Source organism: Dipteris shenzhenensis, chromosome 18, assembly GCF_047967505.1.
Source record: "Dipteris shenzhenensis isolate YYH24624 ecotype China chromosome 18, Dip_SZ_1.0, whole genome shotgun sequence".
Lineage (NCBI taxonomy): Eukaryota > Viridiplantae > Streptophyta > Polypodiopsida > Gleicheniales > Dipteridaceae > Dipteris > Dipteris shenzhenensis.
The window spans coordinates 17,484,046-17,628,224 of record NC_141613.1 but is presented as its reverse complement, the minus strand read 5'-3'; the positions used below and the strand labels follow the sequence as shown (position 1 = coordinate 17,628,224).

At 41.4% G+C, this 144,179-nt stretch overlaps 3 protein-coding genes, 1 long non-coding RNA gene and 1 pseudogene across 5 annotated transcripts; 1 reads left to right on the top strand and 4 right to left on the bottom strand.

Moving 5' to 3' along the window:
• Positions 1 to 29,061: 29,061 nt before the first annotated feature.
• LOC147890884 (bidirectional sugar transporter SWEET6b-like) lies at positions 29,062 to 31,412 on the bottom strand. 2 transcript variants are annotated; one of them, XM_087389791.1, is made up of 8 exons: positions 31,277 to 31,412; positions 31,016 to 31,157; positions 30,858 to 30,889; positions 30,662 to 30,711; positions 30,495 to 30,550; positions 30,022 to 30,183; positions 29,767 to 29,886; positions 29,062 to 29,668 (listed from the first exon to the last, which is right to left on the bottom strand). In XM_087389791.1, exons 2-8 carry the CDS (start codon positions 31,064 to 31,066, stop codon positions 29,471 to 29,473), a joined length of 669 nt encoding a protein of 222 aa, XP_087245917.1. In that variant the 5' UTR covers positions 31,067 to 31,157; positions 31,277 to 31,412; the 3' UTR covers positions 29,062 to 29,470. The 2 variants fall into 2 exon arrangements, with proteins under 2 accessions (XP_087245917.1, XP_087245915.1); XM_087389789.1 differs by having other exon boundaries at positions 29,070 to 29,668; positions 30,495 to 30,711.
• Positions 31,413 to 70,519: 39,107 nt separating this feature from the next.
• LOC147890883 (protein NRT1/ PTR FAMILY 8.2-like) lies at positions 70,520 to 74,775 on the top strand. Its single transcript, XM_087390023.1, has 4 exons — positions 70,520 to 71,003; positions 71,378 to 71,595; positions 71,735 to 72,234; positions 72,791 to 74,775. The coding sequence occupies exons 1-4, from the start codon at positions 70,847 to 70,849 to the stop codon at positions 73,629 to 73,631; spliced, it is 1,716 nt and encodes a 571-aa protein (XP_087246149.1). The 5' UTR covers positions 70,520 to 70,846; the 3' UTR covers positions 73,632 to 74,775.
• Positions 74,776 to 86,759: 11,984 nt separating this feature from the next.
• Positions 86,760 to 87,898, bottom strand: LOC147890882 (polyphenol oxidase, chloroplastic-like; annotated as a pseudogene).
• A 7,781-nt stretch (positions 87,899 to 95,679) lies between these two features.
• LOC147890881 (cyclin-dependent kinase F-4-like) lies at positions 95,680 to 133,527 on the bottom strand. The gene is made up of 17 exons (XM_087389096.1): positions 133,232 to 133,527; positions 126,016 to 126,094; positions 108,272 to 108,340; positions 107,959 to 108,048; positions 103,926 to 104,064; positions 103,680 to 103,782; positions 100,385 to 100,437; positions 100,211 to 100,277; positions 100,010 to 100,118; positions 99,766 to 99,831; positions 99,574 to 99,642; positions 97,119 to 97,185; positions 96,872 to 96,961; positions 96,737 to 96,783; positions 96,537 to 96,609; positions 96,378 to 96,447; positions 95,680 to 96,118 (listed from the first exon to the last, which is right to left on the bottom strand). Exons 1-17 carry the CDS (start codon positions 133,237 to 133,239, stop codon positions 95,938 to 95,940), a joined length of 1,380 nt encoding a protein of 459 aa, XP_087245222.1. The 5' UTR covers positions 133,240 to 133,527; the 3' UTR covers positions 95,680 to 95,937.
• A 132-nt stretch (positions 133,528 to 133,659) lies between these two features.
• Positions 133,660 to 135,478, bottom strand: LOC147890880 (uncharacterized). The gene is made up of 3 exons (XR_015542554.1): positions 135,343 to 135,478; positions 133,907 to 133,973; positions 133,660 to 133,712 (listed from the first exon to the last, which is right to left on the bottom strand). It is a non-coding gene; the product is annotated as an uncharacterized LOC147890880 (long non-coding RNA).
• Between the last annotated feature and the right edge of the window lie 8,701 nt (positions 135,479 to 144,179).

Genomic DNA, 144,179 nt, shown 5'->3' with positions numbered 1-144,179 from the left:
TCTCTTAGCCATTTCCCACATCCTTTGAGCTGAAGCATCTCCATGCTAGGGAGAACCCCTGGCTAGGAGGAATTGACAAATGCTCGCTTTATCTACTTATGCCGACACAATACTTTGTCCACGCCATTTTGCCAATTGTGAGTTGCTGGAGACAAATCTCTCTAACTCCTCTTAGGGGAGTTTGGGCGACCTTATGAGCTAGTTTTTGTTCAAGTTTGAGTGCATTTGGTCCACAAATGAAGGAGAAATCAAAGAAAAACCAGTCAATTTTGAAGCAGTTCTCACCGACAACCTAGCGCATATTTTCGGGCATCCTTTGGTATAGATCTTGTCCACTAATACGGGTAGGGGCTTCTTTTGCCACCAAAAGCCCCTTGATAGCCTCTATAATCAGGGAGAGTTCCACCCTCCAGCCGATCTCTGTCTCTGCTAAGGTAGATGTCTTCATGTTTTGGTCAAAGATAGTTGACCAAGCAATCAAAATTTAGGGGTTTTATACTTGACTGAAAGTTTTGAATATGTTTACTGTGTTTCACCACAAGAGCTCAGTCATGAAGATTATATGCAACCGAAGTGAGTCCAGGTTGTGGATCATGTGCATTGCCACTAGAGGTGGGTTCCCATGGACTACTACCAGGGGTGAGGTCATCAATTTGTGGGGGGTTATGGACAAATCGATGTAATGGGATTATACCAAGGGTCATAAATTCTATGGTTGTGAGTGTGATCACATGAGTGAGTATGTGAACACGTGTGTGTGTGTGTGTGTGTGTGTGTAGGTGTGCTTGATTAGGTGTGACTGATGATGTGTCAGTCAGTAGGTGTGATTGAGTGAATATAGGAGTGTGGTGTGTGATTGAGAGATTCTAGGAGACATTGGTGGTCTTCCTAATTGAGATGATAGTGGATTTAGATTCCACCTACTCATGGGCCGTTGCCTATATGTACTCCATTCTATGAATGAATCAGTTGCTCATTGCCTTCATACTTGTGCCATTGTCTCTACCTCTCGTCAACCTCCATCATGCTTCCATGCTTGCACCAACAATGCCTTTACTCCATGGGCATATAGTCATTCTAAACAACATATAGAGCTCGACACACGAGCTTTGCATATGTTCATTCTAAACATCTTCACAGGCATACACACATGGTGGTCTACAAAATAGTGGGACCACCGCATTGGTTCTTATTTGCGACCACCATGCTTGTTCAACAAGAGAGCTACTTTTGTAGTTTTAAGGCTAATTAAATCCATTGGAATGGTCACTTTTTTCATAGCTATTTTAGACAGAAAAGTCAATCAACCAATATTTCCTTACAACATACATTTTTTAGAATTGTAGAGCTCTTCTAGTGCATTCTATGAAATATATTTTAAGATTTAAGATATTTTTAAATATCACTTGACTATATAAAAGACTAGACTGTCATGTGCGTTCAAGGGAATGCACTTGATTCCCTTAGCGTCCCAACCACAACTGTGGTGGAATGCACTTTTTAGGCACTGTTTAGTACTTTTGGGCACTTTTATAGCTTTTTGAGCATGCTCATGATCTCCCAGAGACACGGTCACACAAAGACAATCATACTCTATGTTGAAAACTAGACTATCACATGTCTTCAAGGGTATATTAGAAATCCCTTAGCACCCCAAATAGTGGCTCAAACCATCTACTCTTGACTTTGAAATTTATCTCCCCATACTCTACTATACTAGAAAAAGTTTATTGTAACAATCGAAGCAGATTCACGATTTGGCAAGACAATATGAGAAAAGAGAAATGTGTTTATATCATTAGAAAATCTATATTACAAAATTTGGCAAGAGAATATTGTGCCAAAGACAAAATTTGGCAAGATAATATTGAGCTCTTGGGCCCTACAATTTGCCGAGTTGTAGCATCTTGAGGTGTAGCTCAAAGAAGGTCGAACATAAATAGGGCACCTCCACTTGGATGCATCCTCATTCAAGTCTGCTTAATTCCCAAATCATCTCTCAGATTGTTCAAATCATCTTGCTCTCAGAGCTTCACTTCCAAAGAATACTGGCCCACCATGCAAAAGGAAGATAAGGAGCAAAATGGGCAAAATGAACAAACTCTTCCAGAAAAGCGCTAACTCCTACATTGGTGCTTGAATGGGCTCCATAGAAGACAACTAAATAAAATCCGATGTCTTGCATCTTGAACAAGTGGTCAATCGTGAGACCCGTTGAAACCGTTGGAGAGCACTAACCTTGTGCACAATGCATGGCATTAAAATATTCATGCAATGCAATGTGACCACCTTGTCAGAAGAAGTAGATACTAGAGGGATGATGTTGGTAAAAGGAGGCCTGTTGTTAACACCAAACATGGTGGACAAGGGAGTAGTGAAGAAATAGGTGATGAGCAATGGTGGAGAATAGAGTTTCTATATGGCGAATAGGGGAGCCAATGAGAAGTAGCCAATTCGGAGTGGAGATTGATGAACAGGGGAGCCGATGAGAAGTGGAGAAATAGTGATCTACACGGAGACTTGAGGGGTTCTCTTTAGGGGCAAGGGCCATAGATGTCCTAGTGCCATCATTCACCTACCAAACCGGGTGGAATAGACTTCAATTGCTCTTTTGTGCATACGTCTAAATTATCATGATATGAGCCAACTAATCATGTATGCTAGCCCAGTGCATCTCCAAATAATCATGAGTTGCCTTCACTAATCTAAATTTGAGCCGAATGCTAGCCCTGTGGCACATCTAGCTCGGCGGTATCTCTAAAGTCTAATTCATGCCATCCAACTGGGCTACTAAATTACATGTCAAGTATCTAAATTTGAGTCTCCCAAATTAAGTGCCTCTAAATTCGAGTTGACATCTCCAAATAATCATGCATCCAATGATGCTAATCGGTTGGGCCACCAAATTAAGTGTCTGTGATAGGTAGTTAACTGCAAGCCCAGTGGTGCATGCAAGCCTGGTGGTTGTCATCATGGCTATAGTTTGAATCATCATTACACTCAATTTGAACCTTTGTGTCTAATAACTCCAATGCAGCAAGCTAAATGGCTTCATTTCCAATAGTTGCAATGCATGCAAGCTAGGTGGTTTTTATCGTAATGCATAGCAATCATTAAACATACACAACTTTGTGTGCAAGCCCTATGGTGCATGCAAGCCGGCTATCATCATCCACACATTCTTAGGTTCACACCAAATTGACACCACCCTTGCACACTCCCTTTTAGTTCTTGGCCTTGCACACTCCCTTGCACTTAGCCATCTTGAGCTTCAGTCCCTTGCACGTAGCCATCTTGAACTTCCTGCAACTTCTATTCCCTCTCACAACGGATCCCTCTAGACACAATGAGTCCCAAATCTTGCCATCCAGCCCCTCGCCAATGGATCCTTCTTGCTGGCTGTCTAGCCCTCTCCAATGGATCCTCTAGCTTGCCAGCAACCACTCCCCAATGGATCCCTTCAGCTTGCCATCTTGCCCCTCCCATAATGAAATCATGAGACATAGTTCAACCTAGCTTTCCTCAGACCTTGAAATCGTGAGACACACTCCCATCCAGCTTCAGATGCCCGATATGTGCTCTCTTGCCAACTTCACCAAGATGATGAAAGAAGTGACTATGAACGAGGGATATCTTGCCTATCATAATCAAAAAAATTATATCAACGAGAATGTGATTAAAAGGGTGCTCAGCATCCTTGAAGGAAGTTTGCAAGCTTATTACATGGAGAAGGCATGGAGGAAAAAAGGCCTTTTGGATTTATTCCCCCGAAGCTCAGATTAGTAATGATGGTGGACTCAAGATTTTGAGCTTGCCAGCAACTGTTTAGGATGTTTTGAAGGAGATAAGGTATTTCTTTCTTAACCCAAGAGGAACTGTGAAGTCATGGCAAGTTCATAGCAGTACAACAACTGAATGGACGTTCGGTCTCTTAATTTAGAGTAATATCCAGGACCATGCTAAACAACTTGAAGAATGTAAAGGATGATAAGCCCTTGAAAATGACATCTAAGGCTACTAGAGTTGGATTGCACTTGCCTCAGTACAATCTTTTTTTAATGTGAGAAGGAGAAGAGGAAGCTACAGAGGGAATCCACCCACCCAATGTCGACACCACAATAGAGAAGACCCTCAAGGAGGATGTAGAGACCAAGATTGAGCTAGTGAGGAGCTTCTATAAGCCATGGTAGAGGAGGTAGAAGTGGAGTCCATGCATGCACAAGAGCAAGCTGAGGGCCAAGCAATAGAAGTTGAAAAAATACCTGAGAAGGAAAGGCAGAGAAGAGAAGATGCAAAGAGATAGGTCAAGTACATGCAACAACAACTTGAAGTGAGATTTCACCCCAATGCTTATGTGTCATATATGAAGACCAGATCTACTTCTTGAATTTGAATAAGGAGAGCTATTTCTATTTATCTTAGGCTATTCTCAAAGTTGAATGGGACTAGGATCTCAAATGTCAACACAAGCAAAAAGAATGATTATGATATTGATGGATTTTCCAATGGAAAGTGTGAGTCCTCTTTTGTGGAAGAGAATTTGGAAGTGGATCTTGCTAAAGGCCCAAATTGTAGAGCAGTAGATCTCAACTCATGTTATGCTCTTTGTTGAAAGGTTAGGGAGACAATAATGCATCTTTTTGGGCTTGCCCATGGGTTTCAAGTCTTTGGAACAAGATTAGTAAATGGGTGCAAGTGGTGTGCTACTTTGACAAACAGAGGCTATTGATTTGTATTATGGGGAGAAACATTTGGGATTCCAGAGAAATCAATAGCTATATGGACAACATCTAGAGGTGTAAATCCATCTGAAATGTGATGGCCTTTGGTAGAGTTAAGAGGGTGCTAGGTGAAGTGAGGACCAATCTAGTGGGAATGGTCTCTTGGGGTAGATTAAGTCAAGATTTTGAGTGGTTTTTTAAATTTAAAAAAATTGTCATCTTATATTACCAAAAAAAGGGGGGGGGGGGGCGAAAACACCCCTTACAAAAGTGGCCAACTATGAGGGCCAAAGCTGGTGGCCTACGCTAAGTATAGCAAGAGGAGAACACCCTAAATACAGGGGAGGGGGGGCACACTGGAATGAGCCTAGCCAGCTCCAACAAACATTGAGAAACCAGAGAATGACCCTTTAGGGTTTACCCTAGAGAGGTCCAACAGAGCAATCCTACAACAACTGGCTACTGTAGAATTTGTATAACCTGGAGAATTCGCAACAATTAGACCAACTACCAAATCCAGACCTGAGATTTTAGGGGGAAAATATGAGAAGAGTCTCTCAGACCATGGAAGACCACAGTCCAGGAGCCTACAACAATCCCCCTACCATGTTCAATAAACCATCTTGTAAGCTCCACCGATGGGAGCACTAGAGAGAACATCTTGGGGAGCCATTTCCCTATCAAGGAAATATTCTTAGTCGCTATATCAAGGATACAAGATTTTGAGCGGTCAAATCCAAAGTTTGATGGGAACAGTGAACATAGACCTTAGCACCATGTGACTAGCCAGCCAAGGATAGTGATGTGTTTTAATAAGGGCTTAGAATGGAATTTTGTACTTTGGTTCTTTTGGTAGGCTAACAACCCATTAGAAGGGTACTGCTCCTCTCCCCCCCCTCTTCGCCCAAAATCAAAATAATTTTTTTTAAAAAGGCGACAGGAAGGAAAGGCGAATAGGGACCCTTGAGTTGTGTTTGTTAGCACTACCCCGCTAGGGGTAGGCTATAGAAACAAGAACTCGCCCCCGTCTGAACCAAACTTTCTAAGAAGAGACTTTTCAAAAAGGAACCATATTCATCTAGCACACATGTCGCGCCTCTTGTTACAATAGGCAGCCTAGAAGGAAGTTTCTAAGCCCTCGTTAAGCCATGTGTCGTGATTATAGGCATATATCTTTATGAAGATCCAAGGGTTTGAAACGTTCTTTCCTAGAAAAGCAAACTTTTGTGAGCTCTCCTTAAGCCACGTGTACAATTTTAGGCCCTTGATTTTAGATTTATCTAAAACACTCCTTCTAGAAGTTTTCCTTTTCTAAGCCCTCGTTAAGCCATGTGTCGTGATTATAGGCATTGATCTTTATGAAGATCCAAGGGTCTGAAACATGCTTTCTGGAAAAGCAAACTTTTGTGAGCTCTCCTTAAGCCACATGTACAATTTTAGGCCCTTGATTTTAGATTGATCTAAGGGACTAAAACACTCCTTCCAAATTTGACCCAAAAGCATACTTTTTTATTCATTCTTCCCGCAAATCTATTATATAAGGAGGGAGATGATTGCACGTTTTTCTTGCAAGCTCTGTGTTGGGAGAGAGTCAAGGGGAGCTCCTTCGTGCAACGAGGCAAGCTGTGTGGCCTCCACGTCAGGGGAAGGCAAGCATGAGCAGGGAGAACACGTGGCCAAACAACGGCGAGTCCGTACGTGATACGTGTATAAATGTACGACGTCACGGCATACGTATACGTTTTTCTAGAATAACTGTCTTTCCGAGAGTAGCCCAAAATTCACGTACTCTCACAGCTCTTGTTCATTTCTGGGAGCGTATGCTTTCTGCTCTTCCCGCACAATGGTACTTTGGGAGCCTTATATCAGCGATGGATTGTTGGGTACCCTTGCTCCCATCGTCGTTTACTGGCTTTACTCCGGCGTCTACCATCTTCTGGAACCCATCGATCGCTACCGCATGCATTCCAGAAAGGAGGAAGAATTGCGGAACCTGGTCCCCCCTTCCATTGTCGTTAAAGGGGTTTTGCTTCAGCAGGCTCTTCAGGCGGTTGTGGCTATTGGATTGTTCACCGTAAGAATCGTTTTTCCGATTGTTGGTGATCGGCCTTTCAACATTGAGTGCGTCTAGATAATAGAATTCGTTACGATGGGCTTTTCTACGATGCATTCCGTATTGCTTTTGACGACCCGCTCAATTCTTTGCTCTTCTGTGCCGAGTGTCGTGGTTATTTTCTCGCCATAGGACGTTAGATGCGGGCAACGCAGTGTCAACCCTAGACATTAGCTTTTGCTTAGTTGTAATGGAGTTGGAGAGTATGCTTTTATTGTCTGCAATTTCTTGTGCTTGAGCGAGACGAGTTCAAAGATTTTTCATGGGCGGCCTGGCAACACAACTTCGTGTTAGGAAGAGTCGATATGCATGTGTATCTTCTAGTAGTCCTTTCCATGCTTATACACTTTATAGTCTCCTTAAAGAGCATCTTGTGCAAACCGTGCATATGAGGCATTCACATTATGTTAATTGAAGAGTCCAGCTTTCATGGGCACAAGGATCAATTCGAGATCTCACAAGGTTTTAACTTTTGGTGTGTGTTTCTTGAAGGATTGATGAACATACATTGGGTTTATTGTCACCTTAAAATATAGCTTGGGATGCAGCTAATTGAAGATCTATTCTCCTTAACTGTCTAGCTTAATGCAATTTTGACAGTTGGATTTTTTGCTCTCAGGAAGTTGGGATCATGATGTTTTTTAAGTGTATGTGCATTATCATATGCTAATCTCAGGGTTTAGAAGAGGAAGAAAATATCACAGAGGGAGCACTGATGATGATATTTATTGTCCACTGAGTCAGTACGTGGTGAGAACAATGTTACAAATTTTCTCTGGAAGGTCTCCCTCCTTTAAATGAATACTTTCAGGTGGGAAATGAGTGCATCTAACTGTATCACGATTACAAGTGGTACACGTGTTCAATGTTTTACACGACAAAATGAGACTACAAAAGTGAAGGGTCTCATACTTCCCCATCATGAGTGGAGACAATTTCCTCTTGTTGCAATTGTGTTTGCTTGTACACGAGGGCAACCAGAAAATGTGTGCTGTTGGCTTTATTGCTCTCTTACTGAAGGAATTCATCATAGGCCTCATGGGCATGTCCCTGGACTCATGTAGGTATAGGCCTCATGGGCATCTGGCATGGCTGTCTACCTGGCAGCCACTCAGCCACATCCTCGTGGAGCAGCAGATCAGGACAACCGAGTGGGCTGCTGTGAAGGTCCGTACAGAAGTAAGGTTGCCGCAGGCAGGTATACTTTCCCTTGACGTCAGCAGCAGGGTGTGACTTCTACATGGCAGTCAATGGATTGCCATATGAGCACCGCAGGCAGGACAGTCTGTCTAGGTCCCAGAAGCAGCCCAGGGTCAGTAACAGATCTGGGAGAAGTCACAGCTGAGCTGGGGTCGCCAAGCCCTGCTCTCCAGTCGACCATATGCAAGGTTGGCCCTGTTACAGCTCCAGTCGGCCCTCTGCTGGTTGGCTCGGTTTAGGGGGCGCATCAATTTTTTGAAAGGCCACCCTAGCTTTCATTCTACTCCATCAGAAGCTCCAGCAGTCAGCCCTCAGCCTCGGCCAATAGCAGCTCAAGCATGGGCTTTTTCTTTTTCTTTTTCTTTTTTTGGGGGGGGGGAGGTCTTTCAATCCAGCACCATCAGAAGTTCCTGCAGTCAGCCCTCAGTCTCAGCAAACAGCAGTCCCCCTCACAAGCCGCCTCTCCAGCCCTTATGCCTTAGCCATGTACAGTCAGCCCTAGCCATCTACAACCAGCCAGATTCAGCCTTTCCATTGAGGACAGAGATGATGTATGTAGCCCCCTTTGTGGACCTCCACAGTTGTATTCTTTGGACACTCAGTGATTTGCTAAGGCCACAGTTAATGCAGTAGTAATTAACATAACCTCAGTCTCTCTGCTTATGAGTATGCAATGATGGATGTCATGCATGAACATAGGGTTTCCCTCGCATTTTCCAGATAGCATGCACGCTTCTGCAGTCAATAGATAGCATGAGTGCAGCTAGCGAGAGAAACATGTAGCCTTCCTGCCCATTGCAATAGCATGATCTTTTTGTATCTTCCCTATATGTGGTGTTTCATAAAGGAATGTTGTCTGTGTGTGCCACTTAAGACTGTGTTAGTGAGCCTGTTCAAATGTAGTTGATAATTATCATTCATGTGTTGGGAAGATATGGCTATCCTCAGCGCGCGTGCGCGCGCGCACACACACACACAAGGGCCAAAAAAGTCAATGAGGCCATGGAACTGAAAATCACCATGAGATTACTCCCCGTAGGGGGCAACAAGAGGTGTCTATTAAACCTCTAAGAAACTACTGATACACTGGAACTAGAAACAAATGAACTGGGAGAGAACTTTGTATGGCAGCCTATCATGTCACCTCCTGTCCTGTCTCAGTAGTAAGCAGTCCGAGCTTTGCATGGGCCTGATTGGGGTCCCGTCGGGTGCCTCAGTTTCTCTAGAACATGTCTGAGATCTGTTGTCAGTACCCTCAACTCCTCTCTGTAGGGTGTTCCCATGATAGTTGCCGGGGAATGGGAATGTTCCGGGGAATGTCAGATGCCGGAATGGGAGTGTTTCAAGGAGGAGGAACATGGAAACGGGAATGTGAACAGGAATGCCAATGCTTTGAACTTTCCAATTCAGCTCTAGAACGTTTTAAAACACACATTTGGAACGTTTCATAATCTATGCTTCCAATATGTGAAAATTAAATTCCCAAATATATAAGAAGGAAATTTCCAATATCCCTATATATATAAGGAGAATTTTTCTGAGCCCAAAAAAAAAAGAGATTCCAGCTGTTCCGATTCTCCTTGGCTTTGCAGAATGGCATTGCCCCCATTCCGAAGGGGGAACAGCATTCCTTGGTAACTGTAGTACTCATGGGCGGTGTGAGGTTTCCTCACGTTGGGATGCTGCTATGTTACTATCTCAAATGGGTCAAATGTTCCCATGATAGTTGCCGGGAAATGGGAATGTTCCAGGGAATGTCAGATGCCGGAATGGGAGTGTTTCGAGGAGGAGGAACATGGAAACGGGAATGCGAACAGGAATGCCAACGCTTTGAACTTTCCAATTCAGCTCTAGAACTTTTTAAAACACACATTTGGAACGTTTCATAATCTATGCTTCCAATATGTGAAAATTAAATTCCCAAATATATAAGAAGGAAATTTCCAATATCCCTATATATTATATAAGGAGAATTTTTCTGAGCCCAAAAAGAAAAGAGATTCCAGCTGTTCCGATTCTCCTTGGCTTTGCAGAATGGCATTCCCCCCATTCCGAAGGGGGAACAGCATTCCTTGGTAACTGTAGTACTCATGGGCGGTGTGAGGTTCTCACGTCGGGATGCTGCTATGTTACTATCTCAAATGGGTCAAATGTATGTGTGTGTGTGTGTGTGTGTGAGAGAGAGAGAGAGAGAGAGAGAGAGATTTCACCCAAAAAAAGTGTGTGAGAGAGAGAGTAAATTTCTTCCCCCTTCTTTTACGGGGCTGCAAATTGTAATATAAATATAACCAGATTTCACCCAAAAGAGAGAGAGAGAGAGAGAGAGAGAGAGAGAGAGAGAGTGTGTGTGTGTGTGAGAGAGAGAGAGAGAGTATATATGCAACAATGACTTCAGGCTTGCTTCCATGGTGCTTCCTATGGCAAGTTTTTCTGGTTATTTGTGATCCTCCCAGTCAAACCACGATTTGACCTTTTTTTTACCTGGGCGCGCTATTGGGCACTATGGACTCTATGGAAGGATCGGAACCATATGGTTTTTGGTGACCCTACTCTTGACAAAATATCCCTTCTTGCAGGCGTCTTTGCAGCAATCCTTTTATGATTGTCTACATGCGTGGGATTTGGATTGTCTTGCTTGCTTGTGATGCAACAAAATTTTCTGATTCTATAACTGCATCTCCTCCTTCTTGAGGAATGCTTTTTGTAATATAACAGCAAATGGACTTCACCAAAAAATGTGTGTGTGTGTGTGTGTGTGTGTGTGAGAGAGAGAGAGAGAGAGAGAGAGTATATGCACTGATATGAATATTATAAATCTTCATTGTTCGCATCCAATAAGATCTAGATGATGAGAAAAAATAAAGGAACATCGAGTATCAAACGTTGCATCTCTACACACACGCAATAGTTGTATACTTACATGTGTTAGTGCTTGATATAGGTCTGGCTAGTGAGACTTGTTTGCGGTGTTCCAAACTTTTAAATGGAAGGTTGCTTGTTTTGTTGGCTATGTGCTTTATGTATTTAGGTTCACGGTAGATCTATGGCTTGCCATGAAAGTAGTTGTAGAGACTACCTAGGGAAACTCATAACTTGTTAGTCCCATTGAAGTTAAAGTTAACTAACACAGTAGGAGGGAGGAGAGGAGGGCTAATGCTTTTTTGTGAAGTTTAGGGAAACTCATAACTTGTTAGTCCCATTGAAGTTAAAGTTAACTAACACAGTAGGAGGGAGGAGAGGAGGGCTAATGCTTTTTGTGAAGTTTAGGGAATGTATTGCATATGGGTAACTTGTTGACCCATCACTTGGAATTTGACAAACTTGATCTCCAAGCAATAGTACACATTCCAAAATTGAATATAAGACTGAAAAATAATGGAATTAACATTTTGAATGAGATTGTTAAAGTCATTTCAAGTTCTATGTTGCATCTGAAGCATGCATCCTAAATAGTATAAGATACAACAATTGTTTTAAAAACATCAAAAAAAAAAATCTACACATAACATGCAGCCATGTAATCATTCAAAAGTACACTAATTGAGTTTCCCCTTAACCAAAGGATAGACCTTATTGAGAATGTTCGGTATGGTTTAAGGAACCTTCAATGTTGTGCTGAAATTACGCACTCCTATTTGAGGACGTGCTTCATAACTTTGTCTTGAATTGTAAATGATTGAAGAATTGGAATCCACACTTATGGGACTAGTGCATGGTGGTCTTAAAACATTCAACTTTGGATATAATAGTGTCTTTATTCACCTAGAATGAAAATATTCAATTCAAGCATATACAAAAACTTTGAACAAATCCAACACTATTTTTGCCGTAGCGTGTAATCGATACAGCCCCCATCCCAATATGAGGAGTATGTGGGTATCAACAGAACGCAAGAAAGAAAGTCATTGCTAAGTGACATTGTGTTGTCATAACTACATGAGAGTTTTTGGGACATCTACAGAAAAGGAACGGGATGCAACCAGTTTGACGAGCACATCATACACATGCTTGACACAACGCAGGTTAGTAAATGTCATTGCAATAAGCTGGGTTAATATCTAACCAGCAAAATGGTTGAAATTGTTGTTTTATAATAGTTTAAATATGGTTGAATTTTCACCATGTTTTTTATGGTAAAAGGAATTCATAATTTTACAAAAAGAAATATACATGTGTGAGGTTCAAACACCGGGCTGGCTGGAGTCCTAAACTTGCCCAATGATTGTCCTAAACTAGACCTGTGGTTGGAATGGAAATGAATAGCTAACAAAACCAACATAGTGGTTGTAACCATAAGTCTCATGAGCTGGGATTGATTAAAAATCTTTTTTATGTCCACACATAGATGCTATTCTCTTTCATGCATTGAAACATACAGATGCTATCTTCTTTCATGTGTTGGATATGTTTTAGAGTCTTTCGAGAAATCTAAAAGACTCTAAAACATATCCAATGCATGAAAGAAAATAGCCTCATTGGATAGACTTCCAGACTTATCCAATTCTTAAAGGAGAATTGGCATAAAGAAGGATTTGAAGAAGTGCTCAATCTTGTATATATAACATGTTGCTACACCCAAAGAATCAAATAAAGGATGATTGAAGGAGTGCTCAATCTTTGAATTGTACACATGTTGCTACACCGAAGCCATAGGTATGTATACTTTGCGTGTATTTTGCATCATGTGATGTGTTTTGCTAAGGGACAAAGTCAACATAGCCGTTGAGGAATCCCCTTTAAGAGCAAGGACGATATTGACAAGCCATATAAGTAATGGCCATATTAACAAAGCCATAGATACCCCAGTGGCATCATTTACCTACTAAACATAAACTACAATATATTTCATGCGAAATATAGTTTAATTGACCTTCTCTGTAGGCCCAAACAAGTTCTCATTGCTAAAAATTGCTATTAGCTAAACTACAAAAACTTTGGCAAACAATTATTCTCATTGCTAAACATATAAGAACTCTAGTAGAGTGTTCTCAGAAAGTGTTGATGGTTAAGCACTATAAACCATCACAATGCCTCATGCTTGGGCTTCTTCCTTCCTTCATGAGGGGGCTTCTTCTTCCCTTAATAGGATGTGAACGCTACTATTGCATCTTCCCTCCAAAACTCACATGATTTCTTGTTGTGGACAATGCCGATACTTTCTCTAGATAAACATGAGCATGGGGAAATGACAAGCTCTGCATATAGAGCTTGCATGCACAACACCCAAAAGAACACTAAGGCCATCGAATCTCACACTCATCTATAATGTGCCCTACAACCCTGCTGCATTATAAGAGGACTTTTTTTTAATTTAACTATTATGGTTGTCAATATCCTGGTCTCATATCCTACATGAGCATTGTTTCTTTATTCCTTCGTGCCTCATCTTGATACTGTGAACTTTTTTTTTCAGGTGCTATACTTGGTGTATAATGGAAACAGATCTATATGCTTCTTTCAACTTCTATTGAACCTTCTTAAAGCCTTTAGTGACTTCACCATATGCCCCTTGCAAGAACGCCAAAGTACTTTGGGTTTCAAAATGGATGGAGAATGCCTCTCCATATTTTCAAGAGCCACGACATGTTGCTCCACAATCGTATTGTAATTTAGTTAAACGGCATTGTGTTTGTCTTCCCAATAGTTCGCATTGTGTTTGTCTTCCCAATAGTTTGTCTCCTTTTTCTAGTATGCTCCACCTTGGCTGCTCTCTGCCCTATCTATATTTTTCCTTCTCTTTTTCCCAGTTGCATCCTTCCTAGCTAAAAAACTCTCTTAAAGCTCCTACATCACTGCCACAATGGGTACATTGTTCCTTCTCAGTTGAGATATAATATTGTCTTTCTCAATATGTGTCCATCTTACAGAGAATTTGGTAAAGAAATTCCTTTTCTACTCTTTGAGCATCAAGTTGTTCTTTCCATTTTGCTAGATCGGCCTCTATGATCGCATGGGATTTCATTACTTTATTAATAGGAGGTGCATAGTATTCAAAATCATTCACTAGGTGTTGCATGATATTTCATTGTGTTATTAATAATAATCATCGAAAAGACATGGATACACTTTATGATCTAAAGCAATTGATTTATTTTTAGGCTTTCAAACTTCATGGAGAAAGAAATCGAAAAATACATGAAGTTTCTAAGATAAATCTGATCAATTCTATAAATCTTTCTAATATCATGGGATCAAAATATAGTTCACATTTTGTTACACTCTACAACAAAATGGAAGAATACCTTGGTCATAGAATGTGCTACATTTATGGTGATCAAAATTAATTTTCTTCAAATGGATTGGCTAGAGACAATCAATACTACAATGGATCTCATGATTACACTTCTCACTACCATTTCACATAGAAAGAAGCTTGATGCCAAGTCTCACAACAACTATGTACTCACTGGCTATAGTGATGAAAGAAATGTCTACAATGAATCAAGCAATTATTATGACTAGCCAAGAGTGGGTACAACCCTATCTCTATTAAAAGTATTTACACAAGATACATACACAATGTACACTAACAATAAACAATCGCATGCTACTACTTAGGCTCCAAATCAACTTCCTACAAATGCTAAAAGAGGCAAAGCTATTATGCATATGGTTGATGCTCATATAGGATACGCTAATGGATGAAGCATGGTTCCTACTCTCTCGCACTCCACCTTATTGAGCAGGCACTATTGACAATATTTATCATAATCCTCAATGTGTGTGAGTGCATGCATGCACACGCATTGTGTGAGTGCACGTGCAAAAAAAGCAAAACCAACACCAGACGAGTAAGTCCACTTGCCAGCTCTATGTCAATGAAGATATAGCATCAACTACACGCAAATGTATTGTAAATGGCACAACATGCCGAACACCATGGTCAAGGGGGATCAATATAAAAACATCATCCACCAACCATGGGTACTCCGAAAAAACTACTCCATCCTCCCAATTTTTGGAAAGCCCTAGGAGGCCCTTCAAAAACATCCTTTGGATTTAGCACAAGAAGAATCCTATAGTGTTTCCATCTCAGAAGCATACACTCAAAATAAATGTGGAAGATCATCATTTAGCACAAGAAGAATCCTATAGTGTTTCCATTTGAGAAGCATACTATCAAAATATTGTGGGAGACCTCAACAAGTCTGTGCCAAAATAGTACGGCATCATGACCATCTACAAAACCATGGAACCTAGATGATGTGTAGTCGGGAACCTCTGATAACTCTTCTCCACCCTTATCATATCCATCCCAACAAAGTGGAGCAGGGGATAAGTGTGTCGTCACTTGGTGGGGTCACATCTTTGTTGGCAGAATCAGACTAAATTGAAGTCAAAAGGTTGAACCCGTATCACCTCATTAGCATTGCTGGTGGTTGGAGGAAAATCCTTTGAAGCCACCTCCTTGAAAATAAAACCATTTCATGGCATCAAGTCAAGGTCTGGGAGGTCATTTGATAGCTTCGAATGTATCCTGAGCATCACTAAGAACTATAGGCTTTTCTTGGGTCCAATTTGCATTACATTTAAAAGCTCATTGCATCATTGCACATTGGTGGATTTACAAGTATCTCCATACCATTGGTAGGTTCTACTGGCAACTGGAGAGTGGAGACAAATTAAGAAAAACATGTGCATCATTGCATGCTATGAAGAAGAAACCTAAGCATTTGTTGATCATCTTCACAAAAACTATGTTGTTTCACACATAAAAGAAGCAATTATGCATTTGCAGCAAGCAGGTCCAAATTGTTCATGGATTTATAGGCAAAGCCATTGGCCAAAAATTCATAATCAATTCCATAACATGGCTAGGATTTACTAGCATTCGTGACCATTCATTCATATCTTGTATTTACAAGTAGATCCATTTACCATTCATGGTTTTATAGGCACAACTCTTGTGCACCACCACCCAACCAAGAGGAGGAGAGACTCAAGCATCGATCGCTTATTAGAGGAAGCATCCATGCATTCTGTACCCAATAAGACAAAGAAAGGGCATATGCATCTTTGAAACATATCAAAACGTCAAAGTTTGTGGAATTGACAACAATCATCAAGTTGTAGAGCATTGACAATGGCTTCGACTAGCAATGGTGGTGGTGATAGGGTTTCAGCTAGCTTAGCCGCCACCACCGATGGTGGTAGACCTAGCCTCAAAGCTCAAGATACTCAAGGACCCGGGCTCGATGTCCCCCTCCCTGCATTCACACTACACTGGAGGAGTTGGTATCCGTGAAATTCAAAAAAGTATTGGTGAAGCTGACAAACCAAGAAAGCTTTTGGCAAAATTTAAAATCACTCCATAAGGCTTTCCCAGCTTTGGATAGAAAGGAGGCAAGATACCAAATGCTACGAAAGTGTAGTCTTTCTCTTTTGTGAGCCAAACTGATAGACCAATGGAGCCCTCAAGCCTCTTGACATGTTCTAGAACGCCCAGAGGGGGAAATCCTTGTCTGAGATGCTAGTAAAAGGGACCTATGATGGAGCTCTCCAAGGTAGAAGCTGCAACCTTTTTAAGGCCCGGAGTACCTAAACAAATGGCCTAGGAAATGGTCACCCCCAGAGCTAAGAAGATCTTCATATGACCAAAACAAGAAGATGAGGAGACCACCGACAAAACAAGAGCACACAAAAAAGATGAGGCAAGTTCTTGAGCAGATGGAAAGCCTTGGAAAGGTAATATCCCTATGGTAAATTGTATTCTTAATGAGACAACGAAATGGTTGTCCGCTTGTGCTATTTGTCGAGAATATACACAAATCGAGGCCCTCGCGGTTGTAGTCTTGGAGGGATGCGTGCGCAACTTTTGGATGTGAAAATGTCTAAACATCACTAGGATTCATTTTCTATGCAATGGATGTATGGTATTCCTTTTCAAAAATCCTAAGATGGCTACAGAGGTCGTTTAGAATGGCACTTGGACCATTAGAAACTAGTCGTTGTCAATGTAACTTTGGGAACCTTACTTTAGCCCTGATTTGCCTTCCCCTTCCAAAGCTCCTATCTGGGTGGAATTCCCACATCTACCTCTCTCTGGATTTCCATTTCCTTGGCCTCAAAACAGAAAGATTCATTAGCCCAAGAAGTCCCTAGGCCTGTGTCCTAATGGACCTCGCCGTTGGGGATGGAAGAGAGTTTTACCAAAAAGTTTTCTATAAAAATAGTCCGAATTTGTGCTTCCTATGTGGTATGAGAGGACATTTCATCAAATATTATCCCACCAGAGCCAATGGATACAATTCATAGGGAGAGCTCAACCATCTTTTGGGGCCAATGGAATTGGGATCAAGTTCAACCATGGCAATTTGTCCTACCAGATTTACTTAGTCTATGCTCCCAATTCAGCTTGCAGAATGCTCTTATGGGATGATAATGTGATGCATACAAATCTAACCCTCCTAGAGATTTCAATGTGGTGGAATCGAGGAGAGATAGGTGGCAAGGTCTGGAGAATGTCATCAAAGGTAGAGAGCTTGCCCCTTGGAATGCACTAAAGGAAGTAGCTAAATTGGTAGACGTGTCAAAGGACACTTCTTTTACTTAGACTAACAACCAAGTAGGGCACTGCCATAAGAATGCCAGAATTGATAAACCACAAGCCAATTTTGACCAGCCTAGACAAAGGAGAAGGAGAAAGAGCCAAATCCTGGCTCAAAGCCAATCTTTTCTTTTTCCAACTCCCCTATGTCAAGAACAAAGTAACTAACATTTGGCATAATGGTTTCTGAGGATCAGCTAGCCCTACGGATAAATGGATTAGGGCAATGAAAAGGAACAAGATCTTCCTCCAAGCAATTAAAAAGAGAGTAGACCTAGCCACAACTTAAACGGTGCAGAGAAGCGCTTTGGGTAGAAGCTACAATAAAAGCATCCTAGATAAGGATTTATACAAGGGATTGGTGGGTTGGTAAGGGAGATAGAGCTAATGAGGATATGTTCCAAATTCTTAGGGAAAAACACGCTCAAGAAACTTTGGATTGCATAGTTTAGGGTGACCAAGTGATCGAGGATTCGAGAGAGATTTTGACAACCATAGCCTCCCATTTTCAGAGCCTTCGATGGGAACTTGAAGTGATCATAGTAGAGAAAGTGAGGAACAGAGCGCTCTATCATAGGGCTAGGAAGAAAATTGTAGCAAGCTTTGATGCCCTATTTTTAGATAGAGATTTGACTATACAAGTGTTGAAGAGTGCAGTTGATCAAATAGCAAATGGAAAACCCCCAGGAGAAGATGGACTCCCAATTGAATTTCACCAAATCTTTTGGAACATGGTTGACCCTTTTTTCCTAAACCTTTAGGAAGAATCCATGGATAAATGCTTTTTGGACTCAATAATAAACACTAGAATGATCAAGCTAATCTAAATGATGGGCCTAACATGGAGCTAAAGAACTGGCGCCCCCTAATAATGTTACACAGTAGCTACAAAATCTTCACAAAGGCGATGGCACTAAGACTCAGGGACAAGATGCAGAACTGGATCCAAGAAGACCAAAAGGGATTCATTAAAGGCAGACACATTCTAGAGGGAATTCATACACTGGGGGAGCGATTAGAACACACAGAGGAAACCCACCAAGAGATCTGTTTTCTCAAGGTTGATTTTGACAAATCTTACGACAAAATGGAGTGGGGTTTCATTTTATCTTCCCTCCAGGATATGGGGATTGGGACCAACTTTGTAAAATTTGTCAATATCCTACTTCTTCAAGCTCAAGCAAAGGTCAAAATAAAAGGTAGAATTTCACAATTCTTTGCACTCAAGAGATCAATTAGACCAGGATGCCCTAGCTCCTCTACTTTTCCATTGCGGTAGTCTCTCCCGGGATGGCTCACTCAAGATGAAGTGGATAGGGGAACGATAGGAGTGGTAGAAGGAGGAGGTCTGATTGTCTACTAGCAATTCGTAGATGACACCAACCTCACCCCATAGAACGATGAACAATCAGTTGGATATTGAGTACAGTGCTTGATATTTTTTTGCAGTGCCTCAGGCTCCAAAATTAACCACAAAAAAATAGGTATCTTGGGAACTAGGAGCCCCCCCGAATATCTTGATTAATAAAGGGTGCAAGCTTTTAAAAGAAGGAGAAATCTTCAAACTGCTTGGAATACGTATGGGACTCAAGTGCTCAAATAAAGATAGATGGGAGTGGGTTCTAGATAGAATCATGACAAAAGTGAAAAGATGGTAGGGACTTCAACCCTCTCTTGCTAGAAGAAAGTTTGTTCTTAACCACTATATCTATCCTTCTCTTATCTATCGTATATCCTACTGGTTCCCTTTAAAGAAGGGCTTTGACTAGGTAAACAATCTTTTCCAAAGCTTCCTTGGGGGTCAGGAATTTGGTCAAAGAAAGATGTCCAAAGTTAGATGGCAAGTCCTGTACCCTCCCAAGGGTGGATAGAAGGCTAGGCATTGTAGATGTAGAAAAATCTATGGCAAGATTTACGGTGCAATGGATCTTGAAATCCTTTCTGACCCCAAGATCAGCTTGGGCCTCACTGATCATAAAAAATATCTCCCATGTAAAGATAACAAGATGCAAACACTGGAATAACCTCCCATTAGGTGCAGCTCTCTTCAATAAAGAACCATGCATGGCTAAAGGGTCCAAACTTTGGAAGGGCATGTGGAAGGCTTGGGAATCTTTGAAACCATTCTTAACCTAGAAAGATTCCACTAGGAAGATGGGAACTTTTTGCAGTCACAGATTTATTTAGTTCTCCATCCAGTTGATTGACAGCCTGCTGCTCTCAGACATTGCACGCAAAGGTGCAATAAGGCTCAATGAAAAGGAGGCAACAACATCAGGAATCATAGGTAGGGCCAGTGGATCAAAGATGGGGCACTCCAAGAAAGATCTACTAGATTGAACGGGTTTGATCTACTCTTGCTCCAGGAAAGAAAGGACCTCTGGAAATAGAGACAATCTCCCATGGTGGTAGACTTCAACTCTCTCTACAAGAATTTAGATGGACAGGGCAATATAATCTCTTCCCGATCCCAGTCTTTGTGGATGTGTAGACCATGATAGATCAACCTAACCAAAAGTGGCACTGACAAGATACAGAACAGAGATGGGAACAAAGGTTTAAGAAACTATAGGATAGGAGCATCCCATATTAGTGTACAAAGCAGTGTGGACGGCTAGTAGAGCGAGGAGAATTGGCCAAGGAGATGTTTGGTGTAAACGATGCTACAGAGCATAGGAGGACACTCCCTATCTCTTCCTCAATTGTCCTTTTTCCAAAACTATATGGGATCTAGTGCAAAGGCAAATAGTATTTTCCCCTTAAATTTTTCCTACATTTTAATGGGAGACCAGCCGATTAGGGCCCCAACCCATTGGAACTCTATTCAAATTGATGTGTTCTGGTGCATCTTGATTCAAAGATGTGCCAAGGTTTTTCCTAATGAAACAATTTCTACCAATGCTTTCTTCTCACTTTTGATGATGTTCCCAGGGACATGGATACAATCTTCAGATCATGGAACAACTATCTAAACAGGTGCAAGATTTTCTAAAGAAAGCAATGGATTATTCTAGAAAATAGGTTGCGACCATGGAGCAAGCCCGGATTCTAATTGTAGCCGCGAAAGAAAAGTGGAAGACCCCCCCAACACAGAACAACTAGAGCCACTAAAGGATTACCTAGTTAGTACCCTCATTGGCAACGGCTGTGTGCCTACACTTCCCCCCCCCCTCAAAAGGACCTTGACCTCTCTATGGTACGCTCAACTCTGGCACCCTAGCCTCCAACAGAGAAAACTATCTTCAAGCACCCCGTCTCCCAGATGCATTGCCATATTGGAAATACATCGTTGGATTTACATTCAGCTCCATAATGTTGTTTGGATTTAGTGGCAACTCTAAACCAATTAAACATGTGCATTGACTGCACGAGGAAAATTTATGCATTCATCACTACACAACTAAAGAAGAGTGAAATTTGAGCATCAGCCAATCACCCTTGCATCAATGGATAGAAGAAAACCGTGCTTGCCTAATTTCATCAGAGCCCTAAATTGAAGAGGGAAAATGGGAAGTTGGAATTCAAAAACTAATGAAGCATTAGGAGAATCCTAGAACAATGGGCACTGGCAAAATTTTTGATTTGGTCAAAAGTTTGAAAGTTTGGGCTCGAGAGGACATTCTTTGGAGTGTCAGAGATGGCATTGAGCATTGTTGGTCACGAAGCATAGTGCAAAATTTTCTAATGTCGACATTAGAAATGGAGGTAAATATTCAAGACATGGTCATCCAAATTGATGGGAATACAAGGATCATCTACCAAAACAAGAGGTGAAGCTAATCTGAGGATAGGGTCACATGAGGACATCTCTTCTCTTTGCTGGCCATTGATAAGATGGGTAGAGCAACAAGGAAACTAAGATATGCCAGGTTTCATATAAAACTTGAGAATCTACATAGATCAACTCCTCATAAACCACAAGGTACAAAAACTCTAAATAAAGAAGGAAATCTACTCATCAAATCACACAACACCAATAAAACCACAAAACTTGTAGGAAACCCCCACAGGATTAGATAGGAAGCTCTCTCCTACTCAAACTAAACAATTGGGCCCACGGAACCATTGAACATGTCTTCTATACACCTATCAATCCAGAAAATCAAATTTCCATCATTTCTCCACAACTCACTCCCTCAACTCTTTACAAAACTTTCAAAGCATCTGCTTCTCAACACATGGAATCTTTGGCTTGAACCCACCAAATAAACTTGCAAGCTAGTAGCTTGAACAACCTATAGAAAGCTCTTGGCAGCACTAAAATGCTCCTTCCCAAAAACTTTAAAATCCCAACACTAGACTCATCACAATCACAAGAAACTTTACACCACAACGTAGCTTGAGCTCTATTCTCGAATGTGTGCACAAATCCACAACATCTGGAAACTAGAGCCAAAAATTGGTACCATATCTCTTAACCACCTACCACTCCTTGTGATAACTTTTGTTGGATTGATGCATTGTAAAAACAAAAATTGTAGTTCTCAATTTTCTCCATAACTTTGCTTCAAAAGGCACACCAAGATTCTATGTGTAGCTCTAGATATAGTATTTACACCACTCGGCCTATTTATGAAGTCTACATCTATAAAGTAGATCCCATAGCTCTCTTGTGCCAGGATCTCATCCAAGAAACATCCCTCTATCCTCCCAAATCCACTTGACCATCGATAACACAACCTCCAAATCTTTTGGGCATGACAAGTCCCTCTAAAGGCAGCGCTTTATGTGAAAAGCAACCTTTGATCTATTTTAGCTGAGATGCACCCATGCAACCCTTGCTTTTTTAGTTTTTCTAAAGATGTCTCCAAGCAAACCATAGGACCACATGTAGCTAATCTACCTTACCTAGATTTGTGCTTAGTAGACTATAGTGCTAATCCCAACTACCTATTGGTGTTCTTATGTGCAAGATATAGAACATATACAATGATTTCTCGGGCTCTGAAAATAGGCCCATCATATTTTACAACTACAAGAGCATGCATATGCTCAGCAAAACATTGCTTTTTGGTTGGATGCTTTAGCTTGGTCAAACACATCCTGGGTTTTTCAAATGGTTGAATTTGCATCCCCTCATTGTTCTCAAAGGACCACTAATGCAACTTATGTTGCACCCCTCTTTGTAAACGTGGGGTGAATCCTCGGTTTTTCAAATAGTTGAATTAGTGTCATCTCCTCTTGCTCAAAGGACTAGCTAATATCCAGCTTATGTTGCACCCCTCTTTGTAAAAGCTGAGCTTGGATATTTATATCTTCCTGGAGAGATTCTTGCCATGCTACACCTACTTCTGGGGAAACATTTGACTGTTACCATAATGGTTCATCATTGCTCATCCCCTTTCTCTCCTCAAAAAGCCACCTATGCAAGATATCATGCAAATCCTCATGCATAAGATGATCTTGAACTCCAAGTAGTAGAACTTCATCATCTTGTCAATCAGTTCATACCACTCTATCTTGACATGTGCATCTACATATGGCCAGTTCCATGAGGGCAATATGCCTTCCATCTCCTCTTGCATGAAGGTTTTTCACTTCCTTGTATCCTATTCTTCCTTGATCACGTTCCTTCCTATTTTTTCCTCAACAGTCTCAAAATAGCAACTTCACACATATCTTGCTCTTGTTTTTGCCCTTCATCATAACTTGGAATGGTAGACACTTGTTCACTCTCCTGTGCACCTTTATCATTTGATAGAGTCTCAACTTTAAAGTCTGTTGACTCAATCTTAGCTTCATATACACTATTGGATGCAACATCATGCTCAACATCTATCTTGTACCCATATTGTGTTCTTTTTGGATAGGAAACTATAACACCTCTTCTCTTCTATATGTTTCTCACTCTCTAGTTCTTGGTCATCATCCACAATATTGTCTTCTTCCTTGATAATGACCATGGATATTGGAACATCAATGTGGCCTTGAACTTCATCTTCACATATAAAATTTGCAATACAATTAAATGGAAAAGGGAAAACTCCATCTTATTCAAAGACACAAGCTTGCTCACATGGCTCATAAGATCTCACTTCTCCCCGTCTCCATCATTTTCCTCATACACATTGAGAACACTTGTATCATCACCAATTAGACATGCCTCATGGTCCACTTTTGTAGGATTTAACATGTGATCATGAAGATCCTCTTAATTCTTTGGCAATATATCAACATCACATTCATTGTTGAGTTTTCTCCCATTTGGTACATTCATCGTTAAGATGAAGGAAAAGGATGCAACGGAATAGAAAATGCTGCAGCAGAACAAGAGGATGCCATATAAGGTCATGTTTTAATTGTGGCGTATGTGTTGTACAAAACCTACAATCTACAAACATAAGATTATTATGTGTACCATTTTGTATTATCTTTCAAGCAAAAAACTGGCATTTCTACATGTATTATCTGTCATTTGATCTTGGATCACTTTGAATTTGTCCCTGGATTATCTTGCATTTGTTCTTGGATTATATTTTTGATTATCTTGGATTTGTTCCACATTAGTTGTCATACACTATGCCACTTAGCATATAAATTGTGCTATGCTAGATAGGGAAATGGGTAGCCAGTCAGCCACTTATTGGTTGACCATCATTTTGTGTAAAACTGTGATTTTAATCTAAATCTTTGAATTCAAGAGGACCTAGCTTTTAAATCTGCGATTGCAATGGAGCTACTTCTACTTTGTTGGGATGGACATTGGGATTGATTTCCACGCATGCAAAACAAAAAAATGTTATGTGGATCCTCTTGTATAATGCAAGCTAGGCAAGTAAGGTAAACAAGGATGCCAAAGTTTTACTAAACTGGGAAGTGGAAGATTTCAAAGTCATAGTGGCTAACAAAAAGGACAGGATGAGGCTATCGAAATGTTTTCAAGCTAGGCATAAATGTAGCACCAAATGGATGCTTTTGCTTCTATACATAACTAACATCACAATTTATCAAAAATACCAACTTGCACTTGGATACTTATGTCGAACAAACTCTAGACTTAAATCAAGGAATGCAATAACTTCCAAAGTTGAAATGAAAATTTGGCAAATGGGCATTGGAGATTCACAATGTAGCACAAGGGGTGATGGAGAATTGCTAAAGAAAGAGCCGATGTGAAGAATTCAAAAATGGGTGCCATGTGATTTCAAAAGGAAAGTGAGCCCATTACAAGTTCGATAGGCTTCACAGTATGATACAGAATATCTAGGAAAAAAGGATGTAGGCTGAAACAACTTTGCAATATACAAAATACAAAGGAAGAAACATACAAACTATGCTAGTTAACATATAAATTGTACTATGCGAGTTGGCATATAAACTTTTTTTCTCTCTCAAAATCCATGTCGAGTTAAAGAGGAGAGTTGAATATAAAACATCAAGGCAATAACACATCAGTAACAACACTTTTTGCATCGACGGATCCCCTTTTCGTGTCAATATGGCCCTTGAGGGTCTCCCTTAGGGGCAAGGACCATATAGACATCGATATGACTCTTGCCCTTAAAGGGGACCCCTCAATGGCCATATCGATGATTACATTTTTAATAGCTTAATTTATGTTCTTAGCATGCCATTAGGTAGAAACAGATCAGGGAAAAAATTCATACTTGTTAGCATACCTAAGTTAACATACTTATGTTAGCTTACTTGTTAGCATTCTTATGTTAGCATACTTGTTAGCACACTTGTTAGCACACTTGTTAGCATACTTATGTTAGCATACTTTTGTAAGGATACTGATGTTACCATACTTATGTTAGCATACTCGTTAGCATACTTGTTAGCATACTTATGTTACCATACCTATGTTAGGATACTAATGTTAGCATACTTGTTAGCATACTTGTTAGCACACTTGTTAGCATACTTATGCTAGCATACTTATATCAGGATATTGATGTTAGCATACTTGTTAGCATATATATGTTAGCATACTTTGGTAGCATATTTGTTAGCACACTTGTTAGCATACTTATGTCAGGGTACTAATGTTAGCATACTTGCTATAGTATACTTATGTTAGCATATGTGTTGACAAAGATTACCTTTTGAATGTCTCAAAACACTTCATATTGCAAAAATTCCAAACACTTCATATTGCAACTATTCCTCAAAGAAAAGATAGTTAGATGTCAATATCAAAGGGCATGCTATTATATATGTGACCTCATAGGTCTCTGGAGTGATTGAGAAAAGGTTCCTTCATTTTGGGAGACTCTCCATAGGTATCTTGATGCAACTCACAAGATGTGAGAGTATGTGGACTCAAGTGGTTGAGTCATGAGGAGTTTAAAGGAATAGTGATCTATTTGTTTGTAGAAGAGACCCTTAATGGCATAAGAAACCCTCGCTATGATATTTCCCCAATCATCAAGATAGTCCTAATCAGATTGCCTTTTTTTTGCAATGCATTTAAGCAGCTAAAATTCTACACCCTCAACATTATTGGCCTCAGTGTTGACTATAAAAGTGTCACCAACACACAAAGCATTATTGGCCTTCAAAAGTTGCAGATGGGTATGCATCTTCCTCATTTGTAGTAGGCTCTATATCTAGCAAAGGCACTGTGACTTGAAGTTGGGGGTAATAAAACTTCATGCACCTCTTAGCTTCCTACTACTTCCAAACTTAGTGACAATGATCTTTATCATTGGGAAAGGGAAATAAAATAGAACTTTCATGCTAAGAGACCATACCACACATTCTTCCCTTTCTTCCTGTAGATGATAATGAAGATGGTAACATCCCCAGTTATGTTGTACTCTAGCACAGGGAGAAGGAAAGGATCAGTGGAGGCCAAGCAACATCTTTATGGGTTTTGGATCCGATGCTTTGCCCATTCTTTGCAACATGCATAGCATTAGAGATCCTCTTAGCGAGGGCAAGGAAAGCCATAAAGGAGGGGAGGATAGGTCTCCCCTTACATAGGCATTTCCATTTATGATGTGGTACATTGTACATTTTGCATCCTTTTTTAAGAGTCTCCTTTTGTATCCCCCTTCAAGGGCTTTTGTAATACATCACATATTTTCCTTTATTGCAAGAGAATGACTTTTTATTTACATGCAAAATGTGTCTTGTAATATAGTTTGCTTTCTATTTCCATCATTTTTGGTACTAAAAAGCACTATACTTGGTATGTTGACTTATAGTGGAGAAAAATGGGGTTGAGAGTGGAGCATGTTGAGTTATAGTAGCGCAAAATGGGGCTAAAAGTGGTCCCATTCTTCCCACAAGTTTCTTGTAATCACAAAATCAATGGCCTAGTGATAGTACTGACCTTAATATCAACCATAGTATAGATGATAGGTTTTTAACTAATGCAAATATTGTTACAAATATTGTTGTTACTTAACAAAAAAAAACATCTCTTCACAACTTTTATCAGAAATTGTGTGAAAAACTGACCAATATCTTGTAGTCTTGATGAACATGTACTAGATATGATGTTATAAACAATCTCAAACAATCAATAATCTCTCTTAGATAGTAAATTTTTAATAATTATATAAACATTATTAAATACCATCTATTTCCTTACCATCACATATTGAATCAAATTGACAATATTTATAGAATTCTTACCGCAAGGTTGTTCATAATTGTCACTTAATTTTGAATGTTTCTTATTACTACACAAAAAAAGATGTAAATCATAAAATGTTTGACTAAAGGGTTATCATATTCAAAAGTGCCTAAATTTGTATTGAAAACATAACATTTTGAATAATATTCATTAATGTAATGCCTACTACGTGTGAGTAGTGTGCACACACATGGCAAAGCTATAAGTATGAAGTATCAGAGTTTTTTGAACACATATTTATTCTAGTTAAGAATATTGTTTCCCATCTTCCATATTCTTGTCAACCTGAATTGGTCATCCATTTGATTCCCTTGATCCATTGTGACATCCTAATAGTTCAATGGCTTGTAGTTCTATTTTGGTTCTCTTCCTTGTAAAGTCCTTCATATTTCACTACTCTTTGCTATGTGCACAATTATCCTACAAGAATTCTACTACTCTATAGCCTTCTCATGAGTTCTTTACATATTTCCATGCCTTATAACTCTTGGCATTCTCTACTAGCCATTGTTTTCTTCTCAACTAGAACTGATATGTTTGCTTTTAGTCAACTTGCTCATGACTTGTTCTTTGCCACGAAACACATGCACCCTTTGAGTTAACATTATCATGTTTTGAGAAACACTAATAAATTAATACAAATTGATGAAAGATACATTATTATTTTAAAATGATACTCTTTTAATCCAATATAACTATATAGCATGAATCATATCAACAACTTCAATTTGGCCAATTCATGAGTGAGGTCAACTTCAACATTCAAAATAGTGTACCAAGATATTGCAACAAGGACCTTACACCATCTTCATGGGGATTTTTATGTGGTATACCGTATAAGGCTCATGGAATGGCAACTAGATATAATACGGGAACAAGACTTCGCAAACTAGGTATAGTAATATGTAATTCTAAGTGCATAAAATTGTTCGAGTACCAAGTAAATTTGAGTGCTTAAGCAAATATAGGCAACTAAAAAGAGGATAGATGGATGATGTGGTCATACCATGGTAGAACATAGTAAGGCTACTAACTTTGAGGCAAATTTTTCTCTTCCTTCTCCATAATTGCACTCATGTTTAGGAAGCAAATTAAGAACTAATGTTCCATTGCTTGGCCTTCTGCCTTCAATGTCGGAAAGCTTCCCACATCCCCCTTCACTTCATAGGTAATATTTTAGTTACCTTCCCCCAATGATCAAATGGTGAAATGATTTCTATCATTCTATTTGTGTAGGAGTGTTTCTACAAATAGTTCAATAATTCTATTACCATCTTTCTTGTAACGCATCTATGTCATTTATAGAGAGAAAAGACGTTACACATACTCCATGCATGAGCATAAGACAATGGTATTTGTTTGCAAGAAGCAAATGCGACTACATAATAAGGATCTATACGAGGGAATAAGTTTGTTGTCACAATCATGAAAGAAGAATGTTTTCCCTTTTAAAGTAGGACAATGAAAAGTTGATTACTAAAAAACAAGAAACGTAAGGTCACTTGACATGAAACTTCTTAACATGACTCCTATGCAACAAACTTTGTATTTTTGTATAGAATCCCAACAAAGTATTACCATAGATTTTGTATTCTTTTTATAATATTTGCATAACACTCGTGAGAGAAAATAACAAATGCATACACTTGTTAGCTATAGTGCATTGAAATTCTTGAGGAGACTATAATAAAATCATCAAGCACATTGTATGCACTCAAGTTTTAGAAAACTAGAAATGGGCATTGGGCATCACCCAAGATGGTTACTCTTAGAAAACTCATAGAGAAGTACCCTTCATATATTTGCCTAAATTAATTTGTTAAATATTATGTTCGTCCTCTTTATGCGTACAACCCATAAGGCCCCCCATTTGTATCATCCTCTTAGATTAAGGAATTGGCTATGATACATCATTATCAAGTGACCCCTCTCCCTTGGGCTTGTCACTACATGGAAAAAACTTATAAATATTTACTCTTCGTGTTTTTTCATTCTATTAAACCCTGCACATTTCCCAAAATTATAGTGGCCTTTAGTGCATGTCACAATCTTGGAATGCACGTTTCTAAGCATTTTCAATCGAAGAAAAAATAAACACGCATGTGCTGGAATCTACTATTTGGCTTTTAGAGTCTGTGGAATGAACGATATTATTGGCATTTGGAAATAGGTGATTGTTTGTACATGATTTTATATGGGCGTGCTTGTTCCCTGTTATATTGTTCAGCGGGGAAGCAAGGAAACCTCTGAAAGCTTGTACGATTGTAAGTCAAAATCTTAAGATGCTATAATGAAAAAATTCTTCACAACGTCTGGCCGATTTGATTTCCGCATCCATTCAATGATTGCCCCTGAATCAGACTGTTCGCTTCCTTCAGCCCCTCCTCGTGTGGCTGCGGTACCATGTAGCTGTTGCTATGCATCTTAGATCTCATGTATACAAGAATTCCGAAAAAAATGAGTTGCACGCCTCCGATGGCAATCCCGAACCCATTGGGTATCTGTAAAATTCAGTCATGGACTTCAGTCCTTAGGCCATTAAGAGTCAGCCATCAGGTATAACGCTAACGAATTATCGTCGAAAAGTTTCAACACGAACCGTTATGTATAGATCAAAGTTTACTAATCCATACGCGGTCCAGACAGCACCCTTCAAAAACGCACCCACCGAAGAATATGGAAGCATATATTTTGTTTCCTTCGTCTGTAGCACCATTCGCTGTATACAACAGTCAACACAAGCAGTTTAGTTCCGATTCATTCAATCTCATTGACCTTTTGTGCTAGATTAAGCAAACCGTGTAAATGTTTCAATCACATGCTTTCAGCTGATAGCCAACGATTTTATACTTACCATCTGCGACAGGAGTGTCAGGTGCATCAAGCTGCTGATGATAGCACACAGTATACCTACTATCATAATCTTGAGGTCACGGGAGTGTTCAAGGAGGAGGAGCAGCACGACCATAAGCACAAACAATGACAGGACCACAGACAACTCCCACAGTACTTTCCCCTGCCATTAAGAAAAATGTAGACTATAAGTTGCAGCTGATCGTTTATACTAGGTTATGTACTTATTTGCTTTGTACATCGCTTAAGACGTCTAAATAAGTGCGAACAATACTCTATGGAGCTATTCTTTCTGATTCAGATGGACATTCATGTCATCTAGACTAAGGCTAACTTCCATTAAGGTAAACACTGCAATACTCTACGCTTCAGATATTGCATAAGTGTCCCCTAGATTAAGGCTTAGTTCCAAGGAGAATTACAAGTCCGGCACCCTATGCTTGTACAACATTAAAAGAGCATCAGAACACGTACCCGCTGTTTTCGTGAAGCATAGTACAGGTACGGCATTATGTACATGAGAGAAAAGACTGATCCCAAAGCGTTGGTTAGCACTACCCAAAAGTTATGCGGATGAATTATGGGAAGCCCATAGAACGTCCACAGTATACAGTTGAACAGCTTGAAGACGAATAGGTCACCTGACAAGCTCCCTGCAGACTTTGACTTAATGATTTGGCATACAGTCGGCCTGAGCAAAATTGAACGAGAACACTTAGAGAGAAACATCACTAATCCGATCGTGTTTTCTGCCAATATCCCATGTTTAATTTAAAAGTTCGTGATTATTCTGTTATACAGTTATCGTTTTGTATCCAACATACGGAAACAACTTACGCCGAGGATAGGAAGAAAGCACAAGATGCGATGTTGCCTGTTCTGCCAGAAACCATGCCACAGAATTAGATTTCCAGGTTTCAGAACTTCCAACTGAGAAAAATGCAAGATAGAGATGGCATGCTATTTCTGACAGTTTGAATTCATGAAAATGAAAGCTTGCCTATAATTCCTAGTACAACATGCGCAGTCTCTCTGGAGTTCGACATTCTGAAATTCCTTCGCTACGTACTTATTACGCTCAACGGAGTTTGATAACGCAGGTACACGCTAAGGCAAAGGTCTCGGATCACCTCATACCTGCAATGGCAGCATTAAGTAAGCGGTGGAAAAAGCCAATATGGAAGAATAATGCACAGGAACGAAGGTGGTCTCTGCATGAAAGGCAAAGGTAAATGCAAGTGGGAGATGGCGCCGACCTTTTCGGACAGAAGCCGTAACGAGTCTGTAAGGACGGGCAGGCAAAGCGATACAGGGGACCAAAGCGAGTTACGGGAGACGAATAACGTGTTGAAACAGCTTAGGCGAACCAAAATAGGAATGAACCTACAAATCCCAGCTAATTAGTACGGCACGAGAGTGCAAAGGATCAAGATTTCATGCTGAGAACTGTACGAGTGACGATATGATCTGTGCAAGAAGGGCACGATCACGATGGACTTTTGCTTTACATCAGCTGATCGACCGAAATTGTACCGCAGGCAGGATCACTAGTAAAAGATGAGCCGTTCGACGAGCGGCAGCCCACCACGTCCTTGCCGAGATTCTTACGTAGAAACTGGTCGGCCGGAGCACTAAGAGCCCGAGAAATCGCAACCCAAAAAGATCTAGTGATAATCGTAGCTAGTGACTCCTCCACCAGGGCGTGAGGAAGGAATTCCAAATTCCTTCAACTTAGTCGCTGTCGTATATTCGTAAGCGAGGCTGATCTGTGGGGTTGCTAATGGGCATGGTTGGAGGGCGCTAAAAGCTTATAACAAATGGCCATGGAGGCAAAGTGAGTGCATAGATGCTGATCTACTTGATCAGGTAGTCAATCAGGCTGTAGTGATGGGCGTTGATCTTGATTTGCAGCAAAGGGACGTTATATGCTCCTCAGACAAGCATCTTTAGAACATGGTTCGCTTCATCATCTTTGGATTTATCATCCTTAAAATCACTCCCTCATCAAGAATGGAGGCATCCCACCGAGAGAGCACCCACATCACAGACCCCCCCGAAAAATTCTCAACTAATGGGGCATTTATGCAAATAGCTAGCACACTATGGCACTTGCCATCCTATGGTATACCATTCTTGAAAATTAGTATCCATAAATAGCTTGCACACTATGGCAACATATTATAGCAAGTTTCATAAGAAGCTTGTAAACTTTAAGACAAGTTAGGGCTATAGCGTATCCATGAAACTTTGCATAGAGCATTGAGAATGGACATGCATAAGGTCGAGAACAACTTCCATGCTTTTGTCGTGAAAGGTACTAAGCATTATTGCATACCAATAACCTTAGTTATATGATGCTAAAAAGCATTCACACCTGTAGTACACAAGATATTTGCATGGGATGGCAATGGTATTGCATTTGTAGTTGTATTTGCAACAATTTCTTCCATGGTTGCATGGATTAAGATCCTACACTTGACGTTTCATAACTTTCATCAAAGACTAGTTTGCAATGTATATGCATACTATGGGCTAAGTATGGGATGGCAACATTGTCATATCCATAATTGCAACAATTTCTTGTATGGTTGCCAAGAGTAAGAGGTCCTATGATTTAGGCCAATGCTTTGACGAAATGCTAGTATAGCTCATGTCATGATAAGTAAAGGCTTTTATGATGTTAACCTTTGATGTTTGAAATCTATATCTTTATATTTTAGTCTAAAGCATGGGCTATTTCGTTCCTCGGTGGAAGATTCCGAATTATATTGCATGGTAGGAGTTGTGGTCCCACAAGCATAATTATCAAGAAGGAGAAGATGGTAGCAACATGAAAAAGTATCTGAGTTTTCACTCAAACAATCTCGCTTCTTCGGACAACATCCAACCAATAAATCAAGATAGCAATGGGAAATTGTATGGTTGAAAAAGTAGCTTCAAGAGTAAGCCAATTATCCACATTTTCATGATTGAATTAGTTGGAAATAAGGCATGGATTTATACTTCAATCAACTTTGGGAAACACTTTGATGGCACCCTAGATTCGCGTTGTGAAGAGAGAATGCCATCATAACTTGTAAGCAAGTGTCATCTAGAGACTATGGAATTTAATGCTTTTGATTAAGCAAGTTGAACAAAGAAAATGATCCTACAAGAAGGAAATTTTTATGAGAGAGAAAGCTAGAATATATCAACATTTAAATAATGAATGCATGAATCACGATGGAAGTATCGCTTAGCCAGCATGAACCCATATAGGTTACTATAACATGCATTACCTTATAGGTGATCTAACCTCCGAGTACTCACCGACACATTATCATTTGAGAGAAATCTTGTTTCTATCTACTCACTCACCAAGTGCCATATACTTCTACCTACTTACTCACCAAGAGCTATATAATGCATTCATTTTGTAATAGCACAAAGCATACATAGTTAATGTATTATGATTTTGAGATCAAGACCCTAGAGGCATCACAATTGCTTTGGTAACTTGGTTTCATGTCTAAAACACTTAAGTTTTTTTGTAATGAATGTGTCTATGGGTTGTGAGATTAGAATGAATGCATTATATAGCTCTTGCTTTTGAATTATGCTTCTGATCTGAGGGATGAACAATATTCACGCCCATGCACACCTTGCAATTCGTTGCAAAAATTGGGCACATATCAAACAATATTAAGGCATCAACTAGGATGATGGGGATGATGTCACGTCATCAAATGTTGCAAGGCCATCCTTATACACGGCCACAAATTTCAAGCATTTACATATTTTAACTTTTCTACACCATCTAATACATTAATTATTGTATACAATTCTATCACCTCAAAATTAACTTGAGAGAAAGACTAAATGAGGCAAGAAATGTGACTTCTAGTTGGTTGTTTCTCTTTGTATGCCATTCTTCTTTTATGTATCTGAATATTGCATTTACTTGTGCATTAGAAAAAATTTCTTACATGGATGGCAATGCCACAAAGACATTACCTACATCAACTAATGAAATCACTTGTCAAAATATGTAGCATACACTACTACCATTTTCACCTTTGTTTGATAAAAACTATGTCAACTTATGAAATCTCTTCTCAAAATTTGTAACATACACTTCTACGATTTGTACCCTTGTTCAATAAAAAATTATAATGTCTTTTTTTTCTTGGGGGGGGGGTTCTAAAACGTGCCCATGAGAATCTAAAGTATGGTCAAAGTAGAAGCATTAAAATACGCTACCAATATAATCATAAAAAAAACCATAGACATGGAAATTGTAGTGAATTTTTGGGGGGTAAATAATAAAAATAAATGTCTAAAATATGGTCAAAGTAGAAGTGGCAACTTGCCTACCAATCATAAGATATATGTACATATGCCTACATATCATGATGATAATGGTAACTCTGATAGCAATTTCAATGTTATCTATGGGTTGATGGTGTCAAATGAATACCAAGATTAAGGGGGGTTGTGTGTGTGTGTGTGTATGCGCACACACACACACACATATATATACATATATATATGTGTGTGTGTGTACATACATACATACATACATACATACATACATACATACATACATACATACATACATATATATATATATATATATATATATATATATATATACATATATTTGTATGTATGTAATATGTACATATATAGACAGAGAGAGGGACTCTCTCTCTTTCTCTCTCTCTCTCTCTCACACACACACACACACACACACACACACACACACACACACACACACACACACACACACACACACACATGCACACGCGCACGGGTGCATGTAAGCATGCAGTGCATATGCACACCCCCCCCACACACACATGCACACGCATGCACGTACACACACACATGCGCACGCATGCACACGTATGCACGCATGCACCTGTACTCACAGGCATGCATGCACACGTGCGCATGCACACACACACACTTCTTGACTAAGTTTTCACACACAATTTGGTTTTGGAGGTAAGTTTTCTATCTTAAGTCAAAGGCACACTCTTTCAATCGTCTAAGTGCTCTAATAAGCTTATATTTACATATTCATGAAAGTATGGAGATGAGTAGTAGTCTCCCTATCTGCTAGCATCATCCTAGTTACCCTTTTTCAAAAAGTATTTCCCCTTACATAGTTTATCTTTGACCTATAAATGCCATCCTTTGTCATTGCCATCCTTATCCCACCCTTGGTATGATGGGTATCAAATGGTTATCTATTTTTGCTCCCTTTCCTTTTTACTATAAGAAACCTGACCACTTACCACTTATAACTTAAAGTCTAAGTCTAACTTTTCCCTCCGTGGTTTTCAAAATTTGTTTGGTGTTATGGTTTATGCAGCCCCTTCTAGACTCTACTGATAGCATAATTATTGGGGTGTCCTAAATCTTTCATGAGTGAAGATTCGCACACTTGGATTTCTCCTACAAACTAGCCGTCAGGCTTCCCAAACCCATTAAACAAAGGTAAAAAAATGAGGATTGTAATCTGTTTTTCACCTTGTGGGCAGATGGCCCTTGTCCTAATTTTAGTAAAGAGCATGTCAACCCATTGAAAGCGTATAGTCCATTTTCCACCCATATTTGGCCATGTGTATGCCCTCCCTATAGCACTACCTAACGGCATCCACCCCTATCTCTACAACCACCTACCTCCCTCAGAATTTCTTGCACCTTCTTTTGCATTTCAATAGTTCAAATCTATTCTCTAGCTTACCCCTCCTATGCTCCTTCTTGCTCTTTTCTTTCTCTAGCTTGCCCCTCCTATGCTCCTTCTTCTGCATTTTAATAGTTCATCTCTATTCTCTAGCTTGCCCCTCCTATGCTCCTTCTTGCTCTTTTCTTTCTCTCTACTCCCCCTTCCCTCCTCCTCCCTCTGTTTATGCACTCTCCCCCTTCCTTTGTTCCCTTTTTCTTCCATAGCACCCTTCTGAGTGAGCCCTTGTCCCTTCCAGCTGGTGATATCATTGCCTACTTCCATAGACCAATGGCTTCCTCTAACATCCGACATTCAAAGGAAGTGGTGGAGTCCTCACGTGTGTGTGACAAGGCTTCCCAAACGTCTCAAGTTTGATCTCCATTGGACCCTTAGTTATCTTCTCTCTCTCTCTCTCTCTTACACACACACACACACACACACACACACACATGCCCACATACATACGTACACATATTTATTTATTTATGTATTTATTTTTTATTTTTATTTATATAATATTCATTTATTTACTTATTTATTTATTTCTTGCTCACACACCCATGGGGCCATCTACGTGGCCAAATAAGTAGCAAGGTCTACCTGAGCTTGAGGGGCCCTGTGTTTGCAAGAATGTATTAAAAGTGCCCCTATTATTGCACCATTGCATTTTATGCAATTGGTTAACCCCCTATATTACACGTATAAATTCTTAATCTCAATCTTTTGAAAGGTCCCTCCATAAATGTACATATATAAAATACACTAAGTTGCTATTTTATAAATCCTCTCATGTATATAATGTTGAGAGGAAGAGAAAGAGGAGAGAGACGGACACAAGAGTTGTGTTGAGAGGAAGAGAAAGAGGAGAAAGATGGACACAAGAGTTTCTCCCAAAGACGGACACAAGAGTTGCTCCCAAGGAGTTGTTATTTATATTGATATTATATTGGTGCTAAGAGGTATGAAGTGCCATTGACTATTAGTTGGGAGGAAGAATTCTAGCAGTGTGTTTCAAGCACACACCAACAACATACAGTGTGATTGTGGATTGTTTGAGAGAGGTTGTTTCATGTAGTAGAAGATTTCTTTTGTGTAAGAGGCTATACTAGTCCAGATGTCTATAAAAGAGGAGACATTGAGGTCTAGCCTATATACATCTATAAGAGAGGAGACATTGGGATATCTCAACAGTGTATGCCTCAGGCACACCTTGGTTTCTATGTGTGAGTGGTAGAGGCACAGTTAGGTGCCCACAAGCACAGTTAGGTGGTGGAAAGCCACATAGGATGATTGAGAGAATCTAGGAGCAGATTGAGGAGATGATTGTGGAGCTCTGAAGTCATCAGTGATGTCAGTGAGCATGTATGAGGTGCCTACTTAAGGACCTCACTCTTCTTCATTCCATAATGCAAGTATTCTGAGTTTGTGTCCACTCTTTGCTTTCCTTTCAGTTTACCAATACAACATACATTGTGATTGTGGATTGTTTGAGAGAGGTTGTTTCATGTAGTAGAAGATTTCTTTTGTGTAAGAGGCTATACTAGTCCAGATGTCTATAAAAGAGGATACATTGAGGTCTAGCCTATACGTCTATAAGAGAGGAGACATTGAGGTCTAGCCTATATGTCTATAAGAGAGGAGATATTGAGGTCCAAGTTCTTGGATGACCATATAGACATAATTTGTCATTGTGGATAGATACAATACGTCCCATCATGAATTTTGTAGTATTTAATAGTTAGCATTGCAAAATGATAGATTATTAAGGAATTCTACGACCTAATTTTCTCTTCTATTAGATTCAAACCAGAGTGCTTGGATGCATATGTGATTGAAATCGCACTAAGGAAATAATGTCTTTTAAGAATTGGAGGTTGAGGAAGCAAGTACTTCCAAAGAACCCCTTGTATCTCATGAGCCTAGATGATGATAATTAAAGCTCCTTAGATCATCTCTTAGACCTAGCATGCATAACTATTTTGTTATCTAAAGAACTTAGAATAAGATGTAGTATGTGATTGAAATTGCTAGATGACTCAAGCTACATGTCTTTCAAGAAGTGGAGGTTCAGGAAGCAAGAATTTCCAACGCTATTCCCATATCTCATGAGCCTAGATGATTATAATTTAAGTAAATCTCTCTCATTTATTGCATGTTACAACGTGCACTTCCCCCAAGATTATGGTGATTACCATTTCCTTAGTGAGTCCCTTTTCCAGTTCACATCTTCCTTAGTGATTCAAGATTTTTCATAGAAAGAAATGTAATCCACTATTATATTGCAAAGGTGAGTACTCCTTTACAATTTTCCAAATCCGAATATAGCTTCAAGGCCCAGGGCTTATTACCTATATCCATCCAAAAAAAGCCACAACTAGATCCTTATGCATGGGTATCATATGATTGAACATATGAACGAATCAATGTACCTAAGTCTTAGAACTTAAAATTAAAAACCCAAAACCCATATGATTTTTTTTTAACAAGTGAATCTAGAAGCTAGAACAAGCAAACATGATCTCAAAACCTAAAGCAAAAGAAATGAAAACCAAACCCACAAAAAATGAGAAAACTATAAGTTTGAAACTTGAAATCTAGAACCCAAAACAAGGGATTAAAAAAAGAGAGAAAAGTAGGCTTTCTAATAGAAACCAAGTTCTAGGTATATACGCATACATAATTTCAGGGTGGGCAAATTTAAACCAAGTTGACTTGTAATTTAACTTCTTAAAAGTCCTCAAAATAGGAAGAAGGTGAAGGATAAATGAAAGAAAATGTCATGTTTGCAGAAGAATACTTACAAGGGAAATCAACCATACAGGTCATACACTCATATATCTAACTTTTAGCTAAAGATGAAGAAACAAGCAAACAACAAACAATTATAAACAAGTTTAAGCTATAAACCTAGCCAAAAAGACTCTAGGTTGATTCCACAAGGGGATGGAAAAGACTCTAGAGAAGTTCCATAACTATCTCATCTAGCAAAGTTGTGATATGAACTACAATGGTAAATTGCATTTGGAGGGAAATAGGGGAAGAATGCAACAACTCCATACATTTGGCAAAAAAGGATACAATACTAGCTCCATACGAAATGAAGATGCTAGCTGCAAGTGTCCATCTAATGGAAAAGAGTATACATTGTACTTTCAATGAAGACGCCCAAAGCCAACGTGCTAGAAGAGACCGTCTTTAGTGTTGATGATCTTATAGATGTTGTAATAGATTATGATCATTTGAACCAAAGTACAATCCACTAGGGACTTGGCATTTTGCAAGTAAGTTTTTGCGAGATCAAAGCTGATTCAAAATAATAGCCATATATGTAGTACGTGTTCCTTCCTAGGATGACTTTACAAGAATGCAAACATGAGAAGTTAAAGAAAGAGTTCAAGGTAGTGCAATAGGGAAAGAGCATACTTTGATCCTCCTTATATGATCACGACGTTGCTCTATCAAGAGTTTATGCTAGCCATTTCTTTTCAGTGATATTTTTCTAGTTCTCAAACCCCATCTTGATTGATAGGCATTTTGAGGTAGTAACATGGGTGGCTTCCCTCTCCATTATGTGTGTGTGTGTGTGTGTGTGTGTGTGTGTGTGTGTGTGTGTGTGTAGATTTAATAATCCTATTAATAAATGAACCATACAATCGATTCAGTCATAGAATAGCTTAACAACATTAACTAGAAATAATTCAGATATGGAGAATAAATACTTTAAGACCTCAAATTAAGTTTAATTTCAAATGTATTATTACAACCAAACCCCGGTAGGGTTACAAAATTTGAGTAAATAACTGTCGAATTCGTCAGGTAGTCTAGGCTCCATTGTCAGGGTCCATTTACCTACCACGATTTAGATAAACCATATGTTAGAACATTATAGCTTAATTTGAGTAGATAGGTAATGCCTGTTTCCCCTGGCTTGTTATCGCTTTACCTAGAAACAAGAACATCCCTCTAGATTCTAGCATATAAAAGTATAATGATTTCACCAAGAAAAGCACTAATAAATAATGCATTAACTTATTTTTAAAGGAAATCTACCAATATACTAACGTTGCATTTAAAGAAAGAGTGAATTAATTAAAGAAGAAATTAATTAAAAAGCTTTTATGTGTGTGTGTGTGTGTGTGTGTAGATTTAATAGTCCCATCAATAAATGAGCCATATAATTAATTACACCAATTGGATAAAAAGTTAAATATGAGACAAGTATGAAAATAATTACAACATCTAAGTTGGGACTTGCAAAATTTTAAGAGAAAAAATTCCAACAAAATTGAGAATTTATAATCATATTGAGTTTGAAATAGGAACACAAGATTGGAAAAGGGCATCAAATCCATCAGGTAGTGCAGGTTCCAAGGTTAGGGTCCACTTACTTGCCACCATCCAAACAAAACAATGTGTTAGAACATCATAGTTTTGTGAGGGACGACATGTAATGCCTATAAACCCCAGCTTGTTATCACTTATACCACAGAGCATGACACCTATCAAAATTCTAAGATGATAGGGTAACAACAATTAAAAGTTTAAAAAGTAAAAAACAAGGGGATCCCGCACCGTTACAAGAGATAGTTGAATTCTATTTTTTCAATAAAAAATAAACAAAAGAGGTTAATCCATGCCCTTATAAATGAAAGAAAATAATTGTAGAAAAATTAAAAAAATTGTAACATGGGGGGTAGTCTGCACCCATAAAAAATATATCATTAAATTTTATCAAAAAATTAGAAACTCAATGGTAGTCCCATATCTAGGGGGAAAGTTGGATTGTGCCAATTCTTAACGAAAATGAAAAAAAAGCCAAGAGGAGGAGGGGGAATAATGAAAGAAGGAAAAAAGGACTTGTAAACAAATGAAAGGACTTGTAAATTACACTCTTAACATAAATTAAAGATACAAAAGAAACATCAACTTGTTAGAAAATTCAGCGTGTTTCTATCACTATGTTCATACTGGTCTTTTACAAAGTGGAAGCATGTTTGTGTGTGTGTAAGCCAATAAATAAATAGAAAGCTGATATTTGTACAAAGGTTGGGGGTATGTGGGGTTGTGTCTAAGTGTGTGTGTGCATGTGTGTGTTTGTAAAGTATGAAAAATGTGTGTGTGTGTGTGTACATACATGGATATGGATATATACATGTATGTACATGTGCATGTGCATTTATACGTGTATGTGTTTTTTTATGTATATGGATAGGGATATATACATGTATGTACATGTGCATGTGCATTTGTACGTGCATGTGTTTTTTTATGTATATATGTATGTGTATGTACGTATGTAATGTATATGTCTATGTAATGTGTGTGTGTGTGTGTGTGTGAGAGAGAGAGAATACACTCCAATACTCTTTTCACTGGATACTTATGAAATTTTGTAAAAGTGTGGTAAAAAAAGGATTCTCCTTTGTCATTCAACAAAAACTACTTGGAACTTGGGATTTCCCTTATTAATTAATTGCCCCCAATGCATTTCATATCCCATTCATTCCCTCATGAGGTCCTTGCTTAGCAATTTCTCGAGTTCTAATAGCTATAGACCATGATGCTCTTCTTATGAGGGTTGATTCCATGCCCTTAATCTTTGCAAGATCAATGAACGACCAAAACATAAGTCTCGAGAGTAGACGTCCCACAATCCTTCACACATGGGGTAAATTGCATGAGTCTCAAATTCATGAAGGTTGATTAAAGCACATCTATTGACTTGAAATTCATCATGGCTAGAATTTGGGCTATCTCCATGTTGAAAATGGAGCCAATGTGTACCACCATCTTCATTTCCCTCATTACAAAAGTGAAAGGGGTTTGAGAGGATGAATAGAACAGGGTGGTTGTGTCGTTCCCTCTGGGCTCCGTGTGTCCACTTGGTAACTTACGATTCTGGTGATCTTTAAAGAAAAGCAAAAGCGCTGGCCATTGAAACTACACGGCAACCAATCAACCGTCGTCAATCTCCATCCCATATGGGACAAGACCACCGGCGCATGGATTATGACACATTTACGAGACGGAAGATTTGCGAGAGAGACCGAAGCCGATGGAATTATAAGCACGTTTATGATGTCCACGACAGAAACTACGACCGTAAGTTCACTCTTTCAGACAAGTAGACCAATTGAAACATCGCACATGTGACTCTGATCGTGATTAGCACCCAGAAAACCAGTCCTTAGAATAAACTGTCTCTAAAAGTCACAACGAGATTTGATTTACAACAGAGATTACAGACATTAATTTAGTTACAAAACAGTGTGAGTGGCTCGGTCTTGCTTTACATTTTATAAGCGACGAATGTATTGTTCTTAAACCCCTTCCTTTTCACTATTAATCTATGTTTGCTTTGTCTTCAAAAAAGCCCTCTTCTCTTTTGACCTTACTTTAATAGCTTAATATGATGCTTTATAACCCCCCTTTTTCCTACCACTAGATCTCTTTCTCCATAATGTTGTAGGCCCTCTAAGGGAACACCAGCCCCCACAAATTAAGGTGCCTACTTTAGCCCCCCCTTAAATTAATGGCCAACTTTAGCCCTCCTTTTCTCCTTCCTCATGTTTTCAATGCCTAATCCTTAGCTTAGTGGGTCACAAAAATTGCCACCACCGACCATCTTTTATAATGTTCTCTAAAAAGAAAGATAAACTATAGTCGTGAATTCTTAAACAAATGATTATTCCCCAATGAAAGTGTACGCACCCCTATCCTTAACACTTTACAGCTAAGAAAACATATTTCTTATAAAATTAATAGCATGCACATGACTTAGTATATAGTAAAAGAACTATGAATACTTATTTCCATGATGAATTTTGATTCACATTCCTTTCAAGATACGCGCCTATTATGAGAACAAGTTCGTACTTACATATTAATTTTAAATCCAATCACTATCATGTTTGTTCCTTGAGCTTAAATTTATTTATTACAACTAAAAGAAAAAAAAATCGATTGGTGGTCACTTTTACACATTACACAAGACCACTAACAATCTTTTCATGCTTATGTCTTTATTAATACACATTTTTGGGATCTATTGTCCACTTTACTCATGTTGTTTGTTTCTTTCAATCCTTATTTATTTCTACTCTCTTTCTAGTAAAAAGCATAGAAATAATATTTGGTATTCTTCATAGATGGGTGGCTGCAAGCTAAGGCCTAGGCTTATATAATGGAATTTTGCATACTATATGGCTAGTCTCACTTAGTTACCCTTGTATCACTGCTATATATCGCCTACTTTCCATTGATTTTTAATGATACTTATGTCGCCATTAGGATTCTTTTCGTGAAGAAATATAATGAACCGTCAAAGAAGCCACACAATGGAGGAATCAATTTGATATGAAATACCTTGGTGAGATAAGTTACTTCTTAGGAATTGAAGTGATTTGTACTCCTCATGGGATATGGATGCTACAACAGACATATATATACGATATGCTCTAGAATTTTGGGATGACAGTATGTAGGCTAGTTACCACAACAATGCAAGTGAATTTGAAGTTTATATGGTGCTTTAGAAGTTTAGGATGACAACATGTAAGCAATCTATCACACCAATGGAAGCGGAAGAGGAATGAGAGAATCCAACCATATATATGAAGTTGGTTGGGAAGTTTGTTGTATGCTACCTTGAGTAGGCCTGATATATGTCACCATATAGGAGTGTTGACTTAGTTTACAACACTAAAAAAAGCCATATTTGGATGCAACACGGAGGATGCTATAGTATGCAAAGGCTACATAAGCCTACATTGAATTATGGTCTTTTGTATGCATATCGTACAACCATAGAGGTGTTTGGATACAATGATGTCCACCACGATGATTTCCTCTCCCTTGAAAATTCCCTCGATTACTGCTGGATTGACCGCCTTGGTCGTACTGCTTCTTGCGGCAATCTCTTTCATAGTGTCCAAACTTGTGAATGGACGAAAATACTTCACTCAATGGAAGTGAAGCTCACTCTCGAACTCTCGATCTCTCGATCTCTCAAAAGGATCACAATGCCTCAGCGGAAAAGCGAAAGACAAGGGAGCTCTGATACCATGACAAAATATGAAGAGGGGAGAGGAGAAGAGTGGAGATAAGGAGTGAGGACATAACCCCATACATCTGTATGTATCAAATCAAGAATACCTCATGCATGAGAGGTACTTCTGCCAAAGTTGGTTCGCTTTTGTTTGCCGAAGCAGCATGCTTCGCAAACTTTTCCAAGAAACTGTAGCTTTGGAATCCCAATTGCCATATTCTGATTCTTGAGATCTAATAAGTACTTGAAGTTGACATGACCATATCTCTTGTGCCATTTTGCAGATAGTGGCACACTTGCCTTTTGTACATATAAGGAATTATTAGCCTCACTGATCACAAATCATGCATCCTTTAAGAACTTTCTTATCCTCTTTGTCCAAGATCATGGTGCCTATTTCATCCCATATAATGATTTCTTCAAAGTACACAAATAGTGTGATATATCCGGGTGCACATGCCCTTTTGCTACTCCATATATACTTCCCCATGCAATTCTCCATTCTAGGAGGCATTTTTGACATCCATTTGCTATATACAATTCCCATCATTTTGATGTAGCCAATGCTATCATAGGTATCTTGGCAATTGGGCTAAATATCTCACAGTAGCCATCTTGGTAATTGGGCTAAATGTCTCCTTATAATCAATGCCATATGTTTGCGAATGTCCTCTAGCAACTAGCCTTACCTTATACCTGCTTACTATACCATCATCATGATGTTTCACCTTATACACCCATTTACAACCAATGGGTTTCTTTCCTTCTAGAAATGGCACTAGATCCCAAGTCAAGTGCATCCATTCCCTTCATTCATTGTAATTCGACCATGAGCCTCTTCATAACATGTAGGCTTAGCATTACTTTTGTCATGTATGCATAATGATGCATTGTGTAACTCTCAAACCCCAATCTCTACATTGGATATTTCACCCTACTTGATCTACGTAGAGTTCCTCCTTTCCAAGCTTCATTTTTTACACAATAGGTGTTCTTACTTTTGGTTTGCCAAACTCATCATCTAAGGGCTCTGCACCACTCAAACCATCATTCACAAAATTGTGACTAACATTATTTGCAAGAGTTGCATGTGCCTCATCAATATTTTTTGTCCCTTTTTGCTTACTTGGGCTAAACCTCGGCTAAACTTTCAGCTGAAAAATTAACGCCTCTCATTGGTCCTCTCAACCTCATTTACCAAGGGTTTAGTTTCATACCATTACTAGAGGACTCTCCTGTTCTACTCAAATTGCATGGTTCTTGCTACACATTGTTGCCAACAATTTCCTTTGCAATCTTCATTTTAGCAATTCCTTTATGTGGTTCATATCAAAATTCCATTTGTTTACATACAACATCTTGATCACTCAAAACTTTTATGTGACAAGGTTGTAACAGCCTGGTATCCCTTTTGCTCAGTTGAATATCATAACAAAATGCATTTGTTTGCCTTTGGATCAAGCTTTGAGTCCTCAACCCATTTGGTATATGCACATATGCAACACAACCAAAGATTTTAAATTGTGACACATCTGGTTTCCTTCCATTATACTTCTACTCTGGTGTCATATCATGTATTGTTGCAGTGGGGGGTCCTATTTGTAATATATATAGATAGCTCAACTACCTCATCCCAATAATGGTTGTGCAAATTTCTCTCATTCACAGCATGGCTCTTGCTGCCTTGGCAAGATGTCTATTCTTCCTTTCAGGAACCAAATTATTTTGTGGGGTGTACCGACATGTGAATTGCCTTCTTACACCATGCTCCTTCAAGAAGTTATCAAACTCATGACTAAAGTATTTACCTCCACCATTTGTTGGTAGTAATTTTTTGTCTTCTTGCCATATTCATTTTCAACCATGGCTATAAAAGTTTTGAGATGACCAAAAACTTCATATTTTTCTTCATAAAGTATACCCAAATCTTCCTTAAGTAATGATTCATCAATAAAGGTCACATAAAATCTGCTCCCACAAGCAATGACTATGTATTTATGGGACCCCATACATCTAAATGTATTAAATCAAGTGGCTTTGAACTTAGATGTGTTTCCTATGGAAAGGATTTCTTGGCCTACTTTCCAAAATGACATGCTTCACACACCTTATCCATGTCTTCAACTCTGAGCCTGAGAAAATCTGCAACAATACCTCTACACTGCATTGGCTTCAACGTTTGCACATTCACATGGCCAATGTACTTATGCCATATCTCTATGTCTGCAATAACTCCTTGTCCTTTTGCAAACATTGCAGCGTCCACTCTTGGCATGCCCACACTCAAGGTGAACATCCTACCAAGTTTCCATCCTCTTGCAAGAACTTTGTTGCTATTCTTACAATCCTCAACAAATAGACCCTCTCTATTAGACTTGACCTGCAATCCTTGGTCTACCATTTAACTAGCAAAAAAAGTGCTCATAGTAATACTTGGAACATGTAATACATAGCATCTTCCGAATCAGTATTGGGTAGAAGCAATAGCCATTGCAAACTACTTGTTTAATCGGCTTCCTACCGAACCGATACAGGGTATTACTCCTTATGAAGCATTCACTGGACACAAGCCACACATTGGGCGTCTTCGCATATTTGATTGCATAGCATATGCCCACATACATGATGATCATCACAGGAAATTGGATGTGAAGTCACGCAAATGCATCATGGTTGGCTACAGTGAAGAAAGCAAAGCATACAAATTGTATGAACCCATCAACCGCAAAGTCATTACCTATAGAGATATAACCTTCGATGAGGAATCAGAATGGAAAACCTCACCTACACAGGAGATGAAAGCATCGACTTCACAATCATCTATAGAATAGGTTGATGAAGAAGAGCAAGAATTGCTAGAAACACCCCAAGTAGAGCCACAGCAACTCAGACGGTCTACTAGGGAAAGCAGACCTCCAGCCAGATTGACATATGCTCAGAAAGGCAAAGCAATTCATGTGGAAACCACCAACTATGCTCTTATGACTACCATCATGGCTACAGAAGAGCCAGTGTACTTTGAAGACATAGTAGACAAGCCAGAATGGCAAACTACTATGAATGAAGAAATGGATGCTTTGTATAAGAATAATACTTGGGAATTATGTGACCTTCCACTAGGAAAGAAGGCCATAGCAAACAAATGGGTATACAAAGTGAAGTACAATCCAGATGGAAGTATTCAAAGATACAAAGCCAAATTAGTTGGAAAAGGATTTGCATAGCAATATGGTCAAGATTATGATGAGACATGCTCCAGTACCAAAGATGGATTCCATACGGTTCTTGATATCACTAGCGACACTCAGCAAATGGAATGTGTATCAGCTCGATGTCAAGAATGCATTTCTCAATGGTTACCTAGACGAGGAAGTCTACATGCAACAACCAGCAGGTTATGTTGAACCAGGAAAGGAGAATAAGGTTTGCCATCTCAAGAAAAGTCTCTATGGCTTAAAGCAAGCACCCAAAAGTTGGTACAACAGAATTGACAAGTATTTTGCTAATCTGGGATACATGAAATCCAATGCAGATCATACTCTCTACTACAAAGTTCAAGGGGAAGACATTACTATTGCACTTTTGTACGTAGATGATATGATTGTGACAGGAAGCAAGCATAGCTTCATCAAAAAACTGAAACAAGACTTATCTGCAGAGTTCGACATGAAAGATCTTGGACTTATGCACTATTGTCTTGTAATTGAGTTTTGGAGAGATTCAAATAGCACATTTATGAGTCAGCTCAAGTATGTTGACAGTCTCCTAAAGAAGTTTCATATGGCAAATTGCAAGATTGCAGCCACTCCCATGGAACAGAGTTTGAAACTTACTAAAGATTCAGAAAAGCCTACAGTCAATGACAGATACTACAGGAAGCTCATTGGATCTCTTATATATCTGACTATCACTCGGCCAGATATTTGTTATGCAGTAAGCTCACTAGCACAGTTTATGGCAAATCCAAAACAGTCTCACTGGAATGCAGCCAAAAGAGTCTTGAGATACATCAGAGGTACAAGACGGTTTGGGATAGAATACAGAGAAAGTCATCCACAATTGCATGGATACTGTGATAGTGACTATGCCGAAGATCATGAGACCAAGAGATCGACACAGGGATATACATTTTTCCTTGGTCAAGGTGCTATATCATGGTTGTCAAATAAACAAACAACTATTTCTTTATCTTTGACTGAAGCAGAATATAGAGCACTCACTACAGGTGCATGTGAGACTATATGGCTCAGAATACTATTGTCAGAAACAGATTACTTTGATGACTCAAAGCCAACAACAATATACTGTGATAATCAATTGGCTCAAGCATTGGCCAAGAATCCAGTATATCACTCTAGGACAAAACACATTGATGTCAAAGAGCACTTCATCAGAGAAAGAGTGTTACTTGGTGACATCACACTGTAGCATTGTGATAGCAAAGAGAATGTTGCAGACATCTTTACCAAACCAGTCGGTAAAGAGCTATTCGAGAAACACCAACTAGCTCTTGGTTTGACGCAGAGGAAGAACATTCCCATCAAAGGGGTGTGATGGAATGTAATGCTCAGTCCTTCTTCGATTCCCTAGAATCATCATCTTGAGGGAAGGCCTACTTCATGATGTTGATCTTGAGGGAAGGTGTTGAGAGTTCACGCTCAACATCATGTGATCATATGTGCATAGCACTAACCTTATAGAGTGCTATAAAGGAAAGGGTTAGATCCCCTAACCCTAACCCTGAATGGGTTTGTATATATTCTATTTTTTCAACTAAATCTAGTGTACAGTTAGTCATTTGTGGTGTGCTCTCTAGGTGTGCCCTCTCTCCTCATCTCCACTCTTCTCCTCTCCCCTCTTCATATTTTGTCACTCTATGCTCAATGCTACTTCAACAAGAACCGACGATACCAGAGGGAGTTCAAATAGCATTGGAGTCCCTAATCGCTCCATAGACATCTCTGCCAAAAGCATCAGTGACAAGAAGGACATGCCACCATCCCGTGCTTTGGACTCTAGGCTCCAATCCACCTCCTCAATTGCAACATCCCCCCAAATGCTGGGTCCCCACCAAGCTCTTGGAAGACCGAGGCAGGCATGTTGTCTGGGTGTCGAAGTTTCAGTTACACAACACAAGAACTTGTATCGACTTGGGATGCAGAACCATAAGAACCAACTGTAGCAACCCAACCTCAGAATCCTGAACGTGCTCTATTACCACGAATTATCCAACTCAACACAAAAATCACCCAAGCCAGTGAAGGAGCAACACAAGAATCGACCCCTATGATGCGGGGTGTTACACAAGAACCTCCCTCCAAGTCCGAAGGCAACAAACCTCAAGGGTAGTTATAATTATACCATCTCCAATGGTGCCGTCCGACTCACGAGAGCAAATGTCTATGCCGAAAGAACCTGCTTCTCTTGTGACAAATGACCATTCCATGATGACTCATCATAATGCCAATGTACCTCTGGAAATCCAAGGTAAGACACAAGTTGGACACATGCTACTACATGGCTTTTAACACACTATGCGGTAGCATGATGTCCATCTACACCGCATTCCTCATGATCATTGAGTCCAAGTCTACATGAGTCAGTATGGTAGGCATATCACTCGATGCACCCACAGACCATAAGTCACTGCCTTGCACATACACACACACGCATCCATGGTCAGCACTAATGACATTCATATTCATATTGTAATAATAGAAGCAAACCACCGCACTGGTGGCAGTTAATATCCTAGTGTGCAACCAACCACCACACTGGCAACCACTTATCATATATTAAAGGGGTGCCCTTGTTCGTGGGGATTTGTTCTTTTTTCAGCATGATCACAAGGATGGCACACGAGATCCGTGGTGTGTACGAAAGAGGGCCCTTTCTTCTTGTCTTCTTGCCTTTGCATCCTCATATCTTGTCACCCATCCTTTCATCACATCACTATTAAGCACGCAATAGAGGTTGATACTATTATGCAACTCTGTGTCTATTACTTTGTTGCATCCTTTCCCTTGAGGCACAATAGAGGTCATCCTTAGGTCTTCATCATCTCTCCATAGTCATGGGAGAGAGTGGTTTTGAGTTTGAAGTCGAAACCAAAAAAAGACGAGTGAAAACAAAAAAACAGAGTATTTATTCATGCAAGGCTTTCAGGACTGTGGCATGACATAGAGCATAGTGGGAGCCTTCAGCAACGTACTTTGCAAACTGTGGGTCCTTATAACATTGAAGGCCTTCCCATAGTTTCTCCTACAATCAATCCATCTTCTAAATGACAATCTTGGGTTGATGTTGGATAACACTAAGTTCCTCCTCCAATCGATCAATCTCATGTACTACAATCCCGAGTTGCTGAGGGTCCCATTGCAAAATGGCTTCATCTTCCGTAGGAAAATAGGCTAAAGAAATGTCATTGCTACCATGGCTTTCCATCTCTTTTCCTTCATTGTTCCTTCATTGGTTTGTATTGAAGAGCATGCAAATTTTAGCGATCTTTCTACAACATCGCTTTGATAACTTTGGAAATATTTATAATATCGGATCACTTTGATCACTTTGGAGATTTAGTATTATCCAACCACTTTATTTCAAATCTTCAACTCAGTTTAATATCAAAATCTCACATTGCTTGTCACTATCTAGTCACATCACTGAGAAAACATCACTTCAATCACTTTGGAAATATTTTAATATTGCACATATAAACATATACATATATTATTATATGTATATATTTATATCTTAGCAACTACACTTACATTGAGAAATATGAAATCCCATAGCTATTTCCACAAATCCTAAACGAATGAATTGTATGTCATTCACCTTGTAACAATAATAATAGAAGCAAACCAGTGCACTAGTGGCATTTAATATCCTACTATGTGCAACCAACCAACATGCTAGAAGCAATTAATATCCTAGTAATATAACAAGCAAACCTCCACACTAGGTGGCAAACCAATGCACTAGTGCCAGTTAATATCCTAGTGTGCAACCAACCTCCTCCAAGCTGCAACCAACCAATGCTATATTGGATTGTTGCAAAGTGTTATCCTAAAATAGATACATTGCCCATGTAAACTTTGGAGAACATTAATAATTAAATAGATTACATACAGATTACATAGATAATATCTCAAAGACTCCTTTCCTTTAGGGGGTTGGTTCCACGTTTCTTTGAACACGTCACCTTTTTGAGCTCCCTGATTATAGGCTCAGCCCTCCTTGCTCCTTTTTTGAAGGGGGTTAGTTCCTCCCTTTAGGGGTTGGTTCCACATTGCTTTGAGCAAATCGCCTTTTTTAGCTCTCTGATTGTAGGCTCCATGCTCCTTTCCTAAAGGGGGATGGTTCCTCCCTTCAAGGTCTCGGCCCCTCCATTTATGTGGCTTCCTCTTTCCTTGCTTTAAACTCTCTGTTGCAAGCTCAGCTCTTCTTGATCCTTTTTTGAATGGGGTTAGTTCCTCCCTTCAGGCTCCTTTTCTTTACAATCAACCTCGGGCTTAGCCTTCTTCAATTCAAGCTCCTTGTCTTTTGCAATTTTTTCCCAAATGGCAAATTGATTTGCAACATCTACTTTCTCATCGTAGATAGCTGTATAGCAGGTAGGCACATTTGATTTGTCCATGACCTGGGCAATGGCACATTACATACTCTACATACCAAGCTTGCATGCAAAAATGCCCCAAAGCAAAAAACATGCATAGGGTGGTAGCACCCAAGTCATCAGATCATGCACTCATCTATGATGGGGGTATGGCAGACCATGCATTTTGGACCTTGTTGCATAAATAGGCATTTGATTTAACTATTGTAGCTGTCAATACCATAGTCTGGCTCTATACATGAAGAAGTTGCTTCTTGATTCCTTCATCCCTCATCCTAAGGCTGTTGCGGATGTTCTTCTTCATCTCCTCCACGCTTTGCTCACTCCGTGCAATAGCTTCATCTGATTGCCTCAGCATCTCTTGAAGCTTCATCTGACTCCCTCATCATCTCTTGAAGCTTCTTAATTTTCTCAATAGGATCAACATGGGGCGTTTTCCTAAGACTTCCACTCTAGTTTGGAAATCTCTCATGATGATCTTTTCAGAACTTTCAAAAGCCACTGCAAACTCATGCACAACCCTATTGTATTCTTGTTACAGGGTCTTATAGCTTAATCTTTGAACTTGCAAAAGTGGCTCTAGATAACAACCCCTATTGTGGCTATTGTAACTCCTTCTTGGCCTAGAGAGTTGCTCATTGTCTTCTCCACCATGGCTACTCTCTACTCCATCCGTCCTGGCCTTGAAGATCTCTTGGATCTCCTGCATCACTGCTTTGGTTTCTACATTCTTCCTTTTCAGTTCCTCCATCATCTGGCCTTTTTCAATGTTCAATGTGTTTTGCATGTTGTAAAGCCATTTGTAAAGATCCTCGTTTTTGGCTCTCTATTATTTAGGATGCTTTTGCATTGTTGCTAGCTCCTTCTCTGCGATGTCCCCATCCATTCTAACATCTTTAAGCCTATCCCGGAGCTCCTAGATCTGCTTCTCTACTTCTTTTCTTCTATGTCTTTCCATGTTACCCATTTTTGCAGTGGTGTCAACTTGCTCTCATGCCTACAAGGCCCTCGCTTTTGCCTCCTCTACCTTGGCGTCTACACCCTCCCTAAGAATTTTCTTAAGTTGCATTGCCTTTGCTGCATCGGTGGCTTTCTATTGTAGAAAAGTCACCTTCTGAAACATCTTCTTATCGTATTGCTCAAAAATCCCTTTGAGGGTCTTGTAGCTTAATCTTTGAACTTCCAAAAGTGTTTCTAGATAACAACCTCAACTTTTGTTACTGTAACTTGCTCCAATGTGGCTGCTCTCTACATCCTTCCTGGCTTGGAGAGATGCCTCATTGTCTTCTCCACCATGGCTAGTCTCTGCCCCATCCTTCTTGGCCTTAAAGCTCTCTCATAGCTCCTGCATCACTGCTCTAGTTTCTACATTCTCCCTTTTCTGTTCCTCCATCATCTAATATTTTTCAATGTTCAGTGTGTTTTGCATGTTGCAGAGCCATTTGTAAAGAGCCTACTTTTGGCTCTCTGATTTTCAAGATTCTTTCGCATTGTTGCTAGCTCCTTCTCCACAATGTCCCCATCCATTCTGATGTCTTTAAGCCTATCCCGAAGCTCCTTGATGCGCTTCTCTACATCTTCTCTTCTATGCCTTTCCATGTCGCCCATTTTTGCAGGTGGCATCAGCTTGCTCTCATGCCTACAAGGCCCGAGGGATTCATAGGTACTAATCTGAGCATTAGGTTACACATCTAGAATATCTTGTCTCTTTCACTGCTTCTCCAAGAAGTGTGCTTGCAAATTGCCTCCTAGAATTCCAAGTGCATATTCAGTCATGCTTTCAGTGATGGTAATCTTCTGACCTTGATAGAGTATTTGTCCCTCCTTCATGTTCACCTCCTATACCATCCTAATGAAGTTGCTAAGAGCATCCAAATTGGGCTTTTGAAGAGGGAATGAGGAGCTCCAAGATGTCACGATTTCAATATTAGGGAAGGAGAGTCTCTTGTAGTGTATTGTAGAGGGGGAGAAAAGATTGAGTGAGGAGCACCCCAACTATCCAAAGGGAGAGGAAATATTATGTGAGGAGCTTTCAAACTATGCAGACACATTTTGGAGCTCAGAGTGTCCAGGGGATCCATTATGAGAGGGGATAGAAGTTGCAGGAAGGAGAAAGAAATGGTCGAGAGGAATAGAAGATGAAACAGTGAAGGAAATAGAATAGTGGAGGCTAAGTGCAAAGGAGAAAGAAATGATTGAGAGGGAGAGAAGATAAAACAGTGAAGGGAATGGAATAGCGGAGGCTTAAGTTTGTAGCCCAACTACAAGGAACTGTCAAGGTGAGAACCACAACAGTGGTTGGACCGATTTTTGATTAATTCAAGGTGGCAGTACTACCTTCCATGGTAATGAGTGATTAGGCTTCATGATTTATGTCTGTGGTAATTACTACCATCTTTTGTTGGTGGTGGTGTCTAAGATTACCAGCCACATCTGTAGTGGCGGCTAAGATTCCACCGAGCTGGCACAGTTAATTACCAGCCACTGTAAGAGCTATAATTACTCACCTGTTGGTTACCACCACCAGGGCTTACATGCATGATCAGTAGAGTGCAGTTAATTACCAGTCATTGGGCATGCATGCTTAGTAGAGTGCATGGTAATGAGTGATTAGAGGTGATTAGGCTTTATGATTTACTTTCGTGGTACTTATTGCCCGATGGTGGTGGCTCTCATCAACCACGTTTGTGGTGGCTAAGATTTCATCGGGTTGGAAATTAATTACCAGCCACTGCAGTGGCCTACAATTACTGACTTGGCAGTTACCACCACTGTGCTTGCATGATCTGTAGAGTGTACTTAATTATTAGTCACTGGGCTTGCATGCTCATCAGTACAGTGCATGGTAATGAGTGATTAGAGGTGATTAGGCTTCATGATTTATGTTTGTGGTAATTACTAACCGTTGCTGGTGGCTCTCATTAGCCACGTCTGTCATTGCTAAGATTCCACCGGGCTAACAATTAATTACCAGACACTGCAATGGCTTGCAATCACTCACCTACCAATTATCACCATCGGGCTTGCATGATTTAGTACACTATAGTTAATTACTAGTCATCGGGCTTGCATGCTCAATAGAGTGTAGTTAATTACCACATTTACTTACCAATTACTTACTAGTTAATTACTAATCTGCTTCATGATTACTAACCACATCGTAAAATAAATTGCCACCACTACCACTGGTGGCGAGGTGGCATCTAAGGTGGTGCCTAAGATTCCACTAGTCTGGCAATTAATTACCAGCACCATGGTGGCCAGCAATTAATATGGCTCATGATTAAATTTGGATGGCACCCTCCTTGAATTTTAATTAATTAAGACTATGGTTTAAAATGGCTCATGATTATTTGGATGGCACACCAGGCCTCCAAGTGAAAAGGCAGAAGAACAAAATGATCCCTGGTGGCTCAAACTTTGACTAATATAAGATCCGTGGCATTTGGCATTTGGATACTTTGCATAAACATGGCTCATGACTATTTGGATGGCACCCTCTGTGGATTTTAATTAATTAAGGTGGTAGTCATGATTATTTGGATCATGATTATTTGGATGGAACAGTGGGCCTCCAGTCACCATGATGGCTCAAACTTTGTAATATATAAAATATATAAGGTCTGTGGCATTTGGCATTTGGCAGTTGGCTACGTTACTCTCATCCACCCTTACTCTACTAGTTTGCTCCATGCATCCTCCTCTATCTCTCTTCCACCCCTACTCTACTTTATTGCTCCCTTGCTCATCCACCCCACTGCTCATCTTAAGAACAACTGTAGAATGGAGTAGTGGAAAGGAAGAATTGCACCATTGTTGAGTGTTCTAGGAGTATTATGTAAACTAAGGACATGCTTGATAAGTTTTGGTGGGCAGAATCGGTTTGCATAATGGTTTATTTTATTAAACTGGCCCCTTGCAAATGCTTTATGAGACATGACACCAGAGGAAGCATGGAGTGGCTTTTGTAAGGCTTCACTCAACTCCCATTTATCAACTCAAGAATCACTTTGCCTTCCAAATTAGCTAGTTTGACACTGCCATTATCGTGTACTTCCACCAATTTATATGGACCATCCTAGCCAAGTTTGAAATTAGGCTTCATCTTACCTTCCTTTGCATTGTATAACAACAAAAGCATACTCTTTTTCAAATATTTGGGCACAATATACATGTCATGCTAAGCCTTCCTTCTCCTTTAAATTACCTATTGTGTCCATGTAGCTCGTAATCTTAGTTCATCCAATTTGTTAAGCTATTCCAGTCACCGATGTACTCCCTCAGGTTCACCAAGATTATGTTGAGTATGAATTCCAATTCATGTGGCATTACCCATTTATGAAATAGACCATCTAGTCCATGGTGATATAGTGCCCTTCGATTAGAGTGTACTTAGAAGCTTTTAATGTAGTTTCCTTCGATTAGAGTGTGCTTACAAGCTTTTAATGCTAGTTTCCTTCGCTTATCTTTGGGCATGTGCTCTAGAAATGCGCCTGACAAGAGATATTGCATGAGGTCATCATACTCTGTGTTAGAGAATCCAATGGCAAACAGATGTGCATTTGGAATTTCAATAGATACTCCTTGTTGTACATCTAAGGTAGGCAAGTGACAAACAATCTACTATAGCATGAGATTTTCCTAGTATATGAATGATTTTGAAATCAAACTATGCAACAAGAGCATCCATCTAACCAAGCGCCCTTGAGAATTACTATTTTATTAATGAGATGCAACAATGCTTGGTGGTCCACATAGAAAATAAATTGATTCCCAAACAAATAATGGAAAAACTTATATACATTGTATACCATCTCATGTTATTCGGTTATGATGTAATCGCATTCAACTGATGTCATCATTATGCTTGCATAGTAGCTTTGTAATTGAGCTTACTTTTGGCTAGGCCAAGATAATCCCAAGGGCATATCCTGATGCATCAACATGAACTTTGGAAAAGAATATCCCAACTACCTTGTCACAATATAGGTGTTTCCATGGCCTATTACTTAAGTTCATGAAATGCATGTGCCAACTCCTTTGTCCACTAGGACTTTGTGTCCTTCTTAGTCACCTTATATAAAGGAGCTACAATCTTAGTGAAATCCGTAATAAATGAAGCTAAAGCTCATCTAGCTCAGTATCTAGTTCAACCAATTTTATAGAGTCTCTAGATCTGGATACTTGGGTAAAGATTTTGATGGGGATAGGCAAGCATGTATACCATTGAACCTGGCCAAGAGTGTCTTTTGTGTCTGAGTAGGTGTGTTACTTGGTCATGTAATTTCTAAGAAAGGCATTCGAATGGAGCTAGGGAAAATCAAAGCGTTTGAAAAGATCTTACACGGTTGAGATGTTTATAAGTTTTATTGGAGGCTACTTGGTCTCAACATGTGATTCAACATCAAAGAAAGGCTTGGCATGACAGACACATCTTACCCAAGCATCTAAAGAAAAGAATGCCCTGTTGTAGAATGCAAATATTGGTCCCATTAACACAATTTCAAACTCGAATGGATGGGCCATATAGACTCATTGAGGTTTTTGAAAATGGACAGTCCACCAATTAGTAGATCTTCAAGGCCAATTTATCCCAAAATTCTTCCATGGTAGCAAGGTAAAAAACATACCAGTTGTGTAGCTACTTGGTTATTTTAACTTTGGTTGTCCATGCAGCCACATCAAACTATTCAATGTCTTGCAAGTTTGAGTGGTCTAAATCATGGATTAGTTATGGTAGATTATGGGCTCAACATGGGTATCATAGATTTTGACACTACATTTATGGGCATGGGCAACTTAATTTTGGCACCAGCTTCAACACAACCCATTGCACCATGCATGCTACAGAGAGAAGCTGAGATCCACAATCTTTTACACTTTGTCTTGTTCATCTTCCATCTTTGTTTTTAAGATGCCCATCCTTCACTCTTGATCTCAACTTCTTCTTGTTCATTTGCAACTTTCATCTTCTTCGCCATCACGTCCCGTCTTTCTTTGAAATCCTTAGCATGACTCCATCCCACTGCCTACTATTGTTGCTACATCCATCGTCAATGCTCCTCACTCCTATGCTCCATTCTCTTCAAAGATCACCTGACATTCACCTTGCTTCCAGCCTCCACATCCTATCGACACTTTTGTGGAGCACCTCAGATGGTTGCAACACAATCACAACCCTTGCTTCATAGGAATCCCATGGACTACTGTATGGGATCTAGTAGTGGTTGAGGGACTCATGAACACTTACCTTACCATAAACAATAGTGTGGTCTATTATGGACACTATGCCCTTCTCACGTAGGAGCTTTATTATCCATGTTCATATTTCCAGTTGGACCAACAATGGCACCCTTACCTAGCCATGAGCATTGTGATAGCTACTTCTATGAAGGAAGCTATTCCTCACCACAAGGATATACAATCATCAAATCTATTAATCCACAAGTTTGACCTTTCTTTTTCTTTCTATCAAAAGTCATTCAACTGAAGAAAAGTATAGGCAATGTTCTCTGCAAACTTATGTAGTTAAAAGTAGCAGGGTATCTCTCTAGCTAGGCAATGGACGGCTTGACAATATTTGCAAGGGTGTTCCACCACCAACTCCACCAAAGTGTCTAAGGGGCAAGCTGATCAAAAATATGACCCTCATCTATGTCTGATTTGGTATCGCTTTGTCTCTAGCTAAGTCCACCGGCCCACATTTCCCCTTGACAAGTGGATTATTCAAAACCCAATCCTAGCTACCTTACCACCCATCCTCATTCTTGCCAGTGCTCATGCCTCTGCATCTGCTTTTCCTAAAGTTGCTACACTATCTATTATGCCTGCCTTCTCTACTTCAATTTCTACAATAGTCTCTACTGCTATGACTATCCAAGTTCTTTAGTCCATTGCCGCATCCAGCATGACTGCCTCCATTTCCCTTGTCACTATTATCACTGCCTCTACTTCCACCACTGTTGCTACAAGCATTCCTACTGCACCACATATGCACACTAACCCACTAATCAAAAAGATTAACCCTCTAATCCCTCACATCCTATAACAAGCAACACCACTCCCCCTCATTTCCATCCCCTCACTTTGGCAAGCCATCTATCTCCACCCCCTCCACCTCCCACTTTCCGTACACCACCATTTTTACCATTGACCTCCCCCATTCCTCCTCCCCTTTTTGTTTGTCATCTCCTCCACCTTCCATTCACCATCGCCATTTGCTTCACCACCACTTTTTCCATTCATCCTCTCCTCCACAACTGTTTTTTCCATCCACCCCTTTTTCTTTTGACTTCACCTTCCATTCTCACTTTCAACCTTCACCCTCCATTCTCACTTTACATTTGACAACCTCTTCCACATACCGTCAACACTCAAGGTATACTCTCCCCTTTGTTCTCCCTTTTATGTCACCCCCATGTCTTTCATCCCCCCTTTTCCATCATCCTCACCCCTTATTTCCATCAACCCCTTAGAAAGAATGGTGACTGGTTATGCCCCATATTACGGGAACACACATTGTATTCTCTTGGAATGAGTGCAACCAAACAAAAGCATCCAAAGGTAATCCCCATAACTCATGTTGATGATAAAAGCCCTGAACTAGAAAATTTCTCAGATGGACTTCTAATGGCTTTGAAGAAGGCAAAAGTGAAAATTCTAGTAGAGCGGTTGCTATGGATGGTCCAAGAGGTCAAAAGGAGGTTGCTAGGAGAGCTAATATGGATGTACGGCCAGTATAGACCTTAGGAGTTCATACCACCAAGGAAATTGTTTGAAGACAAACCAATTACATGCCGTGTTGAACCCAAGGATGTCAATTATAGGGTAACAGTGGTGAAGATGTAGTACCACAGCCAGAATTGGGCAAGGGTGTTGTTAGATGGGGGTCCAAAGTCAACATTTTTCCCAAATATATGTTCAAAATCTTGGGACTTTCCAGTCTAGAACCAGCACTCTTTAAGGTCCGCATGGCGGATTCAGCTGATAGCTCGGGGGCTCACTCATAAAGGCTCATAAATATGTAAGTGTAGCACATGAGTTCAATAGAAGAAGTTATTTCGATTCCCTTTTTTCATATTTTTCACATATAGAACGGTATCATATAAAGGGGGTATTCACAGATTGAATAGAAAAAGGGGGTGTTGTATTGATCATAAATTTATAGATAAGGGGTTTCATAAATAGGCATTGAATGCACATGATATGAAATATGTTTTATGCACAGCGACGCCCCCAAGGCCAATAGGCATCATAAACATGAGATACAAGCGTGACTTTTGCAATTTATACATAGTAAAACTCCCGTACCTTTTCTAATACAGTGGGCAAACGCAAAAGTGTCATTTGTGGTGCCTCCCAACATCCATTTCAAGGCACACAATTTGGTCAACTTGGATTATGGCACTGTGGAATCGAACCTACAGCAGGCTAAAAGTGTATGTCAATATGCAGTACCCAACTTCTCTCCCTTCATTGATTTCAAGTTTTACCTAGATGAGAACAAGCCACAGAATTGAGCATGGCTTTGCAAATTGGATTTGGAAGGTTATCACAGTTGTGATTGGTGGAGGTGGCTAGTTGATCTAAAAACCAATGAACAATTCGCACATTAGTAGAGCAGTCGAGTAAATATTTGGCCCCGAGGTGGTAGCTATAGCATTTAAGTTGCCTTTACATACAGATGCCTTAGTAAAAACAGAAGTCAAATGTACAATGCAGATGATGGTTGTAGAATTCAAGATGCCCCAAATATCTATACTTTATTATATGATCAAAAATTGTAAGAGAGGTGAGACATAGGCAATTTTTGTTGTTTTTGGAGAGAGTCTTATTCCTCATAATATATGAGTGCATGTCAAAGGCCAATTGTTCCTTTGATATATTTTGTTAAAAGAGGCCAAAAGAATAACTCGGCTAGAACTATTCATTCTAGGATCCTGGGTGAGGTGCTCAGCAAAGGAAAAAGATGAAGTGTCACACAACTCAGATAAATGTTGGCTGCTCTATATGAGTATGCATATACAATGCTACAGCTTGAGTTACCCATGGGTTAGAGACACAGTCAAGTAGTCCTTTAAAGGTTCCCTTAATACATGAGGAGAGGATACAATTTAAGAAGGTAGGATATATAAAGCAGGAGCTTGATGAGTCCTATAAAGTGGCAAAAGTAATGTGAATGGTATCTTTCCATCACCTCCTCATACTAATGTGCTCAGTCTAGGAGCCAAAAAATCCATGAAATTAAGATTTAAATATGTAGGGGCCATGCAAGAGTCAGGGACCAAAAGGGGGTTAGATGTGAGCAAGCCACCTACAAATTTTGATGACCATGACATTTCAGAAGAGTAGATAGTCCAAATACAAAACATTAAAGTATCTTCAAGTGAAGCAATTGTTGGGTCCATTACTATAGCATCAGCTAAACGGTCAAATATAAAACTAAAGGAAATCATAGAGATTCCTTCACTAGATATCTACACAAGAGCAAGTGGTGGTTGTCAACATGGAAGTACATCATTGGCTAACTTCACCAAGCAACGAGTGGATAGTAGTAGTGAAGCTACTCCAAGTCCAAGGAGAAGTCATCCTAAAGCTAAGGGCAGCAAACCAATTACAAGTCATGGCCCACAAACCATCCAGTGTTAGGAATAGAAGTTGTATAGTAAGTCTACTTAGTAGAAAAGCATTGTAATAGAGAGTAGGTAGGGGTTGATGTTGTTGTTGTTCATGAGTTGCATGACCTCTCTCTAGCTAGGTTAGGTGCTTACATAGCTGAGTGCTCAATTGAAGCCTAGGCGGCTTCATTGTAAATTGAGTCTTTTTTAATAAAATACAAGTGTGGATTGCCTCCATTTTGTCTATATTGTTCCATATTTAGTGTATGCACTCAATCCCCTATCACCATATGGTTTCCCTTCAATAGCTTCCCCCGACCTTCGAGTTGTTTCTGTTGACATTTTATCTACATCATCATATCTTAGTACTTTTGCATGCATAGCTCACCAAGGACTACAAGATCAAAGCATCTTCATTTGAGCACTGCATGGGTTGAGCTAAGTAGTGAGCAAAACAAACCATCAACATTTGGTGATCCTATTGGGGAAGGGTCAATTGAATTTGGGTATTGACGTGCTAGTACCTATGGAAATTGAGTGGATTGGGTTAGTAAGCTTAGGATTGAGTGCACAGTCTTTGAGAGAGGAGATTCATGCTAACTAGTGATGAATTGAAGAAGTTGCTAGGTGTTGTGGGCTACTATAAGAAATACATTTGAGTGACCACAAATGAGTGGCATAGTCTAATGATGTGCTTGAAGATCGAAGTGTGAATTATAGAGAGAATCCAGGCAACCAACTGGCTAATTCACAACTTAGCCAATTTCTAATACACATGTAAAAAGAAAACACAAATATGCGGCCAAGCACAAAGAATACCTAAGTTGAAGGGATTGGCTACATCCAACCATGAGAGCTGGTTTTGTGGTGACTTCTCCTCAGGTTCCACTATGTTGGCCTGACCCAAAGGGCAATAGAATCTATACCAACTTGATGTCGAAAATGCATTTTTAAATGGATACTTAATGAATGCATCAATCACAAGGATAGGAATTCTACAAACTGAGGATGTATGGCTTGAAACAAGCATCTAGAAGTCAACATAGCAAAATTGAGGAATATTTTGCTAATCTAGGATACCCAAAATGCAATGCAAATCATACACTCTACTACAAAGTTCAAGGGCAAGGCATAATGATTGCACTTTTGTATGTTGCTGATCTTATAGTAGTACGTAATAGTGAAGAGACATCACAAAGATAAATAAAATTCTATTTGCAAAATTTGACATGAAAGGTCCTGAACTCTCGTGCACTAGTATCTAGGCATAGAATTTCAGTGAGATAAAAAAAGCACATTCATGAGTTAATAGAAAAATGTTGACAATATTCTATTAAAGTACCATATGCATGATTGCAAGATTGTAGCGAGTCTAATGGAATAGAATAAAAAGTTGACAAAAGACAAAGAAAAGCCAACTGTGAATGAGAGTTATTACGGATAACTTATTGGACTTTGATATATTTGACAATCACAAGGTGAGCTTGGCTAAAGATCAATTATGTGGTTATCAACTTACATAGCTAACTTTTTCTTTATTATCAATAGAATCAGGATATAGAGCTCTTATAACAGGAGCATGGAAGCGACTTTTCCCCCTCTTATAACAAAGATGGACATTAGGGGAGAATTGGGGTCTCAAAAGGGCCTCCAATTAGTATTTTCTAATTTCAAGGGATTAGAGAGTGATTTGAGGTGTACCAATGAGAGTGCTAGAAGGTGTGGGGCAATGGTATGTTGAGGTGGAGGGTGGGTAGGCATGCAAAGAGACCCTATTGGTTGCTCCCCTTACACTAGGGACCACCCAAACCATCCCCCCCCTCTTAACCCATGTTTGACCCTCCTACTAGCTACACCTCTCCCACATGAGCCCAAAACTGCCTTCAATGGGATGGTGGGGCTTTTCTAGTGAATTTTTCTTCTCCCCTCCCTCTTTCTAGGGCCTCTGCCCCCCACTGTTCTGGTCCAACCTGCCAAATCACTCAGATTTGAACCAAATCCCATGCATTTCCCCTCTTTTCCCTCTTTCTCTGCTGCTCTGGCCTGCTTGCTGTAGCTCCTCTCTCTCTCTCTCTCTCTCTCTCTCTCTCTCTCTCTCTCTCTCCCCTCTCCCTCTCTGTGCCTCTACTGGAGCTGCTCTATCCCTCTCCTTCTTTCTCTCCTGTGCCTCTGTGGTTGTTGCTCTGTCCCTCTCCTTCTCCCTCCCTTATGCCTCTGTTGTTGTTTCTATATCCCTCTCCTTCTCCCTCTTTTGTGCCTCTGTTGGAGCTGTTCTATCCCTCTCCTATGCCTCTGTTGCTACTACTCTGTCCCTCTCCTTCTCCCTCTTTTATGCCTCTGTTGGAGCTGCATTGCCTTGTGTAGAAGTCCCATTCTTGCTGTTGCAACCTCTGCAAGCATGGTGAGGAGAAAGGCTACAAGACCACACAATGCTGTGACCTCTTGTGTCTTCCACAACACCAGAAATGCATTGGATGAGTGGATCCCTTGCATCTACAGCTTAAATGACTAGATAGTGATGAAAGGATTGACCAAAGGTCCACATAAGCTTCCCAAGAGCAAGAGAGGTGACATCTTGCATGAGTGGAAGGGGCACATCTTGAAGTTCAAGTTTGGGAAGAAAGGATGGCTCGCAAAAGTGCAACATGTTTACATGGGAAAAGATATGCGGCTTCCTCCATCATTCAATCAATCTAGGATACCATCACAATGTGAGCCTTTCTATCTATGTACATTTTTCACTTATAATTGTAATGAGTCCATTTGGAAATTTTGTGTTTGGTTTCTAAGAGCTCTTATTCATGGTGGCAGATGTTTTCCCTTCGGACCTCGAGGAGTGGGAACTAGTTGAATCATTCATAGGCAAGTTCATTGTGATTCTGCTACAGCAACTCTTTACTCTCCTACAGGAGATTTTTCCCTCTTTCTTTTCCTTCTCATATAGGATACAACTGCTCTTTCCTCTCCTAAGCTATTCTTTTCCCAACAGGCATGGTCTGGAACATAGTGACACAAGGTGGTAATGGTGTGAACTCTAGTGTGTTCTGGAGGCATGGTCAGGAAGAAAGTGACACAAGCTGGCAATATTGTGAGCTCTAATGTGTTGTAGAGGCATGGTCAGGAACAAAGTGATGTAAGCTCTAGTGTGTTCTAGAACATGAAAAATGCATTGGATGACTTGAACTTACAGATTGACTAACTAGATAGTCATGGAAGGTTTTACCAAGGATCCACATAAGCTTCCCAAGAGGAAGGATGTATTCCTTAGACTATGTAGCTTCCTTGCCTATCTTCTTTATAAGCTCCTATTTTAACATAGGAGTGGGAAGTAGTGGAATCTTTGATATAATTGACAATGGACTGTCTATAAGTTATGTGCAGGAATACCTTTTGTTCATGGAAAACGAAATGTATATTCCTTCAACTTTACTTGAAATGGTGAAATAGCAGGCAAGAATCTAGAGAAATGCATGAAAATGTCCATTGTATCCCTCGTGCAACATCAAACAATGTGTTTGACTAGTACAAGCTATCCATAAATTGTAGGTTGGGCATTTTGGAATGCATAGGTTTTCTTCATGACTTGGAGGACATTAAAAGCATTGATGAATTTTATTTTGATGGTTTTATTGTGTGGTTTCGTGTCCAAAGTTTTCAGGTAATATGTATAAAGGTTTCATGTCTAAAGTTTACAGTTTATACCTATTTGCCTTGCTTGCATCATTAAAGGAGACAATGCCATGATGGTAAGCATCCTATGTATTGATTTATATTTTATGGTCTTTTAATGTAATGTGCTTTGTTGGGTTTGCTAATGTAATGGTTGTTGAATTGATGCAGGAGGCATTTGAGATCTCTCATTGGTGCACTATATTAGTCGAGCAGGAGGATACGTTGTGATCTTCCACATCAAATTTTTAGAATGGCCTACTTAACTACTAAAGTGCATCAAAGTATTGATCACTTGATCATTGTGATCCACATCACATGGCTTCCCTTATTGCATTGTATCCCATTGGCAATGATGTAAAAAACTTTGTGCCCGACTACCCTAAGAGGAGAGCCTTAATTGTATTAGTATTAGGATCTTACTTGGGGATTTCAAAAGCCTCTTTTTTCTATGTATTAGAGGTAGCAAAGAGGACATATAGGCTATGAAGAGTCTTTGTATTTTAATGGAGAGATTATATTACAAAAATGTACATTTTATCACATTCTCTTCCTTGCAAGATACCATGTCATAAGCAATAATTTTGATTGAGTCATGGTTGGAATTTTGAATGTGTTGTTAATTCAATATAAGGTAATGTCGCCTTGAATTGTAGAGTATTGAATACACCACCTCCAAGTTTGTTGTGTAGAGAGGTGAACCTTTTAGATGCAAAGTTGTCCCTTTTCCTTCATTTGTATCCAAAGTAATTACAAATTTATGACCCCCTCAACTTGTGATTGATTTTTGAAGGTCTTCTACATTGAATTTGAACATTCGGCATAGACCATATTTTTCCAATCAAATATCATAGAGCTACTCATGCTCTCGATTTTGAACTAAAAAATTTGCAATCGGAGTTAAAGCACAAAAGTTATAGCTATTTTACTATTCTCTTCATATTCCATGCAATTAAGTTTCATTACTTGTATATATATTTTTGTAAAATAAAGTTAGGAAAATATTATGAATATTCCAAGTCAAAATAATATTCTCAACCAAGTTTGGTAATTTTGGTGACCATTTTTGGCAAATGTATGAGAAATTTGACCACGCCAGATAGCCAAATTCGCGCCATGGTGGGTTTGTACATTTTTGGATACCCCATGATGTCCTGACCAACCTTGCCTTCTCCGCCGTGGTCAAATTCCTCCTTTATTTGCCAAAAATGGACATCAAAATGGCCAAAGTTGTCTAACTCCTTTATCTACCTCTTCAAAATCTATATTTCTTCATAGGAAATCATGAAGTGCATCAATCCTTTACAAGGTGATATAGTAGCCAACCTAAAAATTAAAATAAAAGATACATGGACATAGCCAACCTCCATGACTAACAAAACATAGAAAATGAAAATTTTAGATTCCTCTTCAAAATATATATTTTCTCATGTAATGCATCAAATTATTTCAAGGTGATTTAGTGATATGAAATCAAATATTTTATTGACATAGCTAACCTAAAAGGTGGCTCCAAAGGCAAGATAAATAAAGAAAATGAAAATTTACAAGGTGATGTAGTGGAAGATCAAAGTCCTCTGGATTAAATTAAAATTTACATTGACATAGCCAACCTACAAGGTTCCTCCAAAGCACAAGAAATTATATAGAGAATCTATTGCCTAAGGGTCTTTACAGAGCTGTGCTATAAGGCACATAAGTTGTCATATTGAGCAACCTTCATTTGCTAAGTTACTTTGTAAATATTTTCTTTTCCATGTTTATCTATGTTGAAGTCGATGCATCTATAAAGACACATGGATTTCAATTAGGTAGATGAAGGAATTTGATAATTTAGGCCATTTCAATGTCCATTTTTGACAAATGTTGAAGGAATTAAACTGCGGCACTGAAGACAAAGTTGGCCGAGATGTCATGGGGTGTCCAAAAATGCAAAAACCCACCACGGTGCAAATTTGGCCATTTGGAGGGTGTCCAAATGGCCAAATTCATGCCGTGGTGGGTTTTTGCATTTTTGGACACCCCAAGATGTCCCGACCAACTTTGCCTTCTCCACTGCGGTCAACTTCCTCCTATAATTACCAAAACTTGACATTGAAATGGCCAAAGTTGTCAAATTTCTTCGTCTACCCTTTCAAAATCTATATTTCTTTGTAGAAAATCATGAAATGCATCAATCCTTTACAAGGTGATGTAGGGAAATCTCAAATTTTGGTTTTTAAACACTCCATCTAATCAATGTGGTACCATGGTCAAATCCCTTCTACATATGTATTGGAATGGCCAAACTTGGCAAACAACATTTTATTAACTTGTTACATCAAAATGTGATATAACTTTTGTGTGCAAGGTTTTTAAACACTCCATCTAATCAATGTGATGCCATGGTCAAATCCCTTCTACATATGTATTGGAATGGCCAAACTTGGCAAACAACATTTTATTGACTTGTAAGTTACATCAAAATGTGATATAACTTTTGTGTGCAAGCTGATATAAAAAAAGATGCAATATTAAAAACAACAGATAATTAAAATAGACATAACAAAAGATTCACCATTTGGCCATAGATACATGAAAATTTTTTGCTTAAGATAGAAGAATATTATTAGAAATAGGTGTTTGTATTTCAAATTGTATTACAAAGAGGCTTCATAGCCTATTTCAGGATCTTTGAATCCTCAACTAAGTCCTTAGAAAGACCGCTGTGCTATTTGGAATCTCACATTCAACTCGTAAGTTCTTATAATCTCATGTACAACACATTGGAATGGATCACGTAGGTTGCCTTGGGTCAATACTCTGAATTCTCCATGCCTTCTTGTTCCAAATGGATAGATTCTCCATTCATGCTTGCTACTACACACATGAAGAAACATCATTTGAAATTTAAATTTAAATAGATGTAATGCATCATGTGAATTCTTCTTCTTCAATAAACTTTTGGACTTCAAGGCCTGCCATTGTAATTGCACAATAGCTGACAACAAATGCAAATATGTAAACAAGGGTCCCAAGCCTCAAGGCTTATCTATCGGCTCTTCAAAAGAAAACACGGGGACTTTCTTGATTGCAAAAAAGACCAAAGGTACCAAAAAAAGGAGAGGACAAGTGTGCTGTATTATTTTACCTCAGTTTTTCAACCAATGGAACATTAAAATATCTTGCTGTAAATGAAAAAATGTCGAGAAATTTGGGACAGCAAGCTGGAATACACTCCAAATGAGTTGAAAATGCCGTGGGGAGCAGTAGACAACTAGTGGAGGTGTAGGACAACAAAAACCCCTTGATTAGACACTAAAGTTTCACCAAATTTGAGAGAAATCTTGCAACCGTAGCTTCCAAAACTGTGTATAGTAGTGAAATTGCTGTAAATCACTAGGGAAACCTCTTGGAAGGTGATTGGGGTAGATTTATTGGAGTATTCTGAGCAAAAACAACTAGAACAACTACTAGAAATGGAGTATGTAAATTTCACGTGTCTTGGAGGGGCTGGAATGGCAAAAATGTCAAGAAAACATGTCAAAAATGTGAGAAACAACCTCCTCTAGACGAGCTACGTGAGAGTTTTGCCTATCCTAGAGGTTGTTTCAGCTCAAATGATGGAAGTAGAATGGTCAAAATTTATTTCATTAACTGTCTATTCCCAAACGATTTTGCTCTGGGTAAGAGCAAAATTTCTCATCTCAAACAAACTCAAACTAGCGCTCGCTAGGGGCCCTTTCTAAGTACTATACTAAGAAACTCAAAAATAGACACTCAAAGGCTTAAAAATCTTGAGATAGAATAGGAGATATAATCAATGATGATCCTAGTGTCTCGGCACCTCTGCGTATGCGCCTCTATTGAGTTGTCTCCCATTGGTGGTGCAGGATATGGGCTTCGTGATCTCGGTATTCAATGGGCCATCTCAAGAGTGATACCCAAAGAGAGAGAGAGAGAGAGAGAGAGAGAGGAAAAAGGGAGGGAGAGAGAGAGGAAAAAGGGTGATACTCTTAATTACCTTTTTTGATAGGTAAATTGTTGCATACTTTAAAGCTTTGATTATGTCCAATTTGGTGAAGTGTTGCACTAAATGAGTTCCAAGAACAATGTACAGTGATCATGGTTTGCATATACTTCCCTTGCATGGTTTGCTAGTTCTGATGACATAAGGTCTATTGTCTGTGGGGTGAATGAGCATAGGTCAAGGGTGGAGCATAGGTCAAGGGTGTGGGCTTGGCAAATAAGTTTGTATAGATGGTTACTAATAGACAAGTTTGTAACTACCAAGCAAGTTTACAAAGTTAAAAAGGGAGACTTTAAACTTGACAAGTAAGAATTTATGCAATTAGTTTTTAGTGCATTTGTAGCACATTCTTTGCAAAAAGAAAAAATTAAAAAATGTAGCACCATCAGGCTTTTTTGTTGTCAAAAGTTTGTTTATTGAAGATAGGGAAGGGAATTGGGGACCTCAGTCATTCTCAACGATGACTTTCATAAACTTGGTGACCTACATGCCTTTCCTCACGTGAAGGGCATGGGGAATCTTAAACAACCACTTGAGCAAAATTGGAGCTTTTTTAGGAATTTCTGTACCCTATGGAAGATGGTCATTGGATGCTCACCTAGGGACCCAAGTTGTATCCCTCATGTGGAGGGTTTAGGGAGGAGCTAGAGAAGCAAGAGTACATTTTTTGTGGAATGTGTGTGCCTTATGGTAGGTTCCTAAAACATTCCAAGTTTCTACTTGGTTGAACGTTGCAATCCAACAACTCTCACCGAGTAGTTAGAGAAGAGGAGGGAGCCAACCGGCAGGAGCGGCGACCTCCCCTTGTCAACAACTAGAGTTGCTAGAGTTTTGATTGTTACAATGGGTTCTAGAATGGAAAATGACATAAAGGTTTAGATCCCCTTGCATTGCCCTTGCACTGGCCTTGTACCAGTAATGCGAAAGGTGTTGTGAATAGTTCCTCCATGTGTTGACAACCAAAAATCAAACCACAAGTATTTGTTCATGAATCCACGTGTTGTACCCTATTGCTGAGAATCGATGCCAGTGTGTGGAAAACCGATGAAACTTGGACTCGCCAGTTAGAGTCGGTTTCACCCTAGATAGATTGGGCACATGCTCGTCGAAGATAGCATTTTGTTAGTTAGGCCGCCTATCTAATGCTATCGAACTTACAGGCACATGGCTACTGGAGGTTGGGCGAAACTATGGGCTACGGGCACATGGAATCCGACAGGTAAGGAGTTCATGATTGTAGTGCGGGATGGAGCGAGTAGAAGCTATTTGATTGGGATAATGAATGACTTGCTGGCGATATTGGACTATGCACTCGATTTGCAACCGTTTCGATTGCGACATGAACCACGGCCAACGGTGGCGGGAAACACCCAACAATCGCGGCTCATGTGCCGAGGGTGAGGGATGCGGATACGCAAAGTGGATTGAGCCACGTAAGCCAAGGATGTTGAGAGTGGAGAAATGAGCCTGCAAACCAAAGAAGTAATCACAACAAGCAACCTAAACCATTCACTTTTTGGCGTGCCCTATGGGTAGCCTTAGCAATCATTCTAATTTTGTAGAGCAGAAATTCGAAATTTTTAGGATTTGCTTCTAAAATAGGTGTGATGCTTTGATTGGATGCCCTTAAGTCATGAGCATTCAAGACTTAAGGCCCCTCGTTTTTATTGCCGTTCAAGACTTGGGGCCCTCGTTGAGAGTCTCTCTCCATTCACCACCTCCTTTGCTGTACATTTTGGGCAGGCCTTATGAATTACATTTTGGGCAGGCCTTATGAATTACCAAAGTCATTCATTTCTTTCATTTATTCTCTATCCTCACAAAGGACCTCAATTGCAAAATCTTTTGAAGTCTCTCTAGTGACCTCTTACCTCCCTCAAGATTTCCTCTTGTTGCTCTCTCTTTTCCTTCCTTTTTGTTCATCCTTTGGTTTCGATCTCTTCTCCTACCTCATCTTCTCCATATCTTTCACAGAATTAAGTTGAATGCAGACTTGCGATTCGCTCTGCCTGGCTATGGTTGCCGCCTCTGCTGGGTAAATCCGGTGCCTCCTCATATCGTTTTGGCTTCTCCCGGCGAAGCTCGCTAGTCGCTGCCTTGAAGCCCATGACAGATTTCCGCCCTGGCTTTTGGTCTGCACCGAAGCTCCAAGAATGGGTGGGCAAGACAGCAGTCTCCGACCTCTCCTCCTCGATGAGCAGCCGCAGCAGGAGGATCAGCAAGCGTCTATCGTGGAGACTTTCGACTGGCTGGGCAGGCCGGCGTCGCAACGGAAGCTGGGCGGGAAGAAGACGCTGCTGTTTAGTCTAGGTAGGGCAGAATTGAGCATTTTTGGAATGGAAATCTGCGTGTGTATAGAAGGAATGCGTGTTGTTTTTGGGATCTGCTTTGGCTGTGGGACAAAAATGCGTCAATGGAAATCTCTGCTTGATGTTTCGTTCTGGTTTTGCTGTGGCAATGGAAATCTCTGCTTGATGTTTCGTTCTCCTTGTTTTTGGGAACTGCTTTTGCTGTGGGATTTGCAAAAATGCGTCAATGGAAATCTCTGCTTGGTGTTTCGTTCTCGTTGTTTTTGGGATCTGCTTTTGCAAAATCTGTTAATGGAAATCTCTGCTTGGTGTTTCTTTCTCTGAATCTACAAATTTTGAGCTAACTGTTTCCCGGCTACACACAAAACTTTCAAGGGGACATCTGCCTCTGGTACACTGCCTACTTCGGAGTTTACTTCAACATGGTGCTCTTCTTCCAAAATGTTTTGAGCGAGGGCAGTGCTGCTGCCGCCAATGATACCAACAACTGGTTGGGCTCCATGTTCCTGTCCTCCCTCATCGGTGCTTTCATGGCAGAATCGTTCCTGGGGCGCCTCTGGGCTTGTGCCTTGTTTCAGATCGTCACTCTCATGGTGAGAAACTTCATTGCTTCCGACAAGGTTGCTGATGGAGCCCCCAATCCGGCATTTGTTGCCTAACTGCTAAACAATGTCCGATTTTGCTGTCAAATCCTTCTGTTAATCCGGTCATCCCCTCGCCGTAAACCTGTAGGGCATGGCTCTCATGACAGTGGCTGCCGCACTCTTGTTATCGGGAAACACCTCGAGCGGGATCATCGTCTTCTTCTACCTGTCCATCTATCTGATCTCGATCGGATGTGGGGCATTCCAGCCGACGCTTCAGTCACTTGGGGCAGATCAGTTTGATGCAGAGGGGGATAAAGCCTCCTTTTTCACTAGATACCTCGTTCTCAACAATTTGGGCATTGCGTTTGGCGACACCATCATCGTGTACACAGTACAGGCCAAAGGGTGGGTGTTCGGATTCGCCATCTGCACGGGCGTGGGAGCGCTGGCGATTGTGCTATTTCTGTCGGGGCTCCCGATGTACAGGCAGTACAAGCATGTGGGCAACCCATACGCGCGAGCGTTGCAGGTACTGGTGGCGGCAGTAAGGAAGTGGAGGGTGAAGGTGCCGAGGGAGAGCGAGGAGCTATACGAGGAAGAGGCGAGGGAGGGAGAGGTGCTTGTGCAGCACACGCAGAGTTTGAGGTATGTTCGATCTGCATCTCTTCGAGCTGACTTTGAACGCCGTTGTAATCTTCGTCGTTTCCATTCGTTACACAGGAATGCTTCTCTGTCAAATTTGGGCTTTTTTGCATCAATTGCGTGAGGGACTTCGATCTTCGTATCTTCCACCTTGGCTATATCCTTGTCGCTCTTTCTTATTAGCTCCCCGTCAGCCACTCCATGGATGGTTTAAGCTCTTCTTAAAATCCTCCACCTTGATTAGCCTCCATGGATCCTTGTTGCTTTTGCTTTATCAGCTCGCCTTCAGCCACTGTCAAAGATCCAACGATTCATTGACTGTTGTAGGTGAGTGGAGAATGCCTTCATATAAATTTCGTCTATCGCATCGATTCCCAATCCATACATGTCTTCTCTTGTTTAATTACGTAAACATAAACTCAGCAATTATGCAGAGTTTCAGCCACTCCACGGATTGATATTGCTACTGCATATTAGCTGGCCCGGAGCCAGCGTGGCGAGTGGCAAATGTTGGATTTGTACAATGGAGGGTCATGAATGTGGGATGTGCGTGATGCAGGTGGCTGGACAGGGCAGCAACGCGATCTGAATCTGAAGGCGAGCAGGTGAGGAGCGACAGTACCAGAGATCCATGGAGACTGAGCAGAGTAACGGAGGTGGAGGAAATGAAGGCGGTACTGAGACTGCTACCAGTGTGGGCGAGCAGCATCTTCTTCAACACAGTGTACTCGCAAGCAGGAACTCTCTTCGTAGAAGAAGGGGAAACCATGGACACAGCAACCTGCTTCTCCAACATAGCTATGGCACCAGCAACGATGAACATGTTCAACATATTAGCTGTGGTGCTTCTACCGCCCCTCTACAACACTGTGGTTGTGCCAGTGGCGAGGCGTGTGACCGGGCTCCAGCGAGGCCTCGGTCCATTGCATAGAACCGCGCTGGGATACGTCTTGTGCATAATAAGCCTGGCCGTGGCCGCCTGCTTGGAGGGCGCAAGGCTGCGGGTGGCCCACAGGCAAGGGGCGGCCCCCACCATATTCCTGCAGGTCCCACAGTTTGTCCTACTTGGTGCTGCGCAGTTCCTAGCTGGCATAGGCCAGCTGGAGTTCTTCTACTCGTACTCCCCTTCTTCGCTTCGTAGTTTGGGGAGCTCCTTCTGTCTGACTTGTATCGCCCTTGGTGACTACCTCAGCTCGCTGCTCGTGTCCGTGGTCACCCTGCTCACCTCTCGCAATGGGAACCCTGGTTGGATTGCGCGTGACCTGGACGATGGCCACCTCGACTACTTCTTCTGGCTCCTCGCGTCCCTCGCCTTTCTCAACCTCCTCTTCTTTATGCTTTGTGCCCGCTCCTTCCAGCTCCAACGCTCCCGCATCAGCGCAACAGCACCATCGTTGTAACTGGGAATTGGACAAAAATCAACACTAGAGTTTGATCCTTTACGGGACGGGTGAAGGTAGGATGGATTGGAGATGAAGAGGATGATGGCAGATAATTTGATGCTTCTTGTGAGGTAACAAACTTGCTACTTTGCACAAAAACTAGAGAATGCCTACAACAATTCAGCCAGCAGACTAATGGGCTGGTCTATAAGTATGATTCCTCTATTCAGTCCTTTTGGGACTGCATGTAGGTGCTTGGCTCATATTTAAGCCTATGCTCAAGCTCTCAGTTAAACCCAAAGGTGTCAACCCTTTGTTTAGCTCACACTGGTCCTCTCAAGAATATTCAGCTTGTCCCTACTCAGCTTGTCAGGTTGTCCTCTCCTCTCAATAACACCCAACTTTGGATGAATAAATTGGCAGTGGGCTGAAGCAGGTTAAATGGCAACTTTCCTTCCACCTATCAATGCTCCTTCTGCATCTTTTTTTGCATATATTATGGGCTGCCTTGAGCATGAGCAGAGGTCCTTTGTCAACAGGTTTCTGGAGAGTAACGGGGTCAGATTTGGCAATTCAGCCAGCATTGTGTCCTCTCACCGATTCAGCCAGCATTGAGTCCTTTCACTCTTTGAAGAGAAAGGATTAATGTTCTAATTCTTAAGAAAATTCAAGACTCGAATCCTTTTACTCATTGAAGAAAGGCTGCAATTCTTGTGCTCTTTTTGAGGCATCTATCTCTGACATCACAGTTAGAGTCATCCCAATAAAATCCATTGCATGTAGGTGCCTGGCTCATATTTAAGCCTATGCTTAAGCTCTCAGCTAACCCCAAAGCTGTCGACCCTTTGTTTTGCTTGCACACTAGTCCTCTCAATAATATTCAGCTTGTTCCTACTCAGCTTGTCCTCTCCTCTCATAACACCCCACTTTAGATAAACAAATTGGCAGTGGGCTGAAGCAGGTTGAATGGTAACTTTCCTGCCTGCTCCATCTGCATCTCTTTTCGCAAATATTATGGGCTGCCTTGAGCATGAGCAGAGGTCCTTTGTGGACAGGTTTCTGAAGAGTAACAGGGTCAGATTTGGCAGCATTTAGCCAGCATTGTGTCCTTTCACTCATTCAGCCAGCATTGAGTCCTTTTAGTCTTTGAAGAGAAAGGACATGCTCTAATTTTATTGCAATCTTACAACCTAGAAAATCCAAGACTAAAATCCTTTTACTCATCGAAGAAAGGCTGCAACTCTTGTGCTCTTTTTGAGGCATCTATCTCTAACATCATAGTTAGAGTCATCCCAATAAAATCCGTTGCTAGTTATTATATAATTAACTCCTTGGTATGATTGACTCCAAGATGCAATTAAAGATTTAAAAAAGGCCTTAGCCTCCACAACCACTTTAGCCTCCGTAATATTCAAACCATATTCAAATCCCCCAATTGCATGATTAGAGCATGTATATTCATTAAATCACCAGCACATTAACACGATGCAAATGCTCCTATTAATAGAATGAAACAAACAATGAAAAAGCATCAAGAATGACCGATGTATATGACTCAAAGTGGCCCACTTGAAGACCTTCCAATCATCAAGTCATCATTGCTAATGAGTTTACTTATCACAAAACATCCGAAGTAATATCATTTGTACCAAAAGTAAGCCTCCCTTTACACCAAAATATCAATAGCAACCATAACCTACTGGTGCCTAAAGTAAGATCCTTTCGCACCTTACGCACATGGCTCAGGAATATTATAAATACAATATCATAATTTAGAATGCAAATTTTGTCATGTTTGCAATCACCATCATAAGCTTCAAATGAGCTCAAAATAAAAAGCCCAAAAATACTAATCTAATAATGGCTGCAAGCTTTAAACTTCAATCCTTCTTCAAACCACTTAGTAAGGCAAGCAAGAAATCAGCTATGTTGTCCAGGGACCTAGAGGTTGCTCCATCTATCATCTCTCTTTGAGAACTCATCTTTTGATGCTCCAACCTCATCCGTGCTTATTCACGGGCCTACTCACGACCCGCTCTACATTCCTCCAATCTATTTGCTCCTCAGTGAAATGTTTGGTTTCCTCAGTTAACTCAAAAGCATTGACAAGTTTCTTGGTAGTCTCATTCTTTCGTGCTAGCAGCTTGTATGCTTTCCTTCGAATCACACTGGAGGAGTCGTCTTGCTTCTTGCATTCATCTTCTACAAGCTGCACATCCACATCGGTTGTCTTTGGTGAAGTGGTAGAGTTGCATGCACATGCGTTGTTGGTTATGGAAACAAGAGAGCATGAATGCTCGGGTGCACTGCCTCCTAGTTCACTAGGACACAAATATCTTTGTTTTTGTTACTACTAGAGTCGGTGTAATCAAATTGTATCTCCTAATCGCTCCTATGCTCCATTCAATTAATTAGTTGCATCTCCCTCCTCTCATTTTGCAATTAACCTAAGTAACTCTATGCTCTCACCGCCTCTCTTTGTCCTCGCCGCCTCGCTTGTTGCCGTGCATCTCCCCTCACTGCTCCTCCTCAGCTCCTATTCTCAACGCTCCTCTCCCTCTGCTCAGCTCTTATTCTTTGGTTGTCTTACCCTTTGCTCCCTCTGCTCGCTATGCCTCTCCATCCCCCACCACTCCCTCTCCACCCTTTTCACCCTCTCTCAACCCTCCCACTCAACTCCTTGTTCCCCCTTTCCCTCCCCCTCCCCCTGTCCCTCCTCTCAACCCTCCCTTCTTCCTCTTTCCCTCTCGTCTCCCTCCTCTCCTCTATATATATTCACTCAAGGTAGCCATTACTTTCAGAACTTTCTTGAATCTAGAAAGTTCTACATTCCTCAAACCTTCTTGAATCCGGTGATTAATGTGTCGAATCGTTTAGGTTAACTTGCTTTAATCTTGCCCCCTTTGCAAAGCTTAACTTAATCTACAATGTGACCCCTTTGATTAATTGCCAATACTAATTTTTTACTAACTAGGGAGCCCTATTATCTATTGTGTATTGGGTGGATTTATTTTGTGTTTAAGTGGTGGTAATTGTTGAGCTTTGTGTACAAGGATGAGGTTAGTCCAATAGGCCTCGATTGTACCTATATGCCTATGTTGATATTATGAATAAGCAATCTGTTTTTGTAAAGAAAATATTGTTTACATATTTATAAGTATATAAGACATGAAGTCTATGATAGTATGGCAGTGAGCAAAGAAGACCAAAAAATCAGATCATATGATTTGAGTATCTGTAACAATTCTATCTTTCAATACTTAATCATGGCTATACTGAGGATCGACCTTCCAATACTTCATCATTTGTAAAAACTTTCTAATCAAAATATTGTTTGTCTATTTCCAAGCATATAATATGATATCGAGCCAATAGGCAAAGCCAGTATCAATATTTGGTATCTGTATCTGCAACGGTATCTTTCAATACTTTCATTTGTAACAGTACTTGTATCTGTAACAATATCTTTCAATACTTCATCATTTGTAACAATATCACTATCTATAAGAGTATCTTTCAATACTTCACTATTTGTAATAACTTTCTAATCAAAACATTGTTCGTCTATTTCCAAGCATATAATATGACATCATGCTAATAGGCAAAGCCAATATCATATTTGTAGCAGTGTGTGTATCACAATCTGTAACAGTATCTTTCAATACTTCATTATTTGTAAAAACTTTCCAATCAAAACATTGTTCATCTATTTTCAACCGTATAATATGATATCTCACCAATAGGCAAAGCCAATATCAATATTTGTAATAGTATCTATATCAGTATCTGTATTTTTGTATTTTGTATCAATAACTAGCTTGTACCATGTTAGATTGGCACTGAGACCTATCACACCTTTTTGTTTATCCTGTGACAAACAATAACCAAGTCACTTTCTCATCAGTGAAAGTTGGGTGGAACTTGCGCAAAGACAGATGATCAATGAGAACTCATAGCATCATGCTTGATAGTTTGCCCTGTAAATCTTCATTGCCGTAGCAGGAGCTAGAAGCTGGTGTTGAGCGACCAGATGTGGGTTAATGTTTTTTTCAAATCTTTCGAGCGCCATTAATCCAAGGCCGTAACCAAACATGGCAACCAAGTGTATCTCATTGAAACTTATCCAATGCTTTTAATGCGATCACCAAAGGACTTGAAGCATGCATGTGCAAAGAGATGGCATGCTACCATCTCTTTGCTTATGCTTGAATCAAACCTCCTCGGGCCAAGGTCATGATAGGCAGATGTCGCACGATATGTCGGATCAAACCAATCAGCCAGTGTGCTTCGAATCTCCTTCCATAATTAAGGCGAATGCTTGCAATTGGGAACCTTGGAAATTTTGAAACCAAGACCACAAAGTTTTTACATCCATCAAGTAAAAGTAAGAATGCACATCCACCCATTAGTGAATACATAGATGGACAAGCATAAGGAGAGAGCAAGGCGGCAAGTGAGGATTCAAGAGGAAGCTAGACGCTTCCTACAGCCACAAGCTTAATCGATGCCTGGCTTAATCAATACCCCAATGCCTAGCTTCCGTTTACATTAATTATTTCCCTGCTCCATCACCCTCTCGTGGATTAATGCCAATAGCCATTTTTCAATATCATGGGTACCTATTTCGAATGGGTCTTTCGACTTCGTAAATTCACATCTACCTGACAACACATCTATCCGAACTCGAACCAATTGCAAATGACTCCTAATTTCTTGCACAAACTTCCTATCCATTAAACTTCCCGCCCTCCCTATGCTCCACCTCTCCTATCTCCTCTCTCTCCTATTTAATTAATTTACTCCCCCTAGTACCTAATTAACCTAAGCTAATCTCTCCCAATTGTCTAATTAACCTAAGCTAATGTCCCCCTTCCCTCACCTCTCCCTCCTTCCTTGTATGTCCCGTGCCCATCCCACCCTATGTGCCTCGCTCCCCTTCGGCTCCCTATGTGCCTTCCTCCCTCACCTCTCCCTTCCTTATGCTTCCACACCTCTGCCTCCCTTCTCCCTCCCTGCATCTCTCGCTCCCTCCGTCCTTGACCTCTTCCTTCCTTACGCTCCCTCACCTCTAACTCCCTTCTCCCTCCATGCATCTCTCGCTCCCTCCGTCCCTGCCCTCCTTCCTTCCCTACGCCTCTTGCTCAGTCCTAGCCCCTACCTCCCTGTCCCTTTCTCCACTCTTGGTTTCGTCTCCCCCCCCTTTCTCCCTCTCGTCTTCCGCATGTAACTTGTACTCCTCTAGATGGCATCGATCGTCCCCGCCCTTTCTCCCTCTCAGCTCCTGCTTGAGCCAAAGAATCCTACCCAGTTGCTACTAAATTCGGTATTCATGCAGACTACTCAACGTCTATGCTGCACAGTAACAGTCTCTCGTCTCCTCCACGTCTCTGCTCTATATACTTGCGGTCAGAGGGTTCTCGAATTAAGAAAGGTGGAACATTCGAATAAATTCACTTGCACTTAGGCTAATCACGAATCGTAATTAATATATGCCCACTCGCTTATGTTAATCTTGCCCACTCGCCCCTCATCTAATAAATCCCCCAAATAAAACCCATCGGGGGCACCTACTTGACGTGAAAGCTGCCTCTCGGCATTCGCATCCGGCAGATTGATGAATACCGCTACGTGAATTATCGCATCCATCGGCACCTTCAGGTCCTGCAGCACCATCACCTCCTCCACCTCGCGCTCCTTCGGCCCCTTGGCTTTCGCATACTCCTCTGCCGTCGTCGTCGTTCGTGCCACCAGCGAGTTCAGCGTCTCCGTTCGCTCATTCGCGGCCTTGCCCTTCGTTGCAGCACCAATCTCCCTGAGGTCTTTTACAGCAGATGGAACCACCCCTTTCATATTGGCTCGGTTTGGCCTCCAATTTTGTTTCAGACTGTCCAAACCCAATCGACATTGGCATGATGACAATAGATAATGGGGTCTCTTCCGGCGGAGTAGAAGTTGCCCATATCTTTGCAATATGTTTCGTTAGAATTGCCAGTCCAACGTGGATTGCATTGTGAGGGGCGCCGATCCCATGAAGGTACTTGGAGTGGTAGCCTGGGTTACCGACTGAAACATCACTCCCAGATTGTTCGCGATGATCTGCTCGTTCGTCAGATTGGTAGATAAGTCTGAAATTCTTAACAAAGCCAGCGATGGAGGGAGATGCGATTGATCTCATTTTGAATTGTAGAGCGCCGGATATTTTGTGCTCTGCAAGAGCAGATCTGGCATGACATTTCCACCTTTTCTCTGGTCATCCCAATTCCCGAAAGGGAGAGCAAAAGTAGGGTCTCGAATCAAGCTCCCCGGAATTTGTTCGTGAAAGAACAGGTACCACGATGCCAGGGAAAGAAGGTCCAAGAACATTGGATCTGCAGATTTGAGCTGCTGTTGTTGGGGAGGGGAAAAGCTCCATTGCAGAAAGCGCAGTGGACGTTGGCTAGCTGCTTGAAGCTTCGGGGGCAAGGCCTTCATAAGCTCATAAGCTCGTATAGTGACAGCTCGAGTGGGCAACACCGGCAAGCAGGAGTCGGAGATGGTGGGCTTGCTCGAAGGCCAAAGTAGAAAACAAGAGTGCATGTATGCACAAAAGCACTTGGCTTCTGCTATAAGCTGTATCGAAATTTAAAAACAATTTTCTCACCCATGTACTTTGAACAAGTGAAAGAAAGGAATGACTTTTTTCATTCATAAGGCCTCCCCAAAATGTAAAACAAAGGAGGTATTGAATGGAGAGAGAGACACAATTCCAATAAAAACGAGCGTCCCTAAGTCTTGAATGCCCACTGCCAAACTCGTCTCAAAGCCATCAGTGAGTGCACTTAACTCCCACTTGGGCAGCCAATCAAGACATCACACCTATTTTAGAAGCAAATTAATCCTAAAAATTATGAAGTTCTGCTTTACAAAATGAGAATGATTGCTAAGGCTACCCAGAGGATAGGCCAAAAAACGCATTGAGGTTACTCCAAGGTGGGTAGCTTCTACTTAACCCTCAGATACCCGCTTATTGTCACTTATAAATCTCTAAATTTCAAAGTCCTTGGTATGTCTTTTGAATTCATTAATTGCTCACTCGCTATAGGTCCTTCTTTTGTCATGGAGCACATAACTACTACCTTAAAATGAAACTTGGATCCTATCATTTAATAAAATTTTCCTAAAGGAAAAAAAATATGAACATGGACATGACACAGGGTCCATCAAGACCTAATCGTCCCTGCAAATGGCAAGGGTAGTGTTTTATTATTGCCTTGGTGACGTGCAAAGATTTGCGCCTTTTAGAAATTGTGTCCAATGAATATCTGAATAAAACTTTGCTCACACGAGCTCATAACTCATTCTTGGTTGCAACGTAAATAATATATGAAATGTCATCCTTCGACCTTGTATCCAACTTGGCTATCTCTACTTTTGATTCCAAATCTTTACCTCCCATCGAGAACATGCATCAAAAGAGATGAATGTTATCAGATTGAAGCAACATCGAGAATATTAGAGTCTAATAGTATTGCAAAGAAGTCTTGTGAATAGATAGACACTAGAACATCAATAGTTGTATTCATATTGCAATTTGAGAAATCAATATCTTGCACGTGCCAGTCATATAGATTTCTTTGACTTTCTGCAAGCATGAAAAAATACATTAAAAATAAAAGGTAAAAAATCCACTATTTGGATGAAGGTAAGAGATTCAACAACTTTCTCAGTAAAAGAATGACAGAAAATATGCAAAGAATGAGAATAAACAATAGCTCATACTTGGAATGGCAAGAACCATGGGATGGACGAGATGGCCGTTGCACATTATCGATATGTAAGTTTGCAAGAAAGTTGGTATAATAGCTTTTTTGGCAGTATATAGCTTTACGAACTAGCTTTTTTGGTAGAGCAGTTTTTTTGGCAATATATAGATTTGTGAACTAGCTTTTTTGGCAGAACAGTTTTTTTGTCAGAGCAGCTTTTTTGGTAGTATGTAATTTTGCGAAATAGCTTTTTTGGCAAAATAGTTTTTATGGCAAGACAACTTGTTTGATAGAATAAGCGTTTTTTTTGTAGAGCAGCTTTTTTCTCTCTTTTCTTTTTTCTTTTTTTCTATCCAATAGATAACAACCTTTTCACTGGCAGGCATAAAGCCCATTTGGCACCACCTTGGGGAGTCACACCAAGGTGGTGCTACCATCCACATAGGGGGACACACAATTCTTCTGCAAGCAACACCATCCCTTAGCACTCCATCAGCCCTGGGGAGCAAGGACCTCTCCTCTTAGCAATTCCATAATGTACTTTTTTGAGGGTCTTCATAACAAGTGGATGACATCAAAACATGGATCGAAAGTTAATGTTGCTTTGAGTACATTGAAGTAACTAAAAGGGCTTGTGCACTATATGTAATCTGAACGTGCCTAAAATAGAAGACCACCCACGTTGGCACTTGTATGCTAGAAGTACACACATATAAGGGCTGATTTCATAGATTTGCTTTAAGAATGTACTTACGTGTAACATTTCCTAGCCAAGATCAATACCTCACATGCAACTTTAGGCATTTATTTTGCACAACTCCTAGAGCATAGAGATCACTAATAACTAGCACCCTCCAATAGTGGACATCAAGTTGTAAAGGTTTTGTTTGGTCCCATGGGTCATTTTGGGCCTTGGGCCCCCACGGACATTAATATGATCTATCTATCTATCTATAGTAGGGAAATTCTATCTATCTATCTATCTATAGTAGGGAAATTGTTCCAAATTTTTATCATGATTGTAGATGCCACATTTCCATCAAGGATTTGATTGGGAAATTGGCTAGCATCAAGGCATTTAGTAACCTTATACACTCCTTTGGAATTGGATTGTTGTCCCTCTTTATGACACGTGATCTACATGATGGACGTTATAGGAGGATGTGGATACCTGTAGGAAATTTCTAAAGCCTTGAGTACGCCTAGTCGTATCCTATGTTATTGGAAAAATTGCACTTGGGAAGTGGATTGGCACTGCATTTATTGAAGCGATGCTGTAGCGGACTCTATTATTCAATGAAAGCGTATATTTTCACATTCAAACGAATTTGATTGAGAGCGATTCATTCGGATGTCCATCCTAGTGCAAAGTAAACAAACTACAATGAGGATATTTTCTAGGCAACTTACCAAAGGAGATAGCCTTACAACCTTCAGCTTGGCTTCCGAACATTCGAACGCGTTGCTATCCCTCATTCTTAATAGAAGACTCTTTTTGGATTGTCTTTGCTCTTTGACTTCTTAATTGCCTATTACACAAGAAATTGTTTTATCCAAGTGTTCTACCACAATCAAAGAAAGGTGAGAAGCCTAACTAGCTAAAACATAGATGTTAGGGCTGAGTCTAACTGCATCTTGCATCCTAAAAAACCACTGGGACATGAACTAGAAAGACTCATCCTTGGTCTTGAAAAACTCGGCAATTCTACCTATGTAATCAGGTCCTTCTCTGGTCTACACCAAAGCACGCATTGTTAGAATCTCTAGATTGCAATTCTCAATTCAGAACGTGGTGTAATGGCCTTATGTGAAAATCCAATTATCAGAGCAATGATCGCGTGTGCTCACGTTCATGTAGCTACAATCACCCAGCTCTTAGGTGCACCTAGCCACTTCTGCTTTTGAATAATGGCAGACATATTTGGCCGGCTCATTGACTTGCTCCTTGTGGCACCGAGAATACATATTGGTGAGCTATGTTCCAATGAATATAAATCTCAAGATAATGAGTGGGTGTTGCTATGTTTGGACAGTGCAGAAGGCATGAGAACTAGCTAAAGCAAACATGGAATTTGGGACACTAGACTTGGACGAACTATTATGCAAGGCAATGATATTGACCACCTTGGGGAGCTACTTGCAACTTGGTGTGACTCCCCAAGGTGGTGCTACCATCCACATAGGGGGACACACAATTCTTCTGCAAGCAACACCATCCCTTAGCACTCCATCAGCCCTGGGGAGCAAGGACCTCTCCTCTTAGCAATTCCATAATGTACTTTTTGAGGGTCTTCATAACAAGTGGATGACATCAAAACATGGATCGAAAGTTTAATGTTGCTTTGAGTACATTGAAGTAACTAAAAGGGCTTGTGCACTATATGTAATCTGAACGTGCCTAAAATAGAAGACCACCCACGTTGGCACTTGTATGCTAGAAGTACACACATATAAGGGCTGATTTCATAGATTTGCTTTAAGAATGTACTTACGTGTAACATTTCCTAGCCAAGGTCAACACCTCACATGCAACTTTAGGCATTTATTTTGCACAACTCCTAGAGCATAGAGATCACTAATAACTAGCACCCCCCAATAGTGGACATCAAGTTGTAAAGGTTTTGTTTGGTCCCATGGGTCATTTTGGGCCTTGGGCCCCCACGGACATTAATATGATCTATCTATCTATCTATAGTAGGGAAATTCTATCTATCTATCTATCTATAGTAGGGAAATTGTTCCAAATTTTTATCATGATTGTAGATGCCACATTTCCATCAAGGATTTGATTGGGAAATTGGCTAGCATCAAGGCATTTAGTAACCTTATACACTCCTTTGGAATTGGATTGTTGTCCCTCTTTATGACACGTGATCTACATGATGGACGTTATAGGAGGATGTGGATACCTGTAGGAAATTTCTAAAGCCTTGAGTACGCCTAGTCGTATCCTATGTTATTGGAAAAATTGCACTTGGGAAGTGGATTGGCACTGCATTTATTGAAGCGATGTTGTAGTGGACTCTATTATTCAATGAAAGCGTATATTTTCACATTCAAACGAATTTGATTGAGAGCGATTCATTCGGATGTCCATCCTAGTGCAAAGTAAACAAACTACAATGAGGATATTTTCTAGGCAACTTACCAAAGGAGATAGCCTTACAACCTTCAGCTTGGCTTCCGAACATTCGAATGCGTTGCTATCCCTCATTCGTAATAGAAGACTCTTTTTGGATTGTCTTTGCTCTTTGACTTCTTAATTACCTATTACACAAGAAATTGTTTTATCCAAGTGTTCTACCACAATCAAAGAAAGGTGAGAAGCCTAACTAGCTAAAACATAGATGTTAGGGCTGAGTCTACTAACTGCATCTTGCGTCCTAAAAAACCACTGGGACATGAACTAGAAAGACTCATCCTTGGTCTTGAAAAACTCGGAAATTCTACCTATGTAATCAGGTCCTTCTCTGGTCTACACCAAAGCACGCATTGTTAGAATCTCTAGATTGCAATTCTCAATTCAGAACGTGGTGTAATGGCCTTATGTGAAAATCCAATTATCAGAGCAATGATCGCGTGTGCTCACGTTCATGTAGCTACAATCACCCAGCTCTTAGGTGCACCTAGCCACTTCTGCTTTTGAATAATGGCAGACATATTTGGCCGGCTCATTGACTTGCTCCTTGTGGCACCAAGAATACATATTGGTGAGCTATGTTCCAATGAATATAAATCTCAAGATAATGAGTGGGTGTTGCTATGTTTGGACAGTGCAGAAGGCATGAGAACTAGCTAAAGCAAACATGGAATTTGGGACACTAGACTTGGACGAACTATTATGCAAGGCAATGATATTATGCAAATCACAGAGAAACGTTACCACCGTACGAGTATCGCTTAGGCCGCCGATGGATAGCTTTTGCTTTGCTAACTGGCTTTCCAAGAAACTGAGCCAATATGGAACACTTTTCATTTTTATCTCTTGTTCAGAAAGAGGGAGCACTAGTTCGACACTCAGGTAACAACCTCTTACTAGGGAGGAGGGGGTAGCTACATGCATTGCCTTGTCTGTTGGCCCTTGTCAAGCTCTTACTGAGTGTGGTTTTTCTAACCATTTGGTGCCCTAGGATGAAACCTTGGCACTCCAAGGCTCTATGTGCTCTTTTCCAATAGCCATCTTGCTTTGAAATTACAATGCCGATCACAGAGTGAGTATCAAGAGCATTGACTGCCATCCATTGCAACTGAGTGAGTTGAAAATTGTGCTCCAAAAGTTTTGTTTTTTTTTTGCGGTAAAAGAGTCAGTAACATTCCATTAAAGAAAAGAAAAGAGAAAAGTATACAAAGTAAAGAAGAAGGGTAGCAATCTCAGTTCCATATTCTCCCTATCATCCTAAGGTTCTCATTTTTTTTCCCAAAAACCTGAACCGCTCTTTTAACTTCCTCTATTATGACCACAGTGAGCACTCTTCTGTGATGAGGTCTGCAGTGAACCAAGTCGTTTCTCTGCTTCCACACATGCATGATCGCAAAACCTCTGATCAACTACCAGAGTTCATGTAAAGGGTGAGTCATGCTGATTCCAAAGTTTCCAAAAGAAGCATCTCAAAGTCTTGGGCAGTGTGATTCCAAATAAGTAGGAGATCGTAGAGCATCTGCGAAGTGCATCAAGAAGACATTCAAGGACGCCACATCACAATACCCCAAACCATGGCTATCTATTATGTAGGAATTGCTACAAGAAATCGATTTTCCTTTCTAGGAGCAGAGAACGCCTCACCCAAACTAGTTGCTGCAATAGTAAGGAAGATGACTAAGGGGCTTAGCACATGGGAAGAAATAGGATGGGAATGGGAAAAAGTGGTCCCAAGTGGTCCCATGCATATTTCTATCCTATTCCCATCCCACCATATGCTAACAAAAAAAAAAAACTAAGGATGGGTTTAGGAGGAAGAGGACACATGGCATCATTTCATGTGTTTAAGAGGTGGGGACCTTGTGGGGACAAGGACACATGTCATCCTTCCATGTTTTTGAATCCCTAAAAAAGGGGAACCCATTCTGGCTACCAGGGTCTAGAGGCCATGGTCCAGGATGGGAGAAAAATTGGTTACTCCCATTCTAAATCCATCCTAGACCACTTGGTGTAGGATGGGAGTAATGATGACAAAAATATTCCCATCGTAAACCCATGCTAGCCCCATCCATGTGAGAAGGCCCTAAGACTAGTCTCGTTGATCCCAAATGTTAGTACCATCCTGGAAACGGTACAGGTCTACGCATAGGCAATGGCTTGTTTGACGGCATCCTTGGAGCCGGAGGGTAGGCTATGCCGTTGATGTAACAACAAATGTATTCCTTGCAGATTTTGTAGTACCACGCGATGGCGCCCCAGGTAGCCTCACCATGCAACTAGATTCTTGCCTAGGTCAATGCTCTTCGAGTCCTCCGTTGCTGCCCCTATCACCTTCACGCTAGATGATGATGTATTTTTGGCTGCGCTAGCACTGGACGCTGGCTGCGAGGTGTAGTTTATCTAACTGGCTTGTAGCTTATGCCAAGCTTCTTGGAGTCTAAATCATCTCGGGACTTCTCGTCGTAAAAGACAAACTCCATATTCAAAAAATCCGGACCTGTGTGGTCTTTGCGCCTTCCATCAGGGAGCTTTTTCCAAACACCCCAAAGCCTGTCGATATTGCTATGATGAGCAAAGAATATGGGATCCCGTGATGCACTCGTGAAAGTCCCCATGTCATTCATGAGCGGTTGGCTCAGATCGCCTATCCAAAAGCGAACAACATTATGAATTGTGCTCTCCATACTTCCACCGAGAGGTGCATTCAGTAACGTTGAGTTTATGATGTTGGTACCAACTCTGCACAGTAGATTCGAATTAGAACACACACATTTCAATCGCAACCGCGAGTAATTCCTCATGTGCAACTGTAGACCAATGACATATCAATTACAACGAAAGAAGTTCTGAATCCTGAGGGCGAGAGAAGATTTGGTTTTCTATCAACATTCTTACTAGTAGAATATGTAAAGAATTGGCAGTCAGAAATCCTGAACCTTTCTTAAGACATTTATTACCTGTATGCAACTCCGATGAAGAGCTCAGCCATTGATGCCGTTACTAAGGCTTGATTCATCACATTCAAATTTTCATCGATGATCTACGATGCATTTGTCGTAGTGGAGAGAGCATTAAGCCACACCAGCTGGGGAGGGAGGTGATTCGGGTTACGTTTAGGGTTGTAGATTGCAGTTCCATTCTTAGCAAGCATGGAATGCATAACATTTCCATCTTCTTGGTTGTCCCAATTCCAAAATACCAGAGAGAAGTTGGGTCACCTATTAGACTTGCCAGAATTCGTTCGTGAAAAGAGAGATACCAATGATGCCAGAGTAAGAAAAGCCATGACAAATGTATTTGAAGTGTGATATTGTTCCCTTGTTGTAAGCTCCATTGCAGAAAGCACAATAAAGATCAACTTGCTTAACAAAGCTCCTAGGGTCCTCAGATGGAAGAGATTTCATACGTATCGAGGTGTTTGTACTCAAATAGACACGACGCAAAGTGTAGACTAGTAGATAATGACATTGAAGTGCTGAAAGAGACAAGCAAGTACAATATCGACAGATGGAATAGAAAATAACATAGCTCGTTTCAAATACGTAGTACACTAAATCAAAGTCTAATGCAACTAAGCTGAAAAGATGATTCAAATTCTATATTATGGTATGATGTCAGGCAGCGTCCAAACCAACTGACACTAATGCCTTGACTAGCAATTATATGACTACCTAACTATCCATACTTACAATGGTACGACCTTTACCACATGTCAGAGGCATCCTCCAGCTGGAATTCAGACATAGTCGGATAGGTCAAATCCTGATGAGTCGAACCTGCTATACTTTGGCACTCCCATGGACGAATGAAAATCCACCAAACCCACAAATGACGTGAACGATGTTGAGTTGAATTTGGGAATGACTTGAACGATGCTTCTTTTACATGAAGATCATGAACGGATTGTATCGATGCGGCATAAGGAGTAGCTAGTTGGTATGGCAGCAATGCATGGAGTTGGACGCCTCAGTGTGTCTAAGTGCTCAGTGTATCTAAGTGCCAACTTTGTGTCTAATAACTTCTTGTTCATCCAGTGGTTTGACAACTTTTTGAGAAAGAGAATGCTCTCCATTGATGTATTAGAAGAGTCGATGGAGAAATTCCTCAGTATGGTGACAAAGAAAATCAGGCATCAAATCGATATGAATTTTTTAAGACCATCGTTGGAAGCAGAATCATGTTACCTATTGTAGAATAACAAGACACCAGCATGCAAAAACTTAAACTGCCGCAAAATGTCTACTCATCCAACACTTGTAGTACCTCTTCGACATTGGTGTCAAGGATGTGGTAGGTGTCATTAGGGGTAGAGCTACTGGAGTAAGTGGCAGAGGCGAGAGCGATGGAAGGGCAGCATGGTTACGTGCAAACATTTGCATGAACTAAGGAAGGGCCATATGTCACTTAGGTTGTGGAACATAAGCCTAAGCCAATATTTGTGCTAGCCACTGGATGCGGACATATGCATCATTGATAATATGGTTACAAGGATCCAGTCTGCACTCGATCTCTGCCAATTGCTACTAGAGGCCATTATGGTTCTAATGCAGCGTCAATGTGGCCATCCGCAAGTCTTCCATATATATGTATGTATGTATGTATGTATGTATGTATGCATGCACGTATGTATGTATGTATGTATGTACGTACATATGTAAGTCTCTCTCTCTCTCTCTCTCTCTCTCTCTCTCTCTCTCTCTATATATATATATATATATATATATATATATATATATAATCCATGGTTGAGGTACAATCCCGTGATGGGGAAAGACAATTGAAAACATCTACCCAATGCAAGCATGTGTTGGGCTTACTAAGCCTGTCGATTTCATTGCTGGCATCTTCGAACTTCGTTTTGCAATCTTCTTGGACCAGCGACCATGTTGCGGTGGTCATAATGTTTATAGTCTTGTTCTATAATTAAACCAGTTCTAAGAACAATCAATAACAAAGGGTGAGATACTTAGGGACGATATTGCTAAGCAAGAACTGCTTGCCATATTTTGACCCAAGAAGTCCCTTCGTTTCTATTGACTATCCAGCATGGTCTAGCCCATTGAAGCTTTAACTTGCCGCAGTGGAGACCAAGGTGGGATCAAAGAGTAATACAACATCCTTCTCCTTAAAGATCTAAGTCTTTGAGTATTGATAGATTGATTTCTTCCAGTGTTGGTGAATGACGTCCAAGATATACGAGTTGGCATACTGATCGTTAGCCAAGCTTTGGAGTTGGTCCATCCGATGAGAAAGTGACTATTCTAGATGTAGCCATTCAAATACTACAATCTAAAGGCTCAGAACCAAGAACTCCAAGGGGACCACCACTTCTACCCCATCCACCATTTTGAGGGGCATTGTATGCTACATGGAAAGCCCATAATGCAAAATAGAGTTTCTAGTCCTAGTTTGTCATATTCTCATTGACCACCTTCTTCATAATCGTCTGCAACATTTTGTTGAACAATTCCACCTGGCCATTGGCCCAAACATCTTATGGATGATGTGCCCAGTGGCAAGCACTTGGATTAATTCATTAAGGAAATCGCCTCCTTGGACACTAATCAAAGCGATGGGGCGCTCAAATGAAGTCATTTTGTAGAGGAACTTGGCCACTAAGGGTCACACATCGCTTGTTCTTCAACGAGCTTGGTGCAATAATCGATTTCCACGAGTATGTACTTGCTTTTTGTCAAGTGGGCAGCTAGTTTGAATGGCTCGACAAAGTCTAGTCCCCACTTCTTAAATGGTTTGAGAGAAAAGACTAGGTTGTGTGGCATCTGATATTGGATACTGGGCTAGCCCAAGATGTCGCAGTTCGTGGCATGCCAACAAACATCACCGATAGTCGTCGTCCATCAGAGATGGTTAGTCACAGCGCCGACGAAGTGCCTCCGAAGTTCCCACCAAACACCCCTTAGTGAGCTTCTTGCAAAACATCTTACTCATGTGGAGGCATGCAATGGTGAAGTACTACATCAGGGCCTAGATGATAAAGCTGCCATATTATGATCCAAAAGTTTTGACTTTGGAGAGTTAACTGCTTCTAACAGTCTCATGAAAAATGTGTGCCAAGATGCCAGTGTACACAATTTGGAATATGTCATAGTACAAATAGGGCATGATCCCTAGAAATTCATAGTGCATCGTTATGTTGACTTAAAAGAGGTCTACATCTGGAAATGCATCAAAGAATAGCTCTGGCCTTTCTCACTCTCTAACTGAAACAGATAGTCAGCAATCGTGTGCATCAAACCTAGTGTATGCACAATACAAAAATCGAACTCTTGTAATAGATCCATCCAATGAGCTAACTTACCTACAAGGTTTGGTTTGTTAACGAAGTATAGTAGCATTGAGTGGTCCACATGGTCAATTTGTTGCCCAAGAGAGAGTGTTGGAACTTGTTCACTACATATCTCATGCCGAGTGTTTCCTTCTCTATGGTGCAATACTTCTTCTGGTCCTTGGATATCCATTGATTTGCATAGTACATCGGGTGGTACCATTTGGACTCGTGTTCTTGCGTTAAGACTACACCAATGGCTACGTCGAAAGCATCCACAAAGATATGGAATGGAAGGAACCAATCCGAGGGTTAGATGCTCAAGACACTAGTCAACATGAGCTTCACATGTTGGAATATGAGGTCACACTTTGGAGACCAAACGATGAGTAGTTTGTTGAGTTTCTCATAGAGAGGCATGGCCACAAGTGACAAGGTATCAGAGCATCCAGCCATGCTACCAAACCTGTCCACCTTGGAGCCTAGCTACATGATAAGACACATAGCCTTGTGAATCTACTCCGCCTTGGCCAGATCCATGGCAACTCTTACCTTAAAAATAATGTGACCCAATAGCATTCCACTACTAATTGTGAAAGCACAGTTTGTTGGATTTAAAGATAGTCGAGCTCCCGAATTTTGTTAAGCACAACGTGAGGTGGTTGAGATATAGCTCTTGTGCCCCCAAAACACACTAGTTATCCACAAAAACTCACATAAACAAAATTAGGTATTCATGAAAGGTTTCGTGCGCCATCCTTTGAAATGCTATGGGTGCATTTTTGAAGCCAAAAGTCGCCACTGGACACAAAGATCCTCTATTTCATTATGAAATTGATCTTCTCTTGATCTTGCTCTACCATCCCTATATTTCATTATGAAATTTTTCTTCTCTTAATCTTTCTCTACCATCTGGACTTGGTTATAGTGATTGAAGCCGTCTAAGAAGGAATACATCTAATGGCCTACAACTACGTCTAGCATAGAGTTAGTAAACAGCAATGGAAAAGGGTAGGTCAGTGTAGTAGCATTAAGCCTACAATAGTCGATGCAAACCCACATTTTATTATTCTTCTTGGGAATAATGAGTACGGGTGAGATCCAGGTTGCATAGTTGATTTCCTAGATGAATCCGATGTGCAACAACTTGTCAAGTTCCTCCTTGACCTTCTTGGTGCAATTCTCGTTCATCTAATATCTGTGTGGTCGTGAACTGGCTTCGCAGCATCTTTTAGAATAATGCAATTTTACTTTTAGAATAATTTGGTGTTAAAAACTAAGGGTTGATGCCTTTCATATCCAAGTAAGAACACTTTGACAAAAGAGACTAGCAACATTTGTAATCCCAACCACAACGTTGGAGTTGATTTTGAGCTTACCTAGACGATTTGTGTGCTGACTTCTATCCTAAGGTTGAGATTGGATACGTCATCTTTCTTTACCTGTCAAGACTGTTGAATTTTCCATTCAAAGGATTCCTCTGTCATAATGAGTAGTTAAACTATGGATCCATATCCAATTTTGATGCAAGCAACATTCTAACATCGATTACTTTAGAAACACTATCGAGGCATGGCTACACATCTTGGGGCAAGTGATACTTGTCCATGATTGCCACCACATCTTCTTTGAACATGCCCACCACAGGTCGGGGTTGTTCTTGAGGTGCTCATCTTCTTTGTTGTCATCAACTTGTCAATCATATTGACACCTTCCACAATTTGGAGTCGAAGGCAAGTATCAACTCACCGTTTCTTGGAACTGGTAACTTGAACTTCTTATCGTGCGCATCGTAATACAGTCAAAGTGCCAATCTTGCTTAACTTGGGCTTGCCAAAGCCAAGGCTTGCCGAACCACATGGGGCTTGTATCGCTAGTATCTTCCATATACAAGATGAATATTAAATGACAAATGTCATGTCTACTATTGTGATTGTAACTCCACATGGAAGACCATTGGATGTGCTTACCATTGTCTGCCATTTGTATACAGTTTTGAGCTATACACACTCAATACGCAAGCGAAAACTCACGGATTTCAAGCACTCAATCGCACAACGAAGCCTGAGACTCTATTTAGCAAAGACACTCATGACCGAGTAGCAAAGCAAACTCAAGAAGATGCAAGCTATGATTGACTCAAAAGCCATTGCAAGGTGCAAGCTAAACTATAATCCCACTGAATCTCTCATTCGAGGAATAGAGGCTCAACATCATACATACATGCATGCATGCTCATACATACATACATACATATGTGTGTGTGTGTGTGTGTGTGTGTGTGTGTGTACACACACACACATATATCACGCACACACACATATATATATCTATGTATATATACATGTATATATACATGGATATATATATGTGTGTGTGTGTGCGTGGACACATATATACATGTATAGATATATATACATGTGTGTGTGTGTGTGTGTGTGTGTGTGTGTGTGTGTGTGTGTGTGTGTGTACATATATACATGTATATATACATAGATATATATATGTGTGTGCATGTATACATATATACATGTATAAATATATATACATGTGTGTGTGTGTGTGTGTAATGTATAGGCATATATGTGTGCGTGTACATATGTACATATTTTTTTGTATGTATATGTATACGTATACATGTGTGTGTGTGTGTGTGTGTGTGTGTGTGTGTGTGTGTGTGTGTGTGTGAGAGAGAGAGAGAGAGAGAGAGAGAGAGAGAGAGAGAGATTACAAAGGTGAAAAATGAGGGCAAGGGAAGCGTGAGAATCGAGATTCAAGGAATTTGAAAAATAAACTTAGGAGACAATTTCAAAGGAAGCATTTAAAAGAATTGAACACTTGGAAAGCTTATAGTTAAAAGTTCTTTCAACATTTCCTAATTCCTTTTCTTTCTTTCCTTTTCCTTTCTCCTTATTCTTCTATTTACTTTTTCTTTTCTATTTCCATTTTTTTCCTTCGTCTTTATTTTGATATCCCTAAGACCCCTATGGAACCATAAAGTTAGGCAACTTTACAAACACCATTGCACAACTAGTATTCAAAGAAAGTAAAAAGGAAAGGCTTGCACAAAGTCCAAACAAACGCTCATCTAGAGCTCATTAATCACAAAAGGGAGCATGAGGTCATGGACAAATAGATAAGGGACTATGGGGTCAAGGACAAACTTTATTGAAAATCCTGGGAAAAAGATGGATCGACATCAAGGCCTAACAATTCAAAGCAAGCTAAGCTTGACCCACATTCACAACTTTTGTGAAGGGTCACAGTCCTTTTTTCCTTTTTCTTCCAATTGATTAATAAACTAGATGTCTCGATCAGTTGCACTAGACGATCCAGATGCATGTATAGTAGATGGGCAAGAGGCTTAAGATACTCAATCGAATTTGAGATACTTGTGAGTGAACAAATAAGGATATTCTTAGGACCCCTCCTCAATAGTGGAACATGTGCCCATTTCATCACAATAAGGAACTATAATGAACTATCCTGAACCTTATAAAAAAGTAGTGCCCCATCACCCACTCAACAACTCAATAAGATACAATGGGGAAATGAAATACACCAAGGCAAAAAGGATAAGGTGTGAAACGTACTATTTCGAGGCACCACTCTTATGAAGCTAACACATGTGGGCAATGCCTAGGTGGCGAATTATATAATAAACACTCCAAAACCTTGATTGCATATACCAAGGTTTTAAATAATTCAACGCCAGTTCTAGTTAATTGTTAGGACTATTACAAAACAATAAACATATTTTAATGAGCATCAACAATGCAAAATCTAACATGCATGCAAGTCTGACATTGTAACTCCAAAATTATAACTATTCTAAAATGCAATCCAAAAATGTTAATCTATAAGATCTAATGACAAGATTTGCACATAATACAACAAAATTTCAAGTAATTCAATGTAAATTAGACCAACCTTAGGTTCACTAAGTAGAGGCATGTAAATTAGACCAGCCTTAGGTTCAATAAGTAAAGGCATGTGAGTGGCAAAACACAATGTTGCGGTCATGCATCAATTCCAAACTTGGCGTTGTTTTTCTATGTGGCAGGTTTCCTTTAAGGGAGTATGACCATGATACTAACTCATTTCCAGATAATTTTCTTATCAAAGATGGGCTTAGCTTTAGGAATCAATATCTAGGTTTGCTTTCCCTTTTTAGGAGGTCTTTCTTATTCCGATCTTTAGTCCAACGTTTAGTTCAACGAATTGGCCTTTGCAATGCACAATATTGGAGTGGAGATGAAGTTGAACAAAGGAACCTTGAAGCAAGTGTTCAAAACAACACATGATTACAGCTCCGTAGCTAAGAGAAGCTCTACAACCAGCAAGTTCTCAAGACGTTTGCATAATCTCTCTTCTAAGCACACCCCTAGAAGTTTTGAAGCCCTAAAAACCATATGAAAGTCACATACACTTTCAGGATAATTTAACACATATTTTAGTTGTATTGTAGACGAGAGAGAGAGAGAGAGAGAGAGAGAGAGAGAATTGATTGGAAGACCAAAGGGTCTATGAGACTTACCACCTCTACCCCATACACTAACAACCTGGAGAGACAACATGCAATATTAATCCTGCTTTATATATGAGGGATGAGATCATGCAGGAAGATTTACACACCGTCGTCTTCAAATAGTTTTTAAATATAAAAGAGAAGACTCCAGTTATGGTGTAAAACGTGGGAAGCTACAAAGGACGTACTCCTAAAGATAGCCCATCAAGCTGCAAAGCTATCATCACAACAAGGTTTAAAGGGGAGTGAAGAAATTCAAACAAAGCAACGGTAGGAAAAACTAAGATTTTACATTCTCCTTCAATCAAATTATTTATTCAGTCATTTTTAAAAACCTACCACCCTCGATTAATTAACCCAAACAAGCAAGCTGACGTTTCAAAAACTACACTAGTAGCACCTTCCACCCAATACGCATAAAATACCAGTAACACATTAAAATTCGTTTCAATCCAGCTTTTTCACCACAAAATAAGTTGCCAGGTTGAATATATTTTAACTAGGTGCATACACAACTGTGATTAGCAGAGCGATACAAAGCCTACATAACCCTCCAAGTTTGCCAACAGCTATTAATTTAGTTTCACAGCCACATGATTGCACAGTTTGATAGTTACTTAACCACTTCCTCAATATCTGCGAGCCGATCCAGCACTGACTCGATTGTCAAATCGAATTGTTCCTGCAGGAAAACCCCTTCCATAGTGTGGACCCGTACTCTGTGATGGACCAGTTACATCTCTACCATTAGCCTTTTCTTTTGATTGCAACGGGGGTATGTAGCCACCTGGAGAAGGCTGCCAAGATTGCCTGTAGATTTGTGGAGGAAACCAAATTTAATTTAAAGCCTACAACCAAAACCACGAGCTCAAAAACACCCTTTCCCTAGAAGCAGGGAGGCTTTAAAAATGAAACACCCCCCAAAAATTAAACATCAGAATAAGCAATTAAACCTCATAATGATTATTCATTATTCTATTTGCCTTGTAATCCGACTAGTGTGGAACATTGTGTTGGTTCTTGTGAAGCAGTAACATTTAAATTCACCCTGGCCTCAACTAAAACTCACCTTCTAGGTTGCTGCACAAGAGTCTGGAAAGTCTTGGGAGAAGCTTGGCTAGGCGAAATACCAAGTGGAGCTGCAAAGAGGCACAGTCAAGCAAACTTAGAAGAACAGAACCACTATCAAACTAGGAGAGACAGCCCAGCATTCATAAGTATAACACACCTGACGGATTGGCCTGCAATCGATAGTGCGCACTTCTCCCATTGGTATTGAAAAATGGCATACTGCTGGGCTCCTGCTTCCACAAACCAAACATTATTTGAATGACAAACTTAAACCAGAATGGAGAAAAATTATATGTAAAATAGCAATTGTGTCAAGACACCACGTGCATGCGTGCGTGCGTGAGAGAGAGAGAGTACATCGGCTATCTTGTTTGGTTCATCAAGTCTGCCCTGTAACAGCCGACCTGCCAGGTGGAAAGTAGTCAGTTTAGTTTCAATCCTTAATTTTCTTGGGATGCATATGCCAAAGTTAAAAACAGTGTATAGGCAAACCTTGAACTGAAGCTGTTGCTTTTTCCATTGAAGACACCTCGATGTGTTTTTCTGGTGCCGGTCTAGCTTGCTCCTTGCGTTCAAGAAGTCCTGGAGTACCAAACAGACAGACTCAAAATGTAAATTACTGCAAGGCTTTTGCTAGCCCTTAACTGCCCAAAAAAAACCCCAAAAAAAAACATCATTTTTTCAAGGAACAATTAAAGGCCTTCTATTTGTAAATCCTCCAAATTGAAGTAACACTGACCTGTGGAAAAAGTCTTAGGTGGTTGATCACCAAGCTGTGAGATCATTCGTGGAAGAGCTGTACCAACCTGCAGACAAGTAAAATACGCTCAGAACAGAGATTAACCACATCACAAATACAAATAACATTCTATATATAGAGCCAGCCACAACATAACTCATTCGACATAAGACACATGGGCTTCCATTTGCTCAAGCAATAACCACAGTCAAGGCTGTGTACATAAAGACAGAATGTTCAGGCAGGACTTTAAAACTAAATGTGACAATCAAACCAAATTGAATGGACCTGGAGGCCACTGTTTAGATGATATAAAATGCTTTGCCTTTTTTTTGTCCATAACACATGTAGCCTATACCTAGATGAATCCAGGAACATGCCCAAACTCATCCTCTAAAAACACAAAATAATGCAGTTTCAATCTCATGATAGTCACTCATAAGGTTGAAAATTATAAACTCCATCACACATAACAGGGGCTAGCTACTATGACATCCCCACTGACGTCATCAGCGCCCAACAGTGGGTGTAGACCATAGTATAAACATATGCTCTCACACATACAAATCCACACAGACACACATACTTGAGCATCCATTTCTACGTACTGAGTTTCTGACGGCGGAGGTGAAGCACAGACTCAGCCATGACGAAGGCTAGCACTCAAGGCTAACACATGTAGCCTATACGTTAATTCATCCAAATAATGAAGTCATACTTCCACTACCATTACTAAAGCTGCATTCAGCAGTGAATCACAGTACGAAATGCAGCTAAAGGCAATCATTAAGGTCAGGAAATTTTAATCAGTTTGACTCCTGTAAAGCCTAAACTAAAGCAAAACAACAGAGAACATCCAATCATCAATCGACTTGGATTCCATGGTAGGAACCTGCAATCAACCATGTCAAGGGCATCGATATGCATTACGCTAATGCTAGCTGAAGGGACAAAGCCTCAAGGACAAAACCCTGATCATATTGCTGTAAACCCTTAACCTTGAGGAAAAGAACTGATGAATGACATTTGTAACTGATTTGCAAAGATACAGGACTCTGTCAAGTCATCTCTATGTTCATAAGGCTAGCATCATGTCAGTGCAAATTGGGAATTCTTTTCAAGACAAAGAAAAGGGGGAAGGGGTTGGGGGGGGAGAGAGAGAGAGAGAGAGAGAGAGAGAGAGTGCACATAAGCAAACAAGTAGGAAAGAAACCTGCATGGCTAAGGCTATAATAAAGGCTAAACCTGAACCAAGATTCATTTAACAAATAATTACACAATATATAATTCACAATAACCCTAAAACTAGATCATTGTTGCCTACATAGGTGCGCTGAACAACCAACTGGATGTCACTGGTTCTATGACTCATACACATATGAGCATACATCTTACCAAAGTACCCTACGTGGAAGTCTAATGTGATTCTTGAGAACGTTTTTGCAAGCTTCCTTCTATGTCTTATTAAAGGCTATAGCATGCCATACAGAGGTAGGAACATGATGACTACAAGTTGGACCAGTCTCTTATGTTTATACTTTTGTTCTCTTGAGGAGTGCCTTAGAAGCTCACTTTCTACTCCTGTGACTTCAAACAACATCCCACTACTCTGCCATGATATTTCTGTGAGGGCAAAAAAATGCCATGGTGTGTATGTGGACGCATGGTTTATACAAGTAGTGCAGCTACTTTGGTGAGACGACTCTCTCAACCGGTGGAGCTGGAGGGGGACCAGCCATAGTCGACACAGTGATCTAGGATGGAAAGGCCGACTCAAATCACAATTATATCTTTCCCGATACTTGTAAGCATGTGTGCGCATGCGTGCGGGCGAGGGGTGCGGGCGGGTGTGGGTGGTAGGTTGGTGGCAGGTGAGTGAGAGAAAGGATGTGAGGGTGGAGTGGAGTGGAGCTGATGTGAAGGGGCAGGAGGCTGTACGGCGTCAGTACGATATATGAACAGCCAGCACAGACAAGTGAGTGGGAGGGTAGGGAGAAGGCAAAAGGGCTGGAAAGGAGGCAGAATAGAGCCAGGGAGAGGTGAGAAGAGGTGGAAAGGAGGGGATGTAGAAAGAGAGGCAGAACGGGGTGGTCAGAATGTGACGAAGAGGCTAAGAGGGGAGGTGAAAGGGAGTAGGAAGGAGGGGTGGCCGAGGGGGTGGGGAGGCAAGATTAGGGACGGGGGTTCAGGGAGCAGTAAGTTATGTGAAGCACCATCCTATCGGGTTTGTGCGCAACCACGCTACATACTTCATGAATAATGTCTCTGGAAAGGGAACCCCTATGCCAATACAATTAATCTCTCCACAAAGTTGCCCAAATAAACTCCAATGTAAAACCAATGCAAGCACCTAAGCACACAAGACCAAAGTAACAAGAAGATGAAAGCCTTTTCCAAGCTTGTAGGTATCAACAAGCTCAGCTCTAGGATGAAAAAGTGGTTTCTGATACCAGACCTGAAAAAAGGGATGCTGAAGTGATTCCATTGCCGTTGGCCTCCTATCAGGATCCCATGAACACAAAGCCTGTAAACACACGTCACCAAAAAAAAAAAAAAAATCACTGCTAAGAAACCAGATCAAGAACATGTCCATAATAAATGCAAGGTTGGGCAAAGCATCTGTTGTGTTGCCAAACTGCCCACATACCGACATAAGATCAATGGCTTCGGCACTTGCAGATGGGATTAGATCTGAAAGGTGTGTCCCAGGAAACTGCCAGTGAAACATGAAATAAAGCATTAAAAATTTAATAACAGCGAGTTTAACAAAGACAGAGCTGAAAGGGCAGTAGTTCTAAAGATTGTCATCAACAAACCCCCCCCCCAAAAAAAAACAACAAAAAACAAAAGATACCAAAAGAAACTGTGTCCAGGGCATCTGTAATGTAAACCTTGGGGAACTGAAAACTCATCGACTTTGCAAGCTGGAGACCATACTTCCAAGTTTGGTTGTTTGGGGTTCCAATCACACTGCAGATCTTATACAATTCGTCTGCCTCACTGTCCCAGAAAAAGGAAGCATTTAAGCAAGACCATTTTTAAATGTAATGTTTGGAGATAGTGTAGAAGAACAACTTTAGCATGCACCATACCTGGCACCAGGAAAAATTGGACGAAGAGTGAACAGTTCTGCCATAATGGCCCCCACTGCCCACATATCTGCTCATGAGAAGAAAAGGTTTGCATTCCAGGTTAGTGTGTGTAGTTAAATGGGAATAAATACACTGTTCTTACTAATGCTACAAATATTAAGCCTCTGCCCTCACCTATAGCAGCATTGTATGAGGATGCTTGGAGTAACACCTCTGGTGCACGGTACCTTGACAACCAAATATAAATCAATCAAAAACCCAAGCAAGTACACATTGAGAATTCTCAAAGTAAGAATGAAAAGGATATTCGAAATGTCTGGTGTCTTTACTTTACAAAAGTCTACTCATCTTCACACCAGAAAACTTATTGCGCACAGCCTGTCCCAGATGCTACATGAGTTCCCATCAGATAGTCCACTTAGTATTGCTACCGAGAGTATTATGAACCCAATGTCATAGCATGAGCTGGCACTATTGAAGGGCCTATGTTGACATTGGACTATTCGTATACCAAATACATGGGTACCCTTAGGATAAGGACAGCCCTGGATGATTATATAATTATGAGCTGCGGGCTTACTTGTAGGGATCCTGCGACTCACGAATGCCCCATATATGGGAAAGCTTGTCATCGGCTGACTCAAGCTCGGAGTGTGATCCTCTATACTAGATCTATGGCCAGAAACATCTCTTCAAAAGAAGTGAGCACAGTGGCACAATCGCACTTCTATTGAGAAGCATGTCTCTCCTTGGGTTGAGTTGCAAGCGGTTCAGCGCACACGAGTAAACTACTCTTCCCAAGTTAGGTCAGTGCAGCAAACCACATAGCCCAGGTCTTTTGATTCTCAGCTCCAAGGCTTTCACAAAAGTGGGGTCGGATACACATGGAACCCCAAAATAACTTGGAGACAATCATCACCTTCTCCAACTCCTTTGGTTGGCAGCAAGGAGTTGCAAGAGGTCAGGGCACACAAGCAAAGTACTCTTCCCAAGTTAAGTCAGTGCAGCAAAATCTTCCAAACCACATGGCCTGGGTCTGTAGGTTCGCAGCTCCAAGGATTTCACAAAAGTATGGTCAATTATACATGGAACCCCAGGATATCTTGGAGACAATCATCACCTTCTCCAAGTTTTTTGTTTTGAGCTTAGTACTCCATCCTGTAGATAGACGCTACGCGTAAGGAGATTTAGACCCAAAACCTTGGTGATCTTGAAGTCCATGATGAGCTGGGTTAGAAGCCCCCTCCACAAACAATGAGATGCTTGATTCTCTTCAAGCACTTCTAGATTCTTATTGGCACCCCGCTCCAACATGATTTTTTATTCGAAACTCATGCCTCCCCTGTCAAGATACAGCCTACAAAATCTTAGCCAACGTCTTGAGTTTGCATGCATCTTCTCCTCCCTGATATCATTCAATCTCCCTATTATATGGCATGAGTTTAAAGGAGCTGCCCTTCAACGCGAGTGTTCACTTGGGAGATGGCAGCCTGGCATTCAGAGGGGAGGCATGCTTTTCAAACAAAGGCAATATGCCTTAAGGGATCCAAGATGTCACACCACCCCTAGTACAGAAGACAATGCCTGGGAGACTATAGCCAGCATCACAGCTTGGCACATCTAGGTGGCACCGCAGCGTTGTGGGTCTTGTCAGTGGATGGGGGTTAGACTCAACCAGTTGCCATCCTCGCCGACATATGGCTAGACAACATATATACCATGTGATTGATTTGGGAGGAAGGTTCACCGAGCATTGTCAGTGTTTCTGCAAGACTCGGCAACCAAGTATTTTTTTTCTTTTCTTTTGTTTTCTTTTCTTTTTTAGGAAAAGTGAGAGAGGGCCAAGGGCAGGGGGGAGCTTCATGCAGTCCCCCAAAGATTTGTAAAATGAATTAAACACAAGACATGATAGACTAGACATGAATCTTAAGGTCATAAAAATAAAGAAATTTAGACGTTTTTTTATAATTACAAATACTCTATTTGAAAGTATACAAACATATAGATTTTGTATACAAATTAAAATATGCAATTTAAATAGCATATACAACCAACTCATATATGAATGATGAATTGATTTGAAAGTATAAAACATCAAGAATTCATTTTGAATTAAGTTTGACAATATCTGAAGCTATAGCCTACAAACATTAAAAAGCTCAAGGTTCATATTTTAAAAGGTTAAACTTTAGGCATTAGCATTGATCACGTCAGCAAGAGAGCAAGTGTCAACGACTACTAACAAGGTACCAATATCTAAGCTGAGTATAGATTCTAGACAAAACTAAAAGTGAGTAGCAAGAGTATTTGAGGTCTCAAGAGTCAAAAAGTAGGTTAAATGCCAACTACTAGAATTCATTGCCATGTACAAAAACGAATATTGGAGAAAAAATCTAATCCATATCATATTATAGTATCTAAGGCTGCCCAGAAACAAAACAACTTTAAAAATCAGAGAATCCAAAGAAACTTTATTTTTTATTTTTATTTTTTTGAAGGGAGAAAGCGAAGGTTCTAAGACATGTCTAAACAGTCTCAAGCGACTCCCTATACGACACTAGTGTTGAACCCACAATGAAACTCATTATATAAGGAACAGCAGAAAATGCAATTTTAAAGCTCATGGTGATCACCCACATGGTTACAAATGATGGACTCCATCACTTATACCTAGATGAATCCAGAAACATTCCCAAACTCATCCTCTAAAAACACAGCATAGTGCAGTTTCAATCTCAAGATAGTCACTCGTAATATTAAAAACCATAAACTCCATCACGCATAGCAGGGACTAGCTACTATGACATCCCCACTGACATCCCACTGACGTCATCAGTGCCCAACAGTGGGTGTAGACCATAGTATAAAACTGAAGGTGAAGGGCAAACTCAGCCATGACGAAGGCTAGCACTAAAGAAGAAGGCTAATCAAAAAGTAGTCCAAATCTCTTCATTCAAGCTATGACTGCATGTGAAGTCTAAACGATTTCATTTTAGTCTCTCCCAAACAAGCATCTAAATCTAGCTGATAGGGCAACGCACCATTTAAGATAGAATGAATTATCGCAATACCAGCAGGCCGCAACTTATATTGAAAACAGTTACTATGACATCCATACCCAAGTCATTAGTGCCTAACATACTGCAGACCAATGTCTGAACATATGCTCTCACAGGCTCCAACAAGATACCTGACAAAAGCTCTGAAAAAATACTTGCTGGCTAGAATTCTGAGAAGATAGCAAGAATTTATATTGCAACTTCTAGACATAATACTGCCTTCAGCATATTATTACAGAAAGTCAAAACCATGCAATGAAAGTTTAAGCAAAGGCTGAAAATAATTGGCTTACAGATAACAAAATCAAGAATGAAAAAAACAGCTGCAACTTCCATAAGTTCCTAAACTTTGAAGGCATATGCAAGACTAATACAGAGAAATTACTATAAATTAACAGCACAAGCCTCACCATCTGGTAGATACATAATCTGTATAGGGAGGCTGAGAGCAAAATTCCCTTGCAAGGCCAAAGTCAGCGACCTTGATTACATCCTTAGTGACAAGCAAATTCTCTGTGCAATATCATCAATGTTCATTAGCAACATGCATTAGGCTTAACATGAACATAATACAAAAAGAAGATCTTTCATATCTCCAGGAAAAAGAACTGAAGCAAAATTTACGTAAGCATCACAAGGGTGTTGATATTAAATACCTGGCTTAAGATCTCTATGGAAAAATCCATGCTTATGCATGTATGCCAAGGCTAGAAGCACTTGTCGACACCAATTACGTATCTGCCCTTCTGGAAAGGGCTTGTCTTTGTCTTTCATTATCTGGTACAAGTTGTACTCCTAGTTTGTCACCATATCATAAAGTAAGTCATTCAGAATGCGTGAAGCAGTTCTGATAGTTTTCAGAGAATTTTGTGCTACACGACAGAGTACAATAGGAACAATCATGAAAAAACATTTGCACTGTTCAACCTGACCATGTTCCAATATGAATTGCAGAGCAAAGATCGGGTCCAGATAGAGAGCGAGCTACAGCCTGCTCCCATCTCATCATCCTCTTCCTCCCACCCTCGTATCCCACCTTAACATCTCCCCTCTTCTCCACTCCATGCTGATGTTCATGAGCAGCTTCTTGGCAGCCTCTCTCCCACAGCCCTTTCCTTGCATGCTTGCAGCCCTTTTGGGCAGCCCACGTAGCTCCAGACTGCTGCACAGGCCATAGGGCTGGCTTTTGGGCCAAGAAGGGGCTCAAGATCTCCCCCCCCCCCCAGGTCTACTTTTGGCCTGTTTCACTTTTCTCTCACTCCCTCTACATGCTTTCCCTTTCAAGATGCCCTCTGTGGTTGCATTTGTGATGGGCCACCTAACCAAGGCCAGTTTCTCTCTGGAATCGTCTTCCGCACAGTCTGTGAGAACTCCGATGATCTTCGTCGAGCCCGTCGACAAACAGCCGCAGAGAGGATGGACATTCACAGTAGACGTCAGCCTTCTTGTAGTTGCCCTTCTCTGGTATAAGTGTTGGGAGGTATAGGGTCGATGCTGTTGGAGGTCAACATCTCCTGATGTCACATTGTAGAGAGAGAGAGGGCCTTGCTTGTGGCTGTTCCCACCCAGTCAGCAGCTAGGATAGGCTGAGTGAGGGCCTGTGTTGTGGGTGTACCTAGCCCCCTGTGGGGTGAAGTAGGGTAGGAGAGATCTGCCCACAGTGGACCACATGTCAGTTCCTGCTCAGGCGCATGTTGCTGGGGGCAGTGTGTGGGCCTGTGTGGCTGCTCCTGGACCCGGAGAGCTGAAGGCTATCTTAGTCCCATGTGGATATATCCATGTACTATGGATGTATACCTGCCATAGGCCATCCCAGATGATCCGATGAATCTCCTGATGTGTCAGACACAAGAAAGGGACATCTACTGTGTACTGATTGGCAGTAAATGATCAATAACATCCTGCAGTACACGTCCTGCAATCAAAAGTCATGCATACTAACTAGCATTGCTCATCTCCCTCCACAGCAACAGATGAAAGTACACAGTAGCCAAAATAATATGAATAGATATCAAAATGCCTTACAAAAGTGTACGTCCAGTGCACCAACACCTAGCAACACTTTAGTCAGGCACATCTGAAAGTACACAGTAGCCAAAATAATATGAATAGATATCAACTTCCCTTACAAAAGTGTACCTCCAGTGTACCAACACTGCGCTGTCTAGATCAGGCACCAAAAAGGGAGCTCCTGTGCTGCTCCTACTGCTGTAAAACTCCCCTCTTTTTCATAGCCTTCATGGAACTTACTGTCATAATGAGGGCCTATTGCCCCTGTATATAGGTGAGGGGCTGGCAGCCCCCCAGACCTGGCCGACAGGCCCTTGGGGTCTGTAAAACCCACAGTCCCTGCTTACCTGTTGTGCCCTTTTGCTGGCATCCCACCCACAAATGGGCGAATGGGCCTCTCTCTCTGCCACATGCAGTCCATGTGGACTGATACTTCTCCATCAGACCCACCTCCATCTGCAGACCTTCCAGCCCTGTTGCAGCCCATCTTCAACTCTCTGTTGCTGCAGCCTATACTGCCCACACAGCAGCCCACATGCCCACGCAACAGCTCTTCTTGCTGCCATATCTAGCGTTATTTGATGCCCATGTGTCAGCCTTCTTCCTGACCACATAGCAGCCGTGTTGGACAAGGTCCATAATGATCTGCCCATGTGATACATGCCAATATGGCAAAGTCTCATTATCCATGCCAAGAGATTCATGAGGCCACCCCTCCTCCCAATGAGCAACCCTCAACTTTTCCAGAGGGCACTGTTTGGCAGACCGTGGCCAGTATTACATTCTGAAACATTTGGGTAGCACAATGCAACCTAGTGATGGGGTCAGATTATTGGGCCTTGCTGCCACTGAAGTCAACGATTGGGCCGATATCATTTACACCCTGCCCTCCATTTGGGTGCACTGCCAAATGGCATTTCTACAAGGCTTGGCCTGCAAGTGTTTTTACATTCTCACAGATCAAGCGTTGTATAGTCCTCCACACTGGTTGTTGGCACCTGCTCCTGGGCTAACCTAGGTAATGAGCCGACTCCCACCGGAGCATGCTGCAAGGCAGCCAATTTTCTCGTCCTCTCATCAGCACCTTGCAGATAGCTGACTTGTATCATTTTCAAAGCATCTAATTTTATATGGGAGACAAAAAGGAGACGGACAACCTAAGACACTATTGTATCATTGGAGAAGGAACCAGAACCAGCAAACGTTCCAGATGCGCCATGTTGAGACGCTGCTCAGAATATTCCAAACTGGTTCCCGAGCTGGAAGTTCCGGCCTTGAGACCCCATCTAAGATTGTAAAAGTACTGCTGACCTTCCAGCATAACATACAAGACCACACGTCTCATATAGAATGTTTCTCATAAATCCGATGCCGCTCTGCCACCAACAATCCGATGTGCCATGCACTGGCATCTGCTTCTTAAACGTCCTGCAGGGCAGTGGCAATGGGAGGCTCCAGTGTCACATAGAATTATGCTTCTGCCCATTGTAAGCCACATATCATGATTCATCTCAATTTGTAATGTTTTGAAAACACTTCTCTCCTGAAAAAAAGAGTACACACAGTACATTGATTCCAAATGACTCGGTTGTGTTTTCTAAAGTTTACAGAAGTACAACTGGAAGTTCCCCACAGGAGAAAGTCCTCCCTGGTTGATATTTCTAAATTACAATTATGTTTTACTACAGTTTCAGTCCCCAATCCTGAGATGTCTCCAGCAAGTTTTTTATATACCTTTGTACGACTAGAATATATCCAATCATACAAATTTAGAAATTTTTGTTGTTCTCAATTGTCAAGTGTTTTAGTTCGTTCTCAATTGACAATATACCTAGATGAATCCAGGAACATTCCCAAACTCATCCTCTAAAAACACAACATAGTGCAGTTTCAATCTCACGAGAGTCACTCATAAGATTGAAAACCATAAACTCTATCACACATAGCAGGGACTAGCTACTATGACAAGCGTTAATTGACAAGCTACTATGTTTTAGTTCGTTCTCAATTGACAAGCCTTAATTCCACACACTAATTCCACTGGTGTAGATAGCGACTTCAAGCAGCTTAGACAGACCAATACAAGAGATATGGCACTCCCTTCAGCCCCTCACTTCACTCCCTCCCTCCCTCTTGCCACCCTTCCCTTCTATTCAACCACCTTACCTCCCCCTCTCGTCCCCTTCTCTTCCACTCGAGCATGTTCACAGCAGTAAAGGGTCGCCTGAATGCACTTGTGCATGTATGTGTGCATGCGGGTGGTTGGTGGGTGGGTGGGGCAACAGACGGGGATGACCCAATTACAGCATATTCTGGGATAATTCCGAAAGAGAGCATCTTTGGGTAGCATCATCATCTTGGACACACGGTAATGGACAAGAAACCCAAGAAATTGATCAAATGGCAGGAAAGCATATGTCAACATGTCAATTAAGGCAAAACAACACATTCAACATGCCAAAATATCCAAATTTTTATGTGCTACCATCATTTCCCCCCCTCAACTATCTAGAACTTAAGATGCAAACTATTATATGTTATAATGGTACCAAATGAATTGAAAAGAATTGAGAAGGCCATGTGATTTTGGCCTCCCAAAAAAAAAGTTGCATCAACAAGTGCCTTTACAATCACGTGCACCACCCTCCCTAAATGAAGTAAGAAGGGAGAAATTTGTACCATATACTCAAAAACAAAATAAAGCTGATCTTTTTCTCTAATCACTTCCTTGAGCTTCACAATATTGCGGTGGTTCAACTTCTGCAATGACTGCAAGAACAAAAGTAATGCATACACCTTTTATCACAAAGAAGACAACAATGAAAATTTTATTATTGCTCCATGATTGTAATAAGAGAAAAGAAAGGGAGAAGCACTGAGAGACACAAAGAGAGACGGAGAGAGAGAGAGAGAGAGAGTTATGATTTTGGGTGGATTGGGTTTTTTCTTTTTTCATTTTATTTTTTGAAGGGGGGCCCGCATGCTCGCTTACCTTCACTTCTCTAAGGTTCATACACTCTTCCCACGAATAAAACTTTCTCTTCATTTTCTTGATTGCAACCTGAAAATGCCAGACAAAATCTTGCTCAATCATGGACAAGCAAAAGCCCAAGGTCATACATAACCAAACAAATCAACCCACAATGAATTGAAGCAAAAAAAGTAGCTTGCTTCCTCTTCGTGTCATATCCTTTGATAAAACCAACATGTCCCTTCTCACGTCTCTCATTATTTTAAACACCGCAACTACAACCATAACCATAGTGTCTCAAACTGTCACCACAATGTAAATATCCTAAGTCAAAGTACAGTTGACCATTTATTTGATCATAGTTTTCATATGTGTTAATTATGGCCAAAGAGTTCTTTTAATGGTCAAAAAATTGACTACCGTCAAAGATACTTGACTCCGGTCAAGTAAGCCTGACTTCGGTCAAGAAGACTTGGTTTATTACCAAGAGGGTTAACTGCGGTTAACCAGAGAACCACAGAGTTGACTACGGTCGGAGAGTGTTGACTTCAGTCAACGAGACTTGGCATGCGCTAAGAGGGTTAACTACGGTTAACCAAGATGTGCCAACTTCAGTTGGAGAGTTGTGCCAACTTCGGTTAGAGAGACTTGACTATAATTGGGACGCCTCGACCCTTGGTCAAAGCCCCTTAATTATGATCAAGGGCGTTGACTTTGGTCAACCCGAGAATAAATATATATTTTTATATTTGTTATGTGTGCACATGTATTCAGTGGGGACGCCCACCGTGACCAGAATTAGTCCACAGTGTATTCTTTGCATGCAAAGCGCTAACAATTAATAGGTGCCATGGTGGTGCACTTTAATTAATTGTTGCAGGTACTAAGAAGAGTTATTTTCCTAAGCGCTACGAGAGCCTAACACGAGTCTAAGAGGCAATTCGCGTGACCAAGTGCTTCGAAGACTCCAGAGTTGCCCTTAGTGGCATGTAATTAGGAAAGTAATGTAGAAATTGACAAGTAGCTTGTTGCCAGGAAGGGAAGCCTTAGAGCTCATGTAATCATTCATTCATGTTTTCGATTTTTATCAACAGCTTCCACGATGAACTCATGTATTCCTTCTTCTCTCAAGTAATAAAATCCTTGAGAGAAATGATAGTGTCTCTACTGTCTTTTATGAGTGAGGTTTCATTGGTATCAGAGCCTGGCTCGCCTTCTTTCTGAAGGGGGTGACGATCTAAAGCTATAAAGGCTCAACCCTTTCTCAAGGGATGATGGTCCAAGGAGAATTGAGGCCCGCAATTGGTGTACATGATGAACGTTGAGGAGTGTCTACGCCTGCTAAGTTATACGGGTTTGTTTGAAAGCCACGCAGGACCTGCCAACAGATTCCTTCACGTAGCAAGATGTTTTCACGCAGGCGTAAGCTTGAAAAAGCAAGGTGGCGTCGTGTTCTTCCGAGAGTATGTAAGGCTTCATGGGATATTTGCGTAGAAGAGCAATTCCACGGAGGACATAGTCGGCGATTTCCCTGCTAATTGAAGCTTTCACGTTGGTGCTTGCTTGAAGTGCGAAGGCAAGTACAGACCTTGAGGCAACGTGATGACTCCAAGACCCCGTGGTAGGAGCACATACGCGAACGGTTGCTCATTCTCTACGTACGTGACGATTTGCGTTGAAGCTTCACCAAAATTGACGATAGCGCTAAGGTGCTGAGCACTTGCAGAGTTGCCAACATGGCATGGCCAACTCAACCAATGATGTGGTGCTAGCATGCGTGAGTTAGTTGACACGTGGCAGTTTATATGTTCAGCAGATGACGTGGCAGGTATGCACAGAGCTAACGTGGTGCTTACATGTGGCACCATGTGTGGCTGACGTGGCAGTGACACGTGGCATGCTGACATGGCACAAGCATGTGCAAAGAGCAAACACGTGGCAGCCAGCCTGGGAGGCCAGTGGTTAAGCTAACTGTGGTTAGTTGACTCAGGTTAAGGGTGAGGTTACTTTTAGCTAGTCTGGTCAGCCTAACCAGATCATAGCTAACTAGTCTGATCAGCCTAACCAGACCAGACTAGTTCAGTTAACCAGATTCCAGTCTGGTTCAGTTACTTCAGAATTTAGTTAACCCTGGTCAGAGGTCTAGCTAACTTGACCCAACCAGACTAGTTTGGTCACTGTAACCAGACTGTGACTAGTCCAGTTGGTCCAGTTGCAGACTAACCAGACCAGAACCAGTCAGTCTGGTTAGAGTAACCAGCCAGTTACTTCATCTCGTTACTGTCACACAAAAAAAAGAGTTGCAGAGACTGTTTCTGCTAGCAATTTTCATCTATCTGAGAGAGTATTTACTGTCAGAAAAAGCAGAAATCAGAGAAAAATCAGAGATTTGCACAAGTAAAGAGAATGCATACCTTTGTGCTCAGAAAAAGGGAATCAGATGCATACTCACTGCTTTTTGCAGCAGCCAGAAAAGGGGTAATATAGTTGATGCCTTGACAACTTTGTGGGTATATGCCTTGAGTTGACAGCCCGGTACTAGCATAGATTGTGAATGCAAGACACCTCTTGTCGAGGTAATTTTCTCTTCGAAAAGCAAAGGCAACGTGCATCAGTTGCATACATAGTGTGCGTGAGAAACTTGCAGAGTTGTAAGAAAATGGCTCAATCACCTATCCAAAGGGATTCACAAGATAGGGATGCACATCAAAGATAGAGAAGTGTGCAGCAAAATCAGCAAGAATTTTGAGCAGATGGTACGCACTCCTATGCAAGAGATGGAAAATCTCACAAGGGATCCAAGAGCTCAGCATTTGTTTCAAGCAGAAGCTATGCCTAATGCAGCCTATGATGTGCCAATGCCAGAGGCACACTCTCGTGTACAGCCACAGAGAGAGAGATCTCATAGGGGACGGTCTCATAGCAGGAAGAGATCGAGGCACCATCACCGATCTCCCAGTCCTTCACCGTCTACCTCGAGCTCGACTTCTGTATCTTCTTCTTTATCAGATAAACCATCCAAGAAAAGGAGGAAACACAAGAAGTCTAGGAAGAGAAAGTCTTCCAGAGAGACCAAGGAATTCAAAGAGGGAGGTAAATCTATCAAGTTTATGACCTATAATGGACAATATGGTCATACAGACAAAGCATTGCAGTTCATTAGGCAGTTTGATGCTGCATTCGGTACAGAAAACGGTTTCAGAATCCTCCAAGTTAAGAATGGTTAGTTTGCACTTGACAGCAACAGCTAACGCATGGTGGAGTGCACAGACCATAAATGGGTCAGCCCCAAAGAGGTGGAAGGACTTCAAGAGAGCCTTCTACCAGCAGTTTATGCCTAAATTTTGAGACCATGTTCTTCAAGATTGGGACAGTTTGCATATGGATGCAGGAGATACAGTGGATGTGTACAACCAAAAGTTTTGGGATGCCTATTTGCAGGTTGCACCTTTCAAAAAGATCTCCAAAGGAACCCAAATGAGAAAGTATAGAGTAGGTCTCAGTCCAAGAATTCAAGTAGTAGTGAATGCTTTGGGGACAAAAAACATTCAAGACCTTATGCATTCAGCTTCAGTAGCTAGTCTTGTGCGGTTACAAGATCCACCTACAGTACTGTCCTTGCATGCAAGACGTGCTGAAAGAAAGAAAACTGATTTTTCAAAATCAGAAAAGAAAGAGTATCCCAAGGTTGAAAAGAAAGGGTTCCAGCCTCAGAAGCCGACGGGTACTCAGTTTTCAAAGTCATATAAAGGCAAATCCCCATTCATTCCTGAACAGATAGCTGAATTCCGTAGAGATGGGAAATGGTTTAAGTGTGGCAAAGAGGGGCATGTGGCTGCCCAGTGCCCAAAAAAGCCTTCACCTTCGAAGGGAAAAGAGGCAGAGAAGCCACGGGGACCGCAAAATCCAATGGCAGGAGGAATTCCTAGCATACTGGGTCATGTTTCAAACCCAGAAGAACGAGAATTGCTGCTATCATGGGACAAAATTAGAGACAAGCAAGCGCCGATTTTATTTGATGCAAGGGCTACTGATAATTTCATATCACAGGACCTAGCCCTGAGACTGGCAAGAAAGACGGAGAAGCTTGGTAGGGCTTTGGATGCCGATCAGATATTCTCTGGGAACCCTGTGCCAATCACTCCCTTGATAGGGAAGCCCCGTCTCTATGTACAGAGTTATATGGATCAGGAAGACTTCTTCATTTCTCCACTGAAACATCATGATGTAGTCTTGGGTATGCCTTGGTTTCATCGCAGGGCAATGAAGTTAACTCTCCCTGAAAGAGTGCTGGAGTTTGTACATAGGGGCAAAGTATATCGCGTGGTTGCTAGGAATAGAGGAAACTATTCCCATTGTATTAAATAGTTCTGTTGGAAAGAAATAAAGCCTGCAGTTTCAGCTTACATGATTTTTGTAAAAGAGAGAGATGTGCATGGTGGAGTGCACAGACCACAGATGGGTCAACCCCAAAGAGATGGAAGGACTTCAAGAAGGCCTTCCCCTTTCCAGCCTTAGAAGCCGAGAGATACTTAGTTTTCAAAGTCATATAAACTCAAATCCCCATTCACTCCTGAACAAATAGCTGAATTCCATAGAGATGGGAAATGCTTTAAGTGTGGCAAAGAGGGGCATGTGGCTGCCCAGTGCCCAAAAAAGCCTTCAACTTCGAAGGGAAAAGAGGCAGAGAAGCCACGGGGACCACAAAAGCCAATGACAGGAGGAATTCCTAACATACTGGGTCATGTTTCAAACCCAGAAGAATAAGAATTGCTGCTATCATGGGAGCGCTGATTTTATTTGATCCAGGGGCTACTAATAATTTCATATCAGAGGACCTAGCCCTGAGACTAGGAATAAAGACGGAGGAGCTAGGCAGGGCTTTGGATGCCGATCAGATGTTCTGTGGGAACCTTGTGTCAGTCACTCCCTTGATGGGGAAGCTCCGTCTCTATGTACAGAGTTATATCGATCAAGAAGACTTCTTCATTGTCACAATCTGACGTATTCCTTTCTCTATTTCTAGACTTATGGATGGTTTAATGAATGGACACTTATGGAAGGGTATGCTCTTTCGACGGGACACTTCCTATGAGGCACAACCCTTGCCCTTTCGACAGGACACTTCCTATGAGGCACAACCCTTCACAAGAGACACTCTATTGAAGAGACATTTCTATTGTAATGTACCCTCTCATCAAGGGTCACACCCTTCACAAGGGGTACACACCTCTTCATGCACACACACTTTGGAGTACACACCTTTTCATGCGTGACTCTTCACTCTCTATATAAGAGAGGCCCAATTGTATGGATGACACACTACATCTACACTACAGACATTCAAGCAATACAATTATTCCTTGTTCTCTGCTATTTCAGTCTCCTTTCTGTTCCTTAGCACATTTCTAAATATAGTAAATCTAGGATTTCTTACAGTGGTATCAGAGCAAATTTCTCTCCTGCCTGTAGGAAATGCCCCCCACCTTCTAGCACCGATCTGATATATCTTTTCCGCTAGAAGGATATCCGTGCACATTGTGCATGGAAGAGATGGAGAGGATGAGCGTAAAAATTTTTAGCACCAACCCTGCCTAAAGTCATCTATGGTCTCTCCATCTCTCACACATCAGGAGTTGATGTGAATGGACACGACAGAAATCGTGTCTTTTCAGGTGCTTGGGCTGTCCCAAAACCAAGGGACGCACCTTCCACCATCGGACACACCTTTTGATGAAGAGTCTCGACTCCTCACCCAAGGGACACACCCCATCGTGGACAAAAGGACACATCTATTCATGTAGGGACACCCCTTTTAAAGACAAGGACACACCCCTTCATGAAAAGATGCACCTATTCCAAGGGTCACACCCCTTCGAATAGGCACACCTTTTAGGCACCAAGCACCTATAAAACGGTACCTAGAGGGGTTAAAATGGAAAACCCAACCCCAAACCTTAGGTTTACCCTAGCTACCCTAGGGTTAAATAAACCCACCTTGTAGCTTAGGTGGAGTGTTAACGAATCAAGGTAATGTTGTTGTATTTTGATCCATACCATTTACAATAACACACATGTACTCATTTGGGTGAGAAATAGCTTGCTCCTTCCAAAATGCATATTTTATTCTAGAATGTCGAACAAGTCCATGATGAAATTCTCTCTTTTTTTTGTAAGCTTCTTTTTGTTCTGGAGATGTTGCACTCTTAAGTGCTCGCTTTAGATCATCACAGTCATTGCACTTTGACAAATTTTGCCTCTTTGGGATATTCACATGTCCAAAGCTTTTTTTTCAAAGAGTATAGAAAGTATTAATTTTTGGGCAACCACCCAACCTAGGCAGCCACCAACGAAAAAGGGACACACCCTTTGACACCGTACGGATTTGTCTCGCAGGCTCGCCTCCATCGTACGAATTTGCACGCAAGATCTGCCCTCGCCATCTCGCTGCCAGCCCGCGCCATCTCGCTACCAGCCTTCACGCGCCATCTCGCTGCCAGCCCGTGCAGATTCGCTGCCAGCCATGCCTCGCCATCTCGCTGCCTTCACGCGCCTTTCGCTGCCAGCCCGCGCCGGTTCGCTGCCAGCCCGCGCCAGTTCGCTGCCAGCTTTGCTGCGCCATTTTCGCTGCCAGCCTTCCCTCGCCTTTTTCGCTGCCAGCCACCTTGCCATTTGCAGCCCTGCTGGTTTTGCAGCCCTGTTCCTTTCCAGCCTGCAGCGTGAGCACAGCGCCAGCCAGCCCTTCTGTCGCAAATCAACCCCTGCAACCAGTTTGCGCCATTGATACCCTGCTCTCCTTGTTTCGCCACTTTTTTCCTGCCAGATAAGCAGCAGTTTCAGCCTCCTATCGCGATGAAGACAGCCTGTTAAATGCCAGGCCCAGATCTGCTCCTCGCCACCCATTGCAACATGGACCTCCGGACAGAAATCTGCAGGCCTCTTTTACGCAACAATTTGGCAGATTCAATCATTGCCAGGTGGAGTCTTTCCATTCTGCTTTTAAGGATTCTCTTGTCATTATCAAATTACAGCAAATGAAAGACGCTCCCTTAAAGCATGGAAACCCCTGGTAATTCACCCGGCATTTCAAGGACACCTCACGCATCATCTACCACACAATATCGTATTCAGATTGCACAACCAGCCCATTTCGGAGCTTTTACATCGTGGGTCTTCTGTGTCACGTGCCCTCCTAGTGATTTGGACCACATCCTATATCTTCTGCATGAGGCACGTCAGTTACATTACTTCCTCAGCACAGTCCAGGTTGTGTTCCACGAGACACGAAGATACCCAGAACCCGATATTCCTCAAGAGTTTGCTGTCCATCTTTGGAGAGAATTTTACCCCTCACCTTCGGCATCTCCAGGGTACTCTCCACCTCTTTCAGCTCCCAGATATCCTCCTATACAGGTTGTACCTTCCCCAAGACAATATTTACACTCCAAAGGCACTCCTCCTGGATATCCTCCATTTCCGACAGCAGCTCCTTATCCCTTCTCAGATCCGTGGACTCTGCAACCTACTCCTGTCCTCTCACAAGTACTAACACCACTTTGGGCATCACCAGCGTTACCTTTACCAGACTTCCACGGGTGGTTCCATCCTGCCTCGCCTGCCCCCTCCAACATGAGCAACCTCAAGGAGCAGCCCGAATCTTCTTCCAGGAATGGTACAAACTAGAGCGCAAGTTCGCGCTTTTCTCACAAGGAGCTCCGATATGTTGCAACGCTGGCGTGAAGCCTCTCCAAAGATCAAAGACTCAAGCCCAAAAAAGACCCCTGAAGTCAACGTACAAGGCGAATCACTACTGCAACTTCAAATTTCCCAGCTTCAGGACAGCATCTCCGACTTGGTCCAGAAAGTTCAACAACTTCAAGATTCTCGCAATACCACCCATACAGAGGATGACGTGACGCAACCAGACGACTATGCAGATTCATTCCCACCAGAGGTAGAAAACACTGAACTACGTGCCCTCTACCGTTTACTTCAAGCTTCCAAAACTAAAAGACTTGACATCAAACTTCCAGAAGCCTACACTGGTCAACGCAATCGCCGAACAGTTGACCAATGGCTTGCAAAAATGCGCATGTATTTTAATACTGTTGACCTCCCTGAAGGCAAAAAGATCGCCTTGGCAGCCTCCCTCCTCAAGAATACAGCTTTCTATGGTGGCAAAGACGCTTAAAGAACGGCAAAAGTGTGTTAACATGGGAACGTTTTGAACACGTGCTCCGTAAGCAGTTCATACCTGCCAATGCGGACTTCCAAGCACGTTCAAAACTCCGACAGTTGGAGCAAACGGGCTCCCTGTCTTCCTACATCTCTCAGTTCACCACACTGATGCTGGAGATTGATGGTTTAACTGAGGATGATCGCCTTCATGCTTTCATCTCAGGCCTAAATCCCTCGTTACGCATTGATGTCCTTAAAGCAAACATCACCACCACAGCTAGCGCTATTGCTTACACAGAGCGCATTACAGATTTCCAAAACACAGGGAAGCAGAGTGCTAATCGCACACAGAACTCTACTATGGCCAAAGGTGCTCGCCCTCAAGATAACACCAGGTTTCGAAAAAACTCCAGTAATCAAGGTCAGCGACAGTCTCAAGATCCCCAAAAGACTCAGAAATCATATGCTGGATTCCAATAGAAGCACTCCTCCAAGGATCGCGCCTCTTCTTCTTCACAAAGTCATTACCGACATCCCTAACATAAAGGTGCGGCCACTGACAAGAAGAACAACTCCAGCACAAAAGGACTTTGTACCATCTGTACAGGCGACCATAGATGGTTCAATTGTTCCAAGCGACCAAAGCAAAATTCCAATATGGAACCTAGCACTTCCCAAAGAGAAGATGCTACCCCAGCACAAGACAAGAAAGGCAAAGCTGTTCGAATGGCAAATACCATCCACCTGAGCCTTGCCAACAACCCCGAACCTTCCCTGGCCACTCAAGTACTTTGTGTTCAAGGATTGATTCGTGGAACAACGGTCACTATCCTCATCGACAGTGGCTGCTCTCATAACTTCCTAGCTAGTTCTAGAGTCGACAAACTTCGGTTGACCACCAGTCCTAGTCTCATGGACTATCAGAACGAACTCGCAAATGGAACTACTTTCTTGTGCAACACCGGGATCAAAAACTTGTCTTTTCGCATCCAACATTATACGAACAAGTTGAACTTCGACATCATGCCTCTTTCTCGGTACGATGTCATACTCGGACAACAGTGGCTCTACGACTATGATCCATCAATCAGTTTTCGCAGCCATACTATCCAGTTTGTCCACCTTGGAAAACTTATTGAGCTAACTGGTTCTAGGGACTCTCCTTCAATCCCAGTTGCCTCTGCCCTACAAGTAAAGAAGTGGGTTCGTAAACGCCAAGAAAAGACTTCACTTCTGTTGGTTACGGCAGTAGAGGAGACACCAACAAAGGATCCTCCTGAATACCTCAACCAACCTTTTTTCCAGCCCTACCTTGATATTTTTCCACAGGAATTACCAAAGCAGTTACCACCTCGACGACCAGTGGATTACCCAATCGAACTTATTCCCAGCAGTAATCCACCGTCGAAACCTCCTTATCGGGTTTCTTACACTCAAAATGAAGAAATCCAAAGACAGGTCACCGAACTACTCGTCAAAGGTAACATTCGACCCAGTCGCACTCCTTTCAGATCTCATGTACTACTTGTGGAAAAAAAGAATAAGTCAATGCGCCTCTGCATCGACTACCGAGCCCTCAACAAGCTCAATATCAAAAACAAGTATCCATTGCCTTGCATCGATGACCTCTTCGATCAACTTCTACACGCAACACAATTCTCAAAGATTGATCTTCGTTCAGGTTATCATCAAATTCGCATACGAGAAGGCGATGAGTACAAGACAACTTTTCGAACAAAGTATGGATACTATGAATGTTTGGTCATGCCTTTTGGGTTAAACAATGCCCCGGCCACATTCATGACACTCATGAACGACATCTTCAAGCCTTTCCTCGATAAGTTCGTCATCGTTTACCTCGATGACATCCTCGTTTTCAACAGATCCCTCTCCGCGCAAATTCTCTCTACATCAACATCTGTGGATCCCAAGAAGGTCGAGGTAATCCAAAACTGGCCTACTCCTAAGAATGTTCATGATGTCCCCTCTTTTCTTGGATTGGCAAACTTCTACCATACCAAGGTCTATCAGTTTTCCAAAATCGGAGCTCCTATGTCCAAATTATTGAAAAGCACTACACTTTTTCAGTGGCTTCCCAAAACAGAGTATAGTTTCCAACAACTCAAGCAAGCACTCACTACCACACCAGTTATGGCTATTGCTGACCCAAAACCTTCCATTTGAGGTCATGACCGACACTCCCGACATCGCTACAGGAGCAGTCTTGATGCAAGAAGGCAGAGTTATTGCTTTTGACAACCATAAACATTCTGATATCCAAACCCAATACCCGGTTTATGATAAGGAGTTTCTTGCCGTTGTACATGCTTATCGCTCTTGGAAACATTACCTCATGGGAGCCGACTCTGTGATCAAAACAGACCATCACTCTGTAAAGTATATCTTTACTCAGCCAGTCATGAACGCTCGAGATCTGGACAATTCCGACGCTACTTGGTAATCTGATGAAGACTTACAGCAGTACCCTGACATTTTACAGCAGTATTTTCAGAATTTACAGTGATATTTTCTACATCAGTTCATTATCTCCACCAAGGTCTTATTTTGAGTGGGAGGGGATGTCACGATCTGTGACGTATTCCTTTCTCTATTTCTAGACTTATGGATGGTTTGATGAATGGACACTTATGGAGGGTATGCCCTTTCGACGAGACACTTCCTATGAGGCACAACCCTTGCCCTTTCGACAGGACACTTCCTATGAGGCACAACCCTTCACAAGAGACACTCTATTGAAGAGACATTTCTATTGTAATGTACCCTCTCATCAAGGGTCACACCCTTCACAAGGGGTACACACCTCTTCATGCACACACACTTTGGAGTACACACCTTTTCATGTGTGACTCTTCACTCTCTATATAAGAGAGGCCCAATTGTATGGATGACACACTACATCTACACTACAGACATTCAAGCAATACAATTATTCCTTGTTCTCTGCTATTTCAGTTCTGTTCCTTAGCACATTTCTAAATATAGTAAATCTAGGATTTCTTACATTCATTTCTCCACTGAAACATCATGATGTAGTGAAGTTGACTCTTCCTGAAAGAGTGCTAGAGTTTGTACATAAGGGCAAAGTATATCGCGTGGTTGCTAGGAGTAGAGGGCAAACTATCCCCATTGTATTAAATAGTTCTGTTAGAAAAGAAATAAAGTCTGCAGTTTCAGCTTACATGATTTTTGTAAAAGAGAGAGATGTGGAAATACATGCTGAAATAAGTGAGGCAGATCCGAATAAATTTCAGTTCCTTGAAAATTTTAAAGATTGCTTTTCTAATGCTTTGTCAGGGGAGCTACCCCCTGAAAGACCTAAGGATCATGGCATAGAACTCATTCCAGGCAGCGAGCCACCCAATAGGCCCCCATACAATGTTAGTGCAACTTAGCGAGAAGAGATTATGACTCAGGTGTAGGACTTGTTGTCCAAGGGGTTGATTCAGCCCAGTTCTTCTCCTTTCTGTTCCGCTGTACTACTAGTACACAAGAAAGATGGCTCATTCCGTATGTGCGTTGATTACTGCGCACTAAACAAAATCACCATCAAGAATAGATTCCCTATTCCGCACATTGATGATGTGCTAGATGAGTTAAATGGAGCTTCAATTTTCAGTAGGATAGACTTAAAGAGCGGCTATCACCAAGTGAGGATACAGCCTCTGGATGTGCACAAGACAGCGTTCCGCACTACTTTCGGGTTGTATGAATATCTGGTGATGCCTTTTAGATTGACATATGCCCCAGTTACTTTTAATAGGATGATGGATCGCATCTTCCGACCCTATAGATAGTTCACTGGTACCTTCTTCGATGACATAATTGTCTTTTCTAAATCCGAAGAAGAGCACAAGGAACATCTTGCTATAGTGTTTCAAGAGCTGAGAAATCATCAGCTCTATGCAAACAGCAAGAAAAGTGAATTCTTCCTGGAAGAAATCCATTAATTGGGACATATAATATCCAAAGATGGGATACGGATGGATCCGGCAAAGATCCGTGCCATTCACGAACGGCCAGAGCAAAAAATTGTCCATAAAGTTCAAAGTTTCCTAGGCTTGTGTTCTTACTACAGAAGATTTATCAGGCATTTTGTAGATATAGCCGCTCCACTCCACAATTTTACTAAGAAAAATGCAGCTTTCAGATGGGGAATTCCTCAAAAGACAGCCTTCATCACACTCAAAGAGAGGCTGACCACAGAGCCAATCTTAATAGTTCCAAATTTGTATCAGCCATTTGATGTGGATTGTCATGCTTGTGGGGAATGTGTTGGGGCTGCATTGCATCAGAATGGTCATGTAGTGGCCTATGAGAGCAGGAGACTCCAGGATCCAGAGAGATATCTGGGAATCTATGAGAAAGAGTTATTGGCTGTAATCCATGCCATCCATACATGGAAGCATTATCTTTTGGATGCAGATTTTACTGTTAGAACAGATCACCAAAGTCTGAGATATTTTCTAACTCAGACAAAACTTTTCGAGAAGCATATGAAATGGGCAAACATGCTGTCAATGTATCATTTTCAGATTGTCCATACCCCAGGAATTCGGAACAGAGTGGCAGATGCCTTGTCCCGAAGACCCCAGGTCAATAATGTGACTATTGCTTATCATCAGGACCTGGAAAGCATGAGGGAACAATATGCTAATGATGCAGATTTTGGTGAGATTTTATAGCAAATGGAAGAGGGGCAGTCCACCAGTCACTATTCCTTGAAAGATGGGTATATAATGAAAGATGACTGCCTATGCATCACCCAAGAGATGAGGAAAAAGATTTTGGAGGAATGCCATGCACCTCCCTATGTTGGACATAGAGGAATTACAGCGACAACTCTAGTACTAGAGAGGTATTTCTTTTGGTCAGGGATGCGAAAAGATATACATCAGTTTGTTACTGAATGCCTTACGTGTCCGAAAGTAAAATATGATAGACGGAAGGCACCTGGCCTACTTATGCCTCTTCCCGTGCCTCAGGCACCGTGGGAAAGTATTACAATGGACTTCATTTTTTATTTGCCAAGATCAAAATCAGGGAATGATGGGATTTGGACTATCATTGATAGATTCAGCAAACAAGCTCATTTCATCCAATTTGCAAAACCATAAAGGCAGATCATTGTTGGAATGGTCACCTCCCCATCTGTAAGCCCCCATATGAGGAGAGCGTGGGGGAGGGAGACCTAGGGTAGAACATGTCCACAGAAGAGAGAGAGGGGGGGCTGCCACATGGGCAGCACATAGGCTGTGATGTGGGCAGCCAGCTAAGGGAACACACCTGTAGTCAAGGTGGCTGCAACAGATGGCGCCAACAACAGGAGCAGATGGCGAGGCATTCAGCATCAGGATCTGGCCTGGAAGAGGTGAATCTGGAACAGCAGACACGGCGGGGTGTCCCAAGTAAAAGGCACGATGACATCAGCAATAGTACGGACGTGTACAGGAAGGACAAGGCGCTGGCAAAGGGCTGCAGCAAGGCGCAGTATAGTGGGGGTCTATGGGCAGGTCTATGGCTTGCAAGCAGGGCTGGCAGGTGGCAGGACAGCAGCAAAGGAGCTGGACCCTGCATGGAACAAAGGGCCAGCAAAGGGCCCTTATATAGGGCTGGTTGGGCTCATCCAACCAGGTCGGTTGGGCCAGCCAACCTAGTCTGTCCAGTCGGCCCAGTCAGGGCAGACTGGTCGGTTTTCTACAGCAGGCCTCAGGGCCTATAAAAGGAGAGGCTCAGGCCTCATTTCATCATCCAGCCTAGCAGCACTTCAGCACTTCAGGGAGCAGGAAGGAGCAGCAGAGCAGCAGCAGTTGGGCCTATGACCAGGAGGTGAACTGTGCTGAGGTGCTGCAGACTTAGCTCAGGGAGAGGCTGAACCTAGACTGTCTTCTAGGGCAGAAGGTTGCTGAGATCATCACTTGCAGCAGCAAATCCAGAGCAGAAAGGAGCAGCAGGTAGCCACCCTCTGGACCTACATTCAGGAGGATAGAGAGGTGCTAGCGGGGCTGCAGACTTAGCCAGGAAGCTGCCCACCTAGGCTGGTTCCCAGACAGCAAGGTGGAGAGGATCATCCTAGACGGAAAGTTTACTTACGCTCGAGGTGGAGCACGCGGACTCTAGTCTAGAGATAGCCAGCAGATAGGAGAAGGACCTTGTGGTAAGATCAGAGGACCACACCATTGGTGGGACTCTGGATCTGTCTATTTTGTATTGTGTCCATATTTGTGGACGGAAATATATTATTTGGTGGTTTCTCTATCTAGTTTGGTTCATTGTCTATTGATGAGTCTGCACACCTATTGAATGCACATAAGTAAAGAAGTTTGTGATTCCACACCCACACAGCACACTGTGTGAGCTCCTGGGCATTATTTACGCTGCGTGTACCCTCTGTTGGGTCATTTCTAACATGGTATCAGAGCCCAAGTAGGAGGCTCACACGTGTGGGAGCCTGAAGGCAAGGACCTTGCTGAAGGACGACCCTGATTCAAAAGCTCTAGGGAATCGACTTCCACGACTGGAGGATTGTGCCCTTGCGAGAAGCAGGGTAACTCAGGTTCAGTCAGGTGCGTTTAAAGTTCGCAGTCCAGGTGATCTGGAGATGTACTTTTGTTGCAAACCTTGCCAAAGGAAGGACGGGTTGAAGCAGCAGAGCAGCAGCAGTTGGGCCTATGACCAGGAGGTGAACTGTGCTGAGGTGCTGCAGACTTAGCTCAGGGAGAGGCTGAGACTGTCTTCTAGGGCAGAAGGTTGCTGAGATCATCACTTGCAGCAGCAAATCCAGAGCAGAAAGGAGCAGCAGGTAGCCACCCTCTGGACCTACATTCAGGAGGATAGAGAGGTGCTAGCGGGGCTGCAGACTTAGCCAGGAAGCTGCCCACCTAGGCTGGTTCCCAGACAGCAAGGTGGAGAGGATCATCCTAGACGGAAAGTTTACTTACGCTCGAGGTGGAGCACGCGGACTCTAGTCTAGAGATAGCCAGCAGATAGGAGAAGGACCTTGTGGTAAGATCAGAGGACCACACCATTGGTGGGACTCTGGATCTGTCTATTTTGTATTGTGTCCATATTTGTGGACGGAAATATATTATTTGGTGGTTTCTCTATCTAGTTTGGTTCATTGTCTATTGATGAGTCTGCACACCTATTGAATGCACATAAGTAAAGAAGTTTGTGATTCCACACCCACACGGCACACTGTGTGAGCTCCTGGGCATTATTTCCGCTGCGTGTACCCTCTGTTGGGTATTTTCTAACAATCATATGGCTAAGCTTTTCATGGCATAGATCTTTAAGCATCATGGTATGCCTAAGTCCATTGTCAATGATCGAGATCCCATAATGACCAATCTATTCTGGAGAGCTTTATTTGATAATATGGGGACGAATCTGAATTTTTCTTCTTCTTTCCATCCCCAGACAGATGGTCAAAGTGAAGTAGCAAATTCTACAGCATTGGATATGCTGAAATGCTACATGGGTGACCAAGGTTCAGACTGGGAAAAGTACCTACCATTGGTAGAGTTTGCTTACAATAATACAGTACACAGCTCTACAGGGAAAGCCCCCTTTGAGGTCATATATAGGAAGGTGATTCTGCCACCTATCCTGAGGACCAAGGATGAAATATTTGCAGCTGATCAGTTTGTGAGAGACCTCCAGACAGCTTACAGCCAAGTCCGGACAGCAATCGAAAGGTCTCAAGAGAAACATAAAAGAGCTGCAGATAAGTATAGGAGACAGTTAGATCTCAAGGAAAGGGATTGGGTACTTTTGAAGTTCAAGAAAGCTAGGCTCCGCAAGTTTAAAGGCAAACAGAAAGTGTATGCAAAGTTATCTTCCAGATACTATGGCCCTTTCAGGGTTACAGAAAGAATAAATGAGGTTGCATACAGGTTAGCATTGCCCCAGCATTGGAGGATTCACAATGCATTCCATGTGAGTCTTCTAAAGAAATTCCAAGGGCCAGAGCCTACAGAGCCAGTATCAAAGGATCCATCAGAAGTGGATGAGCTGGAGGAGGTCCTTCAACCAGAGCAGATTGTGTACCATACTGTACACAAAGGCCCTCAGGGCAAGGAGTTTTGCAGGTATCTTGTAAAATTCAAGAATTATACGGCATTAGATGCCAAGTGGATGGATGAAGACATGTTGTCCGATCATCCACAGCTTTTGGATGTTTACAAGAAAGCTTTTCAGTTGAGGTCAACTAAATAGAAGCCGAGGGGATGTCACCACAATGTAAATATCCTAAGTCAAAGTACAGTTGACCATTTATTTAATCATAATTAAAGAGTTTTCATATGTGTTAATTATGGTGAAAGAGTTCTTTTAATGGTCAAAGAATTGACTACCGTCAAAGATACTTGACTCTGGTCAAGTAAGCCTTGACTTCAATCAAGAAGACTTGGTTTATTACCAAGAGGGTTAACTGCGGTTAACCAGAGAACCACAAAGTTGACTACGGTCAAAGAGTGTTGACTTCGGTCAACGAGACTTGGCATGCGCCAAGAGGGTTAACTACAGTTAACCAAGATGTGCCAACTTCGGTTGGAGAGTTGTGCCAACTTTGGTTGGAGAGACTTGACTATAATTAAGGCGCCTCGACCCTTGGTCAAAGCCCCTTAATTATGATCAAGGGCGTTGACTTTGATCAACCCGAGAATAAATATATATTTTTATATTTGTTATGTGTGCACATGTGTTCAATGGGGACGCCCACCGTGACTAGAATTAGTCCACAGTGTATTGTTTGCATGCAAAGCGCTAACAATTAATGGGTGCCATGGTGGTGCGCTTTAATTATTTGTTGCAAGTACTAGGAAGAGTTATTTTCCTAAGCGCTACGGGAGCCTAACACGAGTCTAGAAGGCAGTTCGCGTGACCAAGTGCTTCGAAGACTCCAGAGTTGCCCTTAGTGGTATGTAATTAGGAAAGTAATGTAGAAATTGACAAGTGGCTTGTTGCCAAGAAGGGGAGCCTTAGAGCTCATGTAATCATTCATTCATCTTTTGGATATGTATGAACAGCTTCCACGCTGAACTCATGTATTCCTTCTTCTCTCAAGTAATAAAATCCTTCGGGGGGGTCCAGCCCGACTGTTGTCCTGGGCCCTAGTGTCTCTCTTGAGAGAGGGAGAGAGGGAGAGAAACGATAGTGTCTCTGCTGTCTTTTATGAGTGAGGTTTCACAAACTACTTGTTTATGGCAATCTTGCCCTAATATCCAGTGATGAAAAGAAAGCTACTGTTGATGCACTACCCTGCCACTTACATGTAGCATAAACGTCCATCAACCACGTACTAACAGAGGCTCAATTCTATATAACTGAGGCTAACTCCCTTACTCAACACAGCCACTTCTTGCCACATCAAACAAATTGTAAAGAGCTTTATGTTAGTAAATAATAGCCCAAACCGTTTCATACAATTCAAATGTCTTCAATGATACATATTCTTAAGGCTGTTAAACACAGCAAAAGTGTCACAAGCCATTCCAGGCATCGCTCTTTTTATGTTTAAAACTGCAAAACCAAAACACAGAAATAAAATTCAAAAGCCAGAGACATACAACTTCATTTGTCTTCCGGTTTATGGCTTTGCAAACACTGCCATAGGTGCCGTCACCTACTTGTTTTATCAGTTTGTATCTGCAACGAAAACACACAACACGAAGTAGTATGTAAATACCATGATGTTCAACATTGAAGAGAGCAGTCTGGGTCGTTTTACTAAATAACTCGATCTACAAAATTGTCATGATGCAACCAGCATAGAACCATTGAAAACTACACAAACAAGAGGAAGAAGAGAAGAAAAGTAGGAGAGGAAGAGAGAGAAAGAGAACCCTCCCACAGCGTGGAAAGGCAGAGGGACACGTAAGTTTTTTCGCTGTTACACCTCAAAGCACGTCATTGCACAAATGAGACAACATGAACGAAGCCATTACACTGCATGAGGGTGCAAAGTCACCAGCAATGTTTCTAGGTGATAACCTAGAAAGCTATTTTGAAGAGTTTTTAACAGTGCAATTTTCGTAATTACAATGCAGCTACAGGTGTGTATATATTAGTGTTTAAATGGCAAATCGCATACATATGTAATGTACCCTAACATGCAATGGGCATCGATCCACTAAGGGCCGAAAGGACAAGAGAAGCCCATCTCTGATCTCTAGAGAAAGACCTTCCCATTCATAGAAAGCTCTGTTTCCTCATGTGTCATAATTTCCATTTTAGGGTACGGGATGGAGGTCATTTTTTTAGTATCTGGCCATTATATCAATCTCAATTTAGTCAAATTATTTTTAAAGTAGGATACAAATTAGTGCAATAAATTTGAAGTTTGAATGTTAAAATCTCTCTCTCATTTTTAAAGTAAGATACAAATTAGTGCATAAATTTGAGGTTTGAACATTAAAATCAATCTCCCCCCCTCCCCCCCCCAGGTGTCACTCTTGATATGGCCCACTGATACAAAGATCATGGAGCCACCCCCCGCCACAGCAAGAGACCGCCCGATAAACATAGATACGAGGACACACGAGAGCCACTATGGCACTTGGCTATGCTTTTTGAGTCCTAGCTTTGGACACTAGTTTTGAGCTTTTGAGTTTTTAGTTTTTTTAGAATAGCACTCAGCAAGGGCCCTAGCGAGCCATTTTGACTCAACCCTACCCCCCCCCCCTCTCTCTCTCTCTCTCTCTCTCTCTCCATTTTGACTCAACCCTACCCCCCCGCTCACTCGCTCGCTCGCTCTCTCTCTCTCTCTCTCTCTCTAATTGATCACACATTGGCCAAAGATTTATGGATGAGGGAGATCAACAATTATACAGAGGCTCGCGAGCAGCGAGCACTAGCACAAGTAGGATTTCGGAGGCAGCGCTCCACTTTAGATCACATCTTCACTCTAAGGACTATTAGATCACATCTTCACTCTGAGGACTATCATTGAGGAGGCAAGGTCCAGACACCAAAAAGTCTACGCTTGCTTTGTAGACTTTCGGAGGGGGCCTTGGACACTGTCCCACGATCCCGCATGATCAGGAGATTACAGGAGATGCAAATTCCCAGAGACCCTGATTCGGGGTGTGATGAGCTTATACGAGTCTGTCAAAGGGAGAGTTCGTGCCCCAGGAGGCTTATCAAATTGGGTCGAGAAAACGATAGGTGTGCAACAAGGTTTTCTCCCTTTCACCGACTCTTTGCGAACTCTACATTGATGAGATCACATACTTAATAGATTGCTTCGGGGGCAAGGGATCATTACTGGCTGACCTCATGATACAGATATTGCTATACGTTGATGACATAGTCCTCATATCATAGCAAAGGGGCTGCAAAGACATCTCGAGGCCCTAGAGGTGTTCTGCAAAAAGAGAGACTTAATAGTCAACCTTGGGAAGACCAAGGTTATGATCTACTGTTGTTATGCCGATAACAATGCCGAGTAGCTAAGTTAGTAGAAAAGAACCGCTGAAAGCACAACACCTCGCGCGCAGAGCTTCACCAACATAGCTTCACTTACCAAGGTGAGCCAATGGAGATAATGCAGTCCTACACATACTTCGGAGAAGTCTTCGTAGGGCCCGTCTCCACAATGACTCAAGCAACCAGGACAACTCTCACATAGAGGCAGAGAGCTTTGGCCTGACTAGAGAAACAATGCTTCCAGGCAGACTTTTAGGATCCACCGACCAAGGGCTGACTTTTCGACACTCTAGTGCCGTTGACGGCCATGAGTGGAGGAGATTTGAGCGGCTACACATGATCATGGGGTCTAGGATGATTTGGAGTGAGCCCTCAATCCCACATGAGATGAGATACTACAGGCTTCTTACACCATGACACCTCTCCAGGTTGATGCCATCTTTCAGAATAAACCAACTGGAAGTTTAGGGAGGAACAAGCTCTTACTCCTTTTATAGGCCACCTTCCCATCTGTAAGTCCCCCATATGAGGAGAGCATGGGGGAGTGAGACCTAGGGCAAGTGCCCCCTGGAGAGGGGGCTGCAACATGGGCAGCGCAAAGAAAAGATGGCTAAAAGGGCTGGCCACATGGGCAGCACATGGGCTGCCATGTGGGCAGCACAACAGCCTGGCAGAGGTGCAGCAAGTGTGCATGTACGGGCTGGGAACAGGCCCCTAAAAGAGGCGCACAGCTAGCGGGACAGAGGGCCTGCACATGGCGCATTAATGGCGAGGGGAACCAGCAGGAGTGTCGGCTACATGGAGGGGCTGGTTGGGCTTGTTGGATTCAGCCAACCAAACCTTATATAGGCAGACAGAGGGGGCTGGGACCCTGCCTTGAAAGGAGGGCTAAAGCCCTAGAATCATGGGCCAAAAGCCCTGGACAAGAGAGCCCCAAAGGGGCATTTATGGCAGACCTGGTCGGCCAGATTACGTATTCCTGGTCAGTTTTTTGCCAGCCCCTTGGGAGCCTATAAAAGGAGGGCCTCCAAGTCCTCATTACTCATTCTTTGGAGGAGCAGCAGAAGCAGCAAAGACAGCACTTGGAGCTTATTCTTGAGGACCAAGAAGGCTGAGGAAGCTGCAGACCTAGCTCAAGGTGCTGCAAGTTAGAGAGAACCATTCTGGACAGAAAGTCTACAGACGCTCGAGGTGGAGCACGCGGGCTTGAGTCTAGAGATAGCCGGCAGATAGGAGGACGACCTTGTGGTAAGATTAAAGGACCACACCATTGGTGGGACTCTGGATCTCTCTTTTGTATTATGTCCATAGCTTTGGACGGAAATATATTATTTTGGTGGTTTCTATATCTGGCTGGTTCATTGTCTATTGATGAGTCTGCACATCTATCTGAGTTAAGAAGTTTGTGATTCCACATCCCACACCACACTGTGTGAGCTCCTAGGCTATTCTATCAGTCTTCTGCTGTGTGTACCCTCTGTTCATCGGTTTCTAACACGGACGGGGGGGAGAGAGAGAGAGAGAGAGAGAGAGAGAGAGAGAAGCTGGACTTATATGGGGTGGGTGAATTAGCATGTGTTTTAGGGAGGGAGTAATAGGGGGTAGAAAAGAGTTCTATACGACAGGCTGAGGGCGCAGCTGTATGGATACTCTAAGGGAAGAGACCTCTGAGTGTTGTAAGGACAGACGGCTGCCTACTTGTGTGGACAAGGCTAATTGGGCCATATCTTGCAAGGTTGTACAACCGTTTGGTAGGTTTGTTGATGACTTGAAAGTGAGCGACATGGAGGTACAATAATAGGCTTTATTTATTTTCTTAATCTGTGCAAATGCAGCCAGGTTCACATCTCCAAATGTCCAAACATACGTTTGGCAACATTTCATAAAGGGAAAAAAGGGGATTTTTTGCAAATCAAAAATCAGCTCTGTGTCCACAGGCTCGTGAGATTTCCCTGGATAGGTTGTAACACATTGAAATCTTGATAACTCTTGACATTCAACAATACATCAATCCTGATTTAGGGTGCCTCCAGCATCATACACGCATACAAGAGAAAGTGTTGGGATATACCTAGATGAATCCAGGAACATTCCCAAACTCATCCTCTGAAAACACAACATAGTGCAATTTCAATCTCACGAGAGTCACTCATAAGATTGAAAACCATAAACTCCATCACGCATAGTAGGGACTAGCTACTATGACATCCCCATTGACGTCATCAGTGCCCAACAGTGGATGTAGACCATAGTATAAAAGTATGCTCTCACACATACAAATCCACACACCCACACATACTTGAGCATCCATTTATACAAAAGTTTCTGACGGCACTCCGGAGGTGAAGGGCAAACTCAGCCATGACGAAGGCTAGCACTAAAGGAGAAGGCTAATCAAAAAGTAGTCCAAATCTCTTCATTCAAGCTACAACTGCTTGTGAAGTCTAAACGATTTCATTTTAGTCTCTCCCAAACGAGCATCTAAATCTAAATATAGCTGATAGGGCAACGCACCATTTAAGATAGAAAGAATTATCGCAATACCAGCAGGCCGCAACTTGGACGAAAACTTCACAAGGTGAAATTTGCATGTCCGCTAATACGGCAGAAGCATATACCTAGATGAATCTAGGAACATTCCCAAACTCATCCTCTAAAAACACAACATAGTGGAGTTTCAATCTCACGAGAGTCACTCATAAGATTGAAAACCATAAACTCCATCACGCATAGCAGGGACTAGCTACTATGACATCCTCACTGACGTCATCAACGCCCAACAGTAGGTGTAGACCATAGTATAAAAGTATGCTCTCACACATACAAATCCACACACCCACACATACTTGAGCATCCATTTATACAAAGTCTTCGTACTGAGTTTCTGTCGGCACTCCGGAGGTGAAGGGCAAACTCAGCCATGACGAAGGCTAGCACTAAAGGAGAAGGCTAATCAAAAAGTAGTCCAAATCTCTTCATTCAAACTACAACTGCTTGTGAAGTCTAAACGATTTCATTTTAATCTCTCCCAAACGAGCATCTAAATCTAAATCTAGCTGATAGGGCAACGCACCATTTAAGATAGAAAGAATTATCGCAATACCAGCAGGCCGCAACTTGGACGAAAACTTCACAAGGTGAAATTTGCATGTCCACTAATACGGCAAAAGCATATACCTAGATGAATCCAAGAACATTCCCAAACTCATCCTCTAAAAACACAACATAGTGCAGTTTCAATCTCACGAGAGTCACTCATAAGATTGAAAACCATAAACTCCATCACACATAGCAAGGACTAGCTACTATGACATCCCCACTGACGTCATCAGCGCCCAACAATGGGTGTAGATACCCTAAGCATGTTCTCTAGCTCAAAACCAAGCTCAAATACCATGCTAAAGAGTGATGCATCAAACTGGCCCTTTGACCAGAAGTCACCTATTGACAGATACTACACACCAACTATACCTTTGTAAGACTGCAATATATCCAATCGTACAAATTCTGATTTCTTCTAATGTACGAATTTCTACAAATAAAATAAAAGAGAAGAAAAATGACGTATCAAAAAAAAATTGAAAAACAAAAGGTAGAGATACTTAGAAAGTAGCAATGCTTATGTCATCAGATGCTATACACCAACTATCTCGCTTCATGATTGTGCACACAAGTAGATAGAGACAAGCACAGACAGAAGCACAGCTAGCACTGTTAGAGAGGAGCATCTCCTGCTCTATCATATGTAGAGTAGGAGTGAGGGGACTAGTGAGCGGACAGAAGTAGATTCTGCATCCGTCACCTCGGTTGTTACTGCCTTTTAACAACAAGTGGCAAGATGCGCTGCCAGCAGGCATTCTACTGATAACACAATCCAGGTGATGCTGCCACTGCTGCCAGGTCTGCTTTCCTGCACGGTCACTGCATCACTGAGCTATATAAAGCCCCCTCTGAGGGGTCCAATCTGGTAGACTGACACCAAATCTATGAATCACTGTGCTTGGAGACAGCGAGGCATATACTAGGACAAAAGATTGCAATGTCTGGCATCTTGCACTAACAATAAACCAACACATCCGGATTTCCAGCAGCTCATCATACAACAGCTGCGGAAGCAGAACAAATAAATACAAACTGGTATACATAGGGCCACCTGAGACAGCGGAAAACCTTGTGGCTAGAGGATCTGCTTGGAAGCCTGTCTTGAAGAAAAACAACACCACCACCACACTTCTGACAGGTTGAACAAGTGTCCCACGAAGGCTCTTAAGGTCATGACACCTTATCAAGCGTGGTTTGGTCATAAGCCTGACATGGGTTAGTCCCGTACATTTGGTTGTGTAGTATATGCATATGTGCGCTTGCCAATATATCATCCACTGTCTAGGAACGAGCACTATGAATCACCGTCCCGAACTCACCAACCAATCATAGAGCAGCTCACCCCCCAGCACATAGAGGTCATAGGTGAGGTCTATGGCCTGACCCTAGCCCAATAGACATCCATGTCCCATACCGCCAACATCCCCTCCACAAGGGAGGCCTCGATCTAGCTTCATGCCTATGGCCAAGAACCACAATCCATGTACCAATTAATGAATGCCCATGGCCCAAGCCCGATTGCCAATATATAGTCTAGGCAACGGCTAAATATATAATGATACTTTTAAACCCCGTTAGACCTCTAATCCAAATGTTATTTCTTAACCTAAGCCCTAGGGACTTCCACCCTAAGCTAACAGCCAAATGTTATTTCTTAACCTAAGCCCTAGGGACTTCCACCCTAAGCTAACAGCCTCCCCGCCTAGACAGGGTGGCAGCATACTGTGCGTGTTGTATCCTGTGGTCCCCCCTAACCCTTGTGCTAGCTACCGGCAACCCATTTTGAGCAAAGGATGTAAGACAGCACCATGGCACAGCCCCACGTTGACTTTTCCATGATCCAATCAAATACAAAAAGGAAGATTTTTGGCTATGACAGCCTCTCTCTCTGTCGCTTTTCATGTGCCCAGGAAGGGGCTGGTTGGCATAGAGGGACGATGGTAAAGGGAAGGGCATCTTGAGTACCAAGGTCACTATTAAACTATGGCAAAAGACCTACTTTGCAATGACATAGAACATGGAAAACTCCAAGCAATTCTCAGACTTTCATGATAAAGCTTCGACGCCTAAAAAAAGCCCAAGATTGATATTCTAGTCTCAAGTTTCTCAATGACATTTGAATTCTAAATTGTAAGACCAACGACTAGTGTGAAAGGCAAATACAAAATTGCCTTGGACAAAAGGACAGGCAAAAATTTCACTCAATTCACAAACCATCAATTTTAACAGGTAATACACATCGGGGCAGGGCCTTACGTCTCCATGAGTGCAGTTGAGAAATGGCCTGGCAACCCTCAAAGATCCGTGAGCTGTCTGCTAAGAAAATAGTCGTCTGGACAATATGTGGGAAACTCTAACATAGGAAACCGGTTCACTCTCCATCCATCGGATATATGGACGTCTGCAATGGTGTCTTCTGCTAAAAATACGCTAACCAGTACTCCAGATAGTTGAGATGAAGCAGCCATCAATACCCACGGGAATGAAATCTTTATTCACGTTAGATAGTCCACAAAAGCAGCAGTTTTTCCACTGCAAAAGCCCTGCATATTTTATCCACTGATATCTCTCATTTTCTTTCTTTTCTGTGCCAACAATTCTGCCTTCTTGGCTCGATACGATTGCCACGGTGGAGGCTGGAGTTCCATGGAAGTCAATCTCAGCCCCATTTCCTTGCTCATTTCCACTGTTCCACACTTTGACTTTGTGGCTGAAGAATTGCGAAGAACACATGTGGCTGCAAAAACTACAAAATAGTAAGCATTTCACAGCTACATACTCTCCAGAACCTATGCATCGATGAATTTACCACACTGAAACTAACATGGACTGCCCAGTTGCTTAAAAACTAATATTGACCAGAATTTAAGACAGTCCTGCCCCCCACAGCTTATTGAAATAAACTTTGAAGGGAAAACAAAAAGAAAATACCAGGTGGCCACCACACGTGCCCCGTTTTCAAATAACTTGGTGGAGCACTTAGAAAAAGCTGCGTTCACTGTGACCAGACAGTGGAAACAAGTCAACCCACCACTTTAGACAGGTAAAATGCATTGTAACTATGACAGAAGCAAATTGCAGCACCATGCCAGAAGATGTCTCAGACCATCAAACCTTAACCATACGTTGGCCCAGAGAATATGATTTACTCAAAAATAATACAATTATACAAGCACTAGCAGAGAGTTAACATCTAAAGGACGAAACTTTAAGCCACATAGTGCAGAGCTAAACTTGTACGGCAAAAAGCTCTCCCACAATCTAAGAAATCCCTGGTGAAAACAGTCTGCGGAACAGAATATGATAATCTTGGTCCAGAATATACGTCCACAGAGCAAGCTGAATTTTGCTGGGAATACAAGCAGACGTTTGTGACCTTTCCCAAACAGACTAGATCACTCCACAGCTCATTACAAAGCAGGCACATCAAGGTCTTGTTCCATGAAACCTTTTAAACCCAACAAATCTTAAGAAGTCATAAGATCAGAAACCTTATGGACTTGTACCTCCACCCAAAACAAAAAACGAAGAAACTTACGTTAAAATCACATACATTATTTAGCAAGTGCGTTTCCATTGAAGTCTTCAATCCATAATCTTGAGCTTTAAAAGCCACTGGACCAGTAGGATCATAAATTCATTCGATGAGTCAAACTAAAAGGGCTAATATAAAAAATAATACAACGATATTTTATGGCGAGTGGATCTCATTCTCTAGGATAGATTGGTTAGATTGTAAGGAAGGAAGAGATGCACAAATTTCGGTTGTCAAAGCATACAGAACTCCACAACCATATCTCTAGATGAATCCAGGAACATGCTCATCCTCTACAAAGACAACACCTTACCAGGTAAGAATTGACTCAGGATTTGTTAAAGATGGTAAGGATCTAGAACTCTGAAGCGGAGACTGATCCATCGTGCAGAAACAGGATGATCATTTAACGGTGAAGTTCGGGCACGCGATGAAATCGTTTATCACGAAGTCCAGACAAACGTCGTGAGCTTTACGATATCGCAAAGCCAGGAAGGGATCAAAGCCATATGCAAACATTCTTCAACATACGAGGCAGGCAAGGACGATTGGGAGGCAATACCGAAAAAGGTGGATGGGGGATGAATCCATCGCGGAGACGGATCAATTGAACCGACATCTGAGCCGACAGCCGAGGAGAATAGCGAAATAGGAGATCTAAGCGCGGGGCTGGGAAATGCGGCAGGGCAGGGTCAAATTTGGAAGAAGGACGGATAAAGCAAGGGGAAAAGGCAAAGGAGAGGGAGAAGGGAGGAGGAGGAAGGCGGATCTAGGAAAGGGAGGGGGAGGAGCCATAGAGGAGGTGAAAGGGAAAGGAAAAGGGAGGGAGTACCTGATAGAGGAAGAGTGCCGGAGCTACAGTGCGGGCACCGCCATAGCTGCCAAGAATCCTGAGCTCCCCCGAGACTTTGCTTCTGTTGTTTCTCTGAGTCTGTGTTGTGAATTGTTGTTTTATAAGCTTATGGTGTGTGAGTATATGGAAAGAAGAGACGAATGTCAAGAGTCCAATAATATTAACCCACCCCAAACTTAACCCCACCCTTGCACACGTTAGATTGTTATCCACGCATATCATCTTTCCATCCACCCGCCCCTCTCTCAATAGGTCCCCCCAGCCTTAAAAAATGGGAAATTCAATTAATTAGTTGTCGCACACCCGAATGAAGGTCTTACGGTAAGGTTGGACACGCGAATGAAGATATTAAGGTAAGGTATTAATTAATGAATGCTCGCGATCCTTCTACGAAGTTCAGCTTCCGCCTGGAAAGTTCCAAAGCCTCCAAGAAGCTTCAATCGCCTGCGCACGTATAAGAGGAGGAGGGGGGGGGGGCTCGGTGGAGAACATGCAAGGGGGGCTGTGAAGCCCTCCCAATACAAACATGGAGGAAGGAGGGGGCTGAGGAGTGGGGAGGAAGCAGGCAGCTGAGGAGGAAGGAGGAGGAGGAGTGGAGGAAGATGAGGAGGGGGAGGAGGAGTGACGGGAGGGAGGAGGAAGCGGGAGCAATGGGAGGAGAGTCAGGAGCGCGGGCAAAGGAGGGAGCGCGGAGTAGTGGGAGGAGGAAGTGCAAGCAGTGGGTAGAGAGTCAGGAGTGAGCGCGGAGGAACAGAGGAGGAGCGGAGAGCGGGGTGGGGGAGGGGGGCGGGGATGGGGGGTGTACGCTAGCTTAATTAGGAGCTAGTTAATTCCAGCAATTAGGGGGGGTTAGAGCTTAGCTTAATTAATAATTGAGCGAGATTAGAGAGACGTTAATTGATTGATTTTAATTTTGAAGAGCATTAGTACGGTGTGGTGTGGGTGTATATTCAAAACAACCAAAACAAAACAAACACTCTTCACTCTCCATCGCAAGGCCCTCGCCTTAGCTTCATGCAGCCAAACACGCACGGCACCTTGATCAATAATAATCATCGCATGTCGAAAATGGGGCGTCTGACTCGCAGCAGGAGGGTTCGACACCATTTGGCAAGACCTCTTGCTCCTTCTGGCTCATAGTGTGATTGAGCAAAATTACCTCACCAACCCCACGACCTCAAATGAAGCTCCAATTTTAGCATAAAGCATGCAGAGTCGTGCCCTTCACCACCCCCTCAACTCGCTATGAATTTCTAGTGCACTAGCTCCATGAATCTCACATCCAAGTTGCATGTGGGCTCAATTCCAATTGAGATCATCAAAAGCATGGTAATGACCAATTCATGAGGACCACCTCTTACACACCATCCAATGCCCACCCAATCTAGGCCAAAAAAACCATGGGCAATGTGTCATTACACACCAAGCAAACAATAGAAGAATAACAAGGACATTTATTGTAAGAGCTTGAAAATGTCTACATAGTTCAGGCTCTATGACTTACAATTGGCTAGGAGGGGTACAAATCTTATTGTCATCAAATTTTCAACTATGGGCGAGCAATGGGCAAGAGGTAGTGGCTCCCCATTTTTTGCAGGGCAAAACATGACTTGCCAAGTTGGGTGTGGGCGGGCATTGGTCTGTAAACACCTTTATTCTGCCATAGTTGTGTAAACCTCAACTCTCTCTCTCTCTCTCTCTCTCTCTCTCTCTCTCTCTGTGTTGTATACCAAGACGAGACAAATTTCAACAATGGAGCACAAGAAAGCCCACACCTAATAATATTAAAAGCTCTCACCTTACCCCTCACCCCCCCTCCCAAGCTCACCCCCCTCCAACTTGGCTCCCACCATTAGAAAGTCAAGATTATCCAATTGTAGGGATATATCTTCTCGTGCAACCAACCCCCTTCTTGTACGTACATGATGATTTGCCTTTGTAAGGCCCACATCTTGGCTTTATTCTACTCCCATCTACAAATTTGATTTAGATCCAGCACCCAACTTATTAATAATTTATTTTTTGATTTTTTGTTCATTGGTGGGACATAATTCTTTTCAATTGGGGAGGCCTATTTGATTTAGTTTTATTCGCACCCATATCTGATGTCAACATCCTACCTTACCAGTGAAACCAAAAGGAAGAGATTTTCCCATCTTCTACCTCTTTCGACCTTCTTCCATTTGTAGAAATGTGCTTTTGTGGTGTCATGGTTCTTGGCATTTATTTGCCATCATGGAGACACCCATATGAATAAATAATGTCAACCAACCACATATCTTTGTTTGAGAATACTTTACATGGATCCATATATTCTTTGCACAATGACTTAGAGTATTAGTTCCTTATGCAAATTTGTGGCAATCCAATGGCGCAAGATGTCCTTGCGTCAAGGGACGACAATCCTATGTATAGCTAGCCACCCCAACATAAGCATTGGCCTCAAAGCAATCTGTGCATAAGGGATTGCAAACCCACCCTGCTTGCAATTCAAGCATTAGCCCATCACACTTTCATAAGATGGAGTTGGTAACAACGACAAGTCACCACCCCATGTGTCCAACCCATCATGGCCTACCTGATCTCATTATATAGTAGTCTACCCTTCACATGGTGGCCACTCCAAGTTGTAAAGCAGCACATTAACTTAAATTAACACTTTCTATATTTTGTAATCTAAATCCAATCTTATAATTTTCTATCACTCCCAAGTTTTGGAACTCGTGTACATTAACTTAAGCCAACACCTACATTTGAATAGAGTTCAAGTTTTGAGAGAATTGTGGTTTATATTACATACATACCAAGATATAGATAAGGCAAGGAAAAAACCAGTGGGGACTATATAAAAGAGTTCTCATGTTTGAAACTAAGGGCTTCCTTGCCAAACTCAAATTTGAAAAAAGAACAAGAATGGAAATCCCAAAACAAAAAATTTAAAAGATAAATTTTTTTTAAATGGGGAAAGGAGAGCAAATTATTGTTCTTGTGAAATTCTATTGGTGGGCACATGTGTCTTTCGAGAAAAAGGTGGGGCATTACTTATTGCATGCTTCCAAATTGGCCTTGCTAGCTATCCACCTCAAAAGGCTCATACTTCATTCATGAGATAAACATCTTGCACTAGTCAAGCCTCTTTGTAGTACCTATTGTCAAAACAAGTTTCATTCACTAATCAACACAACCCACACCTCCTATAGCTTATTTACATTTACGTTGTGGAGCCAATTTGATCATGCCTTGTACTATGACACCCAATCTTACTTTTGCATCAAGTAAATGCCACATTGGAGAAGCACACAAGCTTGTACCATGCCTTTATAAGGATGTGAGTCTAGAAGACTATGTCCCATGACCAACTCATGGTGAAAGTCATTTTGCAAACCCAATTCTTCTTCTATAGCTCATTGAATAGATTGGATTCATCTATTCACTTCACTAAAAGGAATATGGCTACACCTATAATATGCCTCAATTTCTTGTTACATCATAAAAAAACATGCTTGGTGCTTTATTCCATTATGGCAATCAATCTCAATTTTATTTCTTACTATAGACAAGCTTTATAGAACTATAAAATTGATCTCATGTTAGACCCAAACTCTCCATTGCATTGTAAACATAATTAATTGCCACTTGAACTTGTACTTCTAATCCACCCTTACATGCAACTAATTGCCATGGCAACTAGTTGCACAAAGGGCGGATAAGGGGTGGATCAAAAAATATAATTCCCATCCACCCTCTGTCCACCCTTTAGTGCAATTACATTACATGGCAATTAAGTGTGCAAAAGAATAGACAAAGGGCACACACTGACAATTGCATAAATATAAGCATCATAGATATATATATTTGTGTGTATGTGTGTGCGTGTGTGCATGTGTGTGTGTGCGCGTGTGTGTGCACGTGTGTGTGCGAGCATCCATGTGTGTGTGTGCATGCGCATGTGCGAGTATATGTGTTTTGATATTTCTATATTATAGCCATGCACAGACATGTGCATGATAGTCCAATATTCACTACTAGTCAGAGTTTGTGGTTTCCGAATAGGTTTGATGCCATTAATAATAGTAGAAACTCATTATTATCAACAATTGGACTCTTGGATTTCTTGGTTCATCATGCTATTGCTTCAAGTCTACATACAACTACATCAATTCCAGTAGTGAAAGGTGCATTAGATGCACATAGCTCAAAGTTGATGATGGATAAGAAAGAATTTGGTTCTAGTTTTCAATCATTTTTGGGGACCAAGTGATGTGCAAGATAAAGAACAGAGAGCCCAAGGGGCTTCCGATAAGCATGACAACTCTCTCTAGGAAGCTCAACACTGGACCAACAAGTTTTAACACCGATTTCTTTACTTGCTTGCTCCTTAGGTGGTTGTTCAAGGAGGCTCAAGCCTCTTGGATAAGCTTAAACTCAATTCCAATGGGCTGGTCAACTGGGTTGGGGTCAAAGAGGGCATATCGCACACGTGCGCATTCGTATGTGCATGTCTATAATGTAGAGATTTAAGATAAATAGAATTGTGTATGCATGTGTGTGTGCACATGCGTATGTGTATAAGCATGTGTGCATTCATTCATGTTCTCTCTCTCTCTCTCTCTCTCTCTCACACACACACACACACACACACACACACACTTACTATCCCTTCCTCCATTGGTTTTACCACTTGCTCATCAAAGCTCCCCTCGACAACCCCCCTTAATTTCCCTAATTTCTTTTCCCTCAAACTCCCTTATTCTCCCCTTAATTTTTCCTATTTTCCCCCTTTTTCCCCCTAATTTAAAAATAAATTTCCCTAATATTTTCTTTTTTCTTATTTTTTCATTGCTTATCTCTCTTTATTTTCCTTAAAAGCCTTTTAAAAAATTTCTACCCTGCTCTTTCCTAATTCTCCTTAAAATTCCCCTAAAAACTTTCCCACTTTTTCCTACACCTCCTCCTCGATTTTCCTTTTTTCCTAAGTTTTCTAATTTATTTCTAAATTTTCATACTTTTTATCTAATTTTCTTAATATTTTCCTAATTTTCTCCCTATCTTGTCCCAAAAATTTCCCCCTTTTTTATCTCTTTAACACTCCCTATTTTTCCTATTTTTGTATATTATTACTCTAACTTTGTCCTTTTTCTTTTTTATTTTTTACCCAATTTTCTAAAGAACAACCCCCCCCCCGCCCCTCTCCCGTATTTTCTCTAATCTCCCCTTAATTTTCCCTACTCAATTTTTCCTTAACCCCTTTTCCCCTACTTTTCCCTATATATCCCTTAATTTCTATTTCCCCTATCTTATAATTTCTCTAATTTTTGTTTATTTTAATTTGCTCAATTACTCTAACTTATTCTCATTTATCTCTATCCTAACCCACCTAACCTTACCACCCCCCTAAACCCCTCCTACTTCTCTTATCTCCAAAACTCTCTCACCTATGACGTTCTCTCTCCCGACTCCCTCAACTACATACCCTATTTAAAATACCTTAAGGCTTACAAGCCTCCACACTCACCCATCTACTTGCCCCTCCCACAACCCCTACTGCTCTTGCTCCTCCCACCCCCTTACTGATCGCTGCCCTCACCCGTACGCAGCTCTAAAACTCCTCGTAGGTGCCTTGCTATGCTTTTTACGACTTCTCTAGCACGTTGCCCTTCTACTTTACCCCTCTATATAGTCTCCCCTCCTCGTCCTTCCTTCGCGATGCTGTCTTCACCTTTGCGCACGCTGTTGTTAATCCACTGCTCATACTCACAGGCCTCGTTTTACACACACCTTCCTCACCGTGTGCTTTAACTCCAAGACCACGGGAAACATCCCTTTTCTCTATGCTAGCCAACTACCACAACTCACTAGCACCACCCGTGAACTACGTAAGTCAGCTGCGTGTCCTTTCATACAAGCCTTGAATGCCCCACTGCTCATCCTTGACTGCCCCGCTTCTAAACTTCCCCGCTTCCAAGCTAACCCGCCTCAACTGCTTCACTTGCAGATGCTCCTGATGCCCACAGCTTCACCATGTTCTACTTCTCGTCGAACCCGACTCTTTGTTAACCCCCTCCTCTCTCTCTTATCTCTCTCCCCTCTTTCTTTCTCCTCACTTACATTAGTCATTCTTATATTAGTCTTTAGTTCTTTTTATATTAGTCATTCTCCTCTCTTAATATTAGTCCTTCTTCTTAATTTCCAATTCTAACTCTTCCCTTTTAATTCTCGCTACAATTATTTAGCATTGTTTTTATTCTTTGTATTTCTTCTCACTCCCCATAATCTTTTTTCCATTAGTTCCTTTTTATACTTCTAATTTGTTACACAAAAAAATCTTTCTTTAAATTTACAAAATTTACTTCTAGACCTTATCATGGTTTTTTCTCCCTTTCCTTTCCTTTGCTCAATATTGAAAAACTTTTTCTTTTTTAGCCTAATCTCTTCTAAATGGTCTCTCCAAAAACTTCTTTTCTCTCCCTATTTTCTATATATTCATAACTGCCAATTTGTCCATTTAACTTAATTTCTCTTTCACTCTACTTACGTCTATTTTTTCATTGTACCCCACTTTATCACCCCCTTAACATTATTCTTCACACCCCTAGTGTTCACACCATACAATTTTGCATTTATATTTTTTCAACTAGCTTTGTAAGTCAATGGTTAAGTGTTTATTTTTATTGTGACTCCAATAACAAGAGAGGGGTGTTTATGACACCTGTCTTCCCAACTAAGGTTTAACTGGTTCTCACCATGTTTTTCTTGTTGGATGGTGATAGATAGGCAGACTCCCCTCTTCAATAAAAGTGAGGCTACCAAGGACTTATCAAAGCTTCACTGCTCACATTTCTCTTTTAGAAAAAATTGTTCATCCTTTAATGATACTACTTCGTTTTATGTGATGTTTATTGCAAAGTTTATCTATTAAACATTTCTCTTTCCTACTCCAAATTTGTCTACTCTTCACTATGGAAAGGGGTGTTGAAAATGTCTACTACACACACGCGTGCGTGCATGCACGCAAGCGCACACACACACACATGTATCTGTAAGTGTGTGCATGCATGTGCGTGCGTGTGTGTGTGTACGCACGTGCAAGAGCCTCGACGTTCTTATTTTCTAAGTCTCAAGGGGATCCACTTGATTCATGGCACACACACACACACACACACATGTATGTGCAAGTGTGCGCATGCAAGTATGTGTGTGTGCATGGGGGTGTGTGTGTGTGCGCGTGCAAGAGCCTCGACGTTCTTATTTTTTGAGTCTCAAGGGGATCCACTCGGTTGCAGATGTGATCCACAATGATGGGACCCCTCTTTCTTTTCCTTTGGTTGCTGCAAAATATAGCCTCGGCATACATTATCATCCAGTATGGCGTCACATTATCTACATGATTCAAAAATTTATTCAAGTTCCTACTTTGGAGATAGAGGACTAGCTGTAAGACTTGACTCACCATTTGTCAAGGTCGACATGCCATCCTTTGTGGCCATCTCGTATTATAGTTTCTCCGCTTTACAAAGTTCTTTTGCCCTTACCTTGGGTTTTGTAGTGGTTAAATAACCCTTGCCATATGAATCGTCCTGCAAAGTGGTGGTGACTGAGATTACATGGGATTTGGAAATCAAAACTTCCTCTTAATGCAAGGTCATGCGCAATGGTAAAAAAGCATGCTCTAGGTTCTATTATTCAAACGTGCACATATCTAATAGCCATGATAGTTTGCACATGCGTCAACCCCACTTACGTTAAGGTGCATGCAAAGTATCAAATTTTTTCATATATGGTTTGCATGGTCGAAATCGCATTAAGTGTGTTTTCACCAAGTGTCATGCATAACCGTAAAAAAAGCATGCTCGGAGGTGTGTTATTCAAATGCGCACATGTATGATGGACATGATACTTTGCACACACATCAATCCCACCTAGCTTGAGAGGCTTGTAAAGTATCGTGCCCATCAGATATGGTTTACATGGTCGAAGTCGCACACACCACGTTTTTCACTATCATGCACAACCATCTTATGGACTTGAGAGGCTTGCAAAGTATCGGATATGGTTTGCATGGTTGAAGTCGCATAACACCACATTTTTCACCAAGTCTCATGCACAACCATAACGAAACACGCTCTCGGGTGTGTTATTCAAAGGCACACATATTTGATGGGTACGGTACTTTTCACATGTGTCAATACCACCTATTTTGAGGTACTTGCAAAATATCATGCCCATTGGATATGATTTTCATGGTCAAAGTTGCATTAAAGCGTGTTTTTCACCAAGTGTCATCAACCATCAAAAAACACGCTCTAAGGAGTGTTATTTAGATGTGCACATGTTTGATAGGAAATATAGTTTGCACACATGTCAATCACACCTATTTTGAGTCACATGCAAAGTATCATGCCCATCGGATATAGCTTTCATGGTTGAAGTCACATTAAACCTTGTTTTTAGCAAGTCTAATGCACAAACATCAAAAAACACGCTCGAAGGTGTGTTATTCGAACACACACATGTCTGATGGGCATGATACTTTGCATGCACATGAATCCCACATATTTTCAGTCATGTGCAAAGTGTCATCAGATATGTGTTTGAATGGTCGAAGTTGCATTAAAGTGTGTTTTTCACCAAGTCTTATGCACAATTGTAAAAAAGCACACTCTGAAGTGTGTTATTTGAACACGCACATATTCGATGGACATGGTACTTTGCACGCACATCAATCCCACCTATTTCAAGGCATGTGAAAAGTATCATTTCCATTAGATATGGTTGCATCGTTGAAGTCACGTTAAAGCACATTTTTCACCAAGTCC

Coding starts and splice junctions, on each gene's coding strand:
- LOC147890884 (XM_087389789.1), bottom strand. CDS start 31,066: ATGTCGAACTCCAGAGAGACTGCGCATGTTGTACTAGGAATTATAGGC. Junction 30,184..30,494: donor ATGCTTCACGAAAACAGCGG/GTACGTGTTCTG, acceptor TCTTAATGGCAG/GGGAAAGTACTGTGGGAGTT. Junction 29,669..29,766: donor ACTTTGATCTATACATAACG/GTTCGTGTTGAA, acceptor TGAATTTTACAG/ATACCCAATGGGTTCGGGAT.
- LOC147890883 (XM_087390023.1), top strand. CDS start 70,847: ATGGGTGGGCAAGACAGCAGTCTCCGACCTCTCCTCCTCGATGAGCAG. Junction 71,004..71,377: donor GACGCTGCTGTTTAGTCTAG/GTAGGGCAGAAT, acceptor AAAACTTTCAAG/GGGACATCTGCCTCTGGTAC. Junction 71,596..71,734: donor TTCAGATCGTCACTCTCATG/GTGAGAAACTTC, acceptor GTAAACCTGTAG/GGCATGGCTCTCATGACAGT.
- LOC147890881 (XM_087389096.1), bottom strand. Junction 103,783..103,925: donor CCATAGAGATCTTAAGCCAG/GTATTTAATATC, acceptor GATATTGCACAG/AGAATTTGCTTGTCACTAAG. Junction 96,610..96,736: donor AACCAAACAAGATAGCCGAT/GTACTCTCTCTC, acceptor TTGTGGAAGCAG/GAGCCCAGCAGTATGCCATT.